The sequence below is a fragment of the Pseudorca crassidens genome, chromosome 8 (assembly GCF_039906515.1).
Source record: "Pseudorca crassidens isolate mPseCra1 chromosome 8, mPseCra1.hap1, whole genome shotgun sequence".
NCBI classification, from domain to species: Eukaryota; Metazoa; Chordata; class Mammalia; order Artiodactyla; family Delphinidae; genus Pseudorca; species Pseudorca crassidens.
Window position 1 is genome coordinate 13,206,896 of NC_090303.1, and position 144,179 is coordinate 13,351,074.

The window sequence follows — 144,179 nt, forward strand, 5'->3', positions numbered from 1 at the left end:
ACCAACACTGAGTAAGACTCTTGACCTTTGGGTGTCTCAGTGAATGAACCCACATGGGAAGAAGCAGTGGGAAAACGTAACATGGTCAAAATGGCCACGAGGTCTCCTGGGTAAATACATGATGATATTGGAGTTGAGAGTTCTTGTGACCTTTTGTGACTTCTTTAGTCTGGGGAGTCACGATCATTGCAGGAGCCAGCCTTGTCATTTTCACTTTGTGGTGAGCGGGGAGCTCTTTGATGTGTAACTCTGGGATCACTGTGGGAGCTAAGAAAAGAGTAACCCCTCGTCACCCACCCACAGCTCCAGTTGTCTCCGGAATAAGTGGCAGAGAGGCTTCGTGCAGTCAGTTTTTGAAAAATCAGTTCTCTTGTACCCATTGTAAAGGGTGCAGTTGGAAAAGTTTTGACACATGTACACACCTGTGTAACCACCACCTCAGTCAAGATATAGAATCTTCTCTTCACCCCCAAAAGATTCTTTGTGCCCCTTCTCAGGCAGTCTCCCTCTACTCCCAGCTCCAGGCATTTCTTGATAGTCTTCTGCCCAATTGTGTTAGTCAATGGACAAGTGCAGCAACTTTCCCAGGCCTGGGAGTCTGGGAAAAACTACTGGAGTAGAAGGTACCATCCAGGAGTCGAGGGAACGTAGGTAGGCACAGAGAAGGGCGAAATGAGCACCAGTGTAGATCCCAAGACTAGATACTGAAGCAAGGTTGTCTTCCATCCCACTAACTTTCCTGGGGTAATTTTCCCTGGAGAAGCAGCCTTGCAGGATGTAGGAGGAGATTTACCAAGTTGGAGTAAACATGATCACATGAAGGAAGTGCACCAATCACACAGTGGTGGATTGTGGGTGGAGCTGGGGTGGACCCCAGACACACAGCCCCTGCTGGACTGAGGCACGCATTCCTCCAGCTGCTGGACTGCTGCCTGGCTTGGCTCACAGCCACGTCTCTCTCTAGGAACAGCTCTGGGCTGAGAGAGCAGCCCTGCCCATGGCTATTACCTTCGTCCCTGGGGACAGCCTCCAGGTGAGGACTGGTCAGATGTGAAGGTACAGCCTCACTCCCTTGCCTCAGTTTGGGACCTCTTGGGAGGGCCATCCCAGCTCCCATGCTCACTGTGGAATCATCTGTGGTCCTGATGCAACTTCACTGTCCTTCACCTCCTTTCTCTGCCCATCCCCTTTGTCCTCACTCCCTTACAACTGATGCCCAGAGTGCATTCACCCATGTATCGTTAATAGTGCTCTCAGATCCTATTTCTGAAGACTCTCAACAATGACACTCGTGTTTATGCAGTGGTCACTGTGCCAGCCCTAGCTTTCCAGAGATCATCTCTCTAAACCTGCTCAATAAGTCTACAACACAGCTACCCTTAGGATCTGCATTGTAAGGTGAGACATCTGAAATCATCTGTCAAAGTTCACAGATATTAAACCTGCAGTGGAAATGGGGCATGGCAAAGAGCAGTGCTTTGGAGCTCTACCAGACCAGACTTTGTGAGTTTGCAGGATTTAGGTCCTCCAGGTTGGGGACCCTTTTTGTGGCCACGGGAAATACCCTCCTTCCCCAGCCAGTCTTTGGGAGGTATAAGCGAAGGCAGGATACCTGGGTTTGCCATCATAGAAGAATGGCAAAGAAGCATAGTCTAGTTTTGCATTTTGCAAGAGAGATTTTTGGTTTTGTATTTTTGATGTGAAAATACTGATTTGAAAATACCTTTTCCCCGCTGTGCTTTGCTTTCTGTCAAGTTCAGTACCACCAAGACCCAAATGAACATTACTTGGCAAGCTGCCAAACTAAACACCTCGCAGCCAGGCGCCTAATAATGGAAAGGAGCATGTGGTGGGAAAGATTCTTATGGACGTTTTGTGGAAATAAACTGATGAAGTTGCAAAAACAATCATTTCTTCCTTGCTCCTTAAATCTCAATAAATGAGATGAAATCTACAAGCTCGCTTTTGCTGTTGAGTTGGAAATTTTAATTCCAAATGGTGAGCTTTGACTAGTAACATCTTAAGGGGTTCAAGAAAGTTTGTATCTTTCTTAGGGAAGCTCCTGTATTGTAAAAAAAAGTTCCAAAATACAGGACATTTTTCAAAAGTGCATTATAACTAGCTTCATATCTATTTGTTGGGGCTTATAAGGTATCTGGGTGCTGTTGTATGAAAATTATAAATAATTTAAAAATTATTCATTTGTACATTTAAAAAAAGTAAAGCCACCCACTTTACCATGAAAACTTCAGGAACCTGGAGTAAAGTCAGTGATATTTGCAAATTCTCTATTCCTTTGACTTAAATGAATCATGTCTTTATTTAAGTCCTCAGAAATGAACGTTTCCAATTGTATATACACATCTATATTTCTCTGTACTGATGTCTCAGACAGATCTTCCTTACTTGGGAGATACATATTTGTGATTATTTACATGAATATCATCTGCATTTAGGTTTTGACAAAGCCAGGAGCATGGTTCATGCCAGCCACCTCCTTTTTCTTTCTGTAGAAATAATGTCTGTTTTACACCCGTGTATGGACTGACTGGAAATGCATTTATTTTGAAATTAATTAAAGGCAAGGAACTTTTTTCAGAAACCTGTCACAAAGGCCTAAAAATTTTAGCCTTTTGCCTTAAAAATAAATAAAAATAAAAATGGACTTTAGGGCTTCCCTGGTGGCGCAGTGGTTGAGAGTCCGCCTGCCGATGCAGAGGACACGGGTTTGTGCCCCGGTCCGGGAAGATCCCACATGTCAGGGAGCGACTGGGCCTGTGAGCCACGGCCCCTGGGCCTGTGCGTCCGGAGCCTGTGCTCTGCAACGGGAGAGGCCACAACAGTGAGAGGCCTGCGTACCCTCCCCCAAAAAAAAAAAAAAAAAAAAGGACTTTAAAAAAGGACATTTTCTGAAGACTGCTTTGTTAAAAAAGAATGGTCAGAAGAAATGAATTTCCAAAGTTTTGCAAGCATGGTCACTGGTGGAGGGGAAATCCTGTCTACTGGACAGACTTCTTTTACTTTTCTCATAACTAAGACGTTTTTCCATTCGAGGAAGGGTGAGGCCAACTCCTTGGAGCTACGTGGAACTTTCATTCACGCACCATGTTGAGTTCAAGGTGCAAAGTCATGAAGGGTAATTCATATTCATAGCGACCTCTTTACTCAGATGGACCTACTGGGGGAAGTCATTAAATATTTGCTGGTGAAAATTTTGCTTAGCTCAATGTTTACATGTAAAGTTCATAAAAACAGCACTACAGATCTGGGTGGGGATGAGTCAGATTCAGAACTAAGAAATTTGTAATCTGTGAGTTTCTAAAGAAATCTTTTGGAGCCAAAAGACAAGGAAGTATCACAATGGTCTCGTTTTCTAGGATTTCACACAATGCCTCTTTTTAAATATTCCACACTGCTTGAATAATACTTATACTCTTTGGTTTTATTTCAGAATTCAGCTTTACCCTTGTTTTTCCCCAGGCCATACTGGCCTAATATAATTTAATTCATTTCTTTCAGTCCCCATTCATCATGTATTCATTTAAGAGATATTTGTTGATTTTCTACTATGTATTGGCCAATGGGGATTCAGTAACAAACTCTTCGGACTTAAGAGCTAAATCAAGACAATAATTTTTGGTTGCGAGAAGGGCTAGTTAGGAATAAATAACGGTATTAGAGGGAGTAAGAGGTGGCAGTTGAAGTAGGAAAGGCTTGTGTTATAGGGTGACAAGGGGTGGCCATATCTAAAGCACAGGAAGGAACCAGCTGTGCAGAAAGCTCAGGGGTGCCTGGCACCCCAGCATGCAGAGGGGACCAGGTGGGAGAGCTCTGAGATGCTTAGGGCTTTGGCATGTTCTGAGAACAGAATGGATCCATTTTCGCTTGAGTGTAGGGAGTGAGATGAGATTGGTAAGAGGCGTAGATTCTCTTCCAGATGCAATGGACACCCTGAAGAGGAGGAGTGATGAGCTCTGACTTTCATTAAATCACAGTAAGAATAACAACCAAAAAACCCAACAGTTAAGGGCTTCACATACACCCCTGAAATTTTTGGTCTTCTACTCCTTACAATTTTCTCTTTGTCATCAGGGAACTCCTAGATATCCTTATATGTGCTCCTAAGTTTCCAGTTTGTGGCATCTGCTTTCCTCCATCCGGACATTCTCAACACTCACAGAACCTCCCTGATCATGTTATGGCTTCATCCCACTTAGCTCAAGATGCTCTTGTCACTGGGTTGATAGCATACTTCCTGGAAGAAGCTGTTGCCCTATCATTTTTTCATGCTATCAGCTCTGTAATTGGCTTTATCAGTGTTCCTTTGCTACCTTCCATCAGTGCCCACAAGCAAGAGAAAGGACATACACTCCTTTCACTTGTGTTCAAGGGTGCGAGGGTATGGGAGACAGGTAGGACCGGCTGGCTTGGGAGCCAGCCATGGACGGGGAAATATGATGGAGCGCTATGACAGCAAGTGTTGAAGAAACCTATCCACAGCAGATTCAACGGTGGCACACACTTCCCAGAATGCAGGAGAGGTAGAATCCAAGAGCACCTGTTTGAGTTCTTGCAATTCCAAAACCGGCTGTTGAGGATACTCTCAATCTAACTCTTAAGATTTCTAAATCAAAAACTACATCTGAGGAACGGTTTATTCATTTATGTTCCTGGAGTATATTGGGGGAGGGATTTGCAAGTGGTGCTAATAAATGTGCTCAAAGATGTCACCCGGCATGTAGTGATGGTGATGTCGTGGGTTTCCATCTGGGAAGGTGGAAGTCCAAGGAAAAGGCGTCAGTTGTATCTGATGGAAGTTCTCAGAATTTGTTGCATTTTGTGGGGTGGGTGAGTCCTATGACTCACCCTTCCTCTCAGGAGTGGGAATCTTTGAATAGTGTCCATCCACACATCATGAATTTAGTCCTGGGTTTGACCAGACTAGAGCTGCCCTGCTTGGCAATCTCCCCCACCCTTCTAAGGGCGGATCTAATTGTAGCAGGAGAAACTCTGTGATTCTCTGTAGCCTTGGAAAAATAGAATGAATAGGGAGTGCTTTGGTTAGAGTTTCCTTAGGAAAAATTATTGTAGGGAATTTGTGGAAAAACACTGCTTTGCAATCTCAGAGCTACGCAAAATATCGGGTAACTAAATATAGAAGAGTGTTCACAATCTTGCAGGTCCTGACGTCTGGCTAAAAGTGAGTTCTGGGAGGGGGTGATGTCTTCTCTCTTTCTTTTCTTCTCTCTCTCTTTTTAATTTTTCTTCCTTGGTCAGCCTTGTAAGCTTAACTACGGATGATTATCCAACAAGAATCTTAATTGTTGTTCTAACACAAGTTCTTACTTAATTTGAAAGAATGTTTGGTGTTAATGAAATTTCCCTCTGAAAAAAAATAATAGCTGACATGAAAAAGGGGCTGTTTCACAGACTAAAAGAACTCACAGATGCATCTTTCATGAAATGTTTTACAAAGTGTGTCAAGGTCAAAGGAATGTCACAATCACCCAATGTTCTCAGTATGAATTGTAGAGTAAGTCAGTTCAAGGCTTTTGTGTGGTGGGTTGGAAAATCTTGTTCTTTGCGCCCCCTGAAAGAGAGCTTTATCAATATAAGGAAACTGAAATGGATGTAAAATAAATCTTCTCAACTGTAAGACATGTAAGGCTTGAAATTTACTTCTAAGTAGAATCATTAAAATATATTCTTTGGTGATACAACTTTTCTTCCATTTTTTAACCTTTCTTCCCTAAGGCAATTAAAAATAATAAAAATTTGTAGAAAAAAGTGGGGAGGGATACCTGTAATCATTCTCTTTCTTCTTTCTTCTTTTCTTTATATGTATGTATAGTTGATTCTCCTTATCTGTGGCTGTTACGTTCTATAAAGTACTAAAAACACTGAATTAGGGAATATTGAGCCATTGCTCCTAGGATAAATGCAAGGTTAGCTTCCTGCAAGTTTCTGGGCACAATTTTTTCATCAACTGATCAATATGTAACCCAGTTTTAAGTGTGTTTCTGTTTAAAGACATTTTGTTTCATATACATTATTGGTTTCTGAACATGGAACTCATGGCTAACAACTATAACTTATGACTAAATGAATCTTAATTAACACACATATTACTGCAATTTGGAAAAAAGTTCAGAACCCTGTCACAAAGATTTTATGAAATATGCTGGCCCTTGGCATAGGTTGGTCCTCAAGACTCCTTGGATTCCAAGAAATCTGAAACTCTTTGTAGGCTGGTCAAGCCAACAGAAGTCTTATCTAGTAGAAATCCCTTTTCTTGGAAATTCTTCAGGACTCAGACAGAGGTTGACTAGGATCCTAGCTTCTGGGAATTACTAGATTATTCGCCTTTGAGAAAGATTGAAAAATAGGAATTTCCCCTTTATGAAATAATTGTCATGAGGAATCAAGCAACATGCTCTCAGTTTGAGGGGTGTTGATGTAGATTTGCTAAACTTCCTAATTTTACACTTCCTAGAATGTTTCAATTTCCACGAAGACAGATGACATTTGTATTTCACTCTAGCATTTATGGGTACTTTAAGGAACTAGAAACCGGGAGACAGGGGACTCACAAAAAACTCTTCTCTCCTTTTGACTAGTTTACTTCTGCTTGCTTCCCCCTGCCCCTAAGGATAATTTTCATCGTCATTTTTCGTCCTCTTAACTCAAAAGAGAACGACTCTTGGCCTTCCTGACAGTGACTCAAAATGAAATGAAATAAAAACGTATAACTGACTTTATGCAATCAAGCATAAGATCTTTTCAGCTGAATTTATTTCACCTGTAATGGATTTCTAAGATAAGCAAACCCAGAAGATACAGGGTGGTCTGGTTGGTGTAAATTACTTGATGCCTTTGTTCTGTTTTCCTCATTAGAATGATCATGATAATGGTAATTATTCTCCCTGATTTATTGGAAAGATGCTGCATTCAGGCATGCTGTTTTTAAGAGGCTGCAGAGCTAATAGAGGGGTCACATGGCTTATTTACCTAGAGTACATTGTTGATGCCCTGAGTTGCTAGAGGGACAGCTTGCACTGAATTGATTTGTAACCAGAGTTTCCCTAGACCTCATAAGTTTTTGGCGGCAAATACTTTTGTTACCAAACCAAACTCGGGTCCACTCACTCTTCTTCTTCCCACTTTGAATCAATAGAAGTCAGCAGGACTTTCGTCACCTCTCACTTCCGCTCAGTTCAAGTTTCTGTCTGCACATGTGTGCACATGTCATTTGGAGGCAAACGGAAAGGCTGGGTTAGATCAGTCCCTGCGCCAGAGTGTTTCTTCATTTCCTAGACTGGGAGTGGCAACCGAGTGCAGTTTTCCATATGGACCAAAGCATCATTCTCTCTAAATTCATCTACAGTGCATCCTTATCCCACAACCTGTCACTGTGCAGCTCCTGCCTTCAGTCTGGGTTCTAACTGTTGGACGCCGGCTGCTGAGGACGTACACTGTACAAAAAGCCCACGGTCATGTTCACGAGCTGTGACGATGGTTCATCCATTTCCTTACTTTCTCATTACACACCCATCTACTTCCACATGATCTTCTGTTTCTGTGAACACAGACACACACACACACACGCACGCACACGTATATCAGCTTTCTCTGTTTATTTCCTCTGAAGTCACATTGCACAAGCGTGAAAGCTGAAAAAATCCCACTTCCTTACCAGCCCGTTGAAACTTTCCTGACTACAGTCCCAAGTAACCACAATAGGCAATGAGTTAACATTGCAGTTTGAGAGAATTTCCCCACCCTCCTCTCCTGTCAATGAGGCATAAAGTTCCCAGCCAATTTCTCCATCCGACCCTACCATTCCCGGAAACCTCTTTCCAAAGACATCAATGGGAAGATGTGAAAGAGGGGCTTGCATGAGCATGGAGACAGGGATCTGATATGATCTAGTGGCTCTCCCAGGGGACCAGGAGTGACAACTTGCTGCGTGATTTTGAACTTTGTCACTAGCTTCGTATAAGGATGCAAGCCCCTGAGTTCTCCAAACAAAATAAAGAGAAGTTACCGTTCTTTTTTGGAAATATTTTGAGCGTGAAAATTTCAAGCATTGGCCTCGTACATAAAAATCCCAGTTGACCTGAGATAAAACTATAAGCCACAATTTCAATAGGAAGAGCTTTTCTAAACACACTCATATACATACACAATATAGCCAACAGCCAGAACAAGACCTAATCTCTTAAGTGTTAAAGGGCAAACATCCTTCCCTTCTCCCTACTCTCTCTCAGCCTTGAGTCAAGAGGATGGGCTGCATGTTTTAAGTTAGATACAGATTTAGTGTTTTGCAAACTGGGTGAGAAAAATTCTTAGGATTATACTTTCTTGTGAGTCAGGTTACCATGCCACATGTAATAGTATTGTGCAAAGCCAACTGCCTCTGTAAGACGCAGGGAGTTAAGACTCTAATAGTGATGTGGTATGCAGGTAGAAAATGGTCAAGGCTTCTCCATGATCTTTTATGGGGCAGAAATTATTCACTATGGCATAGAAGCTCAGGAATTCAAGGGAATGCAGATTCTCAGATCACACACCCCCCACACAAACTTTGAACCAGGATGGGTGCCCTCTTTGAACTATGACACCAGGCACATGACATTGCTTAAGCAATGTCCATCACAAGGGGATGATTATTTCCTTTACTTTGTAGCCTTGTTAACCACAGAAGTTCAACCCCATGACATTTTCTACAGAATGAGAACAAATAATCCTAAAATTTATATGGAACCAGAAAAGACCCTGAATAGTCAAAGCAATCTTGAGAAAAATGAACATGGAAATATCATGCTTCCTGACTTCAGACTATGCTATAAAGCCAAGTAATCGAAATAACATGGTACTGGCACGAGCACTGACGCATAGATCAATGGAACAGAATGGAGAACCCAGAAATAAACCCATGCACTTATGGTCAGTTAATCTATGACAGAGGATGCAAGAATATGCAATGGAGAAAAGAGAGTCTCTTCAATAAGTGATGCTGAGAAAACTGGAAAGCTATGTGCAAAAGAATGAAATTAGAATATTTTCTCACACCATATACAAAAATAAATCTAAAATGGATTAAAGACCTAAATATAGGACTGGAAACCATAAAACTCCTAGAAGAAAACATAGGCAAAACTCTCCTTGACATAAATCCTAGCAATATTTTTTTAAAATCTGTCTCCTCGGGCAAAGGAAACAAAAGCAAAAATAAACAAATGGGACCTAATTAAACTTGAAAGTTTTTGCACAGCAAGGGAAACCATTCACTTAAATTCAAAAACTCTGTGGTTGAAAAAAATTCCGAAACATCCACACTTTATAGTACAATATATAACTAACACTTAGGACAAGACATGAGACAATCACAGAGCCATAGAAACCTCTCTGTGTGTTCCCAAACAGAATTCCTCATTCCCTAGGAGAAATAACCATGATTCTGACTTCTGTGATAATCATTTTCTCTTTTTTCTTTACAGTTTTACTACCTGTGTAAGCATTTCTAAACAAGAGTTTAGTTTTGAATTATATATAAACTGAATTATATGTATGATTTCTTTTATCTTGCTTCTTTTGTACAAATTATGCTATAAAACGCATCCACATTATTGTATAGCCTTAATGCAGTCCTTTTCTCTGCTGTATAATATGCCACTATCTAAATAGATCACAATTTAGTCACCCATTCTCCTTTTGATGAACATACAGATTTTCCCCCAGGTTTTAGATATTATTAGCAATTTGTAATTGATGTTCTTGTTCTTTATCTTGGTGCACATATGCATAACTTTCCTTTGAATTTGTATACGTGAGTGCACACACACACAAATGTACACATATTGGAGGTCCTTGCTTTGCACAGAACCATGTTAACTAAAACATGTACATATCAGAACTGCGTCTTTACTTTGCAGGTTCTGCATTACTTCAGTTGCCATGGAAGTATGCAAAGTGAGGACAAAGTTTTAATATGCAAAAGTATCACAATACAGTATTATGCCATGCAAGAACCATCTGTAAATACTCACATATCCCTGGGAGTGGAATTCTTGGATCATAGGAATTCACATCCTCAAGCTCATTAAATAGTACCCACCTGTTTTCCAAAGTGGTTGTATTAATTTACTTTTCTGTCAGCGTAAGAGTAGACTTTTTCCCACATCCTTACACAATCTTGGCATTTCGCTGATTAGTTGTGAAGGTGAGCGCCTTAAGTGTTTTGTTAGCTGTCTGTATTTCACTTAGATGAAATGTTAGCTTATCTATTTTTATATCTTTCTGTTAGGTTGTTTTTCTTCCCTTATTTACTTATAAAGGTTCTTTATATGTTCTTTGCTCCTGTGTTGTAAATATCTTTTTCAATTTTATGGTATTATTTGATGAACAAAAGCTCTCAATTTTAAATGGAGTTAGATTTAATAATATTTTCTTTTATAGTTATGCTTTTGTGATTGCTTAAGAAAGTCTATCCTACCTTAAAGTCTAGAAGATTTTTACTTAAATATCTTCCTAAGAATTTTAAGATCTTGATTTTGAGATTTAGGCACTTAATTCATGTGGAGTTGATTTTTGTTTATAGTTGAGGTATAAATTGTGCAGACAATTTTTCCATATTCATTTGTAAGAAAGCTTTCTTTCCATAATAATCTGCCGTGCCACACTCTGTCATATTTCAAAAGCCCTTGAATATCAAATGCAGCTGTTTCTGGATTCTTTATTCTCTCCCACTGGCTAATTTATTTACTCCTGGACAAACTCTAGGTTGCCCAGTTACTACAGCTTTATAATGAGTCTTCCATAATCACGCTCTTCAGAAGTGTTTTTGCCATTCGTAGGCCTTTGTTCTCTCAGTGACACTTTAAAATCAACCTATCAAATTTCATGAGATTTTAATCAAGGTTGTAAGAAATCTACAGATCAAGTAGGGTCAAATTGACCTTTTCAGGGAACTAAATCTTCCTGACCATGAACATAGTATTCCTTTCAATTTTTTCAGATTTTCTTTAATACCCTTGAGTAAGGATTATTTTGTGTACAGGTCTTATACATATTTTGCTACATTTATCCTCAGAAACTTGACAGATTTTTCTACAGTAATTTTCTGTTGTAAATGTTATCTTTTTAAAATTATGTTTTTGAAGTATTTATTGCATAACTGCTGGTAGGGAACCATTCCCTTTAAAATTAGGTAGTAGATAATGTTCCTCCCTGTCACTTCTATAGTCAACATTATATCGGAGACCTTAGCTAGCACAATGATACAAGAAAAGATATTAAAAGCATTATGTTTGGAGAAGAGGGTCATGATTTACAAACAATATCATTGTACACATAAAACACAGATGTATCTATGGATAAATTACTTTAAAAATAGATGAATCATCAAGTTGACCAGATATAAGACTGATATATTGTACCTCTTAGTAGTATTTAGATTCCATATGACCAAAATGTAATATCTAGGAGACATGGGGAAACATATGTCCTGGTACAATAGCATTCTATAAAAATGTGTTCTGTTTTATGGGTTTGGTTTACCATTTAACCAATTCACTGTACAGAAGCCAGAATCCTTACATTTTCAGATGGGATTCAAACAAGTTAGTATCTGTCTATACCAGTATACAAAGGGGATTATTTAGCACAGAACTTTATAAAGACCACAAAAAATTAGTTGAGAATGACCGAATCCACGCTATGGAATGAGACTATACAGAAACTACTCAATTATAGTGAGAAGAGTCATTATATTAATACAACACACTGCAAGTAACAGTTTTATTCTGACTACAACTTCTAATTCCTTCTAGTAGAATTGGTGAGACATGTAAGGATGGTAGAGTTAAGGGTCTTTGTCTAAATTCCATTCATTTTGCGGTTGTCGTTGGCCAGATTCTGGATTTTCTGCTGATCCCTTTCTTAGTGTCTGATGTGAATTTGCATTGGGATAGTCACCTCTTTACAACTCTTAATATCAAGCTAGATATTAGGGGGCTTTTGTTTTGTTTTGTTTTCAATTTCTTAGCATTATTTTCATAAAAAGCCTATATCATGCTCTACCCCAGATCCATGCACTTGTGGACTTTAAGAGCTTCTCTCCTTCTTTTCTTCCTGGAAAATGCCAGCAGCTGCTGCTTATTATAAAGGAAATCGTTAGTCTGTCTATTTGTGTAAGAGTTCATCCTTCTGTTCTAGCTCACTGTTTTCTCCTCTTCCCCTTTCAGGTGGGATAAAAGCAGTTTCCAGATTCCTAATAGCTCTGATTCTACATGGAAAACTGCCCAAATTCATAGTGGCCAGGGGAGCCCATGGCATCTCTTTATCCCATTTGCAAACTTCTCAGTACAGTGGGCCCTCCATATCTGCAGGGTTCCCAGTTCACGGAATTTTATATAAGGGGCTTGAGCATCCACAGATTTTTGTATCTCCAGGTGTCATGGAACCAATGCCCCACAGATACCGAGGAATGACTGTAATGACTTTATCTCACCATTTTACAGTTTAAACTTTTCCATGCCTACTGTTGGGTGAGTTGCAAACCCCCTCCATATCTCTATTTTAAAAGTTGCTGAGCTCTGTTTACATGGCTTTGATTAAAGCCACGTTTAAAAAATACAACATCTCCCTTTTGTTCATTGCAACACTATTACGATAGCCAGGACGTGGAAGCAACCTAAATATCCATCAACAGAGAAAAGGATAAAGAAGATGTGGTACATATAAACAATGGAATATTACTCAGCCATAAAAAGGAATGAAATTGGGTCATTTGTAGAGAGACATGGATGGACTTAGAGACTGTCATAGAGAGTGAAGTAAGTCAGAAAGAGAAAAACAAATATTGTATATTAACGCATATATGTGGAATCTGAAAAAATTGGTATAGATGATCTTATTTACAAAGCAGAAATAGAGACACAGACATAGGGAACAAATGTATGGATGCCAAGGGGGAAAGGGATGGTTACCAAGGGATGAATTGGGAGATTGGGATTGACATATATACACTATTGATACCATGTATAAAGTAGATAACTAGTGAGAACCTACTGTATAGCACAGGGAACTCTACTCAGTGCTCCATGGTGACCTAAAGGAGAAGGAAATCCAAAAAAGAGGGGATATATGTATACATACAGCTGATTCGCTTTGCTGTACAGTATACAGTAACACAATATTGTAACGCAACTATACTCCCTTAAAAATTAAAAATATAAAAAAAATTAAAAATAATAAATTACAATCTCAAATTACTTGCATAAAGGTATGGACACAGTTCTAATAGAACTACTTTTAAAATTAAAGAGATATATTTTAGACCAAAAAAAAATCAACAGAAAAAAAACAGCAGTGGTAATGAGAAAGATAAAATGCCTGGGAATAAAATTAAAATTTTGATGTTTTCAAGGTAGTGGATTTTAAGCCTCCTGCAGACTCCATCTAGAAAACACCCTCAGTAATTACTGACCTAGTAACTACTGCACATCTGTTCTGGACTTCAATTTGTAAGATCCAAATGCCCAGGAAGCTTGGCTATCTTACACTGTTGTTGATGTAATTGTTTGCTGTTTCAATACTCCTGTTTGCCGACAAATATCATAGGAACATTCCCACTGTCACAGTTGGGCCATCAGAGGATGATGGAATGTTATTACCCTAAGTCACAGGATGGCTCAGGTAAGAACTGTTCTAAGCACACAACACTGAACGGTGCATTTCCTGAGAGGATTACCTGCATGAGCATAAGGTTATCCAGATAAACCTGTTCCTGCTTATATCTCTAAGAAATACAGGTTTTCCTCCCTCAGCTTAAAGGAGACACTGACAAATCTATTGGTTCTCTATATTAAAAGTGGCATAAATGAAAGCAGGTTCAAGCAGTTTAAAAACCATCACAAAAAGAGCATGAAAGTATGGAGGAATCATTCAACCCTAAATTGCAAGAACTTCATATTTTAAAACATTGATGATAAAGCTGGGCGTATGCTCCCTTTTTTAGTGGAAAAAAGCCCAGTAGGCTCATGTCAGATGAAAATTATATTTCTTTACCTAGTTCTCACAGGCATATTTGACTGATGATTTAAACTAATGAGGCAGTGACAAACCTTCACTTTGCATTGCAAATGGAGCAGAGAAACACATGATTCAGTAGGAATATGGATTTAATAGCTGTGAACATAAACTATACCACGATAAAGGTCAGAATTGTGTTTTCTCTTCCCATAGGAAATAGAATCAAAATATCAGTAAAGGCATCCCTTTGAAATTCCTAGATCATACCATAAATAGGAAGAAGCCTTGGCAATAAACATTATCTTTGTAAAAAGTCATCCTCTTTGCAGTGGTGTGCTGGTTTCTGCTTTGCGGCAGGGTGAATCAGCCATGCATGTGCATATGTCCCCGTGTCTCCCCCCTCTTGAGTCTCTCTCCCATTATACTCTAATAAAGATGTGAAAAATAATAATAATAATTTAACTTCTATATGTTTAGGTTTGTTTGTTGTTGCTTTGGAAATTGTTGCTTTGATTGTTGTTCTATTTTTTTTTTTAATTTGGGAGAAGTGTAAGAGTGGTTTGGCTATTTCTCATAAAAAAATTTGACTCTTCTAAAAAAAAAAAAAAAGTCATCCTCTTTCCTGACTCTAGAACTAAAAAAGGATTAATGTTATTTATATGATACCTAGTTTACATGCGAAGAGAACTTTAGGCCTGTAAAAGTTTTTCTTTAACCTTGTCAGCATATATTATATGAAAATAATGTAAAATTTAAAAAGAAAACACATTCAAATTAGCCTTGGTTTATTTGTATTAACCAATTTGTTAAGTGTTTCTACACTTTCTCCGCTGAATGTGTTATAAAGAGAAGTCTTCGGAACCTAGAAGGTTGGGATGACACAAAATAAAACTACAATCTATAGACTTGTAAAAAAAAAATTTTGCAAAATCTATGTGAAAAAAATTTTAAATCACTGACAGACAAAAAGGGCATATCATATTCTTGGGTAGGAAAATTCAATATCTTAATGAGGTCAGTTCTCCCTCAATCAATCTATAAATTTAATGTGAGCCCAACAGAAATACTACTGGGATAATTTTTAGAACTAGATAAACTGATTTTTTTTTTTTTTTCCTGCGGTACACGGGCCTCTCACTGCTGTGGCCTCTCCCGCTGCGGAGCACAGGCTCTGGACGTGCAGGCCCAGCGGCCATGGCTCACGGGCCTAGCTGCTCCGCGGCATGTGGGATCTTCCCGGACTGGGGCACGAACCCGTGTCCCCTGCATCGGCAGGTGGACTCCCAACCACTGCGCCACCAGGGAAGCCCGATAAACTGATTTTCAAGTTCATGAGTAAAATAACTGTGAAAGGATAGGCCAGAAATTTCTGAAGAGAAAAATTAATTGGAGGATATTAGGTATATTTATGATGTAAATCTACAGTAATTAAAACATCATGGCATGAGAGTATAAATAAGCAAACAGATAAATATTATTGCTCAGAAACTGATCCAAAGACATATGGGGACTTAGTATGTGAAAAAGTCATCACTGAATATTAGTGAGAAAATATGGGTTATTAAATTAGTGATGTTCAACATTTGGATATTTATTAGGGAAAAATACCATACTGGCTTCTTATCTCTCTCCTTACATTAAAATGAATACAAAATAGGCAAACTACAAAAATACTGGAAGAGAATTTTCAACTCATCTTCATAGGAGGAAGGCCTTTTTCAACATGGCAGAAAAATCAGATAAGAAACTACTGATAAATTTATAAATTTAATTAAAAAACAATAAAATAGTTTTGTCAAGATTTCTTGTGCTATTTGAACATAATTATGAATTCTAATGCTTAAATATTACTCTATCTGAATAAGTATTTCTATACTTGTTAAAATAAAAATGTGGTTGGGTAGAAGAAAGATTTTATTACTCTCTCAATTAAATGCTGGCTACTTGAACCGCAAGACCATCTTCATATTTTGAGTTTTATTTTAGTTTTAGTTTTTGTTTCTCTCTCTCTCTCTCTCTCTCTCTCTCTCTCTCATTTTTAAAGACAAAGTAGCCAGAAGGAATAGGCTCTTGAATGCTGGTATCATAAATCCAAGCCTATGACGCAGGTCCAATAAGATCATAGCACCACGTTACCCTGAAGGTAAACAGCATCCTTGTGTTTCATTGGAGTGATGCTTCGTAAACTTGTCAAAGTTTCTGTAGTTATTAAGGAGAGAGAGAGAGACAGAAACAGAGGGAGAGACAGAGGGAACTCTTGGGCACTTTCAGTCTGATGCTCACTCATTCATTCTGTCATGTCTTCAACAAATATTTATTGTATAGCTATTGTGTAGATGTTGCTGAGTGTGGGGAAGATTGTTGCCATCCCTGCCCTCATGGAACCAGCAGACTCTCAGAAAGAGAGGAGAGGTTTCCTTTTTGAGTCAAAGACAAATATGTAAGTTGATACTTAGTAGACTTGACATGATGTATATTGCCTGGGTCTGTTTCAGATCAGCTTGGTCTTTCTAAAGTATGACTGGGACCCAGAGCTTGTGCCATTAGTCATTTTTTGAAGAATTGGCAGTTGAAAGTGATCAACGAATTCATGCTATTGTTTAATCACGTTCTTATAAGCATTTTCTTAAATTCCAGACTTGGTAATAATTTTATGAGTTGCTAAAGACACTTTTTCTATTCACTGCTTATAGTGATGACGACAGTAACGTGTATGTTTAGAGTGACAAATTTAATCTAACTCATTATCAGATTCATCTCTCCATCTATTTTTGTGGGAATATGACTAAATGAGGAGAAGAAAGTGATTGTCTTCTCATTTTGGGGTTCTAGGATTTTTTTTAAGCATCATACGTGAGTTTCTTGTTATTTGATTAAAGAATGTATTAGGGTTACTTAGGTGAGATACCCCTAAAACTATATAACTGGGTATGCCTGAGTTTTCTCCTTTATATTAACTGGCTGTTAATTTTTTGTCTGTTAATAGATATCCAACTAACTTTGCAAAGACCATTCAAAGGCCTTTCCTAGTTCCTTGAACTCTATTTGCTTTCTCAGTATCTTCTCCCTTTTGGAGCCCTAAAGTAACCTAGTAAGTAATTCAAAGGTGAGTCAGGTACTGGGTAGCATTTTCAGAGCAGAATGCTAGCCTGGTAAGGTGTCCTGGTTTCCATACAAAAAAAGTCCACCATAGGTCATAAAACTAGACCTGTAGTAACAATCACTAATATTTAATAAATCACCAAGTGGTTTGAAAACCTGTTCAAATATTTGGTACCACCCACAAAAGCAGTCATAATAAACTGTTTCGTTAGCAAAATCACATAACATAATTGTTGGCATTATCACGTTCATTTGTTTTCTTATTCTCTCTTTTTGGAAACAAAATTCTTGGTTTGAAAAACAACTTTCAGTGACATTTCCTATTTTGAGTTGTGATGTGAATTTTAAGTAAAAAATAAACTTGAGGCAGTGATAAAAATGACATTGGACCTTTTCTAAAAATAAGAGATCACAAACTATAATTTTAAATGAGTCACTGCTGATTAATATAATAATAATTTCATAGGGAATTTAGTGCAATGTGTACAGAAAAGCCACTATGGAAACTCATAAAAGTGCTGTGGTTTAACAAAGTTTTAGATTAATTTTTTTGTAAGAGAAATGACTTGGAAACTATAAACATGAACTTGGGTTTAGCAAGGGGAATTTTGGATTTTCAAAGAAGTAGCCAAGGTCCTGACTTATTTATAATGGCCAGGACATTAGTTTCTAATGTCCTAAGAAATATTGAGTGTATGTGCTTCAAATAATGTTAGAAATGGATATTCCAGCACCTGCCAAGAACGTTGCCATTGTGTCTGTCCATATAATGGGTGTTTGGATGTTAAAAGCCTTGAATTTAATATGGAATCTGCTCTGGCCCACATGTCAGGGTCAACAATTTGGTCAGCCCAGCCAAGTATTAGAAATATGTAGGAAAAATAGCCTCCCAATTTTAAAGCAGCTTTATCCAACGTTAGTTGGTTATATATTCCATGGGAATTCTACAATATAACAGGGGGCTTTGCCCTTGTGATAGCCACTGGCCACAGGGACCCAACTGCCGGTGAAAAGTAACTTCCAAGATCCTAATTGAAATCGGCATTCAGAGCACCTCTGCTCAATATCTCAACATCTGGGAACAATACGTAAGTTATTTTGTTGACAGTTTCCTGTATAAACTAGATTAAAATCTCAGGCTGTTTCTGGATAGGAAGAAGGTTAGGATTAGGTCAGTGGTGCTCCTGATGAATTGGGAAATCTTCATGGAGGCAAGTTTTAAGTTGCCTTGAAATGTCTATGTAAAACTCATCAATCGGGGACCAAAAGAAGATCTCACCGATGGGACCCAACACCTACCAGGTGCAGGTAAAGGTGTGAAAAACACCTCGCACCTCTTAAAACGCCTTCAAATTAATTTCAGCTGTTAGAGCTTCCGAACCCACATTATGTAATTTCTCTTGCTGTGGGGTTGCAACCATCATATATCTTAATTATGCAGAAGGAAGTTAAGCCAGGAAGGATGGGTGATTTCCCAAAGACTTGGGAGGAAATTTAATTAGAACGTTAATTAGACCTGGTAACTTTCTCTTTTCCCGTAAGTTCTCTTTTGATTGGAGACAAGATGGTGGAGTAGAAGGACATGAGCTCACCTCCTATCACCAAAACCACAACTAACTGCTGAGCAACCATCAACAAAAAAAGACTGGAACCTACCAAGAAAGATATTTCCATAAGTTCTTTTCTGGTTTTTCTGGTTGGGTAAGGAAGTACCTACTTGGGTAAGCAGGTACGCAGTATAAACTACCCCATTGCCAGAAGGAGCCTCCTATGTCAGATGAAGATCTGGGCAGCAAATACCTGCTGATGAAGAGATGCAGACAGAGACACACCTGAAAGAAGATAATCATCATATCTTAATAGTAGACTTCGTGGTTGACACTCCCTCCCTCCCCCAACTGTTCTATCCTTCACATGAGTCTAACCACTGAAGGTAATTTCCCCCCTGGCCAGTATTTGGTTCAGGAATTGTTGAGCCTAAACCAACCAGGGCCAATGAAATGTCAGGAGAGCTCAGGATAGCTTAAAAAATCTAGTTGAGAGAGGAGAGCAAGAAAGGGAAAGAGAATACACATACACATACGGTTATGTGCACAAACATAACGGGTGGGTATGGAGAGGAAACACCTCCAACACCACTGAATACCTCCTCATCTCCGCATCCCTGGGCAACCTCAGACATGAACAGAGAGGGATGTTTTCTTCATTGCTACTGGGAAACCAGCCTTAGAATAAATTGACCTTGTTGAGACAAGTAGAGCAGGGAGATGCAGATCCTTAGATCTCCTTGATGATGACCAAGAGCTACTACTTCAACCCTCCCTGAAGCCCTTTAACTTCTGCTCTTCCTGTAATGTGAGTTAAAACATTTTCTCCTTTGAGTTGGGTTTCTACACTTGTAATAGAAACCCTAATCAACGTACTGTAATACTTATTAATTTGCTTCACATCACATTGCTTTTTGGGGTCTGGGTTCTGGTCAGTCACCTTCCCCACACACCCCAATCTCTTTTTTTTTTACACTGCAATCTCTTGTCTGCCCCTCTCTGCAGCCCAGCAGTTGACCACTTTGGGCTGCCTCCCTAGTTCTGGTGCTCTCTGGCTTCCAGGGGGGTTCAGCCAGTGGGAATCGCCAGCAGGATACGGGAGGACACAGGAAGACACTGGGGTAACATTCCAACCAACTTAGAAGCTGCCTTTCTGTTGGCAGCTGTGCCCTCCATGACCGTAGCTCCCAGAGGGGGATTCTCCTCCTTGGGCCCAGGAACTCTTTCCTGCCTCGTTTCTTCATCCCCGGGTGGCAACAGCTTCCCTCTGTTGCCTACCTCTGGCTGCCTCAGCATCTCTTGTCCATTCCTTTAAGTTTGTCCATTCCTCTGCAGGTCATCTTTCATGAAGTCTGTTTTTTTCCAAAAATATGACTGATGTAGTCTGCCTTCTGCCTGACATTTTGCTTTCATTCATTAGAAGTTATAAAACCCTCCAACCCTGAACTATAAACTGTCGCTATTCAGGGCAGAGATCGGGGTTTGGTGGGGAATTTGCAGGCTTTCTCCTTCTGCTTATTGGTTGACTTTGGATGAGAGAGGGAGTGGCAATTTTTAAAAGCAATTATTTGAGGTTTTGTGGACCATGCAGTTTCTGGTGTAACTGTCAACTCTGCTGATCTTAAAATAAATGGGTGTGGATGTGTCCCAATGAAACTTTATTTACACCAAGAGGTGGTGGGCCAGATTTGGTCCCTGGGTTACAGTTTGTCAGTCTCTGAGTTAGTTCATTTGATTTATGACCTAAAGTACGGGAATAAGATGTTAGTCTCCTTGACAGTTTCAAAACAAATTGCTTTGGGAGGCATATTAGTTTTTTATTAAAAAGTGACTTGTATATGATGTCATTCTAGGCAGATAAGTTTTATGTCAAATACAGCATGGAAGAAAACTTTCTTTTCTCTACCAGCAGAAAGCCACTTCATGGATGCCATGCTGCCACCAGGATGTGAGCTCTCACCATTGGCTGGCCCTTCCCAACTCCCCTCTGGAGCCTGAGCTAGACGATTAGGTCCAGGGAAAGGCACGGGGTTTTGGAAGCCACTTTATAATGCTTACTAGGTTTTGTCAAGCATGGACAGGGATGAGGCATTCGCCCACAGTTGTTTCTGAGGCCAGAGGAAAATTTAGATTGGTAAGCTCCTGAAATCTCAGGTCTTCCTAGAAGCCTTCTTAGATTTTTCAAGGTCAAGACTGCCTCTCCCTCTGTGGTGCTCTCATAGGACTCTCCCTGGACACATCTTGGAGCTGTTATTACATTTTGGTGCGTGGTAAGTAAGCAGTACACATATCAGCCTTCAGGTCCTAGGTGGTATGGGTCTAGAGGACAGAGCTAGACTCAATAGTCTTTCCAAGTGCCAAGCACTGGGCCTCACACATGGTGGCGGCTCATAGCTTAAGTAATTGAGCTCTGTTTAATTTCTCAATAATTCTATTTAATCTTAGGCATACCTTCAACATTGCCTAGGACAAGAACATAAAGGGAGGCTCATATACCACATGGCTAAATGTTTAAAAGTTACAAATATCATACCATATCACTTATATGTGGAATCTAAAAAAAATAAAAAGGTACAAATGAACTTATTTACAAAAAGAAGTAGAGGGCTTCCCTGGTGGCACAGTGGTTGGGGGTCTGCCTGCCGATGCAGGGGACATGGGTTCGTGCCCCGGTCCGGGAAGATCCCACATGCCGCGGAGCGGCTGGGCCCGTGAGCCATGGCCGCTGAGCCTGCACGTCTGGAGCCTGTGCTCCGCAGCGGGAGAGGCCACAACAGTGAGAGGCCCGCGTACCGCAAAAAAAAAAAAAAAAGAAGAAGTAGAGTCACAGATGTAGAAAACAAATTTATGGTTACCAGGGGGGAAAGTAGGGGTAGAGATAAATTGGGAGATTGGGACTGACATATGCACACTACTATATATAAAATAGATAACTGGGCTTCCCTGGTGGCGCAGTGGTTGGGAGGCCGCCTGCCGATGCAGGGGACGTGGGTTCATGCCCCGGTCCGGGAGGATCCCGCATGCCGCGGAGCGGCTGGGCCCGTGAGCCATGGCTGCTGAGCCTGCGCGTCCGGAGCCTGTGCTCCACAGCGGGAGAGGCCACAGCGGTGAGAGGCCCGCGTACCGCAAAAAAAAAAAAAAAAATAGATAACTAACAAGAACCTGCTGTATAGCACAGGGAACTCTACTCAACACTATGTAATGACCTATATGGGAAAAGAATCTTAAAAAAAAAAAAAGTCGATATACGTATATGTATAATTGATTCACTTTGCTGTATACCTGAAACTAATACAACATTGTAAATCAACTATACTCCAATTAAAAAAAAAAAAAAAGTTACAAATTGAACCATGTCTATGGCCTGGCTTGTCATTCCACCCCTGGGCCCACTGCCTGCTCGTTGGGAGTCACACTTGTTTTTTTGGGCAATGCTCTCACCCGGGCCAGCCCTGCTGTCTTCAGCCTGAGAGGTTGCATGGACCTCCCGGGGCAGAGCAAGGGGGAAGCTGGGCCCAAACTCAAGAGTGCTGGGCTGTCCTGGGGGAATCTGGGGTGAGCACCTACCCCAGCTTCCTCGGGAGACAGGCTGCACTGGGTCATTTCCCTTAGGTTACACTTGTCTGACTCGGGTCTTACAGGTTGCTCCAAGGGGCTTCTAGAGCCACACAATCTTAAGAATAGGTCAGCAAGAGAACAACTATCTGGGGAACTGGTCTGCTAGACATCTACTTTGGGTGATGGAGGGTAGCCAACTTAAATAAAAGCACATATTCTGCTCTCCTGAGGCAGCGGCTGCGATCATAGCCAACCCTTCCCACCCCTACACCCTCTCCTTCCTCTCTCTCTCTCTCTCTCTCTCTCTCACACACACACACACACACACACACACACACACACACACAAGCATTTTCAACCCTGCTTCCTCTGCCCCGGAGGAAGTTTGGAGCGGAGTTCATTTCCGCTCTCACTATTGTCTCCCATAATCCATATTTGTTCAAATAGGGACCAAACTTCCTAAAATCTCTCGGCACAGACAAGGTACATGAAGGAGCTTTTATTGTAGAGTTTGTGATCTCTGGTGCACAGTGGGCAGGGACCATCTTCACCAGGTCCAAGGGCAGCGCCAGGACCCAGAAAGTGCCCTTGGAGGATATCACATGCATCTTCCCAGTAAATCTGCCCACTGAACAAATCATTCCCATTAAAGCTTTGTGCTATGATTGGGGTACACCGGGGTTCTGATCCACCTGCAGGGCTTGCTAAAGTGCAGTCTGCTGGAGGCCACCTTCAGAGTTTCTCATTCAGTAGGTAGGTCTTGGGTAAGACCCCCAAATTCACACGTGTAACAAGTTCCCAGTGGACGCTGCTTGTCTGGGGCCCACGCTTTGAGAAGCACTGGTGTAGATGATTGTGTAGTCAGTGGAGAACCCAAAATAGCCATGGCCCTCATTCCGCAGACAGGCAATGGGTTAACCTAGCTGGCAACGACCCTAGGATATTGTTAGAAACTTGATCTTTAGTAGCTGGGAAAAGAAGGAAAACATGTAAAGCTGCAAGCAATTTCCAGTCTCTAAGGGTAGGGACATGCATTTACCTCAGAGGCAAATTGTTGCTTTCGGTCTGGGAAAACCACTTGAGTCTGCCATTTATTTACAAAAATATAAATCAAATATTCACCCACCGTTCTAGAGGGAAATGTGAAGTCAGGATTAACCCAAACACAGCTGTTTGAGACTGAGAAGTTAAGTGTTCTATTTGATATAAATTTGGGGGGAGCATTGGGTCAGACTTCTGTCTGGGAGACATAGTTAGTTGTCTGGTGGGGCGGGGGGGGGGGTGGATGGGGGAGGGGTGCACGTTCCAGCATTTCTAGGCCTGCCTCATTCTAAGGGCGCTTGGATTCGAGCTGTACAGTATTGTTGCAGCTTTGTGTGTGTGGTGGTTGTTTTCCAGAACTTGAGCTGAGACCCAAGGACTAAGAAAAGAGGGGCAACTCCACCAAGCGTGTAGTGTGTCTCACACAGGGTTATTTCTGTCAGAATAATCCACCATGTAATGAAGCTTAGCTATGATTTTCTGTTGTAGTTTTTCTTGCTGGGGTTTTCCTCTGGAGGAAATTAATATTTTTAATGTTAGTCTAATAGGTGGTTCAGCCTGGGAAAATAAAAATAAGAAGGGGGGAGATGTACGTCCTCTGAGTGAGGGAAGGGATGCTCCTCTCTGGGCCTAAGGGTACTTGGGTCTGGATTGTGAGGCCAGCTAGTCCTATTGGTGATGGTGGGAAGGGGACACAGGCAGACTGCTTATAAGGGTCCTTGAAGACAGTTCAGGACTGTGGACTCTGAAAGTCACCAAGTCCAGTCCAGGGTTGCACTTTCCTTCTCTAATATCTGAGTTTTTGGTGAGGTATTGTTCAAAGTTGGGGTTTAATCTTTGTTGGGACATGAGGGTTGTTACCATGGAGCTAATTGGCCAAGAGGTCAGGGCTCCTGTCTGTGGCCACTTCTCAAGGAGAGTGGACCTCCTTGAGAGGGTAGGGGTTATCCAAAGATTGCTGCAGGGTGGAGCAGAGAAAAAAGGGGTCCAGCTATGCACAAGATGACACCATGGTGAGAAGGGACAAAGTTCTTTCAGGTTGGAGCTCCAGGTCAACCATAATTTTGAAGTCGTGGCATGATAAAACTGAATATTTGAGCAGCCAGTGGAATATAGTTGGTCGGTTTGGTTAATAACTAGACGTAATTTAGAAACAGGCATTGTATGTGAACACCCACCCTAAAGATCAGAGACAAGGAGAAAGTGTTGCCTTCCTTTAATAGCATAAGGTAATTCAAGTCCTCCTGACAAGTGAATATATCCAAATAGCTGTCTCAGCAAGAAATGGAATTTTTTATCTGGAGATCTTAGATAGGAAATGAAGTTTCATTGTATAAGCTTCAAAAACTCCCTCTAATTAGGCAATATGATTTCCATCAATTCTATTAATCTTTCATGGCACATAGATAAAAACCTAAACATAGAAGGAAATAAAAGCATGTAAGAGCAACAGAAGGGGTTGAGTAGGTGCAGAAGGTCATGAAAGAAAATCAATTTTCCTGTAATTTACTTGAGAGCTCCAAAAATAACAAACAAATATCAATTTGGAACCAGATTCTTTCCTTCTCCATCATGGCTTCCAGGGACCAGAAGACCAGACAAGGCCATCCAGAAGGTGGGACGTCTTGATTTTAGCCAAAGTAAGCATGCTTGTGCAGAAAACCAAAACAATTGGGGAAGAAGAAGCCAACATGTAACACATGCTGATTCAGTGAAAAAGTGAATTTATATCTAGTACATCAAAGAGTTGGATCAAGGACAGCACAGCGAGGATGCAGGAGCCTTGGAGACCATCACCAATTACTCACGCTGGGAGGCAAGTGGCTTATGTAGAACGCAGTCATCTACTGCTTAACGAGAGGGAGTAATTATTTTCTACTGAAGGAGTTCTGTATGTCCATTGGTTTCTTGATCTTAAAAATCACAAAAGAAATGAGTATATTACACAACTGTTTTCAGGAAGATGGAAACTATTATTTTCTTTAGTAATTGCCCTTTCCTACTGTACACCTGAAACGAATGCAACATTGTAAATCAACTATACTCCAATAAAATTAAAATTTTAAAAAATTCCATGAAAAGAGGGAAAAGATTATCATGCATTAAGCTAATAGTCTCTTTATATGGTAGATAAGGGGGGCAACCAGAATGACCATCTGTGGTTAAGCAGGAAGTGTGGTTATGTTGGGGGAAGGGGTCACTGATACTCCTCCTTGACTTACCATGACCTCATACTTCTACCCTGTCTGCTGACAATGGTGTTTATAACACATGACCTTCCACTTAAGAGTAATAAATCTAGACCTATTTAAGTAAAAAATAAAAAAAAAAACTCTTTCCTCTAAGAATTACAGTAACATTACATGGGACATACAACTAAGTCCAGACCTTGTGTACAGAACAAGGTGCAATCTTCATTGAGTTGTTTCTTGACCTATGCCTCAGTGTCTCCTTTTGCAAAAGATTTATATTGCATTGAGACTGGGAAACATTTTTTAAAAATTTCTTTACCCCATTAATGTGAAAATTTGAGGGGCATTGTTTTCCACTTAGAATATGTTATAGACTCACTGACATTAGATCGTGTTTCTTGACCGCACTATTGCCCCTGCTAACACAATTTCCTTGGGAAAATCTACTGGTGTGTCATTATAATTTAATCATCCTTTTCTCCTAGAGACTTCAGAGCTTCTTTCCAGTATTTTCCTATCCGTGTCCAGGACCTCCATCTGAAGCAGTGATGATTCTTCTTTGAACAATGGAGATAGTGTAGGACACATGAGTGAAATTTGCCCAGAGTCCTGCTGTGGGTCAGGGTGGAGTCACCCTTTGATCTTTGGGCTTTAGACTCTAAACCAGGGCTTCCTGCCTCGGCAAGAAGAATGTCCCACTTCTGATGGTCATGGACCTTTGGTGGAGTTGACCATGTGTCACTATTTGTTATGGGGAAGATACTGTTTCTATAGCATCAAACAGTGACATGTAATAGAAGCATTACAGGAATGTTCAAGAATTGAGGAGACGAAGATATTCTACTTGGCTGGAATTTTTCACACTAATTTTTTGTCACACTGCAAATGTTTCTCCTTAGTTTGTAAGACCCTTGTATTCCAGAGACTACCAAACAGTTCTGATTAGCTGATCTTTCACTCATCAGAATAGTTGTTTTACAAGCTCTGTTTTGCTGCCAAAGTATTTGGGGTGACGTTTAAAAGAATATTTTGAAAGAATGTTCCTTTGAAGTTCTGAAATTGTCTTTTTGGCAAATGTGGATGGAATTTACATTCTAATTCAACTCTTCACAGATAATTCATTAAGTTTTTTGTGGACTCTCATCTCGGTTATCTTATTATCCATCTGGCAATATGATCTTTTATAATATGAACCAAAATATAAGCTGTTGAATCTACTGTCTGAGAAGAAAGCAGTAGAAAAGTGTGCCCAGGATCCCCAAAGCACGAAGTATAATACGTTTGTACACGTGCCACTGAGTGCCGACTTTTCAATGCACCACAATCCATGTTTGGAAGAATAGAAAGCATGACCTTTATTTCAAGGAGTTTAACTTTGAATGAGGAGAAGAAAACTCACAAAAAGCTAATACACACTGTACTGGGGACAAAGTGCCACAAAAGTAGAGAGGAGGAAAGATCATTTCATGGGAGACAAGAAATTCTTCGTGGCTAAGATTCCCTTTGAACTACCAGTGATTGGGGGTGTCAAACTGGGGGAAGAGGCCCAGGGCTCTCACTGCAGGGGGACTGAAGGAAACAGGAGCTAATTCAGGAAACAGTTATTGGTCTGATGAGACTGAAGCACAGGTTTTCCACCTTTGTTGCCCTCTCCAAAAATTCTCATAAAGCATTAAGGGGAGAGAATCCATCACAGTGTACCAACTGTAAAGATCTGTGTGGTCTTTTTACAGCCCCCATTTTATAGCTAGTGGATTGAAAAGCCTGTCACACGCCACGTGCAAAGGACAGAGTGGCTGGTTGCAATTTAGAGCATGATGGCCTAATGGGCCCTGGGGATGCTGGTTGGCATGTAGGTCACCAGCAGACGGGGGCACACCCTTGACCTCCTCACCATGCCCCTGGATCTGTGCCTGCTTTTCAGGTCTAGAAATTTGCCTTTGCCTCTGGGAATACTTTACTGTAAAAGAGAGACCTATCACTTTGCCCAGATTGTTTGCAATTCCCGATCAGCATGTTCTCTTCCGGCGCAGATTTATTAACTGACTATAGGGGCTCTATCATTATGGCGAATGAGATACTTACGTTGGTTATTAAAAGGATGTGTCTCCTGATGAGTACGCAAGACTTACCATTGAGGGCTGGGAAGACAGGACTGGAGATGTGTTTCCATTTCCATGTAAAAATAAAAAGAAATAAGCTTTACTAACTTATAACATTAAGCCTCTGGGTGTGCCTGTCAGATTCTCACGGCACTCTCTCCAAGTGTGGGTATGAGGCCACAGGGACAGCAGGCAGGGCCTCAGTCTTTTGCTATCACTGAGACTTACATTTATAATCTTATTCTATTGCATTTTATTTTACTATATTATTGAGTTTAAACTAAATAGCAAGTATCTTTTAAAAATTCTGCAAAATCGTGAATGGAAGCTATTTCTAATAATGCAAACCCAAATAAAATCCTAAAAATGGATAGGGCAATGACCTTTCCTCCAAGCCCTTCTGCCACATAATGAAGTTAAAAACACGACAGCATATTGTAATCTGTTAGGAAATTGGCCCAAATAATTATAATTACCAAGAAAACTTTTTAGATAGAAATTTACAAGACCTGTTGTTGAGGATAATCTGGCTCTAAGAATATATTGTGCCTGGAGATATTATTAATAACAGTAGTGAGTAAATGTGATTCATAAATAAATACATATGTATTGAGATATATACTTAAAATGTTACAGACACTGACTAAGGGCATCCTCTTGTCTGTGTTAGACACCCAATAAGATTAAAAGCACCCCGCAACAAGGACCTACTGTATAGCACAGGGAACTATAGTCAATGTCTTGTAATAACCTATAATGGAATAGAATCTGAAAAAATAATATATAAATTATATATATCAATCTATATAATATAAAATATTTTATATAAATATAGGATATATATTATTTCTGTGGACATACTTTTAACCCATTATATTTTGATTTTGTTGAGCCTTAAGTGAGAGAGATCCCTGTCACCATACTGTTCCCAGGGTAGAAGTGAAAGTCATATTACAAGATAACGCTCTCAAATAAGATGGCAATAGCTACAGCAGCCTGGAGATGTGTTCCCATCCCGAACTTCTCACCTTTGATTTGGAGTAGTGATTTAGTGGTTAAGAAAACAAATATAGGGCTTCCCTGGTGGCGCAGTGATTGAGAGTCCGCCGGCTGATGTTGGGGACACGGGTTCGTGTCCCGGTCCGGGAAGACCCCACATGCCGCGGGGCAGCTGGGCCCGTGAGCCATGGCCTCTGAGCCTGCGCGTCCGGAGCCTGTGCTCCGCAACGGGAGAGGCCACAACAGTGAGAGGCCCGCGTACAGCGAAAAAACATATATATATATATATATATGAGAAGGGCATGGAGTATACCATTTCATAATGAAATGAGTGCTTCAATCTGTGATGACAAATGTGCTTGTCATCAGTCCAAGTCCTTCAGTGGATTACCTGGTACATCAATGCAAAGTGGGCTTAATTGTTTCCTGCAAGTGGTGGCAAGCAGGTTATCTGAATGAGCTAGTTGAGTTTACCAAACACCTTACTTTTCAGGGAGCAAGTATGCCCCTGAGAAGGTGGCTCACTGTTCCTCTGCAATTGATGTCACCCTACAAGAACTGTTACCTTCCCTTTAGTGCCTTGCCTGTCTCCTTTAAGGAAGCTTGCCTCTCCCTCTGCCTTTGCCGTTCAATGTCTCCGGATGGAACTGTACTTGGGGAGGTTGGCTAATGGGATCTCTCTCTGCATTCTACTGAGGATTTTAATCTAACTCTTGGCTTCTCTGCAGGATGTAGCAGGTCCTAATTGAAGCCCAATAACACAGAAATCAATTTAGAGGCCAGAGCCCTGCTTCTGGCAAGTCTTGGAGGACTGAGCCTCTTAGCTTGATGAATATAGCTCTTTTTCATTCCTGTAAGCATCATAGAGCAAGACCAACTAGGTTCCTGCCAGCTCGCCTGTTAGCTCTCCCTCATAGGACAGTGGAACCAGGAAAGTGTCTCACCGTATGTGGGAGGGTGTTGAAATACACGGAAGAGTGGCAGAAAGGAGGCTGAACACCAAGACTAAACATTTTGGTAAGATTGAGGAGTTGGCTTTTGGGAGGGAGGTACTTTAATGGAATTAGGATTGGTTGCTGCTTATCGCCATCAACAAGGTTAGGGATGAAGGAATGAGCGCAATAGCATGGAATTCAAAAGAACAATCCTGCATATGCCATTCCAAATAGAGGTGCCGGTGATCAAAGTCAACGTTGGTGCCAAGAAGCAGCTCTTAATGGTCTCCACCTGCTTTAAACTGTCTTAAAACATTCTGAAAATTTCCCTTTTCTTTTCTTCATGAGAGAATAGGGGATAGGAGTGTTGGGGTGTGTGTGTGTGTGTGTGTGTGTGTGTGTGTGCGCGCGCGCGCGTGCGTGCGCGCACGCGTCCACACACATGCACGTGTGCAAGTGTTCATGTTCTCATAAGTACACCCTCGTCTTGGCCCATGTGTGTTTGTCATAAAACTTGAAAGAAGTACAAGTTTTAGCTGGAAGGAAAGCTTTTTATAGCAACGTTATAAATCACTTCAAGGAGTGATTCTCAGTTAAGAGCTGACAGCTCCCTCGTGAAGTGACCATGCCAGGCCTGCCATTCAAAGAAGCTTGGAGACCAGTCTCGTTTGTCATCTAAAATGAAAGTGATATGTTCTTGGGGATGTCACATGAGAAGGCAAGATGGAATGTTCCTGCCATTTGCACTATCTTTGGATGAAACAAGAAGGAGGTGTTAGTATGATGTAATATATAATATTGAGCAGGAAGTGATGAGCAGTTGTATACTGGGCTACTGTCTGAGGCAGAGTGGAAACGGAACTGCTGTTTATTGTAACACAATGGGTGCCTGACTACCACGTTTCTCTTCAGTAAAGGAGCCCTTTGCAGTAGGGACTCCAAGCACAGAGTTCTCTCTGTGAACTCCGAGCACAGAGAGAAATTTAGACTCAGATGTCTCAAGCTATGGGTGGAAATCCATAGCACAGTTGTTGTTAAACTTGACAAAGTATCATGGAAGTCAACAAAGACAGTCACAGCAGCCCATTGAGAAAGGCTCCTCTTTAAGCAACAGATTAAGTCATCTGTCTTTGAAGCAGGAAGTGGACCTCCCAGAATACCAGGCCCAACAGTTATGAATAATGGAGGACACACAATGTCTAGACCAGATAAGAACTCATCCCAAATCCCTCTTTCTGTAAAGGAACTGGAGACATATCAGAAACCACTGTCATCTCCATTAGAGTTTATGGATATAACTGTGAAAACTTAACTGCAGTGAAAATTAGAATGAAAACAGAAAAGCAGTGGATTTTTTTTTAAAAAGGCATTAAAATAATTTTTAAAATAAAAAATAAATATTGATTACCAAAAAGCTGTTGTCTTTTTCTTGCCATATCCGTTACTTTATGGAGAGACAAATGTTAAAACGAGCTTATTAATAGAGTAAACAAGTCATAAACAATGTCAGTTAGAGGCAGAGGCAGTTCCAGGAAAAAGGATGTGGATGCTGTGCTCCACCCATTATTAGAAATCCTTGCTGAAGAAGCCTCTGTTACCTTCAGGGCTAGCAAAGACACTGTCACGTATTGCTGTTCCTGTGCCTCCTCTAAGCTGAGGCACGGGGCCAAGGTCGGGCGTGCGTTCACCATTTTCAGTGTAGCTAAGAATCTTCCTTCTAACTGGAACTGTGATACCCTCCTGCTTCTTTTCATCTGCAATCCTCCCAACAGTGTTAACCAGTGCCTTCCTTGCTTGATGTCATGTAAGATCTAAAAAATCAAAAACGCTGGGAAAATACACACAGTCAGAGGGGAAAATGTCAGAAACTACTGCATCCTTATTTTTGAAAAGTACTAATCTCTGCCTCACTTTACTCCTTTATCTGATGAATTTATACACATGTAATCTACATATAGCTTTAATGGATCTGTATCAATCTTGAATAGCTTGAGAAATGCCTGTGATTCTCATGACAGAGTGCAGGATCTATTCTCTAAGTCTGGGCATCTACACAACCTGAATCGGTAGGCTTTCCCTGAGTTTTCGCCGCCGAGATCCTATTGCACATAGCAGACAAGACCAAGGTAAGAAGCACCTTTGCACCCCTCTGCTTCGTGAGGCTTATTTCCTTCTGGGCAGGCAGTGTGTTCAATGGCTCCACCAGATGGGATGCTGAACGCTGTCAGCACCTCTTTCACCCCAATGTGCCTCTGTGTGGGAGAGGAAGCCACGCAGGAGACGAGGACGAAAGAGGAGGACAGGGTCCTCTTTGAACTAAAAGTGTGGCACTCGTGAAAGCAACAGGAAGAAGTTTGAGTTCAAGAATTTGGAGATGGGGATGCAATGCCTCATTAATCAGGGGAGGTGGACCTGGGACACCTGGGGTCGTTTCCTTTTCCTGGACTAGAGGGCAACGTTGCAGATGTTCCCACCACCCCGCTCCCCCACCACCCCCGCTCTGTTAATTTCACTGACTTAACACTTTTGCAAAATGAAAAACAAAATCAGGGCTCTTGCTATTAGAGTCTCGCTCTTCTCTGTTCCAGCCCGATATGGAGAGGCCCAGAATGGTCCCCCCCGTCCGGTGTCTTCAGTCTCCTTCCCACGTTCCCCTCTCTGACAAGGCATCTTAAATCTGTTAATAAGTGAAGGGAGACATTCCTTAGCCCCAGCCTTGCATCCTTTCTCTGGGTCTTCCGTCCACCTTTAGTAACACGGAGCTTAAAGTGCCTGTTTGATGGCAAAGCTGGGGAAAAGGTTGTCTGTCTCATCCCTGTTACGTGTACTTTCCCGTAATCTAGTGATTCTTCCTGAATAACTGGTCTCCCTTTCCTTTTTAAGGTCCTGTCTAACCGCCCTTTCCCACTTGATTCTTGGGTCTGCGCTTTCAGTGATGTTGCCATGCAAACACCTCAGCGTTCTTCTTCCCTTGAGCAAAACTTCTCAGGAACTGGCCAAAATGTGAGCTGGAGCTACCTGGGGGTACCGGTCATATGTTCAACACATGTAGAGGCCGCAAAAAGCATTTTCTCAGTGCATTTCTTTACGTTAATGCACTTCGAAATCTAATAATATTTCATTTAGGGGAAAAGTAAATTGTTCTCTGTCGATGAGGCAGATCATTACTTTCCCATTTGCTGACGTGAGCGTGCATGCTGACCCTCATAACTCAGATGCCACAAACACACCCGTCAGTGCCACGTGACGTGAATTCTTTTTCTGATAAACAGCACCCGATATTGTGCTGATTCAGGTATGGTACGTCACCCAGACCTCTAGTAAGCCATAATGCGTATTTGTAAAGTTCCTAGCTGGTTGGGAAATACGGTTTATAATATTTCTTTCCCTCTGTGAAGCTAAATTATTTATTTCAGTCAAACTCCTAGGCATTTCGTGTTTAGACTGTTTGTGAAGGAGCAGCAAAACATTGTGGTTAAGAGTTTAGGCTTTGGAGTCAGAAAGATCTAGATCAGAATCCAGGCTCTGTTGTGACCAGCTGAATGGCTTTTTGCAACTTGTACGCTCTTGGAACTCCTCTGAAAGTGAGCAATTGTCAGACTGGCCTGGCAGAAGCTGCTTGTCTTTTAGAATATTGGATTAAGTAATGCAGATGACATCAGCTGTATAGCACCTGGCATCTATAAAGATAACTTATTGATACATTCAGTTAATTTAATCCTAGGGCATGGTGGCGAGGCACCATCTGCAGGGTATTCAGGAAGTAGTCACCTTCTTAATATCATCATAACCTCCTAGGAGAATATTCCATCTCTACGTTGGACATCTATAGGCATCACACCCTGTGGTTGTCCCCCTTTATCTCTCACATCTCAGTGCACATCTTTCTCTCCCAGGCATTCAGTGTCATCCTTGACACCATCTTCTCCCTCTTCCCTAAGCCAATCCACCAGCTAGCCCTATGGATTTGTCCCCTGAAATTCACACTTCTCTCTGTATCTACAGCCACCAATGCCTCTTGCCCAGGGTACCGCACAAGCCTCCCAGCGTCTCTTCTTATGTTCAGCCTCCCTCCTCAGCTGCTTCTCTACAGAGTAGTGATCTCTGAAGAAAATGCAATTGGAAAAAAATTCCCCCAGTCAAGCCTCTGCTTAAATCTCTTCCTTAACCTTGTCCTAAGACCAAGGCTGCTAAGCTGATTCTCCAGGCCCTGTGGATACACCTCTGCCTATCCGCCTGGCTTCGTCTGCGTCCCTCTCCTTCTGCATCCAAACACATCAGTGTCCTCCTCCCAGCAACAGGAAGCCTTGACCGAGCAACGGTTTCTTTTCCCTTCTTGCAGCTACTTTTACACTTATAATCAGGAGAGAAGAATTCAAAACTTCCCTTTTTTGTTTTTTTCCCTAAGGGCATGGAGATGTTTAGTGAATTCATATTTTCCAAAGACATTTTTTGGAGAGTCTCAGATGAAATGTCAAAAACAAGCCCAACGTATTATTCTGATTTGAACTAGGTCCAAACAACGTTGGGATTTCTAGTAGGACTGAAATGATTAAACCAACAGCCATTCCCTTAGCATGTGTGAACTTCAATCTCAAGGCCAAAGTCTAGCTAGAAAAGTGCTGACGTTTTGAAATGTTATACAGCAGAAAAAGGTAGTGGAATGTTTTGGTAACCTCAAAAAATATTTAGTTTGGGATTCAATCCCAGGTGTCGAGGCAAGTTTGTCAGGTGTTGGTGATGTATCCAAAGGTGGATACATAACTCACCAGGGACCAGGAGTTTCAAACCCCCCTTAGACGCGAGGATCCCAGGGTCTAGAGCAGAAAGCTGTTCTATAGTAATTTCTGCTTGGTACCCCAACAGAGCCCTCCTCCTTTATTCCTGCTGCCGTTCTGATACCTCCATGTTATCCTCATTCACTCCTGGCCAGTGCCTGGAGGTAAGCCCAGAGGGAACCAGGTAACTAATGAGAGCGAGGCTGGAGTTAAGCTTCAGAGGGTAGTGAGAACAGGCACCGGAGGGTGCTCAGCTATCCACAAAAGTCTCTATACCTGATAGCCACCTAGGATGCGAACTCCCAATTCTTCTGATGTTTATAGGTAGCTTCTGGCTGATACGCAGATGTCATATCCCTGCCACCCCACGGGTGGACAGTTGGTAGGGACATGGCCAGGGATGGTTGGCGTGTGTGATGCTGGAGTTTTCTCATCAATTCCCTCTCTAGCTGCATCTAAATTTCACCGGCAAGAATATTGGAATTGTTAACTGTTTTTGATTTGGGTCGATTTATTTCAACTATGGAAGGCTTCAAGCTTCAAAGGTAAGCTTTTCTACTTCTACCAAAATCCATTGGCCATTTATGGGAATGGAATTTTATGATGCTTTTTTTTTTTAACATCTTTGTTGGAGTATAATTGCTTTACAGTGGTGTGTTAGTTTCTGCTGTATAACAAAGTGAATCAGCTATACATATACATATGTCCCCATATCCCCTCCCTCTGCGTCTCCCTCCCACCCTCCCTATCCCACCCCTCTAGGTGGTCACAAAGCACCAAGCTGCTCTCCCTGTGCTATATGGCTTTATGATGCCTTTTGAAGGTTAAAGGAGGTCTTCCCAGGCCCTTTCGATTAGGTTAGGTCCCTCTGATATGCCCTGCATAGCACTTGCTCTTTGTTCACCACAGTTAGCCCACCTGTGATAATTAGTTTAATATCCTTATTCCCTGCCAGACTGGATGTACCATGTCTGCACATGAGCCCTGCCCATCTTACCCACTGTTGTTGTTTCCCCACGTGTTGTACATATAGTAGGCACTAAATATGTGTATGTGATATAAAAAGATGATAGATAGATGATAGATAGATAGATAGACATTTGATCTATCCATCTATCTAGAGCATGGATGAAAAAAATAAGCCAAAACCAGATTATATGCCATCAAATGGGACATCCTACAATATTAGTATATTAGTATGGGGCTTAAAATGATGAAATTTACTGCTGCATTTTAACCACGGAATCTTAGAACCTACTTATATCAATGTAAAAATAATAATTTATAATAATAAAAATACAGCTAATGTGTAAATGATACTGACAGTATGCTACAGTAATGTTCTAGTACTTTACCTACATTCAATCACATCATTCTCATCACAGCCGTAGGAGGTAGGTATTATTATCCCCAATTTACAGATGAGCAAACTGAGGCTCAGAGAAGTTGGAGATTTGTCAACTGGTAAGGGGAAGAGTGGGGTTTCCACCCAGCTCTGGTCTCTCAACCCTATTGCTTTAGATTGGATAAGATTCCATCCCAGTCCGGAGGGAGTTACCAGCAGTTACGTAGCATTTGAAAAGCTAAATCAAAACACAAGGCAATAAGATCTCTGTGGAGACAGGGCATGAGTAATTGTTACATGAATTGTACTCCATCCTAAATGCCACGGTGCAGAGGAAGTGGGGAGAGAGGGCCAGGGCCTGGAACAGCCTGGGAAGGTTCCATGGAGAGCAGCTGACCCTGAACGTAGTCCAGAAGGATGGGTGCAGTGTGGATGGGGGGAAGGGTAAGGAGAGTCACAAAGGATAAAGTGAATAATTGTGCCACGTTGAAAGTTTTTTTTTAAACATGGATTCAATATAATAAACGAAGTACTGTCCCAAAACACAGATTTTTCTCTGCCTCTGAGAAGACTGTGGGATTTGGAGTTGCATAAGTAGCGACGTTTTTCCCCACGTTTGTTTTCTCCAGCTATAAAACGGAATTATTACTTGCCATGTTCCTCCCCCTTATAGACGGTGAAAGGGTTAAAGGATTCCATAAAGTGTTAAGGCCTTCTTAAAGGAGTTATGCAAGAACAAATGATCATCATCATCACTGTTTTTGCTGTTGGTTTTTATTATCATTATTGTAAAACTGTTCCCGGGGAGGCGTAACTTTTAGGGTGGTCACAGCCTGCTCCATCAACTGTCTGCATCGTGATCCACCTGCTGGAAGAGGCCAGACAGAACCTTGGCCTTTGCAGGTCCTTCTTCCAGCAATTCCTTCCACTCCAGAAGGTTCCCTGTGGCCAGAATCTGCTACCCGTCTCTCTTTGACCAGGACTGGCTAATCGCTTATGCGTTTTTCCCCCCCAGCACATACACTGTTTTAACAAATTAATTAGTTACTGATATTTAAATATCAGTACATTTCAGATATGAATCTAGAATTCCAGCTTTCCATCTGCAGAAGAACTGGCAACAATGGGCCCACATTTAGCGCCCGCCGCAGCGAGAATCAGCAGGTCCATTGAAGGTACGTCCATGCCCTGACCAGGCCCCACGTGGCCTTTGTTGTCATGGGGGTGATCGCCAGTCCTGCGGGCAGCTGGGTCTTTTGGCTACACCTGTCTATTTTCCACCCAAAGGACTGCCAGGTCTGGGGTGAGCTGCCAATGAGGGCCACACTAGGTGAGGAAGGTGGCAGGGCTGGGCCCAACAGCACAGATGTGGCATTACTGATAGTCCAAAGGGACTGAGACAAAGAGAGAAAGAAAGGATCTGAATTTAGAGCCTGGAGCCGAAGACCAGAGCCAGGAAGTGGAGGTGTTAGGCACCTCCCATGGGATAATGGAAGCCCACAGCATCAGTTCTGGAGAACGTTCTAGGAGCCAGAGTGTCTGCTGGGCATGCCCTTCTATAACACTTTATTTTTTATTTTAATTTTTATTATTTTTTGCTATCTACAAGAGACACATTTTAGTTTATTTTTATTTATTTATTTAATTGATGTCGATTTGCTTTACAATGCTGTGTTAGTTTCAGGTGTACAGCAAAGTGATTCAGTTATATAGATATAAAAGTTTTCAGATTCTTTCCCATTATAGGGTATTATAAGATATTGAATACAGTTCCCTGTGCTATACAGTAGACCCTTGATGCTTGTTTACCTAACACCATTTATTTTGATTAGATAGTTCATACTTTTACATTACAGACACTGGGAAATTACATACCTTTGTGGTTTTGCATATGTGCACACCTACACTCACACCCAAGCCCCCGCCAGTGATCCTGACTTAATAACTGGGGTGGGAGCAGGGTGACAGCCTTGTCTGAAAGCTCCCGGCCCAGCACTTCCAACATGTGATGAAAACCACCACTCTAGGTGAGCTAAGCTTCCTCCTGACACCCTATTTCCATTCGGTGATCTTGGTCTGACCCCAGAAGTTGAACATTCTCTAAATAACTCCGTTCCTTTTGCATAAAACTCCTTCCTCTTTCGGTTCCCTGATATGGTATCTGGATGGATGAAAGCAGTTTTCTGTGTCTCTGGTCTGGCTGGTTTCTCTTTGGGGCCTATGGATGACATCTTTTGTCCTCCTGGTCACTTGCAACTTGAGCTGGTCCCTGGTGGAACATGACCTGGCCACCATTGTTGTGGTCAGGGTCTGACAGCCTCCCTGGCTGACATAGCCCCAGCCTGCCTCACGTAAGTGCATAAACCCCTCAGGGCCAACGCCACTTGTGAGGCTGAATCCATCCTCTGTACCCCAATAATGAATTAAATCTCAGAGACAGAGTTTTAGGTGAAGTAGAAAAGAATAACTTTATTGCTTTGCCAGGCAAAGGAGGCCACAGCAGGCCCTCAAAACTCTGTGTCCCAACTTGGAGGGCTTAGTGAAGAGTTTTATAGCAATGTTTCAACGAGGGTGTAATCAGCTCATGGACATACTTCTGATAGGTTAGTGGTGAGGCAATCGGGAGTCACCATCATCAACCTTCTGGTTCCAACGATTCTGGGGTCTTCATGCTTGTGGGCAGCATGCAGTTAACTTCTCCCTCCTGGTGTGGGTTTCAGTATCTGCAAAACAGCTCAAAGATATTGTTCTGTGTATCCCTTGATACACAGAACCAGGACCTTGCTGCAAGGCTGCACTATTGTTTCTTGACTGCCCCTCCCTTGTCTCCACATGCCCTCCCTTCCCTAATTAGCAAATGTTTGAACCTGACAATTGGAACTCAGGGAAGGTCATGGAGGATGAATAAAGCCTGTTTCCTGTAACCAAGAAATGGTGCAGGCGGTGTGGGGGGGGGGGGGATACAGAAAAGTTTTTGTGCCCAGGAACCCTACAGGGTCCTGCAGAGGCAGCTCCCAAGAGGATCTCCTCCAAGGTCTAATACAATTGAAACAAACACACCCTGACCTCAGTTTTCCCCATGATCTTCAAAGCTCCCCCCTGGTTTCCGAACTCCTGCCTCTCCTGCCTTTTGCTCCATTTCTCATCCCAGAATTTCTGTGGTTCTCAGGGGGGAATTTCCCTCTCCTTCCCCTCCGTGTATGTCTGGGATCCCCATGTCACATCTTCTTGCCTGACCCTGGCTTTACTAACACTCAGCCAATAGGAATCTCACAGTTAAGGAGACCTAACTCAGGCAGGTATGACTGTCTTCATTACAGATGAATTTTCACTCATTCTTCTTTTTTCAAATGTGCTTCGCTCTTCTTCCCCCACTTGTCCTTTAAGATGAAGGACCTGGAACATTTCTCTTATTAGATCTGGTACCCTTTGTGGGCAAGACGTCTCTTTGGTCCAACTCTGTAAGACAAATTCCCATATAAGCAGTATTTGGGACATTTGTAAGAGTTCCTTGAAGGTCATAGCTGCTATACATAATGGAATTTTGTGTTTGAATTGGAAGAAAAGGATATGGTATTCATTGGAGCTGTTCACAGGTATTCTGACCCTCTTTCTGGGTGCAAGGAATCTCCTTCATCTGCGGGAAGACAGGTTTGTCCATAGGATTTCCCTTGGCCAATGAGATGTGAAAGCCAATTCTGGCCAGCCCTTTAACAGCCAATTTGAGCTTCACCGTGGCCTTGGTGTCCTCTGACAACGTGTTGGGCAATGTTCTAGGGGTGACCGCACCATCAGCTGAGGTCCTAGATTGAGAACATGGGGCAGCAGAAAACTACCCAACTCTCACTGGACATGTGGATGAGCAAGAAACAAATCTGTGTTGTTTTGAGCCTCTGAGATTCGAGGTCGTCTGTTGCCACATCAAAAAGGAGCCCATCCCGAGTAAAGTGAATAAGCAGCGTGTGTTTGGACATATGCAGCCAGGACCTCAGACACACCTCCCACCCAACTCCAGCACTGGTTTTTCCTTTGCTCTCTCTCCTTCTCTTTTAATTAGCTTATTTGTATCGAATATTGAAATCATCCTTTTAGAAGATAGATTATAAGTCCAAAATCACTCATCAATTGAAGAAATGGACTAAAACAAAATCTACGGCAGGAATAACAACAATAAGAGAAAAAAAGGACATGAGATTGGTGGGTTGTGCCCTCCAGTTTGCCCTCTGCCATCATGTTTCCTAGGAAACTTGGAGCAGGGGTGCTCCAGGCACAGACACAAGCTTCCCTGAGCAGCACCTCTTCGCATTCTGCCTGCCCCGCTGTTTCTCATCTTGACCTCCCTCTTCTCCAATCCCCACGGAGCAGGACAGACCCAAACCTGAGGGGTTCTAATCACTCTGCTTCTGGAATATGGAATTTAGAGCTAGTTAGTCCAGAGCAGCCAGCCCTCTGTCATGCCTCATTTGGGCTTCACATGGCTTTTCTGGCTGAGACGACAAAGGCATTTTTATGCTGCTGTTTTCCCATCACAAAGCCTGTGATTTCTTTAACCAAAGTAGTAAAGCAAAGCTACCCATCTTTCTAGTTAAAAAGTCCCAGACTGAAACGTTACACCATTGAAATACCTTTAATTTTCCCAGATTGCTAACCCCCTTCTCCAAGGTACCATCTCTCTGCATATCTTCCTAGAAACAGGTGCCTGCTACCTGAGCTCCACTTTTCTTATTTTTAGTGGATTTACCTTTTTGCCACTTTATATTATTTTTCATTCTAAACTTCCTTAAAAGAAGACTCAAGAAGGACAAGAAGGATGTGTTTCTATTTCAAGATAAGAAATAAAATACCTGAGAGGCTAAGCAAAGTAGCCCAGAACCAGAATGGAATAGCTGTACCTTGAAATCTTTTCCTTTTGCTCAATGTAGGCTAACATCTGATTTTTCTAGAAATGTCTTTAAATTTCAGCGTCCACGAGGTTAACCCAAGTCAGTTCAGGAAAAGAGCAATCGTTTCCTATAGTGACACTAAAACAACTTCCCCCCAGGACTCCCCATAGAAAGGAGACTGTACGAAGTAATGACAACATCCTCTCTGTAAACGGGACAGATTTCCGTTGTCACTTCTAATTTCCTTTAGTATAGGATGATGACATACTATCCTATACTATAGATTAGACTTGGCCAAAGTCTAATGGGCGTGGGGTGAAACTGAGTGGTAGAATTATGCTATCCAGGAACTCAGCTCTCTAATCAGCTGGCTGATTAGAGATGTGTTTCAAACTACCTAGAAGGAAAAGATAAGCCCTCTGTGTATTGTTGTTTATCTGGGCAAGCTTCTGAAAGACATAGGGCAGCAGTGAGTTTGAGAATATCTCCCTAACCAGACATGGAGTGCAGGTATTTTATGTGGCTAGTTAAGTGCAAAGCCATATATTCTTTTCAGTCAGCACCTTCCTTAATGCAAACAGTACAATGAAATAAGGTCAAAGAACAATTCAGTAAGAAGTCTAGACAGTCAAAAAGTAAACAAGTTCAGGCTCTCTTAGTGCTGGTGGCCACATGAATGAATACACTACTCGGTAGGCATTTTAGGAACAGACAAACGTAGGTATACACTTTGACCCAGCTTATCTATTTCTAGATTGTTTCCTGAGGGATTATTTAAGAATGTGTGCAAATATTAATAGAAAATGCTATTTGTTCTATAACTGTGTAAATTAATGAGAAAAGAATGAAAACACTCTAAGTCTCCAATGGTAAATTGTGCTACCTGCATGGAACAGAATAATATTCCACTATTTAAAATGATGTCTTAGACAAATGTTTATGGACAGGGTCAGTGTACATTATATGCAGCTGAATTCCATATAGAGTATGAGGTGTGATCTCACTTTTATGAAAACTAGTATCCATGTGTTATAAGCATGTGTAATCGTTATTTTTAATATGAAACATTTTGTTCCCTCCGCACACTTCTTTCCACTAAGCTCTTTGCATTGCCATTTCCTTTTCAGATTCCATACATTTCTAGTCACTTTCAGTTATTACAAGTACTCTCCAATTAAAAATTTCAAACTTAAATTCAGGTCCAATTTCGTCACCTGGTTCTTAGGTGTCAGCCTGAAGAAGGTGGAAGGTGACAGCTCTGCTCCTCTAGGGGGATCAGGCCATGGCCAGTCCTCTCCTTGTTGGAGCCTTTGCTGCCATGGCTAACACCAACTGACAGCACTGCCCTCTGTGGGGTGGCCATCCAGATGTAGACTCTTCAGAGTTCCCAGAAGAGCTTCACAAAACCTCCCAACTGCACACTTTCCTTATGTAGTGAATCAATGCTCAGTGAGCCAATACTCATTGTCAGTTGCCACCATGCACAGCCACGTACATTTTCCTCCTGGGATCCCCTTGCTAAGTGGGAAGGAGGGCAAGACAGGCTTGACCCAGGTATCTTCTGTGGTTTCCACTTCACCCCACAGGAGACACATGCCTCCAGGACATGCCAAAGTGTGCAGGTGCGAGCTGCCCCACTGACACCCCCTCTTGCCAGACTGCCCTCCCTTTTATGTTCATTTCTTTTGCTAATTAGGCAGAGTCTGTTAAGCAATTTCACCACCTAAGTAGACATCCAACTGGAGAGTTTATGCCAGTTACCCCATGTTGCAAGCAGCCCCAATCTGCTTCAGTGACTCTCTTGGAACTGTCCTCACTTAACTTTGAAGAGAGAAGAGCATGACCATCCTCATTAGAGGAAATAAAAACAATAACAGCAAAACAACCAAACAAAATCCTTCTTACTCTAAATCTAAACACTCTACAAGGCCAATTGCACTTCATCAAAATTAAAAATTTTGTGCCTCAAAGAACACTATCAAGAGAGTGAAAAGACAACCTATAGAACTGAAGGAAATATTTGCAAATCATATATCTGGTAAGGATTTTTATCCAGAATATATAAAGAACAATTTACAACTCAACAACATAAAGATAATCCGATTAAAAACGGCCAAAGGACTTGAATAGACATTTCTCCAAAGAAGACATCCAAATGGCCAACAAGCACATGAAAAGATGCTCAACATCATTAGTTATTAGGGAAATGTAAATCAAAGTCACAAGATACTATTTCATGCCCACTAGGATGGCTATAACAAAAAGAAAGAAAGAGAGGGAAAAGGAAGAAAGGAAGGAAGGAAGGAAGGAAGGAAGGAAGGAAGGAAGAAAGAAAGAAAGAAAGAAAGAAAGAAAGAAAGAAAGAAAGAAAGAAAGAAAGAAAGAAAGAAAGAAAGAAAGAAAGAAAGAAAGAAAGAAAGAAAGAAGGAAAGAAAGAAAGAAAGAAAGAAGGAAAGAAAGAAAGAAAGAAAGAAAGAAAGAAAGAAAGAAAGGAAAGAAGGAAGGAAGGAAGGAAGAAAGAAAGGAAAGAAGGAAGAAAGGATGAAAGAAAGGAAACAACAAGTTTGGGGAGGATGTGGGAAATTGGAACCCTTTATTTACATTGCTGGTAGGAGTGTAAAATCATGCAGCCGCTCCGGAAAACAGTTTCGTAATTTTACAAATAGATAAATATAGAATTACTATATTGCCCAGTAATTCCACTCTATATACACGAAAGAACTGAAAGCAGATATTCAAAAAAAACCTGGACACAAATGTGCATAGCGCTATTATTTATAGTAGGCAAAAGACAGAAACAATTCAAACATCCATCAACAGATGAATGGATAGATAAAATGTGGTATAGCCATACAATGGAGTATTAATCAGCCATAAAAAGGAATTAAGTATTGATATGTTACAACAAGAGTGAACCCTGAAGACATTATGCTCAGTGAAAAACGCCAGACACAAAATGCCACGTATTATATGATTCCATTTATATGAAATATTCAGAATAGACCAATCCACAGAGACAGAACATAGATTGGTGGTTGCTAGGCGCTGGGCCGGGAGGGGAGGAGTGGGGGTGATCGCTTAAGCGTACGGGATTTCCTTTTGGGGGGATGAAGATGTACTGGTGATGGTGATGATGGTTGCTCAACTGTGTGAATGCACTTAATGCCACTGAATTATGCACTTTAAAATAAAGTGATGAATTTTATGTCATGTGTATTTTACCACAATTAAAAAAAATCAGAAAGCCAAATGTTGTGATAAAATAATTACACATATTTTCCACCTCTCTTATCATGTGAAGGAATTTCCTGAGTTATTCTTCTGGCCTCTCAGTCTTGGTTCAGTCCCTTCCTCCTTCTCTCTTTGAGATCCACCTGTCCTAAGGACGACGCTCATCAGAATGGGTCGCCCTGATGGAGACCTGCTCTTGCCCAGCATGGCCTGTGATCGGCTAAGTTGGCCTCATTCAGGGAAGAGGTCTTAGCAAGAGCACTTGACTGTATCTAAATCATGTCGTCCAGACAATCTTACAGATAAGAGACTTGCCGTTGGCTCTCTTCTGACTTCTTCATCTATCTCTCCAGATGTCAAATTTTAAGTTGGGTAGGAGGAAGGATACCTCCCCCAAAACTCTTCCCCCAAGACCCCAACAGACCCATAGTTATTAAGCAGAGTGCATGGCCACAACTAACCTCTAAACATCTTAAAGTATGTGCAAACAAACACCTTGACAATTGAAAAGAGAAATCGAGCCAGAAAAACACCAAAGAACCTCTGTCTTTGAACAACAAGACTTCCTGATGCAGCCTGCAAGTTAACTTGTCAATTGTGCTTTATATAATCAAATAGGTTGGCCTATTCTGTATGATTTATTAATTATACACTAATTAAAATTAGAGAGACATTTAGGAAAGAAAAACATTTAAACCTCTTTATCACTGCCTGTGTTTCTTCATTCCTCTCTCTACTTTCCCTCTACTGTGTGTCATGTCACCCATTTTCGGAGAGCATGACTTAACAGGAGGTAGTATAGGACTGGGAAGGCAAATTAACACCTAGAACAGAAATAAGTTTTCAATAAGTCAATAAGTATGGTATCACATTTTTCATTTTAAAAGCTTGCTGTTGGAATCCCCCAAAGTATTCCAAAGCAGAAAACATAACATTTTTATAAAACTGCTCTCTGATTGGATGCTTTAAAAAGCCTTAGTCGCACACCAAAAGGGATACAAGAAAACTTGGAAAGAACTTGTATAAAGAGTGTAAAGAAGAGTTGAGTTTAAAACATGAAAAGATGACATTAGAGATGGAAAATCTGATTGGCAATAAAATAAGTATCTTTACAGATTCCGAGGGCTTTTACTTAGGGAATAACGTGTCATTTTTTTTTTTTTTTTTTTTTTTTTTTTTTTTTTGTGGTACGCGGGCCTCTCACTGTTGTGGCCTCTCCCGTTGCAGAGCACAGGCTCCGGACGCGCAGGCCCAGCGGCCATGGCTCATGGGCCCAGCCGCTCCGCGGCATGTGGGATCTTCCCGGACCAGGGCACGAACCCGTGTCCCCTGCATCGGCAGGCGGACTCTCAACCACTGCGCCACCAGGGAAGCCCACGTGTCATGGTTTTTGTCTCTTTGGTCATAGCAATTGAATTTTCTTCTAGAAAAGGAATGGCTTCCTTCCACTGAGAACCACTGAAAATAAGAATGAGTTCTCAGCAGAGGCTGGAGAGTTTGTACATAGATGTTGGTGTTCGAGGAACGTTCTCAGTGCGCTGGCTTGGTGCAAGCTCATGTGTGAAAGGCATGCAGGAAAGGATGGCTTGTGTTCATTTCTGTCCCCAGTTCTGTTAAAAACGTTATTAGTTGCTGAAGTGCAGAGTGGGTAGAAGAAGGCAGAAAAAGGCAGCCCAAGTGCTCCCAGCAGATTTTGTTCTGTTTTCTTATAATAACAACACTGATTGCTATGACTATGTTCTCTACACCTGGGAATTTGTAGGAATCCTCTCAACAATCCACGTGATCTCCAATTTTATATTCCATAGGGAACTGTGCCCTCTTTCTGAGACAGAGAATCTCGGAGGGGCCAACACCTATGGCTCCAAAGAGGAAGGAATGTGACCCCACGTAACTGCTGTAAATGCAGTGGTGTGGGTGAGAGTCTCAGTGACAAATGGGCCATACACACTCTCACCAGTTAGGTTTGCATGCTTCACGGTAAGTTTAACAAGCTCAATCCTTAGATCTGACCAAAGTAAAAGTGGAAAGACTCAAGTTCATATAATTGGGAAAGATATATTTTGTTCCTATACAAATTAAATTCATTTTTTTTAAAGACACTGCAATATCTACTAAAATTAGTATTGACTATAGCCTGCCATGTGGGAATTTTTCTTGTAGGTATCTATCCTGGAGAAGAATCCACATGTTTACACAACAGGGTTCATTGAAGTATTATCTCTCACCCTGAATAATTGATAGCAACCTTAACACACAGCAATGGTGAATTTATCTGTGATGTATTCATTCCATGAAATATTACACAATAGTTATAATGAAGGAGGTAGAATCGTATATTTAGACACAGAAGATGTCTTAGCTATCTTGCTAAATGAGAAAGTTTCATAAAGATACATAAAGTATGATTCTATTTGTGTAAATAAAAATACATAAAACCAAACTGTATATAGAGCTAGAGATATAAGAATGTTTGAAAACTTCCCATGTGCCAATCGCTGTACTAATGGCTTTGTATATACTATCTCATTTAAAACTCAGAATAGTTCCATAAGGTGTATAGTATTATTATCTACACTAGAGATGAGGAAACTGTGGCCCAGAGGTTAAGTAACATGCCCCAAGGTCACTATGTAAGCATATGAAAATACATAGAAAAAGTCCAAGAAGGGTATACAGAAAAGTGATAATAGGATTATTTTCTGGAAGGGGAATAAGATTGGATAGGAGTCAATGGTGGCTGTAGTTTTTTACAAAAAATAATTCATTTGTATATCTTAGTTCTGGCTGCAATAACAAAATACTATAGACGGGGTGGCTTAAACAACAAACATTTATTTCTCACAGTACTGGAGGCTGGAAAGTCCAAGATAAAGGTGCCACAGATTTGGTGCTTGGTGAGAGCTCTCTTTGGGCTTGTAGACAACCACCTCTCTCTGTGCTCACATGTCTTTCCTCCCTGTGTGAAGGTGGAAAGAGAGGGGGCTCTGGTCTCTTTCTCTTCTTGTAAGGGCACTAATCCCATCATGGGAGATCCATGCTCATGACCTCACCTAAATCTAATTACCTGCTAAGGTCTCCACCTCCAAATACCATCACATTGTGGACTAGGACCTCAACATATGAATTTTGGAAAACCACAGCCATTCATCCATAGCAAGGGATGTGAGTGTGATTGTATGTGTGTGTGTGGGGGTGTATACACACAAACATACACAGATAAAGTATTCACTTTCTTTAATGTAAGAAAAAGTAAAAATAGAAAAGAAAAAGAAAAGTGACTGTTCTTTCATTATTTCTTTGTATTAGATCTTTATTGGAACATAATTGCTTCACAATACTGTGTTAGTTTCTGTTGTACAACAAAGTGTATCAGCCATATGCATACACGTGTCCCCGTATCCCCTCCCTCTTGAGCCTCCCTCCCACCCTCCCTACCCCACCCCTCTAGGTCCTCGCAAAGCACCGAGATGATCTCCCTGTGCTATGCTGCTGCTTCCCACCAGCCAATTATTTTACATTCTGTAGTGTATATATGTCAAGGTTACTCTCACTTCGCCCCAGCTTCGCCCTCCCACCCCCTGTGGAGAACAGTATGGAGGGTCCTTAAAAAACTAAAACTAGAACTACCCTATGACCCAGCAATCCCATTACTGGGCATGTACCCTGAGAAAACCACAATTCTTCTTTCTTTCTAAACCTTAATGGAATAAGTAAGAAATTTGATTATTCTTTCCTAGGGTAAATAAATGTAAAAGAAGACAGAAATTGCCTTTTGTAAAACTCTACATGACACCTACTAGGTTGTCCATTATCGAACAAATGGAAAGCGAGTATTGGCGTGGAGAAATTGGAATTCTCATGCATTGCTGGTGTCTTTAATTTTCCCTCAGCCTTTCTTGTATAAGAGACATTCTGGATGCGATATTCTGATTGGACTTCTCCCTCTCGTCCCCAGCACTTTGAAGATACCATTCCACTGGCTTTTGGTTTCCACTATTGCTGATGAGAAGCCTGCTGCCAGTTTAATTGTTGTTCCTTTGTAGATGAACTACCTTTTCTCTCTGCAGCTACTATTATTATTATTAATTATAATTATTATTATTATTACCATCAGTCTCTGAGGTTTTGCAATATAAAGTGTCTAGATGTTGTTTTTAAAATCAATACTTACATAAATTTTATTTTGACTTCTTGGGATTCCTTGTGATTTTTCTCAGTGTAGATTCTTTCTTCCATCTTCTCTGGAATATTTCTTTTTCCGTATCTTTTCCATGCAGCCTCTCCTCCATTCTCTCTATTCTCTGCTTCTGGGACTCTAATATGATATATGTTCAAACTTCTCATTCTAAAGCTCTTAATGTTTTCCCTCTCTGTCTCTGTGTGCTGCATTTTGAATAGTTTCTTAAAATCTGTTTTCCAGGTCAACAATTCTCCTTAATTTATTTAAACATTGTGTACAATTACTTTATGTACTCTGTCTTATAATTACAATATCTAAACTCCATGAACATTTAAATCTCTTGGTGTTGTATATGTTTTCTGCCAACTCTCCTGCCTGAAGTTTTTTCACTTGTGCATTTGGTTGATCTTAACTGGAGGCCTAAGCTGAGAATTCTTTTTTCTAGAGAGCATTTGTGTTTAATTCAGCCAGGGAACTGTTATTCTGGGACAGTTGTCACCTCCTTGTGGGTCCCAGGCTTCACAAGTGCTTCAGAGCCAAAAGCCGGTTTCCAGCGTAAGGTGTTTTGTTCTGTTTTATTTTTCTCTTAGAGATATCTTTACAATCTGTCAGTCTCACATTACCAATTTTCTTTTACTATAGAATGTGTAGCAAGAGAACCACTCAGGGTTCCTGTCCTCTGTATTGCTGGCAATAGAAATCTCTGCTTTATTTCAGTTTATTTTACATTATGTCAAATTTATTTAGCAAAATAAAGGGCCTGGCACTAAATAATAGGAAAGATGAGATCCTTTAACCCATATCCATAAACCAAATCATTTTAATAACACAAAGAAAAAGATGGTTTGTATCCAGAGACTGGTAGCATGAATATTTTAACATTATTAATTCTTCCAATTCATGAACACAGTATATCTTTCCATTTATTTGTATTGTCTTCAACTTCTTTCATTGATGTCTTAGAGTTTTCAGAGTACAGTTCTCTACTTTTTTGGTTAAATTTATTCCTAGGTATTTCATTCTTTTTGATGTCATTGCAAATGGGATTATTTTCTTGACTTCTCTTTCTGATAGTTCATTATTAGCGTATAGAAATGCAACAGATTTCTGTAAATTAATCTTGTAACCTGCAACTTTACTGAATTCACCAATGACATTATTTAATTCACTAATTAATGAGGAAACCAGTAAGATGTTGCAACCTCTCTGAGAGATAACTGAGAATCTGAAAAATCTACTAGCTTATTTTCTGCTATTCTTTCTTCTGTCACTATGACTTAGTAGCATTGTTGAACACAAATGGTCCTGCCTAGTCTGATGTGATGCCTTGCTACCCTTGAGATGCCACTGTTGGTTTTGCAGTAATCACTCAGTGTGTAGTGAGAGTAAGGAAGGGAGAAGAGGTTCTGGTTCTTGGTGTTACAGTTCCTCAGATGCAGTGCTGCTGCAGAGTAGCGTCTGAATGGGTCACAATGGTTCTTCAAGTGAGGACCACTCCGCTCCCCGCAAACCAGACTCCAAAAGAAAACATTTGTCAAAGGAAAATGGGGGTCTGGCTCCCTCAGAGAAAAGGTTTTGGAGCATGTTCCTAAACAGATCTTCTGGAAGTAGGTCAGTGTTCTGTAGAGGTGGCTGTTTGTGTGAATCTAAAGTGTAGCAAATTGAATGCTTGGGACTGCTCTCTCTTAACATCTCTAACGACTAGGAGGTCTATTGGCTACATCATCTTATTCATAATTCCATCTGGAGATTTGCAACTTGTCAATATCAGTCTTCAGTCTCCTCCCTTCTCAGCTCAAGTTGGCTTTCCGCATGAGAATAAAGAGCTTACATAAATTTCATGTTCATGTCTCTGTTAAGTACTTTCATCCTAAAGAAGGATTTCAGTACGTGCTCTTCCATGACCACAGTCAATGGCAGGGAATTCCTGATTCCGTTAAAAAAAGACTTCACTAATGTTTCTCTCGGGGTTTTTTTGGGGTTTTTTTTTTGCGGTACGTGGGCCTCTCACTGCTGTGGCCTCTCCCTTTGCGGAGCACAGGCTCCGGACATGCAGGCTCAGCGGCCATGGCTCACGGGCCCAGCCGCTCCGCGGCATGTGGGATCTTCCCGGACCGGGGCACGAACCTGTGTCCCCTGCATCGGCAGGCGGACTCTCAACCACCGTGCCACCAGGGAAGCCCTGTTTCTCTCATTTTAAAAAAAAATTATTTCTATTTATTTATTTTTGACTGCCTTGGGTCTTCGTTGCTGCGCTCAGGCTTTCTTCAGTTGTGGCGAGCGGGGCCTACTCTTCGTTGTGGTTCGCAGGCTTCTCACTGCCGTGGCTTCTCTGCACAGCCTCTAGGCGCGTGGCCTTCAGTAGTTGTGGTGCATGGGCTCAGTAGTTGTGGCGCACGGGCTTAGTTGCTCCATGGCATGTGGGATCTTCCCAGACTAAGGCTCAAACCCGTGTCCCCTGCATTGGCAGGGAGATTCTTAACCACTGTGCCACCAGGGAAGCCCTGACATTGTTTTAAACATATTTTAAGGAAGCAAATCTTAGGATGATAACTGCCCATTCACACGATTATTTATATTTCCCTTATTTATATCTCTTCTAACGTCATAACTGAACTTCTTTCCCTTTTCTGGTGATTTCCCCCTCCTACTTCTTTATTGCCCTCATTCTCATTGCCAGTGTTTCATTTTCCCACCAGTGCTTTCCAATGAAAGGAAACCTTTCTAGTTTATTCCAAATAACACCTCCATCCATAGCTCCCTAGATACTTTCTCTTTACAATTGACCTTTTCTTTACTTCAGCAATTCTGTGAACCCTCGAAGAATTCTTGGGAGCCTCTCTTTTTGGGGTCATTATCTGCTAATTGATGTCCACATTCTCCACTATGTAAGGGAAACATTTTATGGACATATTTTTGAGTTCCTGATCATTTGGGCAATAAGAAACTACAGTTTCTCATTATCCTCTAAACTGCACAGTTCCTCTTTTATTTTTTTTTTACATCTTTATTGGAGTATAATTGCTTTACAATGGTGCGTTAGTTTCTGCTTCATAACAAAGTGAATCAGTTATACATATACATATGTTCCCATATCTCTTCCCTCTTGCGTCTCCCTCCCTCCCACCCTCCCTATCCCACCCCTCCAGGCGGTCACAAAGCACCGAGCTGATCTCCCTGTGCTACACGGCTGCTTCCCACTAGCTATCTATTTTACATTTGGTAGTGTATGTATGTCCATGCCACTCTCTCGCTTTGTCACAGCTTACCCTTCCCCCTCCCCATATCCTCAAGTCCGTTCTCCAGTAGGTCTGCGTCTTTATTCCTGTCTTACCCCTAGGTTCTTCATGACATTTTTTTTCTTAAATTCCATATATATGTGTTAGCATACGGTATTAGTCTTTCTCTTTCTGACTTACTTCACTCTGTATGACAGACAGACAGGAATAAAGACACAGACCTACTAGAGAATGGACTTGAGGATATGGGGAGGGAGAAGGGTAAGCTGTGACAAAGCGAGAGAGAGGCATGGACATATATATACTACCAAACGTAAGGCAGATAGCTAGTGGGAAGCAGCCGCATAGCACAGGGAGATCAGCTCGGTGCTTTGTGACCGCCTGGAGGGGTGGGATAGGGAGGGTGGGAGGGAGGGAGACGCAAGAGGGAAGAGATATGGGAACATATGTATATGTATAACTGATTCACTTTGTTATAAAGCAGAAACTAACACACCATTGTAAAGCAATTATACTCCAATTAAGATGTAAAACAAAAACAAAAACAAAAAAAACAAGGTGTTTCCTGAGGTCAACACATACTCGCATGGTTTCTCCCCTCCCTCTCTGGCAGGTCCTCTTCTCTCTCCTTTAAGGCTGTCTTCCTGCCTTTCTTCCAACTCCATCTGGGCAGTATCATGAATTTACTTATTTTCAATCCTGGGGCCCAAGGCAGGAAACGTCCTTGGCTTACGTATTTGGTGAGTTCCTGAAAACGTGAGCCCACGGTTGTTAACATACATGTGATATTGTATCGTCCCTGGGTGTCCATTAAATTTTCAAAGACTTTCCTGTGGGTGGCTGCAGAGTGTCCCAAATGCTTTCAAGAGTACAGATCCACAGTCACACATAATTCTGCGTCAGGGGCAACTCTGGAAACTTATTATTTGGGGTAAATTATCTGAACTGATTTGAGACTACTTGGTGGTAGTAGCTTGAACTTAGAAACTCCCACTTAGCTTGAAGCTTTACATGTTTATTTCACTGTATAAAAGTTAATATGTTCGAGTACCTCTCCCAGGCCCCAATGGGGGGTGCTGCACAGTATACACTACGTGCTCACGTTGCCTTTCTGAAAATATATACAACGAATTCTGAAGTCTGGCCTGCAGGGGTTGTGGTTCAAAAATTGTGATCCAATATTAATACTCATTTTGGGAAACAATTTGCATTACCCAATGTATAATCAGTTATCATCTGATTCATACAGAAACTCAGGGAATGAAATTAGATGGATATATAAGCCATCTCTTTCTTTTATATTCAAATAAATGTCAAAAAAATAGTTATATACTTCCAGGTATTTCTATTTCTTTGGGAATATTTAGTGAATGCGTGGAATTTTAATGTTTAAATCTTAAACCTTTAGCAACCAATTCCTCAGAATTTGTTACAGTTTTATGGAGTCAGTAATCCTACATATAAATATTACAATAAAGAGGTTAAATAGGTCACTGCTTTAAAAATATGACATTACTGCAGTAATGTACATTACTCACCTCACTGGAAACAAACAAGCAAAGAAAATACAACCTTCAGACACATTTAATCTATAGGTAAAGTCATTCAGGGACCAATAAAAGTATTTTATTCTCTATGGGAAGCTATGTATAATGTGCCTGGTGGGCGTTTATAGTTCTGTAGTTAGTGAGTGACTACTAACTAATTATAGTTATAAACTGGGCAAAAATATAAATCTCTACTAAGGGAGGCTGATTTGTTACCCCTATTTACCAGATTAACAAACTGAGGCACAAGAATAAAAAAATGTTCTTCCTCGACCTTTAAGTTTACTGTTGGCTCAGATAATAGCTCATTCGTTCCGGTACGACATTCTTCCCCTCCTGTTTTTCCTCCTTCTCATGCGGCAAGTTCAATGCCATAAGTCCACTGTTTATTCTTGTTTAAATTAGAGTTTCTCTTCTCTTCATTGACCCTCAATGTTTTTCATTTCCTTGGTGGAACATCCACCATGTCTTTGGGATCCATGATTACCTTCTTGGAGACAGAATGAAGGACTGAAAACTGTATGAGGCAGAGGATGGGTTTCATCGGCCAATGTAAGAAACCCATTACTTGACAGAGCCAGTGCGATTTTCATAGGATTAACTCTGAGAAAGATCTAGTAGTCATGTTTTAAAAACATTACTAAAAATGTGTCAGATTTAAAAAACAATGCCGCAATTATGTTTGGGGAAATCTCCCTTTGTGGAGAGTGAACGTTCACAAAGCATCGAGGTGGTGGAGGGCTGTGGAGGGGCTGGGGGAGGGGCTGATGTCTGGCAGCCTGGAGGAGGACGCAGATGTAGACTCAACTTCCCAGGGGACTTCACAATAAGATTTGGTGTTCTTCCTAATGTGGTAAGGTGAGTTAGAGTTGAATATCATCTTCCAGGAGCCACATGCCTGGAGACGTTTATAGTACACCTACTACAGAAATGAAGTCAGTGGTAGAGCCAGAATTAAAACTTAGGACATCTGAGGATCCCGGATCTGCTCTCAGCCATTTAGCCATAAAGGGGATGAATTGAGTCACCGGCGCAAACTCTGGGGGAGGGGCCTTAAAATAATTTCTTCTGACTATGCTACATCTTATCTTGCCACATTGTGGGTGACAGAGCCTGTCCTCATTATCTTATGCCCAAGCATGAGCCCTTGTGTAGGAGAAGTGAGAAAAGTGAAGTCTGGGGTGTGATTTTGATTGTCATGTGGGAAGAGGATGGAAGCGACTCCCTCCCCATGGACCAGGGATCTGAGTGAGCAGGGCTTTCGGGATAGATCCGGGCACCACACTCTTTTCTCTGCCTGAGAGCTGAGAGTGCAACTCCTACTTCCTTGGCCACAGACGCACATTTTTAATGACATCAGTTGAGCAGCAGACAATTGGATCTGACTTTTAGTTGCATTCTGCTTCCCAGAAACTCTACCTCCTCATTGGTAAAGACAATGTCACCGCCTTTGGGGTCACAGGTATCTTTCTTTGAGGAGATATCCAAACTCTACATAAAAGTTCTTAGGAGGATATGACCCACTTCCCAGCTTGTGCAAAATAAGGTCTCATTCCTCCTTATGTCCAAATCATATGACTCCCTATCTCTGTTCTACTAAGGCTTGCCCTCTGGAGGTACCCAACCAATGCTTTCTCATTGGAAGGGGACCGGTAGCAATTAATAACCCTTACAGAGGAGGAAATGGGAAAGTTTGGCCATTTCCCCTGAGGGAGACTCTTTCTCTAGTGCGGTCGCCAATGCATGGTGTTACCACCAAGACAGGAAGACAAGCTTTCCAGGGCAAGGCCTCCACTACTCCTAGAGCTCCAAGGCACTGAAGCCCACCCCGACCCCACCTCTGCATCCAAGGTATGAGGGAAATTGCTTCCCCACAGGAAGGATTCTTCTCATCCAGGGTTGCTTCACACCAAGCCAGTCCAAACTGCAAGACGTAATCCTATCACTTTGCACTCATGCACAGATGGTCTCCCCAGGGCACACTGTGGTACCCAGACACGGGTCCATACGGGTCATAGAACTTCTGCAGCCAGGTGAAGCTCTTCCCATCAACACGGGCCCTGAGTCTGACTTTAAATCCAACTCTCCTGGGAGCCCCTTTTTGTCATCTGTTGGTCTTACTCAGGGCCACCCCAGGCCATCAGACATCCTCTAAGAACTTGGAACCTCAAAGCTTCATTTCGTCCTCTTCAAGATGGCTATTTGGCCTCGGTATGAATCTACTGATGCAGAGGAGAGGGGCAAGCCCAGCTTTATCCATCCATAGAGGTGATGCTGACAGCTTGCCTTGCCAACAACAAAACCCCTATGTGCTTGTCTCACTTGACATATTTAAAGTGACTGCTTACTTTTTCCTTGAACAAACACAGAGGACTGTTATGCTGCCAAAATGAGAAATGACTAGTGCAATGTGCTGTTTAATGTAAGTTTTCTAAAATAAATAAATAAATAAAACAAAGTAAACAAACCAAAAGATTCACCCCCCTGAACAGTACTGCTGTGAGTGACGTAGTCACCTCAATAGAAGCAATAGAGGCGCTGTTGTTGAGGAAGAAGACGGACTATTTCTGAGAAAATTGAGAAAGTAACCACCAACATAGATGTTCTGAGTATGTCAGGGATCAAGAGAAAGTGCGTTGACTGAACAGTATTCCATTGTGTGTGTGTGTATATATATACATATATATATACACACACACAGAGCACATCTTCTTTATCTATTTATCTATCGATGGACATTTAGGTTGCTTCCATGTCTTGGCTACTGTGAATAGTGCTGCTATGAACATTGGGGTGCGTGTATCTTTTCCAACTAGAGTTTTCTCTGGATATATGCCCAGGAGTGGGATTGCAAGATCACATGGCAACCCTATTTTTTGTTTTTTAAGGAACCTCCATACTGTTCTCCATAGTGGCTGCACTAATTTACATTCCCACCAACAGTGTAGGAGGGTTCCCTTTTCTCCACACTCTCTCCAGCATTTATTATTAGAATTTTTGATGATGGCCATTCTGACTGGTGTGATAAAAAGGAATGAAACTGCCCGTTGCAGCGACATGGATGGACATACTAAGTGACGTAAGTCAAACAGAGAAAGACAAATACCATATGATATCACTTACATGTGGAATCTAAAAAAAAAAAAGATACAGATGAACTTATTTACAAAACAGAAATAAATTCACAGATGTAGAAAACAAACTTATGGTTACCAAAGGGGAGAACGGGGTGAGGGGAGGTAGAGATAAATTAGGAGTTTGGGATTAACATATACATACTAATATACATATATAATAGGTAAACAGCAAGTTCCTACCTATAGCACAGGGAACTATATTCAATATCCTGTAATAAACCATAATGGAAAAGAATATGAAAAAGAATATATATATGTATAACTGAATCACTTTGCTGCACACCAGAAACTAAAACAACATTGTAAATTAACTGTACTTCAGAAAAAACAAGGAGGGCTTCCCTGGTGGCGCAGTGGTTGAGAGTCCGCCTGCCGATGCAGGGGACGCGGGTTCGTGCCCCGGTCCAGGAAAATCCCACATGCCGCGGAGCGGCTGGGCCCGTGAGCCATGGCCACTGAGCCTGCGCGTCCGGAGCCTGTGCTCCACAACGGGAGAGGCCACAACAGTGAGAGGGCGGCATACCGCAAAAAAAAAAAAAGGAAAGTGTGTTGAATCTAACGTAGCCAGAAAACCTGAGTGTTGGATGAAGAAAACTCCACTTCAGTCACACAGAGAATGCCTAATGGCTGCACAATGTAGAGAAGGACGTGAGGGTGACCTGCCAGGACTCAAGCTAAGAGTATTCCACACACCTTTTCTGTTGACAGACTTAACCTGGACAGTCTGCATCCCACTCTGGTTCGGGCAGGGCGAGATCACATCGAACATAGGGCTCATATTATGTACAATGAAATTATATTGAAAAATTCCACTGTCCACCCAAAGGTTCATAACGTATTGCTTTGTGAGTATAACCCCTGAAGAACATGAGATTCACATCCACTTCCCCTAATCTTGGGCATATGCATAGAGTAGAGTGGCAGGTAGAATCACCCACAACACTGTTATGTACTCTCTTTCTTTCCACTTCAAGGAATTCAAATCGCACGGGTTAAATTTGCATATGATGTGACTGTCCTGTAAGTGGGAAGGGGAGCCATATACATGCGAGGTCTTGAGAAAATAACATCACACAGGGAAAAGCAATTATTGTCCAGGAAGTGCAAGGAAAAGCCTACTTCTAAAATAATTTTGGTGTGGAAACAGGAAATTTTTTTTCCTGTTCTCAGTAAGCTGTTAGCCTGAGATGAAGCCAAGGCTACTAAAGAAGATATGAACACAATTCTTTTTTTTTTAAACATCTTTATTGGAGTATAATTGCTTTACAATGGTGTGTTAGTTTCTGCTTCATAACAAAGTGAATCGGCTATACATATACATATATCCCCGTATCTCCTCCCTCTTGCATCTCCCACCCACCCCACCTATCCCACCCCTCTAGGTGGTCACAAAGCACCAAGCTGATCTCCCTGTGCTATGAGGCTGCTTCCCACTAGCTATCTATTTTACGTTTGGTAGCGTACATATGTCCATGCCACTCTCTCACTTTGTCACAGCTTACCCTTCCCCCTCCCCGTGTCCTCAAGTCCATTCTCTACATCTGTGTCTTTAGTCCTGTCCTGCCCCTAGGTTCTTCAGAACCATTTTTTTTTCTTAGATTCCATATATATGTGTTAGCATATGGTATTCGTTTTTCTCTTTCTGACTTACTTCACTCTGTATGACAGACTCTAGGTCCATCCACCTCACTACAAATAACTCAATTTCCTTTCTTTTTATGGCTGAGCAATATTCCATTGTAGATATGTGCCACATCCTCTTTACCCATTCATCTGTTGATAGACATTTAGGTTGCTTCCATGTCCTGGCTGTTGTAAACAGAGCTGCAATGAACATTTTGGTACATGACTCTTTTTGAATTATGGTTTTCTCAGGGTATATGCCCAGTAGTGCGATTGCTGGGTCATATGGTAGTTCTAGTTTTAGTTTTTGAGGAACCTCCATACTGTTCTCCATAGTGGCTGTATCCATTTACATTCCCACCAACAGTGCAAGAGGGTTCCCTTTTCTCCACACCCTCTCCAGCATTTATTGTTTGTAGAATTTTTGATGATGGCCACTGGTGAGGTGATACCACATTGTAGTTTTGTTTGTTTGTTTGTTTGTTTTTTGCGGTACGCGGGCCTCTCACTGTTGTGGCCTCTCCCGTTGCAGAGCACAGGCTCTGGACGCGCAGGCTCAGCGACCATGGCCCACGGGCACAGCCGCTCCGCGGCATGTGGGATCCTCCCGGACCGGGGCACGAACCCGTGTCCCCCGCATCGGCAGGCGGACTCTCAACCACTGCGCCACCAGGGAAGCCCCGCATTGTAGTTTTGATTTGCATTTCTCTAATGATTAGTGATTGAACACAATTCTTGAAATATACTCTAAAATGTCTCTAACTCTGCTTCGAGGCCACCACCCCAGTTTTCCTGTTGGACTGGTCCTTCCTTCTCAATCTCCTTTGCGTCTTCCCCCTCATCTTCCCAACATCGAAATGTTGGGATCCCACAGGGCTTAGTCTTTAGATCTCTTCTCTCCTAAATATATGCTTGCTTGGTGATTTCTTCCATCCCCATGGCTTTATATACTATATACAGATATATCTGATGGTTATGTCTTTATATCTACAGCCCAGAGCTCCTCTGGGAACTCCAGACCCACCTAATGTTTCCACTCCAATGCAATAGGCTTCTTAAGCAAACACGTCTAAAACTGAATTCTTGATTCCTTATTTTCATCATATTGTCTCTTCCTGTACCATATCCTCTGTCAATGGCACCTCCATTCATTAATTGCTCAGGTCAAATATATGAAGTCATCCTTCACTCTCTCTTTCTTTCCCACACCATGTCAAGTCCATCAGCACATCCTGTTGTCTGAATATTCAAAATATATGCACAATCTGGAGTCTTCTCAACATCTTTCTGGACACCACCCTGATTCAGGTCATGGGCATGTCTTGCCTGGACCACTGCCATCCTTCCTTAACTGGTCTTCCTTCTTCTACTCTTGCCTCCCACAGACTATTCTCTCCACAGTGGTCAGAGATGCCTTTTAAAGGTATAAATCAGAGCACCTATCTCCTTTGTCCAAAAGTTTCTGATGGTTTCCCACTGAGGCCAGAATAAAATCTCAAGTCTCTTTATGGCTTTCATAGTCCTCCAGGATCTGGCCTCTGCCTAGGTCTTCAACCACATCTCATGTCTTTGGACTTTTCTTTGACCAACCCCAAGTCACTTTGGCCTTTAATAGTTCCTAGAACATATCAAACTCTTTACTTCATGAGAACATTTTAATTTATTTTATCTTATTATTTATTGTATGTGTTAATCCCTTAAGCCTGGGATCACCCTCTGCAGTTTTAACATAGCTGTCTCCAAGCCTACAAAGTTCTCCATAGAGCAGAGGGGAGAGTGTAATTTAAAAAGATAACCAGATCTTAATTTACACTTCAGATTCTTAGTGTTATGGATCAAACTTATGTTAGGAAGAAGATACAGTTGTTTAAATCAACTTTATGATTGAATCTTTAATCTGGATGCATTTTAGTAATGAAAATATTATGGAATCTGCCCAAGATATTAAGAGATATAGATAGGAAATTTACCACAGTGTAAACTTTGAAGACAAAGTTTAAGGGGAGATTAAGAAAAAATGAATAAAACACATTTCGTATTTGTCGTGTTTTAAGTTGACACATCTCAACAAACCAGTTCCTGTGGTTTAGGAAAGACCACTGATGCACACATATCACAACCGACCATGTTGCCAAACTTCCGTGTTCGTTCTAATAATATTACAGCTGATTTGTTTAAGTTTTCTGAGTAATGTATCTGGGACACATTACAAGAATATCATACCCCAATTGAGTAGTAGTATGTACGAAGCAATACAAAAATTCTCAAAATGCACTCATAAAATGGAACTCTGCATGCCTTTACTAACACAAAGCAGAACAAAATAAACGTAAAGATGTACTTCAAATGATGAAGATGGAGATTTTAAATAAGAGCAACTATTCAAGAATGGAAAAGTTAAACATAAAAGGACTCAAAGTAGACGTTAAAACCAATAGAGCATATAGAGTGATTACATTACACGTAATTTATACATGTATATATAAATTAGAAACATAATGCACAAGGCAAAACAGTTCTTTAAAATATAATGGCGTATCATGAAATTCATCATGTAATAACACAATGGATGTGTTATCCCAGGTCAATTAATAGCAATTAAGAAGTAGAACAAGGGAAGAGTAGATGAAGTAAAATGCAGCAAATTCCTTATGAATAGTATCAGGTTCCAAAATTACTGAGAATGAGAGATGTATAAGTTTAAATATGTAACTTGATACTCTACTATGACCAAAGTGGAATTAAAAAAAAATTACAGCTTGAAAATTCCTACAGAATAGAAAGTAAAACTCTTGCCGTCGATATAATTGTCGAGTCCTTGTGATCTGAAAAAAAAAAAAAATCACTTTCATATTGCAAAAAAAAAAAAAAATCTCAAATACAGGAAAAAAGTTAGGAAAATGTCAGAGTGCTGTAGTCATTAATACAGTGTCTGTTAAAGAAAATTGTTTTTTAAAAAAATCTTTGGCATGTGAAATGTATATAATATCCATAAGGATAAATTAATATGTATCTATTTATTTTTAATTTAAAAGAATAAAAGTATGTCCTCTTTTTATGTATTCATAAAACATTTAGAAAACATGAAGCATAGATTAAGATACAACACTTCACACATTTTCAAACAATAGAGATTACACAAAATATCAGATCAAAATTCCATGAAGTTAAAAAAAATAAGTGCATTTCATTGTATTTTTAAGCCCCGCTCTCATTAATTTCTTTGTACCTTTGTTTAGCATTTAGTACACAGATTTCAAAATGCCCCAATATTAGTTTTTTCCTTCTTCCTTAGTCATAGAACCTCCAATTTTGGTTGGATATTTGGCCAGCCAGAATATTCCCTTGCATCCAGGTCTAGACGTGTGACTGCATTCAAGCCATTGAATTAAAGTTAAGTCACACTAGTGTGCACAACTTCTGGTAAACGTCCTTCAGGGGAAGGGATGCCTCTTTCTGTATCATTTCCTTCTTCCTAATGGCTGGGCAGTGGATTAGAGCATAACCAGTCTTGGGCTCTGGCACATCAGCTAAGGATGGCTGAGAACAAGGTAGGTAATCCTGGGAACCTCATGTTACAAAGGCCTTTCATTGCCTTTGAGAGAGCAGTTCCTGATTTGCGATAGAAAAACAAAACCAAAGTGCGTTGTATAGAGGAGTGAGTGTTTAATGGAAAGTAGAAGCAAGGAATACAAGCTACTCTTTGCAAAAGCTTCGCAGTGAAGCCGGGGAAATACGGGGCCGTCATTCGTGGGAGAGTCAAGGTTGGGAAAGGGTCATACATTTTGGGTGGGGGAAGCGGAACGGTGGAGAATCTGGAATGTTTATAGTCTGAGTCTAAGGAAGAAGTACCTTGGGGAGAGAGAAAAACTGAACAGATCATTGCAAAAGCAAAAAAACAAAAAAGAGAGAAAAGAAAAAGGGGGTTGAGGGGGGTAGAATCCAAAGCAAATGGAGAAAATGCTAATCTCCCATTGCAGAAGGGAAGAAGGATGCAGATATAAAGAAACCAGGAAGTGCAGGATATGGGAATTTAAGGTCCAGCAGCCTCAGTTTCTTTCTGAAAATTAAGAAGCAAATTGAGTGTTTAGAATGAGGGGAGAAGGCAAGGTTTGAGTGATCCTTAAAGGATTAGAAAAGTAAGCAAACTACAGATAAGAAAGAACATGGTTGAGCATTCCTGAGGTCTCACCTGAGATTAGCCCAAAGAATTCATCATCAGCCAACGAACAAAGCAATATGATTTTCTTCAGCAGTGCTTCAAAGTTAGAAATTGGAGTCAGTTAGAATGAATCATCAGGCTTTTGTAGAATAGATTATTTGCAAAACTTATACAGCAGACGATCAAAGGGTTGGTGGAAATGAGTGGGTTGATGACAATGTGGTTGAAATAATAAACCATGAAGTCCAGACATGTTAGCACATAAATTGGAATAGGGAGGGGTGGAGAGTCTGATTAAACAGAGACCAGGGAGGGAGTCCAGGCTTGGTCTTGTTGACAGTGGGTGTGACGATGTTCGGTGGGTGGGTGGCGATGAAAAGAGGAACTTTGTGGTGCACAGGGGCCATTTCAGAGGTCAGAGCAGAGCAGACAGGTCAAGGGGTGGTTACATATGAAAGAAAGAAGAGAGCAGGGAGAAAGTGGGAAGAGCAGAAAGGGTGAAAGGCCTGTGAGGCTGACTTAGGAAATGTGGCAACCAAATGAAGTTGAAATCATGCAAGGTTTTGGAAGAAAAAAGTTTAATAAAGAAAACTGGTCCAGGCACTAACTCCACTTCAGAAGCCACGGCTGTAAACCAAAAACTAATGGCATGGAGACTTGGAGTCACTGGAAATAAGACAGCAGGCCAGCCAGCTACCAAGGGGCTTCTTGTCCATACTTTCAGGAGTTTTTGTAAATGTAAAACCCGCAAGATGTGCACCATGAGCTCCATTAAATAAGTCATTTTTAGAAAAAATTTTGATCACGATCAGGTCACTGTGAATGAGATAGGTTGAGTTCTCACAGTTCTTATTATTTCCCCAATAATAATACCATTTTAGTCGTTAGGACAAAACCCTACCAAGACCTCTGTGCTATTGATTTTTCACTTTTTTCTTGTTCCAGTAGAGGGCACTCAAAGCTCAAAGAAATGCCTACCATCATTTTTACAGCAATGGTGGTTTTATATAATTAAAGCTCATATTTAAATGCAAAAGAAATTCTGATTTAATAAGACTTAATTACCAGTCATGCATGTAAACGTCACTAAAATAAGATGAGATCTTATAAGTGACTAAATGAGGATGTGCCTCCCCAGACACGCTTCTTTCCTTTCCACTCAGCACATACTGAAAGTAGAAAGGAAATTCTCTTGTCTAAGAAACAAGATGGGCTTCCTAAATGCATGTCTGCCACGGATCCCTGACCTTCAGTTTTATTTTCATTCCCGTGTGACTTCTTTGAGAGGGGTCTTTTAAAGTCTAGAAATAAACTGGTGGGCTACTGGAGAAATATCCTTCCATGGAAAAATCTGGGAAACAGCTAATTAGAGGAACGGGACTTTAAAACTAGAGAAACCTCCTGTTGGCAATTCTCTAGGACGAATCAGTGAGGTCTCTAAGACGGAGGTTGCAGCCACTATGCACGGCCCACAGAGGTCCTTAGGGAAGTTCCCAGAAGACCCTGTGCTCTAGAGAGTTGTGAAAAAGCAAGTATTGCTAGTACTTGAGGAGAGACTATTTTCCAAGCAGAATATTAACTTTGTGTGGCTTTGGTTGCCAATTTGGCAACATTACAGTGGAAGATGTGAACAGTGATAACGTAGCTGTCAGCATTTCATCAGACATTCTCCTGGGTTCACCAGCTCTCATCTTTGCCACAAAAAGGCTGCCATGATCCAAATACAGCAACTTTTCCAAACACAGAGGACCTTTCGGTTTGGCTTTCCACATCTTAGGTCGGAGGGAGGGTTATTTGCAGGAGGTGAATGGAAATCACTCCCAGCCTCCTATAACGGTGGTGAGGCATCAATATACGTTCGCTTCTTAGGTAGAGCTCAGGCTGCTAAAGGAGAGAGAGAATTCTCTGCCAGAAAAGTCTTTTTGGCAGAGATGGTGGATCTGGCATTATAAAGGATATGTTATGAGTTTGCAACTTATTTATAACAGATATTTTAAAGCACTTGTTGCTAGACTCTGAAGCTTTACTAGTTAAACAACTCCCCTTATCTGCCCCCATTCTCACCAGACACACAGCCCTCCCAGCACTCATAAACTCGGTCCTGTCTCCTCTGGAGTACCTTCGTGCTGGGCGTCTTCAGTTGTATTATAAATGCGTTAATTCCCTTACACTCAGGATGCAAATGGTAGTGGGCCAAGGGTCTGTGAACCTACGCAAAATGGAATTTTTTTAAAAGCACTTTTCCTTTTTTCTAATACCATGACGGTACAAGATAATGGATTTAGAATGTAAGACCCGGAGGGTGTGCAAACATCTATAATGAAAATCAAACAACTTTTAAGATCGTGGGGTTAAGTATAGAATATATATTTATGGCTTGGTTGTAACCGTTGGGCATGTCTAACCTTGCCATATATTGGTGACAGATCAGGAGGCAGCTGTCTCACTGTTTATTCTTTTTCTCAGTTTTCTGACATTGGCTTGATTCATAGTGGTAGGCAATAAATTCTAAGGCTGAGTCTAGTTTCTTTTTTTTTAAATAAATTTATTTATTTATTTTAATTTTTGTCCGTGTTGGGTCTTCGTTGCAGTGCGCGGGCTTCTTGTTGTGGTGGCTTCTCTTGTAGGGGAGCACAGGCTCTAGGCACACGGGCTTCAGTAGTTGTGGCGCGTGGGCTCAGTAGCTGTGGCTCGCAGGCTCTAGAGCGCAGGGTCAGTAGTTGTGGCACACGGACTTAGTTGCTCCACGGCATGTGGGATCTTCCTGGATCAGGGCTTGAATCCATGTCCCCTGCATCGGCAGGTGGATTCTTAACAACTGCACCACCAGGGAAGTCCCTGAGTCTAGTTTCTAACCCTCTGGCTAAAGATTTCCCATTCCCTGGTTAGGCAAGCTAAATATTTTATTTGAAATGACATCAAAATTGTAATAAGAAAATCATTCAAATGAAATTGAATGCCAGCGGATTTAATTTAACAAGCAACTCCCTATATGACAGCATGGTAGAGTGGAAAACACATAGTCCCATGAGCAGATCTGGCTTCTATAACTAAGGCAAGCCACATCTTCTCTGTGAGTCTGAGTTACTCTTTCTCCACCCCAAACCATCTCAAGATTCTGTGCCTCTGGGGATGATTGTTGTTATTACTTAGGACACATTCAGCTGCAAGTAACAAATGACCGAGTTAAAAGTGACTTAACAAATAACGAGGTGTATGATCTCACTTCACAGGAAGTCTGGGCACTGGGTAATCCCAGGGAAGTTCATTCAGTAGCTCAATGATGTCAGCTCTTTTGCAATAATCTGGGATTTTTCTTCTTCAAGGTCACAAGTTGACTGAACCCAGTATCACATCTGAGTGACATTCAGAGATAGGAAAATAGGTATCTTTCATATTTCCATTTTCTTAAGGGCAAAGAAAACTTTCCCAGAAGTTCCAGACTTTACTTACTGGCCAGAATTGTGCACTGGGTCTATCCCTTGGTGAATCAGAGGTCCAGGAAACGGAATAACCCTAGTTAGCTTGGATCAGTCAGCACTGACCCCTGCAGCAGGAGGAAGGCTCAGCCTGCCCTGGAATACAGGGTGAATGTGAACAAAAATCAGGGCTCAGTGGGATAAAGGCGATGGCGACGGGTCTTGTGTAGGTGATGGGCAGTGTCTGTGGATTCCTCTCAAGCTCTGTTTGCATGTAACCGTGCACATAAGACTCACTCGCTTCTATGTTTAAGAGTAACCTGAGAGCACAGTAAATACCCCAAACGACAGATCTTCCTATCCAACTAAATACAATTCCATTAGCTACTACACACAGTTTGAAAACCCTCCTCTTTGAACGTATTTGGAGTTTGTTCAAAGTACTTAGGAACGCATATTACATTTCTCAAGCAGGATCACCTAAACCTACTGAGTTTAACTGAATCCTTGTAACTAATGACTGAAAACACATGGCACTCTGTGATATAGATTATGGGAGAAAGCTGCTTCCTCATTACTGCCCAAACCTTACTACGTGGTGATGGCGGGGGAGGGGAGAAGAGTGCAGTGTTGCTTCTAGAACCCATCATGGTCAAATCGTAAAGTTCACACCATCAGTTTTTACTGTTCTTGGTGTTGGATAATTTCCTTCCAGAAAGATCCAGAAGACTCCCTTTACCAGGTGTTTCCCACTCTTTCCATTTCAGGGAGCCTCTTCAGTTTAAGATGGTTTTGTTCATGACGGACACGATGGTCTGTCTTCATTTCTCTTCATGTGGATGATAACGCAGATGAAACCAGGGATCGCTTATGACCAGGACAAAGGTCTAGAGGCTACCACCCTTTATTTTCATCACTGCCGCTCTCCAAACCCCAATAAATTGATGGTGTCAATGATATGGAAGACCATTTTTACCTCTGGCTTTACTATATTGTCTGAAACTTTCCTGTTCCTGGGCATGGAGGGAAAATGGGGATTTTTCTGCTGGAGTGGGGCTGAATTTCCTTCTCATCCAAGTCCAACTGAGATGGAGGTGCAATGTGAAGTTCTAGGAGATAGTCACGGTACAAGAACAACTGCACTCATAAATTATTAGAGCGGAGGCCCCAAATTCTAGAAGGAGAATCAGGATGTTCTCAGCAGTTAGAGGAGCAGGGTAGAGGTGGATGTCTGTTGGGAAATGGATCCAAAAATTCATAGCCAGGATATTATGAGCAAAAGAAAGCCCACCAGGATCTAAGAGCACAGGCAGAGAGAAGGGGACCCAGCAACTGACGCTCATGCAGGTGAGTCAGCCTGGCTTAACCAGCAGCAGTTTGGATAAAAAGAGTCTTCCAGATCACTTACACCATCTATTTATTGGGGTTTTGAGAATGGCAGTGATGAAAATAAGAATGCATTTCAATAAAAAAAAATTTTAGAGTGGTTGCTTTGGGATCCAAAACTATTTACTCTCAGGGTAATCTGAGGTTCTGTCAACTCCTTTCTTTCTCATATTTTAACCTCATCTTACTCAAGATTCTTTCTAGATTTGGGGATAATTACTCCACAGGCAGTTACATTATGTCTTCAGGAAAAATGAGTTGATGTGGAACTTGTTGTGTGTGCCTACCTATTATTGCTATAGGTTTAGGTGTATATATCTTGTAGAACAACACAAAGAAACAGTCTGAAGACACTATACATATTTTGAGTGCAGATTACAAATGTAGTCTATAGATTCACATCATATAGAGTGATTAAGCTGTATTTGCTTATACAGTATTATACCAGTATACTGGTATTATACCAGTATACTTTTCAATACCAGTATTGAAAAGAGTCAGAAGAGTTTTCAAGGGAGATACACACACACACACACACACACACACACACACACACACACACACACACACAGAGTTTAGGTTGGTTTGTGGCTTCAAGTAATAGAACACTTGCTTAATAGTGACTTAACCAAATAGAGACTTGTATTTTTTCAGTTAACACTTCTCGAGACAGACAGTCCGAGCTCTGTTTTTTTACCTTTTAGTCTGCCATTCTCCGCATGATGGCTCATTGCCTCAATGTCAAAAGATGGCTGCTGTGGCTCAAACCATCTCTTCTGTGTTTGAGGCATGAGGTAAAGGAAATTGCTGGCGCCATCTATCCTTTTATCAGGAAAGGACAGGTTTTATTGACCAGAACCAAATCACATGGACATTGCTAGCTGCAAAGAAAGCTGGGAAAGTGTGTATATTATTTTTCAGACTTAATGTAGGAGGTGGCGAAGGGAGAATGGGGTTAAGAAGGGACTTGGAATAAACCAGCCGACTATGACTGCCACACCTTGCTACAATAAAGGTCCCACACAGGGAAGCTATTGAGTTCCAAAGGCAAGTTCTTATTTAAACAAAACTTTGTCTGGCATGCCGTAACAGCCCTGAAAAAGAGGAGAAACTTAGAGTTTCACAGACTGAATTTAGAAACAGTCTGAGAGCTGATGACTATGAATGTGAAAACCAGCTTTTAAAGTCTAATTTGCTTACTTATTTGCCTTCTTATTTTTCTATACCTATACCTATCTCTTCATAAAAGAAGTTCATTTGCCCTAATTCTCTGCCCTGCAACCAACTTCTCTGAAGGCTGTTCTAGGAAGATTCCTGAACTTGGAATCGGAAGGCTTGCTTACTACTTCCTGATCTTTTACTTAATAGCTAGGGTAATTCACTGAAGCCTCCCAAAGCCTGGTTTATTTATTTGTGGAGTGAGGATGTTGCTAGGACCCCACTCACTTCCTGGCAGTGGTGGGGGGGAGGGGACAGATTGGTGTCAAACGCGCCCTAGATCCTCTGTGTTGTGCACGCTTTGGAAAAATTCTAAGCTTTAATCACATTCAATGCATTATTTTTTATTTATTACTGTGATCTCAAGATTTTCAAGGATATATCATACAACATGGGGAATATAGCCAGTATTTTACAATAACTCTATATGGGGTATAACCTTTAAGACTGAATTACTATATTGTACACCTATGACTTATATAATATTACAGTAGATAGACTATACTTCAATAAAAAATAAAATAAAAATTCTTTTAACAAATTCTATTAAAAGATACTATCTCATTTTGTTGAATTTTGCCTTTCTTTGATGATTAATTGGATTAAACAGTTTTTCATAAGTAAAGAAAAAAAAAAGATTTGTTATAGAGAAAATCTTACTTATCCTTTAGTTTTCCGGCTTCAGGTAACTTTTTAGGAAGGTCTGACCTTTCTGTCTAGGAAAACACTGACTTTGTGAACACACAGTAATCTGTTCCGGGTACTCACCTCAACTGTAATCAAATAATCAGCTCTTGTTGTGTGAGAAGGGAGTTTGCCTGCGTTATTTGAAGCTCCGTTCCCTGCACCCACTACACTGGTTAGTGGGTATCAATAGGGATTTGATGAATTTTAATGTCAAGGATACTGTCCTGTTGAGGAGTTACTTAGACAATTCCTAAAAGGTGAAAGAGTGAATTTCTCTTACCCTATATCACCTGCCAGTGGGGTCGTTCCTTTGGAAAGGGAAGGCTTTTCAGGTCATGCCCAAGGTAAATGGTTTTTGACTCAGACATCTCGCAAGGCTGACCCTATTCAGCTATAAGAGGAAGAACTCCTGCTGGAGAAGTAAGCACAGGAACTGCTAGATAATAGATCCTAATTGACATTTTAGTGCCCCCTTAAAACATGAGTTGCCTGTGTGCTGCATTTATTCACACACAAGCACATGGGCACTCATGCCCCTCTACATGGGCTCACGTGCGCGAACATGTACCATTGCACCGGGCACCTCTGAAGAGCCTTCCCTGGGCAGAAGGGTGACTTGAGAAAACCAGCTCATTCTCCTGTAGACCCCTTTGTTACTAGCAGCGAAGTCAGCCACCATGTAACCACAGAGTCAGGAAGTCTCTGGATCCAACCCTCTGGATTCCCAGTCTTCTGTCTCAGCATAATGCCCACAATTTAGAAAAAATAATAAGTGGAAAAAAATTTTTTTTTTCGTAATGAATGGATGCAAACCAAACTCAGCTCATACCTAGAATCCAGGATCATGTTCTTCGACTTGGTTACCTGGAAACAAGACATTTGAAGCAGGGTCCTCCCAGCATGACTGCCTAACCACCAACACAGTTCGGGTACATGTACAAGACAAGAAACACAGAATATGGAAACATTCAAGGGAGACGGTAAGAAAAGTTTCTTTTGACTGTGCAGCCAGTCGAGCAATGGAATAAATTACTTGGGAAAACATTTGTGGCTCCCTAAACAGTGGCGTTCAGGAGAAAAGGGAGGTGGAACACACACCCCACTGTCACTATTAAGCAGCATTTATTGAGTGTGGACAGGGTACAAGGTAGCTTTCCAAACGTGGAGGCACCCCCAGTTCCTGTGGTAAGTCTGGAGAAGAGCTGCATTTCGGGCAGCTCTGGGCTGCGGTGGGGCTCATGACTCATGGAGACCCTGCTGGCCGAATGTGCAGCTCCGTGGCAAGCTGACAAACTCTGAGATGCCTCTTGCTCAGAAAACCGTGTCTCAGGCTGGCTATGAACGCAGAAACATCAATTACTGTCGTGATCACTAGTGGCAACTCTAACAATTAGTACGCTTAGAAGTCTATGTGTCATTGGACTTGTTACCATGTTTTAAAACATTACTAATCCGACAAATCTTTGTCTTTATTTGATAGAGAAAATTGTGATTGGGAATAGCACCCAAGTCGTGACATCTACTGCCTCATTTAGAATAGAAACAGGCTGGTTAACAGAAAATGGCATGAATACAGGGAATCTGCTTTTCCTTAGAGCCACTTCACTGATGGAAAATAGAGACATAGTTGAATTGATTCATTGTTTCACTGAAAAAACACATGCTCCTGATTCACTTTTTGGTTACCTTCAATACCAACAGACAACCAAACCGAGAATTTGGGGACCTGTTTCATTAACTCTGATTTCACTGGCACCTGATTGGCCAACCTGTGCATTGATCCATGAAATAAAGAAGCACTTTTCATTGTACAGAAGAAAGGAAAACATTTATTTCTCCCCAACATTTGATTCCTGGCTAGTCAACTTAGCATCCCCACTTTCACTGCATAGGTAGGGCTTTCCAACAGGGTTAAAACATTGCTCTTTTCCCTTCTTTCCTCTACTTTTCTGTCCCTTTCACCTTTCTGCATCAATCTTGGGACTGTCACTTCCAGAGAACAAAGGGACAGATACTGACACATTGAATTCTGAAAATATCACCCCCTTGGTAAAGCTCTCCTGCTTAGAAGTGGAAGTACCTCTTCAAGGGTGTCTTGGGAATCACAGGTTTTCATATATGCCATTGGTACAGAATATCACAGAATCAGTTCTCTTAAGAAGGACACTTGCCAGATTCCAGGAATCACTACAAACCTTCCTTCCAGGGTACTTCACCACATCATAGAAGTCAGAGAACAGAGCCGAGGAATCCACACACTCTGTCTAATTGCAAACATCAAATGTGATAGCTCTCTTTGCAATGGAAGAGGAAAAGGAAAAAAGAAAATACCAACATAAGAACTATGCAGTTGAAAAAAAGAAAAGTGCCCATGATATATAACATTCAATGGAAAAGTATTCTTCCTACAACTATTTATTAATAGAAGAACATTTTAGAAATCTGGCATTTTAAAGCAGTCTAAGAAAAAGTAACCTGGAAAGAGAAGGCGATGTGATAAAAGGCAATAGAATAACTTACAAAGAAATAAAGGATGAAAAAATAGCTATGAGAGATAAAAAAGACTTGTAAAGAAAATAAGATTGCAATAGCAGAATTAAAATCTGTACTAGAGACTATACAGAACATGATCCATATTAAATAACCTTTAACACTGATGTGAGTGACACACTACAGAAGCTCTTCCAGAAAGAAGAAACATACCAAGAGATGAACACTGAGGGAAGAAAGATATGTGGCTCATAAGATGAAAAGCCAAGCTAAGAATTAAAGATGTCTCTGGAGAGGAAACCAGACGAATTATAAGAAAACTTTCTTGAGCTAAAAGAAACACCAAAGTATGCAGGTTGAAAGCTCTAAACAGGCTTCGGGAAATATTAATAAAAGAATCATCTATCATTGCATCATGATGAGTTTTTGAGATATAAAGATAACGGAAAACAAAATAAAACAGAGCTTATAAGCATCCATGAAAATAAAGAAGAGAGGAAAAATCTAACTTTGAGAACAACAAAAAAATCAAGTGGGCTTCGAACCTCTCCAGTAGCAAATAGAAAGCTATGAAGAGAGAACATCAGTAGAGTGTTAAGATTAAGAGATTAGTGCCAGAGAATCTGATTCAGTCAAGTTTTTATTCACACATGACAACCCAGAAAGACATTCTCTGATATGTGCTATGGTATGACTTATAGGTACAATTATACGTACATAATTATGGTGCATAGGTACAATTATGGTGCAATTATGGTGATGAGTATTTGTAAAACATATTGTTTTTAAAGTGATTGAAATAGCTTTTTAAGACATTTACTCAAATTCCCACAAAACCCTGGGAAACAAGCATTTGATGCGATTTACGGCCTCTATATTTAGAGAAACTAGGATCTAGCTAGATTAAGTAATGCCAATTAGAATCTCACTAATACCAGTGTCATCAGGATTCCTATTTTCTGCTTCTTGACGCAGAGGGTACTAGTAATCAGAGTAGCATTACCTCTTTCTGTTTTTGATTTAATTTTAGGAAGTTTCTGTAATAAAAACAAGAGAAAAAAGAAAATTGGCTTGAAAGGTTGACCATGCTTAAAATACGTTCCTCTTCTCTTTCCCAGGTTTAGGTTAGTGCCTATGTTTCATTAGATGCTTTCTTTAGATTCCGCTAACAATCTTGTCAACTACAAGAAGGAAACTCCTTCAACAATGATGGGTTCTTATTTTTAGGTCCTAAGTATGTGCCAGGCACTGTTCTGGACACTAGGGCTTAAGAAACAGAGAACTAAACCAAACAAAACCACATATTCATGTCTCTGACCGTCAAGAGTTACAGGAGAGGTTTTTGGAGAAACAGACCTGCCCAGACTACAGCCAAGGCACCCATTCCAGTCTGGTAATTAACATGCCAGCTGTGATCATTAACATAGTTCAACTATGTGAATTGATATAATTAGGGTTTGTCTGGTTATATAAGCATGGATACAGTTTGGTTTAACACTGGTATGGGTTAGTTCTTCCTATCCTTCTCTTTTCCCCACGTGAAAGATAGAAAGCCAGGTCTTTTGTACATCTTTGCTCTGGGTACTTCTGCAGGGCAGACACTTCCTAAATTTGGAAAAGGCAGTGATGAGTATCCAGAATAGGAAGGGAAGAGAGGACATGCAGAGTAAGAGAGGTGGGTGGAGGCCGGCGTTCACATTGTAGGACCAGTGGAGACTCACAGGAGGCTGGGTGGTGCACTGAGAGCAGCAAAGTCTCAGTCCTTCTGGGACCTTGTGGCCCAGATACTGGTATCTCAGCACTAGCCAGTGGGGACCTAAGGGCTCTTTCCTTTGGCTAAGGAAATAGAGAAAGTCTATATGTAGCGGACTCCAGAGAATCAGGGCCTGAGGAGGGAGCAACTGGTCAAGGACTATGTCAGGGCCACTATAGGAGAAGGGACCAGCAAGGCGGGAGCAGCGGCCAGAAGAGGGCTGTGGCCCACACCGTGATGACTGCAGATGGAAGGACTCAAAGATGACCGGAAAGCTCCTACAAGGGAATGAGTCAGGGTTAAATATATGCCAAGCCCAGAGTGCATGAGGCCAGTTTAGTTTTCTCTCACTAAGTTTTATTAGTGGTGGTACAGGCTCATCTCTAGAGAGAGGAGGTGGAGGACTTGTCATAGGTGAGAAAAGAAAATAAGGAATAGTGTAATGGATGTGGGGGATGAAGAAGGGTAAAATACAGTAAAAAAGCAGTAAAAAAGATAAAGGCTGCACACTGTGTAGCATCTTTCTAACCCAGTTAATTCCAAAGCCAGGGAACAAACTGAAACCTAAGGGACATTCATCAAACAGAAAGGGATGTGCTTCCAGCTTAGCAGAATGGGCCCTGGCCTCAGGGTCACATTGACAGCTCCTGCCCATAGCTCCAGAAACCATCAGCACCCAGCGCTCCAACTAAATGTCTAAGACTAAGATTGAAATAGTGTTCAGGGAAGTAGAGAGGAGGATAAGTGAAAATTCACCTACTGTTTTGTGTGGAACCATGAAAGCCACGAAAGAGCCAAAGCACTCTTGAAAGAAGAACAAAGGTGGAGGCATCCCACTTCCTGATATCAAGCTATATTGCAAAGCTATAGTAATCATAACAGTATGGTATTGGCATAAAAACAAACACATAGATCAACGGAACAGAATAGAGAGCCCAGAAATAAACCCACACATATATGGTCAATTAATTTACAACAAAGGAGCCAAAAATATACAATAGGGCAAGGACAGTTTCTTCAATAAATGATGTTGGGAAAACTGGACAGTCACATGCAAAAGAATGAAACCAGACCCCTATCTTACACTATATACAAAAATAAATCCAAAATGGGTTAAAGACTTGAACATAAGACTTGAAACCATAAAACTCTGAGAAGAAAACATAGGTGGTAAACTCCTTGACATCACTCCTGGCAATAATTTCTTGGTATGACACCAAAAGTAAAGACAATATAAGTAAAAATAAACAAGTAGGACTACATCAAACTAAAAAGCTTCTGCACAGCAAAGGAAGCAGTCAACAAAATGAAAAAGCAACCTATAACATGGGAGAAAATATTTGCAAATTATATATCTGATAAGGGGTCAATATCCAAAATATTTAAAGAACCCATACAATTCAATGACAACAATAAAAATCTGATTTAACATGGGCAGAAGAACTGAATAGATATTTTTCCAGAGAAGACATACAAATGGCCAACAGGTTCATGAAAAGGTACTCAACATCACTAATCATCAGGGAAATGAAAATCAAAGCCACAATGAGATATTACCTCACACCTGTTAGAGTCTGTTATCAAAAACAAAAACAAAAAAACAAGACGTAACAAGTGTTGATGAGGACGTGGAGAAAAGGGAACCCTTGTGCACTGTTGGTGGGAATGTACAGCCACTACAGAATACAGTATGGAGGTTCCTCAAATAATTAAAAATAAAATTACCATATGATCCAGAAATTCCACTTCTGGAATTTATATATACAAAGGAAACAAAATCACGATCTCAAAAAGATACATGCACCCTATATTCAGTGAAGCATTATTCACAATAGCCAAGACATGGAAACAACTTAAGTGTCTACTAACAGATGAATGGGTAAAGCAAATGTGGTATATATAAACAATGTAAAATTATTTTGCCGTAAAAAAAGGGAATTCTGCCATTTGCAACACATGGATGACCTTGAGGACAATATGCTAAATGAAATAAGTCAGCGCAAGATAAATATTGTATGATCTCACTTATCTGTAAAATCTAAAAAAATCACCCAAACTCATAGATACAGAGAAGAGATTGGTGGTTGCCAGAGGTGGGGTTGGGGATGGGTGAAATGAGTGAAGGGGGTCAAAAGGCACAAACTTCTGGTTATAGGATAAATAAGTTCTGGGGATGTAATATACAGCATGAAAATAAAAATAAAGTTAAAAGAACAACATTAAGTTGGATAAAGATATGAATGGAATAGAAAACTCAGCAACAGATCACTGGAATAAAGTATAATGTTCATATCTGTACACGTTCAATACGTGATAAAAATGGCATCCCGGAAGGGCAAATGAATAAATGATACTGGTGAAAGCTTTGGAAAAAAATTTTAAGTTCTAGCTCTTCCTTCTATGTATGCCAAAATATATTCCAGATATTCTGGATTAAAGAATAAAATGCAAAACAAAATTTAGAGAAAAGTGTAGATAAATATCTATTTGATTTCCTGTTGGAGAAGGAGCATCACCAAAAAGTAGAAGATTCGTAGATTAGTCTATTTAAAAATGCGAATTCTTTTTTGGTCAGAACACTATAAAAAAAATTAAACAGCAAAGAACAAACAGGGAAAAATTAAAACAATGGGTTTAAGACAATGGGTTAGGGTCCTTAATATTGAGTTCTCATTAATAATAAAAATATTTTAAATACATACATATATATATAAATTTAATATAATTAATTTTATTTAAAATATAAAACTATTGATATATGAGTTCTTATAGATAAAAAATATAAACAATGGGCAAAGGACATGAACAGCTACTCAAAAGAAAACTGTGAGAATAGACAATAACATGTTTTATTTTAACTAATAATTTTAAAAATTCAAGTTAAAACAAACCATACACCATATCTGGGCTGGGGGAAAGACTACAGTAACCTCCAGGCTAGATCATGGGGCAAGAGCTATGCCCTTACACTACTGGTTGTAAATAAGTAAAACCCTTCAGGGGAGAAATTTGGCAATATATATGACGATCTGAAATACATCCGTACTCTTAGATCCAATAACTCAACTTCTAGGAATTTATCTGAAGGAAATAATCAGAGATGCATTCAAAAATGTAAAAATATGTCTGTAATACTATTTATAATTGCAAAATTTTGTAAATGACTTCAATGAACAATAATAGTAGACTGGTTTAAAAATAAAGCCACATCTCTATGCTAGATTACTCCCCAGCCATTAATATTTTTCAAGGACTAATTGGACCATTGAAAATAACAAGTGAAAAACACCATCGTGCAAAATTATATTTACAGTCTGATATCAATTTTATCTTACACATACTCATGTGCATACTCTTGTGTTTATATAGGTATATATATTATATATATATACCTATATAAACATATACATGAGTATGTGTAATCATATAGCTATAGCAACATTTTAATATATATATATAATATATATATAATATATATTATATTATATATATATAATATAGAAACATTTTAATAATGGTTATTTCTGGTAGGGATGATTATATGTGATTTACATCTCTTATATTCATCTATTTTTTCCACATTTTATGCAAAGAATCTGTGTTACTTTTAAAATCAGGACCGATGCTATTTAAAAAGCACCAATTTTGGTTATTGGGTTCCCCTTATTGGTACCTTCATGAGCTTTCTTCCTGTCCTGATGCACCAGAAGAGGGCGCCTCAGCCTCTTCCCACTTGCATAACAGCTGCATCACCTGGTAGGATGCTCCAGGTTCTAACTTGAGGAGTCTCACTTTCCCTGGAGGTCACATCCCTTTTCTGGGTCTCCCAGAAATTTGAATAGAAGAAGGAGGTGTTGATTTGAATGCCCCCATGAAAGTTTCTTCTGGTTTGTTACAAACAAAACCCAGTGTTGATGACTTGTGCTTGTCACCCCTTTGCCCTAGTTCCACCGCGGCAGCTGCTAGAAATCAGGAGCCCCTCCTCACTAGGAGAAGATGGAGGCAAAGCGTGACTCTATTCCCTGGCTTTGCCTTCCTGGCCACAAACAGATTCGTGGAAGTGGCCAAATTCACACCTACAACCTAATAGACTTAACTCAGTACCTGAACTTTGCTTCTTGAAAAGGACCTGCTATTCTTCATGGTATCAGTTAGGGGGCAGCAGATATCCTGGCATCCTTTGCTGTCGGAAGGAAGCTTCCAGTTTGGAGATCCTAAAGTTGCTGTGTAATGTATGACTATTTCACTTATGGAATATGGTCTGGCAGTTCCTTCCTGCAACAGCTGCTGATCTTTGGGAACCAAACCTCTCACCTATTAGAGTGCTTATAATTCAACACTGGGCAAAGGTGAACCCAAGTAATAAACTACCCAAGTAATAAAGTGTACTTACTGCACTCTGTTTCATCGAGACAGTTTCATCACTATCTAAATATTACAGAGCCCCAGCCTTCTCTTTTGGTCTATCATTCTGTCTGTCACACACACCTAAGTAAGCTTTATTTTGACTCCTTAAAATACCCTCAGGATGGGACTGCAAGTAAAGGGAGGAGTGAAGACATTTATAAAATGCTTCTGCGAGGGCCCAAGTTTAAGAGGATGAAGTATAACCCGGCCCTGATAAAAACATCTTTTTTTCTGATGCACACACATCATGGAGACGCTCCTTTTTAACTTACGCAGAGAGAGCGGGTACCACTTCCCAGCTTGACAATTTTGTCTGTTCAAAACGTTTTAAAGGAACCACAGTATCTTGAGTCTGAGCTCTTGAACATCTTCAAACCAATGTCTCCTTTTGACTTTAGTCACATGTCTTTTTCAGTTGTCAGAAGTTCCTTATTGGACAAATAGGACGTGGGGAAACGAGGCGGACTGACTAGTAATGGTCAAGCCAGTGATATGGCCCAAACGTGCAGTCGGGGCTCACCAGGACCAGTCTGCCCAATACCTTCTTATAGCACATCTGCCCATCTTTCCAGTGGTCTACACGGCAGGATCCAGAAAGGTCAGTTCAGTCAGCAAAGTCTTTTAGAGAAAGGAGAAGTAACACTATTAAGTAGCACTTACTCTCTGCCAGGCACGTTCTCCATGCCTTGCAGGCATTAACTCATTGATTCCTCACAAGAATCCTATGAAGGAGATACTGGTATTATCAGCATTCGTTAGGAACTGAGCTAGGGATAGGTAATTTGTCTAGCATCCCGCGGCTCAAAAGTGTCGAACGCTGAATTTGAACCCAGTCTGTCTAGCTGCGGGGCCCACACACTTGACCACCACCTTTGAGCATGGCTTCCAATGGTGCTTTTCACATTTCAGATCCTTGGGGCACAGAGCCTATGCCCTTGGTTACCATGAGGCCATGGGGAGCTGCATCCACCCAGGTCCTCTGGTCCTCCTCAGGATGAGCTGTCCTCTGCCGTCAGAGGCTGGAGTAAGCCACGAGTTATTGGGATGCTGTGGTTCTAGGGACCACCTTCATCTGCATCTTAAGACCAGGAACAGGTGTTCTGAGCAGGACCTTCCTCCCTGGGACAAGGACCCTCGGTGAGATCTGGCCTCTATGTGTCTCCATCTGAGAGCTTAGCTTTTCTATGGGAGTTTGGATTTGAAGGTTAGGGATGACGGCTCAGAGGAGGAAAGTGTGAAATGCTAATCGCTTTCATATGACACTTGAGAGATGTTATAATAAAGCTGAGTAAATTGGAACATGAGTTAGCCGGCCCTTTGCCTAATGATGTCACCCACTTTCTGCTTCCTCCAGCCTATGATTAATAAAAGGGGGATTATTACAGTAACTCACTCCTAGTGGGCAGTAGTGACTTCAGCACCAGCTGAGCAAACTGACTACATTTAGTCGTGCGTGTGCATGTGGGCATTTTTTTTTCCCTGTGACTAACATGAAACTAACAGCATCTAATAAAACAAAAGCTCCTTGAAATTTGGGGAACTTACTGGGTGAACTCTTTTCTACAGGGAGTACCGTTTTATTTATCCTCATTTCATACTCAAATGATGCAAAAGTACAGGATTGTACTTCTAATGAATTCCCATTCATTAAGTGATCACAAAATCACCCCTGGCCTGTTGGGAGAGACGTGTTCTGAAGCCTTTTTCCTTCACATACAATGGCTCTTCCTTCCTCTATCATTCCATATCGCCTTTAAAGAGGAACTCGATGAATATCAAAAAAAAAAAGGGACAGTGGCCGTAAGTTAATTTTTGAAAGTTTAAGGCTAGTTGTAGACTCCAGAGATTTCAGTGAAACTCTCCAAACACTGTGCTTAATTATAGTTTGCTTTTCCAAGCTGATAAAGACTAACAGAAGTCCTGCCTGCCAAGGCACCTTTGCAAACTTGACCTTCCTAAAATTAGAGTGGGGCACCTGTAAATATTTACTCACCAAGCCAAGGCACTGCCAGAGCACACTGCCAGTGTCTATGAAAGAACACCGTGCCCAGAACAAGGGCACTCCCATCCTGCAGGCCTGGATGGGCCCTGGAGGTGCTCTGATAGAGGGGCAGAACCTTTGGACTCTTTCTATTAGCACACGAGGGAGGCAGCAATTCACTGATAAAAAGAAATACACACAGGACTGCCCCCAGCCTTTTCTGTGTCTTCCCTCCAAAGCTGCCACTTGGGAGCAAGCTGTGGGGCATCTCTGTGGAGAGACGACACTGGATTAGGATCAAGATTTCTGCTTTCGACAGTCCGATGGCATCTATAGGCTAAGCCTATATGTCCTCAAGTCAGCAACATGGAACTTTTAACCCAAGGGCATCCAGGTGAGAAACACGATTAGGACAATCTGTTATCCGTTCTCTTGTAAGTACTTTTCGTAGTCTTCTGGGGCAATAGGATGATCAACCAGATGTTTCCTGATTGGATTAGAACTGAGTTTGGATAAACAATTTGGAAATATATGTTGGTCAGGAAGGCCTTTGAGGGCATGTTTATTCCATTTGCGTTAGTGTTGGGTTTTGTTTTTTTATCTCCTCTTTTTCAATATCTATTTTTCTCTAGAGGTTTCTCTCTCTAGATTGAGTTTTTCACAAGTACTAAATGGTTACTTCTTGGGAAGAAATGCGGGCTTTTCTGAAGCATTTGGCCTTTGGTTCTAAAATAACCATTTACCTGAGGAGACAGTGATTCAGGTGTTGGAGTTGATGAGATGGCTTCCGAGTGTCTAAGACATTCCCCTCGTGCTTTGTTCATCTCAGCACAGTCTCTGACGGACCCTCTCCTCTCTAGATGATCCAGGTCACTCAGGGACTAAACGATAAGCCTGGGAAGTTGGCCTCATCGTACGGACAACAGCATTTCACATCTAAGCTAGTTAGATCCAGGCAAATCCCCTTTTTTGGGTTTCAGCAATATTTGTTGATGATGATGATGATTTTCCTTGATGTGGGATCCTTCACAACACTTCCCCCAACTCTCACAAGAGAGTAACACCTGAAGGCCTGTGGCCTTCCTAAGGAAGTCTGGAGAATATAGTCTTGCTTGGAACATGCATTAGGATTTAGCAAAGCATTCTGTTTTCTCTCTGTGGATACTGATTGTGTGTCATTCCCCTGAGGTATTAAACAAATAAAACCAGCCACATCATATTTGTTTGCTCTGGGGGCAAGGCATGGTAATCTCGCTTTTGTGAATTTAACTTCAGGGAATTCACTAGTGCGTGGATCTCTCTGATACCGAATTGCTCAAATGAATAACTCATTCCTCATTCACTTTTTGTTTTCCATGATCTGTCGCCTCCTAACGACTTGGGTGGGGGCCAGCTCATCTCATTTGGTTGCTGGTCACCAAGATTCTGCTTCTGACTAGAACACAAAGCCATCAGGGAATACATGGAGGCCACACTGGAAAGTTGGTGAGGACGCCTGAGAGGTACCGTCACTGTGTCAGTATCTGCTGTGTGGTGTGGGCCTCCATTCATCAGGAAGCACCAGACACATGAGGAAGCAGAATCCCTTGAATTATTAGTCTCTTGCCTGGTTGCTAAGGCCCCTTGGGTCATGGATGGGAAGGAAAGTGGGTGAAACTTTTAAATGATAACTCTAAACAAGGGTGTCTCAACTGCAAAAGCAATTAACACTTGGGGCCGGTAATTTCTCTCTTGTGAGGGCTGTCTTGTGCGTTGTTAGGACGTTTAGCAGGATCCCTGGCTCCTACCCAGTAGAGGCCAGTAGCACCTCCCTTCCCAGTTAGGCCAAGCAAAAATGTCTTCAGACATGGCCAGATGTCTCCTGGGGAGTAAATTCATCCCAGTTGAGAACCACTGCTGTAGATGGAGAGATAGCAGTTTGTTTACTGGGTTTTTTTGGTTTTGGTTTTTTTTTTTTTTTGCGGTATGAGGGCCTCTCACTGTCGTGGCCTCTCCCGTTGCGGAGCACAGGCTCCGCACGCGCAGGCTCAGCAGCCATGGCTCACGGGCCCAGCCGCTCTGCGGCATGTGGGATCTTCCCGGACCGGGGCACGAACCCGTGTCCCCTGCATCGGCAGGCGGACTCTCAACCACTGCGCCACCAGGGAAGCCCTGGTTTTGGTTTTGGTTTTGGTTTTGGTTTTCTTTCCTTAGTCATTTTAGTTCTAGCATCTGGGTTCCCTTGGTTCAGATAAGGCACTTCCAAATACGCTTAAAACAGAGCAGTTGCGCATAGCACAAAGCCTTGTGGGATATTCTGGTGGTTCTCAGAGAAGTGGGAGGCTTAGGAATAAGAGTTTTGGATTAACTATTTCTGACCCTGTTGTCTTCTAATGAATTTTGGAGGATTTTTTAAAATTTTATTTTGATGAGGTATAGTTGATGGACAGTTTCTGCCATACAGCACAGTGATTCAGTTACACATATATATACGTTCTTTTTTCGTATTCTTTCCATTATAGTTTATCGTAGGATATTGAAGTATATGGTTCCCTGTGCTATACAGTAGGACCTTGTTGTTTATCCATCCTATATATAATAGTCTGCATCTGCTCATCTCAATCTCTCAGTCCATCCCTTGGAGGAATTTTAATGTTTCCCCCTCTCTCTCTGTTTAGCTGTATTCATTCATTGATTTGACATAAAAGCAAACAGCTTCCTAACTCAGTTTGGAATGTGAAATGCTCATCCTTCATTGTCCCAAATCTCTCTACCTAACCTAGATCCCAGGCAATGGGCAGACTCCAGCTGTCCAGGAAACAGGCAGGGGTTGCCAATCTTGCATTCAACCCAAACCATTTGATGAGACTCCAGAAATCTCGCTGCAGCAAATATCACTCTGGATCCCGCCCACGTTTTCTGGATCCCGAGCTGCCTCTCGAGGGAGTCCACTCCCCATTGGGGCAAGGTTTTCCTGCCTTGAGCCCAGAATAACACGTCAGCTGCTGAGAACACCTCGAGTCCTTTTGATTTCTCCCTCTAGTCACGTTTTATGTTCCGTTTCCCAGACGGGATGAACCAGAAATCATGCTTTTGGGGGAACAGATTTTTCACAGGAAGGAACTAAAACACCCTGAGTCGTCAGCAGCCTAGTCAGTGCTCTGAACCCCGCAGCCTCGTGCCATTTCAATTGAATCAGATGACAACTTCCCAGTCACCTGCTTGGGGCGTTCACGCCTCCTGGTGTTTTATTTATTTATTTTTTTGAAACAGAATAACAGCAAAGCTAAAGCCACAGAGCCGTGAAAAACGGGCCCCTTTTCTAGGCCTGTCTCCTTGTTCCAGGAGTAGTGAGTAAAGAGACCAATTAATAGCATGGATGGAAGCCGAAGGACAGACGGTTTGCTTGAGAAGAAAAAATGAACATTCTCGCTCCTTGATCTATGCCAACTTTGTACGGGGACAGCTGTTGCCACGGGTAAACGCCACTATAGGTTAGCCGTGCCCCAAGGTGTGTGTCACCGCGGGCCCCAGGATGGTACCGGGACGCTGGTCTCTCCCCCGCTTACACCACTGAGCCCTTATCCTTAAAGGAACTTTGGTTTTTGACCAGCTCACTAATTGTGATTGAAAACACCAGCTTTCCCAGCAAGGCACAAGCCCTGGAGTTTCGCAGCAGCAAGACAGGCCCTAATTGCTCCATTTACATAAAAGTAGAAACATACAACTTCTAAATATACATCTCTGGCACATCGCGCCTTTTGCAATTACAGTAAAATAAGGTACCACAGTTTCCCTCCCGGCTCCTCGAAGCAAGCTGCTCTACCGGGTTCTCCAGGGGCCGCTCCTCCCGGCGAGAACAGAGCCCTGCAAAAGGCTCCAGCGAGGAGTCGGGGAGCTTTGTGAAGTCGCCAGTAAATCAGGCCGCCTGCACTAGGTGAAAAGCGCGGTGGCAGCGGGCCACCGCGCTCGCGCACTGGCAGGGAGGACCCGGCTCCGCGATCGGAAAGGGGACAGAGCCGGCGGGGCAGGAGCGCTCCCCGCGCGCGTCTGTCCGCCCCGGAGCCAGCCCGCAGGTCCCGGTCCCGGTCCCTGACATTGGCCGTGCTTTCAACCCTGAGCCCTGATGGCTGGGTTCAGAGATTCCCAGCCGCCCTCACTGATCAGTGATTTTTTCCCCCCTCCCTCTCTGAATTCTCTAGCTGCCAAAAGGGGGGAAAAAATCAAGAGCTGCTCTTAAAAGAAGTTGCCCTTGCTGGTGCTCGGGGTAAAAATAGAGGCGGCCGCTTGCGCACTGCTTGGCCCGGACTCCGGCCCCGCGAGCCGGGCCCGAGCAGCGGCCGCGATCCGGCGTGATCCCCGGGAGCTGCCAGCAGGTGTTGCTCAAGGTACGGTAGCAGGCCGAGCAGCGGGACCGCAGGGCCGGGGTCGGGGAGCCGCGGGGGGAGGGGGGCAGGAAGTGAAAGAGAAACCAAGCCGAGGAAGGAACGGGAGATGCGTATCAGGAGCTGGGCGAACCAGCTCCCCGCCCCTGGGCCCTGGAGTCCGGGACGGAAAAGATCATTCCGCCATCCAGAATAGTCGACAGAAGTTATTTTAACCTGCCAACTTCCCCTCCCACTCCCACCTCATTTCCACTGAGTGAGGAGGCATTTCCAGCGTGGCTCAGCTCTGAGGCTGGGGATTCAGGTGGAGAATGACATCACAGCTGGTGGGCTGACCTAGGCAGGTGGGCCCTTCGGTGGCATCCGTGGCCAACGCGATCTGAGTCACCCGAGAGAGGGTGTCGCCTCTGGTCGGGGTGCCGCAGATTCCTGTGACACAGATGTTCAGAGGGAGGCACCGGGGCATCTCCTAAATCGTATCACCTAGTATTTGCTGAGCACCGTGCTTGACCCTGCAGTGGAGTATTGTGGATCCCACTTTATAGATGAAGACACTGAGGCCCGATGTTATCTGGTTAGTAAGCAGTGGAATCAGGGTCTCATCCGGGTTGGTTTGTGCCCCCAAACTCATAAACATGGTGGTATTTCCAGGACACCAACGTTCATGTTGGGGGGAGGGGTGCGTTTAGATGCCCGGCCGGACACTGCTGTCCTGGACTGCTCATGCGAAAAGGCTGGGGAAGTTCCTTTCTTAGAGAGGGCTGGCTCCGTCCAGTTTGAAACTGATGGGCAGCTTTGGAGTTAACCAACACTGATCCAGTTTCTATCTTTCCTTCTCAGATTCCCTCTGTTCCTGTACAACCTAAAGATTTTATTTCCTAGTTCATTTCTGCATATGCAATTCTCAGAACACTCCCCCCACCCCAATACACAGCTCAGCACCCACACTTTCTCTGTGTTTAGCCAGGACAGACCCCCTGAGACAGACTTCTGGTGTCCTAAAGGAACCTGCTTAAACTACACATCAGGAGGCCAGAGCCTCTATATTTTGCTTGTGGGCACAGTGAAAAGTTTATTTTATGCATGTTAAATCCTGCATACAAAACAGCATATCTGGTCATATGGCTTTCATTAGCTCCCAATTTTGCACATTTTATTCAACTTGTCATGAGTGCCCAGCTTAGGGTTCAGCTATACTCCTTCAAACAACCCTTCCCCAGCGTTCTTGTCTGAGGAGTCCTTTCTCCTGTGTTATTTCCCTGGCTTGCTAACACTGCCTTCTCCCTCCCCCTAAACACCCTGACCAACTTAACTCCCGTTTCAAGAAACGTTCACTTCTTTTCACTAATCTCATGTTATATTTGTAACAATTTAGAAATCATAGGACTTGACGTTCTGGTAAAGAAGAATGATGTAGTTTTTTCTTTTTCTTTTTTTTTTTTTTTTTTTTGCTAGTTAGACTGGGATTCTAAAGACTGGGAAGGATACACATAAAGTTCGCTAGCAGAGAATGACTATTTCCAAAGTTCTTGGTGATAAATGATTTATAAAGCAGGCATTCAATTTCAAGATGGAAAATAATAGTGTAAGTCAGCAGAGGGGAGATTATCAGCCTGTAAGTATACATATTTTCCTTTTCTTTTTCTCAATACAATATCTTATTTTTTTAAATTAAGTTATTCAAGATGGAAAATAACAGTGTAAGTCAGGGGAGGGGAGATCATCCCATAGAGGTATACATATTTTCCTATTTTTCCCCCCCCTTCCTGAACTATCTTATTTTAAAAAGTAAACTCAGAATCTCTCTGAAAAGCATTGTGAATTTTTCTTCCCTGTTAGGAACAATAAAATACTTTGTAAATAGAGGCAACTTCATGAAGTAACAGATGTTTTATGTGAAGATATAAAACCAAGCCTGAATATAATGAGAAGTGTGTGCATGTTTGGTCAAAGAAAAGTTGGAACCTCAGTGAACTAGAGCTGTTGGATTCCGGGATTTTTCTAAAAGGGAGTCCAGTCAGTCAGAGGTTTTTCACTGCCTCAGTGATCACCCAGTAGTGTCACAGCAGCCAAGAAAGGCTTTCCATTAGATAATGAGTTATGAAATATGTCTCACACTGGAAAAACCAGTCATCTGCTGATGTCATGTTGCTTCTAACCAATCCCAAACAAAGCCCCAGCCCTCTTCTGGTTGACTGGTACCCGTGTGTGACTGTACAAGTAAGTAGTACAGTATAAAACTGCTCAGTGCCAATAGCATGAAGAGGAACTTGGACAGCTCTTACCACATGAGACGAGAGTCTGCTGGTGAGAGGACCGGAAAGGTAATGCTTTTTCACTCTTACTTCTGAGCTCTTTCCACGTTCATAGTCAGAATGGTGAGCAGGAATTTACAACTTACTGGCCCTTCCATGCAGATTGTGATCTGTACCTTTTTACGTATTCAAGCAAGTTAGTAGAGCTTTTAATAGTAGAGCATGCAAATAGATTATGCGTTTCTACAACCCAGTTCAGCACCTCTCTACAAGGACCTGTGCCAAAGAGAAAGCTGATTTTTAAGTGACATTCACAAACAGTCAATTCAGGGAACACACACAAACTCACATACAGAGAGAGTTCAAAGGATGAGTTGCTCTTATCTAAATGCAGCTATTGGGACTCTCAAGTTGTTGGTAGTCGTGAAACTTTGAGTTCTAGTTCAGCCTCTCTTGTAAAACTTAATTGGGCTACAAAATGCTTTGGGTATTGCATATGTGACGCCAAATAGGTAGATTATAAGTCTTCTATTTCCAGGGTATTTTATTAAGCGACGATTAACACAAATGCTCCCCCTCCTTCCCCATTCTCTTTCACCATCCCCCAATTAAAAAAAAAATTAGACTCTTTAGGGAAGGTCAACAAAATCTTAACAATAATAGCAGAGTGTAATTGATGGTAACAGAGAAAGTCTCGCAGGCAGATGCTTCAGCAAAGGTGGGCAGGGTATCCAATTCAGAAAAGCATTGTTACCTGTGCAAACTGTAATTGTAACTTAGTATCACACTGGCCTCACCCTCCTCCCCTTGCCCTCAGCTCTTATGCTTGCAAGTAATGCTGTTTATTAACTTTTCCCACCCAAAGTGCATTGCCTGACTCTAATGCTGTGAACACACTAGGTGTCAGATATAAGCTGACTGTATCTACAGAAACTGAGAGGGCTTATGTGTGGGGAAAAAAAAAAAAAAACCCGAGAGGGAAGGGAAGCTTTAACAGATGGACCTCTTAAAGATACTTCTGCAAGATAAAAGCAATAAGACAGAAAATGAAAAAAAAGGGGGGGGCAGGGGGGAAGAGAATTTAAAAAACTCAGAGAGGCATTGTTTAAAAATTCACATTTTTCTTTTTCCGTGAACACTGAAATCCATGATGATTTCATCTGTGCTGTTCCTTTGAGAGAAAAAGAAGCCATCGAGAGGCCAGTCCGTGAACAGACTGGTCCGGGATGGGGGTAGGGGGCAGGCTGAACAAACTACCACATGACAGAGAAAATAATTTGCCAATATATTTTAGAGATTCTTTCCCCCTAGGACCAGTTATTCAAGTCACAGGAGTGCACTACTTGTATAAAATAATGTGGGAAAGGCCAACGGAATTTTGCATTTTGTCTGTGAAGTCAGGGCCAGCGGTGGTGAGCTGTCATCCGGGAGTGTGTGTGCCGGGCAGGAGGGGCGGCGGCTAAAGAGAGGGGACAGAGCTTCACATGACAAGAGCGTGTACCATGCTGCCTGCCTGCCTGTGGATCTTTCAATGCCCGGCTGCATTTTGCAGTTGGGAAAAGTAGAGTGTATTATATGACCCCAAACAAAAGTTCTATTGCGCTCCCCTCTGATAGCCTGCCGGTGTTGATGGCCCTGAACGTTGAAATATGAATGAATGGGGGAAAAGGAGGGTCTGCAGGGATTCCCTCTGGCCAGCACGATCAGGCTGCCCCCAGTGACCCCTCCTTCCGAGCCCCACCTTCCAGACTGTGGCCGGGCAGGATGGAGGGGTGCTGGGGGCAGGCTGTTTCCGTGTGGTCCTCCCTGTCGATGGAGACAGGCCATTGATTGGGGCTTTGCTTTCCCCCTGCAAAAGAGGAAGAAGGTGAAGCCAGGGGACTCTGGGCAGAGAAAGAAAGGGGAAAGAAGCAACAGCAAGAGCAGCAAATCAGGAGAATTTCTTGCAGAAGGGAAAGTAGAACTCCAGAGGAGATCGGTGATATTTGAAGAGAGGTGTGTGTGAGGGAGCAGTGAGTAGAAGGCAGCCAGCCTGTCAGAAAGGGCTGTCCCTCCCCTTCCTAAGCACAGCCTTTACTCACAGACAAACTCCCTCCCTCTCTCATTCACTCACTCACTTAGGGCCAATCACTCCCTCTCTCTCCCTCTCCCTCTCTCTCTCTCCCTCTCTCTCTCTCTTTCCCTCCTTCCCTCCCTCCCTCCCTCCCTCTCTCCCTCTCCCTCTCCCCCTTCTCTCCCTCTCTCTTCTCTCCCCCTCTCTCCTCTTTCCCAGTCTCTCTTTCCCTCCCATCCATTCTCTGTCTCTGTCTGTCTCCCCCCCCAACCCTGTCTCTCCCTCCCTCCCTCCATCCCTCCCTCCCTCCCTCCCTCCTTCTCTTTTACTGGGAGACAGTCAGAACTCTCCTCCCTGACAGCTACAAACCTACAGCACTGACTGCATTCAGAGAGGGAACCTGCAAACAAAACTTCACAGAAAACTTTTTGTTCTTGTTCCAGAGAATTGACTGAAGAGGAGAAAGAAAAAAAAAAACCCAAAAAGGAAAAAAAAAAAAAAAAAAAAAAAAACCTGTGCGTGAGTGGGGGGAGGAAAAGCAGAGCCTTTAAAAAGGGCAATCACAACAACTTTTGCTGCCAGGATGCCCTTGCTTTGGCTACGAGGATTTTTGTTGGCGAGTTGCTGGATTATAGTGAGGAGTTCCCCCACCCCGGGATCCGAGGGGCACAGTGCAACCCCCGACTGCCCGTCCTGTGCGCTGGCCACCCTCCCAAAGGACGTACCCAACTCTCAGCCGGAGATGGTGGAGGCCGTCAAGAAGCACATTTTAAACATGCTGCACTTGAAGAAGAGACCCGATGTCACCCAGCCGGTACCCAAGGCGGCGCTTCTGAACGCGATCAGAAAGCTTCATGTGGGCAAAGTCGGGGAGAACGGGTACGTGGAGATAGAGGATGACATCGGCAGAAGGGCAGAAATGAATGAACTTATGGAGCAGACCTCGGAGATCATCACGTTCGCGGAGTCAGGTGGGTGCTGGCCCTGGGGGGATGGGGCGGGGGGTGGTCACGTTGCTCTGACAGTCCTGGGAGGAACTTCTTGCCCTCCAGGGGTACCCTGCCGGGCAAGGTCAGGAGTTATTGGGGGACGGCATGGGAGGGGGAGAGGACCGCGCAGAGCCGGGCTCCTGGGCTGAGCCCCGGCAGGAGGTGGCTAGGTCACACTTGCGTATCTCAGCCCGTCGCCCGGGAGGAAGCTCTCGGCCGGATCTGCAGCAGGAAGCCGCTCTGAGAGAGGCTCCCTCGGCCTGCCGGGGAAACCAGATCAGAGCAGCCCGAAGGAAAGCCGGGGTATTTTCGGGTGCTGGCCGCGGGGAGGGGGTGTCGGGGGAGCCTGGAGGCTTCCGGACCCCATCCCAAGTTTTTACTGGGGGGAGGGGAGGGGCGGCGAGCGCGGGATCGGGGCGGCATGGCACAGATGAAGTCATTGTCTTAAAAACAACCCCTTTTCTTTAAGAAAAAATCCAATCAGGGGCCACATCCGAGAAGCAGGGCATATTAGTGACAGTCATTTTGACCTTTAGAAATTCTGCCTGTAAGAGCACAGCATCACATTCTAGGCAGCGAAAAGCAACTTTGGGGGCTGGGGGGGTTAGGGAACAGATGACATTGAACCAGCAGTCCCTTTCGGAGCACTGACTTTTGCTCTCTGAACCAAAAAAGAAAAAAAGAAAAAAAGAGTTTTGTTCTCTGTAAAGTTACTAAGAGCTCTCGGCCAAGGAATGCAACCTTGACAAAGTGCTCTCAGATACTACGCTGAGCGCTCCCTCAATCCTTAAGAGGAAGAACTTTAATACATAGATTCTCATCGTTGGCTCAGGACCGAGCTAACCTGTTGCTGAAGAAAAAAATTACCTGTCAAAAGGGCGGGCTGGAGACCCTGGGGACCAGGTTATTTTTACAGTTAGGTGACCCAGATCCTTTTGCCAGCCTACCAGCCCCTGCATGCAGCCCAGTCACACAGATGTGTTAATTTCATGTTACTTTCATGGTAATGCCAGGCTAAAGAACTGTCTCCCTTGCCAAATCCATTTGAAAGGAATGCCATTGTTTTGTTTGGTGGAGCATATGGCCAGTAAAGTATGTGCCGGGACTCCCAGCATTGCTGTTTAAAAGTTTGCCGCAGTAGTATAAACAATTAAGGCAACACTCAGAATTTCCAGTCCTGAAAACCTGTTGACTCAGATGTTATATTTCCAAGAAAACCATCAGAGACCTGGGCATCCTTCTGGGGGAGATAGCTTGCAGGCTTGCTGGCTTCCCGTAGGAAAAGCCCTAGTGTCCTGCAGGCAGTTTAGCTGTCTCACCAGAAGCTTCTTTCTTTGCAAGAACGTCTGACTTCCTTCGCTTAAAGCTTTTTTTTTTTGGATGCAGCTGCAAAGGACATGATACTTTTGACTTTATCTTGTGAAGCTTATTGAGTGAAAAAAGGCAGGTTGGAGTTTTTGAGTTGCCACCCAGTTTTTCTCAACCATTCCTGGGGTCCTGAGCTGGGAATGGGGATTCCAGTGGTCTAGGGACTGCTTCTTCTGCCACAGAGGGACCCTATATATGTTTCTATATACCAGTTGCCACACAGAATGGCCTTAATTGCAGCTCTTCCTCAATTGGCTTTTCCCACATCATATGACTAGGTAGACCTCTGCCTTTGGCCACTTTTAACTCTACGCCTGATGCTAGCAATATGCCCACTTTCTGGCTTCTCTGACTTGTGTAGCCAATCACTCTCTTGGCATTGAGAGATTTTGCAGTAAAAGAATTTGACTTTTTACCTTCTTTCTTACTTATGGCCCTCGTCTCAGTGCCAATCTTTTTCTCAGTTATATGAAATCTCGTCATTTTTAAAAAGATCTTTTCCGGTAGGTGTTCAGTTTGAAAGAAATTGAGCTACTTTTTGAAAAGGTGGATCCATTTGACTCACATGTTGACTAAAGCTTAAGGTCTGTAATGCAAAAGTCCTCCTGGTTGAGTTTACGAGTTGACTTTGGGCGAGCCGCTGGATTCTTAGAAAAGGTTTATGACGCGCTTGCTTGTTCTCGTTTGAGAAGTTTCACGCCTCAACTTTAAGTCGATTTTGTATGATTTCACAAAAACGACTGCTCTGTGGACAATCTACTCTCCAAATAGAGTAAGTACCATGTGAGTATTTTGCGGTTCTTTTGCTGACCCAGGAAAGAGATTTACCTTCAGGTTGATTGTAGTGAATATACGAAAATGTCGTGTTACTTTTGGAACAATTCAACCTTAGCAATGCTCAAACGACGTCAAACGTCAAGGTCCTGGGGGAGGGGGTAGCAAAGGGCATTCATTTTTCTTTTCTTTAGAAACTGTTCTGTACGGCATAGAATCCAGTCAGTAAGTTATCTGTCACCTGCATGCATGTCACAGATGTTCACCCCTAGATGCAACCTTCAGGCTCAAGTTTCCTCATTTGGGGATTCCTGTTTAATTGTGGCCTCTGCCCATCAGGATGGTTGAATAAGGCCAAGACATGGCCACCGCAGTTGAGGAACTCCAAAAACTCGAGGGCCAGGGACTTGTTGAACTGAGTCTGTCCCCTTGTGCTTAGGTGGAAAGCACCCCATCTTGGTAAAGCTGATGTGAGTTGTTATTGACTAAGCAGCGAAGCCTTGCCCTCAGGCTCTCTGACGTGTATTCCCACAAACAAAAATGATTTTCAAGTCTGTCACCCCAGACTGCTCACTGAGGTGACTGTATTCTTTGCAAGGTTGGCAACAGAATAATCCTCTGTTGTTTACTTTAACGCCTTAAAGGAAAGGAGGAAGAGATGGGTAGGGCCAAGCCAACTCTCACCATAATTGTCATCGAAGTCAAAACCACTGGTCTTCTTGACCGCTCTATCCTAATTTCTCTCTTTTTTTTTTTTCATTTGTGACAATCGCTGGTCAAAAGCACCCTTGAGCCCTCCACCCTTGTATCCTTGAGTCCTCCTATGAGGCCAAATTTATACTCTGATTCTGGTAATGAAGTTAGCAATTGATAGCACTTGTTGAAGAATGGATAGGCGAAGAAAGACCAATCAAGCACCACGAAATAGAAAATGCTTACATAGCCCAGCCATGTGGGTTTGAAAGCAACACATAAACCTCCTCCCTTGGAAGATACTAGGTACAGAAGCTTTGAGTTAGAAATGTACACAAATGTTCCCCAACAGGGGTCGAAGGCAGCTTGCTGGGAGGACTATTTTCCTCCACCCCAAGAAAGCCGTCTCAAGGTGGAGTTGACTCCCATCACCCCACGCCAGTCTTCTGAACTTGCCTGGGAGTTCGCCCTCACTGGAGGGTGTCTTTAGGGGTTACACGCTTTCTTCGCGGAATAATGGGAAATGATCGGCCACAAGAGGGCGCATTCCAAAGACTTTTGCTCCTTAACCAGTTAATCTTTTAGGGAAACACAATTTCACCTACTGGAAGCCCTAGCCTGAATCGCCCTAATCTTGGTGATTATCAGCTACCCCCTCCTGCTTATCATTCTGCAGGAAAAGTTAGGATTTTATGGGTTGGGAGGGACATGACTACTACCTGTAACATTTTAAATGAGACAGAAGGAAAGGAAATGGGAATTCTAGTGATACAAGTGAACATTCCGGAGCTCTATGGAAGACAGAGGAATGATAAATTTCAGAAGCAAACAAAGCAGAGCGGGGAGAAATGTGACCATGAATCATCAGCAATACTGCTTTGCTCACACATCTCTCCCTAATACGGCCGCCTGGGCTTTTACAAAAAAACCTCTTCCATCTCCCCTGATGTGGTTGCCTAGTTGTCCTGTCTTATCAACGGCTTTCAACAGCGACAAATGACAAGTGACTTCGAACAGGGAGGAGAAAGTCTATTTATTTAACACCTTGTGGGAACAGAGCTTATGACTTTGGAGTATGTGTTTGTTTCCGAACCGGGAGTGTTAGAGAGAAATGGTTGGGAAAAGATGGGAAAAGAGATGTGTTAGTGGTTTGGGCCGGTGGAGGAGGTGCCTTGGAGTCGGGGTGTGGGTAGAGCGTCAGGGTAGAAATGCAGTTTTCATATTTGGTGAGCCAGGAATCGTACCTTCCCAGGACTTTTCCTGAAAACACGTATTCGTCTTGCCCCCTCTTCTGCTAAAATATACTCAGGCACGATCTCTTAGCTGTAGTTCAGAATGCTTCCTACCCAACTGATTCCTAGCTCCAAAATCCATAGTGTAAGAGTTCTCAGGAACTTTGAAAGAAGTCTCTGAAAGGCTGTGGGTTGAACCTTCAGCATTTTTTCTACTTCTTTTAGGAAACTAAAATCCCTTTCTCTCTAAATATTTAAACTTTTGCATCGCCCTTTAAATGAAAGATGCAGGAATGTGGCTGAGCACTTACAATTCAATAGCACATCCTAAGAAAAGATATTCAGGCTAAAAAAAATCAAAAGCTAATCTATAACCAAACTTGTAGTTCTGCTACAGGCAAGACCCTCTCCTGTAGGTTAAAGGAGGCATAACCTTTAAGGCCTCACTGGCTGCTTTTTGCAGAAACCCCTGGAAACAGTCCAAATGCAAAATTAGTGCTTCAGGGAACACACATGCTAGCTCTGTATTCTCCCACCAATGACTATACCACGTCTAGGCACAGGGAAACCTTGGTGAAGGACGGAAAATTAAAGTCATAGCCGCGTTTTACGCCGAGGCTTCCCTCCACCCGCCATGGTGACTTTAACTTCTCCATAAACAACAAGGTTCTTTACATTAACATTAGGGATTGAATCATTACCCACATGGAGAAGGGCAGCATACTTTGAGCAGGACCCCGGTGAGGAAAAAACCATATCAAAAATGAAACACTGCTTGTTACTATTGCTTGTTTCACTGGAGTTGTTCAGGCGCCCGTGAACCTGAGATGCTGGAGGGGGGCTGTGGGAAGGATGTGCAGCATTTTGTATCCTGATGTGGGTGGAGGGGAACAGCCAGGAGCTTGGCCGCTTAACCCTTGGCATGCCGGTTCAGTGAGTGAGTTCTTAAAAACACTTGAAAAATTCTGAAAGCACAAAAGCAAAGGAAAACGTGCTTTCAGGTGTTTTCCCTTCCAGCCTTCCAAAGTCTTTCCTCCCGTCCGGCAACATTTCTGAGGTGTTCCCTATGAGGTGCAGTAGTCATCCCTCCTACCCATTTTTAGGCCCTTTTTTTCTCTCCCTTGGGTATGTGTCCACCGAGCTCAAGAGAGGTTTAAGTGATGAAATATTATCACCCACATGCGTTTGCGTGGGACTTTCTTAGTGAATTACTCAGGCGGAGCAGGCTGTGATACAAGCCTTGCTCACAAGCTCGGGAGAGAAAAAATAGCACAGAGGATGAAAAGAATATTATCAGAGAGCAGGTAATGAAAGGTTAGCAAAGCCTCCAGCGATACCTAGATAGGTAGGTAACAGTGTAGGAACCCAGTGCACACCTGTATACACTGATGCTGTACCACAAAGCACTATGGGAAGACTTCCATTCTGAGATTTTATAGCAGGAGATATTTAAGTCCAACCTGAAACTGACTAGCAATTGATCCTAAACACCTCAGCCTTAGGCAACCTCCTTCCATTTTTCGAGTTGCTGTGCGTAGAGATTTGAGGCTTGGAGCAGCCTGAAAACATCACTGCAGTATAGCCATCTGTCTCAGGTAAAACACAGATAAAGCAAATATAATCAAGTGACTACTTATATTTTTCATGCCTAAGAAATTTGAGGGTTGTAATATCCTTCGGAGACCTACAGCCCTGGTATACATGAATTCCATCCAGCGTCTAGCTGTCTCATTCTCCCAACCCCCTTCTGCAATGAAAGCTAGATGTAAAAGAAAAAAAATATGCACTGCTTAATAAGTCAGAATACAATAGAACTTTGAAAATGTACCTGCATGTAAGGTAGACATTAGGAAGCCTTGAATCTCTCTCTTCCCCCCGTTCTCCTGAGCATTATGGCAACAGCATTTTCGTGAAATTGGATCTCAGTTTTATTTTTTTCCCTGATAAAACCTCATGCAATATACAAATAGCAGTTCCAGAAATGGACACCAGGAGAAGGAGGCGACAGGCATGTCAATTAGTAGGGGGAAAATCCAAATGTCAGAAATATGGGGGAGAGATCCGCACGCAGGCAGTGGAGGCAAATACAGGGAACCGAGTCTCTCTGCTCAGATCATTAAACCGATGCATAGTTCAGCACGGTGCCTCTTCCCAGTACGCAGGCGATGCCATGCAGTTAATTACCAGCCAGGACCAGGATGAAAGTCATTTTATGATGACTCTCTGATCCCAATATAACAGCACCTGACAGATTGAGCCCCCTCTAATGAGTACTCTCTTTGTACAATCCTCTCTCAGGAACACTAAATCATTTGCTTCCAAGTAAGGCTGCCTGCGAAGAAGGGGCGGAGGCATATCTTGCATTAGAAACCAGCTCTTGTGAAATGAGGGGCCGCCCTGTAGGCTGTTCCTGGAAGCAAGGGGCCTCGGCCTCGCTGACCCTCCAAAGGCAATTTGCACGCGCTGTCGCTTGTACAGGTCGGCCACTGAGCATCTCACCACCTCCTCCCAGCATGTGTAGACTTCTCTGGATTTTATTCCAGGAAAGTCCAGTGTGGGTGGGTCCACCCTGCCGCCTGGACCCTCTCTTTACCCGGGGACCATCTCCCTTCACCCTCAGCGCCCCGCTGGCAAACATGGGTTACAGCAGAGCAGAGCCTGTGGGAATGAGTTACGTCAAACCCAGAGGGCTCTCCCAGCCTGGGGACGGACAGACTCTCCCGTTTCACACTCTTTCCTAAAAAAACAAAACAGAACCTTGTGGCCTCTGGCTTCTCTAATTTTGCAGCTACTACCTCTTTGTCTTTAGAGTGGCACCCTGTGCGGTTTAGGGTTTCAGAAGCCGGCCGGGGGCGGAAGCAGAAGGGAGAACAGCGGGGAGCTTGTTAACACCCTCCGTGGAGCAGGGCGGATGTGCAGGAGCTGGAGGGGACCACACTCTCCTCCGGGCCGGTTCGCAGAGCCTAGGGCAGCTTCCGGCATCTTTTTCCTCCGGTCTCCGCAGGACCCTACCACGTTAAGTCTACAGCCGACCCTCTTTTTAGATTGAAATGATGAAGCTCGGTCTCCTGGACTCTCCTCTTTTGCTCTCTTAGAAGACAAACAATAACGACCATCCCCCTCCCCCCAACCCCCCACCACCCCGCCGTTTTTAAGCAAAGGGGAGTACTGGATTCCCATTTTGGAAAAAAAAGTCATCATGCTTCCTAAAAAAAGACAGTTTCCTTCTCTGACTGCTCCCCGCTCTGGTGATCTAATCATAAACCTAACTTCATGATTCATTTCAACTCCCGCCAGAGATGCGAGGTCTGTCCCTCACCACCACCGCCATCAGGGCCAGTGTTCCTCCCAAGTTTATACAGAGATGCAGGAGGAGCACCTTTCCTAGGCAGACCTTCTCGGCCCCGGCCTCCGTGAATTTACCACTAGGACAATCACACTGTGCAGACTGTGTTAAATTAAGAACAGAATCTACAGCTCGCCATGCAGAGAAGAGCCTGCTTTCTGCCGCAGAGAACTTGAAACCGGGCCTGAGATTTATAGTACTGTAAACATCTCAGGGCTGCGAGTGATAAGTATGGCTGGATTTCCGTTAGCTATAGAAATCCAGGCAGGGAGCCCCCCACCCCACCCCACTCCCCAGGGAGCTGTGAGTTCTATGATGAACTTTCAGATGGTTGTCAGATTTGGGCTCGGAAGAGTGGGAAGCAGGTACATGCCGGCAGTGGTCTGGGGGATGTCGGGGGTAGGAGATGGATCCCTTCATCTAACTCAATGCTAAGGGCGCCTCCATGTGTTAATGAGGAAGCAAGTAATTGCCTACTTTCTGCTAAATTCTGGGCCATGACAGTGAATGACACAGACAGGACCTCAGACCTGGGGCGTCCTAAGCTAGACGGGCAGGAGGGTGTGGGTGGAGATGGCAGAGGTGGCTTAGGAAGAGGGTCATCCCGTCTGAAAACTGAAACCTTATTAAGGGCAGCCACTGAGGATGGTGTTTTGGGGGCAGGAGTCTTCTCGGCAGAAAGAACAGCAAGTGTCACTGCCTGGAGGTGTGAGATTGTATGAGATGCTCATGCTGCGTGGCTGTACCATGAGGTTGGGGCAGTGGGAGACAGTGAACTGGAAGGCGGGAGTAGCTCGGGCAGAGCCCAGAGTGCTGTGCAGTTCTGTTTTATACTGAGGGCAAAAAGAACTCAGTAAAGGATTGGAGGGAACAAGTGATGCAAACAGATACGCCTGTGGGAAAGATCCCTTTACCTGCTTAATGGAGAAATGATGGGAGAGGGGCCCTGACTCCATGCCGGCCTGGCTGCTTGCACATAAAAGAAAAGGCTGGGTTGTGGCCAAGGAGGAAGAGTAGGCTAGCTCTGTGGGTACACGCCATGCGGACTTACACAGCGGGGGGTGTGTGCATATTTGCGTTGGGGAAAATAGTATTTCCACAGCTTGCTAGAGTTTATAGTGTGTCTTCATCTATGTTATCCCATTGGGTCCTTCCAAACCTATGGGATAATGGGTCAAACGTCACTATGTCATTCCCGTTTTATAAAAGATGAAACAGAGGTTAAGTTAGTTAGTTAACAGACCCAGTGTCCCAGACACACTCAGATCCAGACTCTTTTCTTTCTAGAGCAAGTGTTGACAGACTTTCTCTGGAGAGGGCCAGAGAGTAAATCACTTAAGCTTCGTGGGCCAGACGGACGCTGTCTGTCACGGCTCCTCAAATCCAAGTTCTAGTGCAAAAGCAGCTGTAGACAACCTATAAAGAAATGAGCCTAGCTGTGGGCCAGTAAAACTTTATGGGCACTGAAATTTAAATTTCATATAATTTTCACATGTCACAGCATCCTAGTTTTCTTCAACCATTTAAAAATGTCAAAACCGTCCTTAAGATCTGTGGGCCTTCATTTCAGGAGCCCGGTTGGAGAGGGTTTGTAACAGAGGCCCCCATGCTTGCCTGAAATTAGGGAGTGGCCGTGAACCCCAGAACTAACAGTATCCCTGCTCTCTCTTGGGCTGTTTCATCCTCAGGCACAGCCAGGAAGACGCTGCACTTTGAGATTTCCAAAGAAGGCAGTGACCTGTCCGTGGTGGAGCGTGCAGAAATCTGGCTCTTCCTGAAAGTCCCCAAGGCCAACAGGACCCGGACCAAAGTCACCATCCATCTTTTTCAGCAGCAGAAGCACCCGCAGGGCGGCTGGGACGCAGGGGAGGAGGCCGAGGAAGTGGGCTTAATGGGGGAGAGGAATGAAGTGCTGATATCAGAGAAGGTGGTGGATGCTCGAAAGAGCACCTGGCACATCTTCCCCGTCTCCAGCTGCATCCAGCGGTTGCTGGACCAGGGCAAGAGCTCCCTGGACATTCGGATTGCCTGTGATCAATGCCACGAGACCGGCGCCAGCCTGGTGCTGCTGGGCAAGAAGAAGAAGAGAGAAGAGGAGGGGGAAGGGAAGAAAAGGGACGGAGAAGGAGGGGCGGGAGGGGACGAGGAGAAGGAACAGTCGCACAGACCTTTCCTCATGCTGCAGGCCCGCCAGTCTGAAGACCACCCTCACCGGCGCCGGCGGCGGGGCTTGGAGTGTGACGGCAAGGTCAACATCTGCTGTAAGAAACAGTTCTTTGTTAGTTTCAAGGACATTGGCTGGAATGACTGGATCATCGCTCCCTCTGGCTATCACGCCAACTACTGCGAGGGTGAGTGCCCCAGCCACATAGCAGGAACGTCGGGCTCATCCCTGTCCTTTCACTCGACGGTCATCAACCACTACCGCATGCGGGGTCACAGCCCCTTTGCCAACCTCAAGTCGTGCTGTGTGCCCACCAAGCTGAGACCCATGTCCATGTTGTACTATGATGATGGGCAGAACATCATCAAAAAGGACATCCAGAACATGATTGTGGAGGAGTGTGGGTGCTCATAGAGCACTCAGCCCAGGGGGGAATGGGAGCAAGACGGTCCAGAGAAGACAGTGGTGACATGAAGACATGTTTAAGGTTTCCGACTGAAACAACCAGAAGAATAGAAATTTTTTAAAAAATAAACTAAAAACAAAACCTGAAGCAGATGAAGGAAGATGTTGGGAAATTCCTTAGCCAGGGCTCAGAGATGAAACAGTGAAGGAGGTGGGAATTTGGGGGGAGAGGGAAAATGGGGTGCCCTTCACTTCTCCCTCCAGCATTCAAGGGGTGACAGCAGTTGCTCAAATGGGAATATTGTCCTCTCCTTTTCGGTTCCCTTTCGGTATGAGCCTCGAAGTCAACTTGTCCGGTCTGCAGTAATGTGGGCTGACACAACCCAAGTAGCATCTAGAAAGCCATGAGTTTGAAAGGGCCAGTTATAGGCACTTTCCCACCCAGTAACCCAGGTCGTAAGGTATGTCTGTGTGACCCTCTCTCTGTGTATATCAGCCCATGCACACACACAAAGACACAAACGCACACAGCCCACCACACACACGGACAAACACACAGACACATACAGCACACACACATGCTGCACAAAGACATGCACACAGCCCACCACACACACGGACAAACACACAGACACATACATCACACAGCACACACACACACGCTGCACAAAGACATGCACACACCCCCCACACACGGACACAGACACATACACCATACAGACACCACACACACAGAGGCATTTCCACACCACACGCACACACACACATTCTGGTAAAAGAACACTAGTGTGCAGGTGGTCACACCTTTTTCTGCACCACTTCCACAACAAAACAAAAACCAACATGAGAAAAACATTGAGAACAAGAATGGGAAGCATGAAAGATCAAGGAGAAAAGAAAACCAAGTTACATTTCGTTAAGGTGCTTATGATCTTAGAACTATGCAACCTAATAGGTTTGAAACTGTTTACCTGAGAGAGAACAAAAAAGAGAGACTTTTTTGTATTGGAAGTAACCTGATTAATTTTTATTTTCTTCAAGGAGAGATACTTGAAAGGAATATGTTTGTCCATCTGTTGGATCCAAACATTTCTATATTTTGTAAATGTTGTGTTTTTTTTTTAATCGTTTACTATTTGCACTACAATGGTGTTCGACCTGTCTAATCCTTATTTAACAAGTATTTTCTTTGGGTGGGGCGGGGCGGGTTCTGAGCTGCACTTAATGTGAGCTATAAAAGAACTGCTACAGCACACAAAATAGCTATTTTTATTATTATAATTCTAATTATTATTATTATTTTGTACCTTAAAAAATAGACACATACACCAAAGACATTTGTGTGAGCCTTTAAACAGTCTGTCTGTGGTTGGTATCATTCACCGTCGATGAGTCAGGGGTTGGGATCCAAGGTTGAGTAAGGTGGATTGTGTTCAGGCTTGAAAGACCTGAGAAGTTTGGTTTTTTGACTCCTTTTACATCCATGAAACAGGACATTTCATACTGGATGTACAGTAGTTGTACACTGTTGGCTATCAAGTTCAATCAGATTCATGGGACGCTCCATGCTTGTATGTGTATATATACAGTGCTCGGGCACATGCATGTCTGTGTGTATGTATACATGTGGCGCATCGTGTCCATACACATTTTAAGCACTTCAGGCTGTCATTTTTTAATGTTCTTAAAGCAATGAATGTTTGTGTGCAAAACACAGTATTTTTAAGAAGGATAGGCTATCGTTTTTGCTTTTACTCTGAACTAGGTGGGCACATTTCAGAAATTTGGATGGGAAAAAGCCTCGGAATTCCAGCGAATATTCAACAAGACCCTCTTTCAATGTACAGGGATCCAGTTCCCTCCTCTCTCTTGTCCTTCACCCCCATTCTACAAGTTATTTACTCCCTGCTGGGAAAACAAAACAGGAAACTCATGTTCAATCTAGGCTGATTATTTTTGGATAACATATGTATTATCTGTTGGAATCAATCTTAAATCAGAAGCTTTTCAGACAGAAATTAACCTTTAGGCCAGGATAAAAGGGGTGGCTGTGTTTGGGTTTTTTAAAAATTTTTTTTTATGATTAAGGCCTGGTTGTGAGAAATACTACCTGCACAGCTGGGCTCAATAATCATGTTGTCACTAGTAAAACGATAAATAATTTGGGGGAAGGTGTTTAAGACAGTAGGAGTAAGGAAAAGAATGGAGAGCAGGGATGGGGGGGGGCAGTAGTAAAAATTGTGAAGATTTTAATTTACAGCCCAAACTCTTGATGTATAGATGGGTATGCGTTGATTCGGATGCAAGAAGGAAAAAACCCAAAAAACAAAAACCACTGTGTTTTATAAATATCAAAGTACATGCTTAAAGCTAAATTGTTACTAATTTATTCTACAGTATTTAGCTTGCCTAGATCAGAAGTTATTCATTTATGTGCTTTTTAAAATACAGAACCTTATTTGTACTGACTTGTTTGAAGTTTGCAAAAATTGGAAAAACAAAGTCTAATTCAGAAAATTACATTATTAGCATTTTGCAAAATATTGAAGCTTTCAGCCCTATGTCAGTTCATAGATTTTTAAAAAATATTAATAGTAGGAAAATAAAATAGCAGTGAGAAACCAAATATTACTCAAGGTGGTTTAGCTCTTCTTGAGAAATAGACCAGATCAGTCTATCACACTAGGCTGCATGGAGGCAGATTTAATGTCGTTACCTGGCTGTATTTACTAAAGTCTAGAGGTTGGAGGGCTTTTTGAACTGCCTCTTTTTTTGGCACTGGAACTAATGGAAACCTGTAAATAGCCTGGGAAACCCAGTCGTAGTTCACTGTGTGATAACAGAGCTGGCCCAGGCAATGGCCAAAGCAAAAAGAGGTTAAAAAAACAGCTGATCCCCCTTTGTGGCTTCCATTCATCTCAAATACGTATGCCATCTACTAAAGCCTTTAAGTCCTGGACGTATTGAATGTACGATGGGGTTTGATGAGTGGCCACAGTAATTAGAAGCAGAGCTAAATGATATTCCATACGACAATATTTTAATGGGAAGATTTCATTTACATTAAATTACACATCTTTGAACTTTAACCAAAACATTTTATTAAGTGTATACGGCCTTGAAATAAAATGATAAATTGCTACTATCTTTAATAATCTTGGAAGTTATGCAGCTCTGCGAACAGCCACACTTTTCATGGAATAGCATGAGGTCAAAAGAAAAAGCTTTTAAATTCTACCAGATTGGGTCTTCCTTGTCTGTTTTCCTAAAACAAGTGTGGCTTCCTCTGATATTTGCATCTCTCTACTGTTTCTGTAGGGCCATCTCTAGGCTTTTAAAAATCTACCCACACCAATCTTCAAAGCTCTGAAAAGCCTTTATTACCAAATTTTTTTTTTTAAATATTTTTTTAAGAATGATAAATATGTTGTAGATTGGATTAACATTTTCTTTTCTTTTCTTTTCCAAAAAGTAAGGTGAATTCTGGCACACTGAGTTGGGATTTTCTTGTCCCTGAAGGTCAACCAATTTCATACTTATTTAAGATTGATTCCACACTCTGATTTTAAGGAGAGTACCTGCCTTCTCCTCTTAGATAGAGCAAGTGAATTTTTGGTCACCCTCGTGGGATTGGACATCAAGATGACTCTAAAAATCAGAGAAGGTATTAAGCTTAGATTCAAATTATCATGTTCACTTGATAAAATGATTTCCTGTGGGCCTTTTGGCGACTTGCCTTTTCAAGGTAGAGAAAACTTAGTCACCCTGAAAACCTACACAATAAATGGAACTTGTAGAAGTGGGCGGAAGTCTTGGGGGTGGACACTGTGTGTGTTTAAATTAAACCCTTTATCACTGAGAAGCTGTTGTATGGGTCAGAGAAAAATGAATGCTTAGAAGCTGTTCACGTCTTCAAGAGCAGAAGCAAACCACATGTCTCAGCTACATTATTATTTATTTTTTATGCATAAAGTGAATCATTTCTTCTGTATTAATTTCCGATGGGGTTTACCCTCTATTTAAATGCTTTGAAAAACAGTGCATTGACAATGGGTTGATATTTTTCTTTAAAAGAAAAATATAATTATGAAAGCCAAGATAATCTGAAGCCTGTTTCGTTTTAAAACCTTTTATGTTCTGTGGTTTATGTTGTCTGTTTGTTTGTTTGTTTTATTTTTATTTTTATTTTGGTTTTTTTTCCTTTGGTTTTTTTTTTTTTTTGGCATACCACATGCAGTTCTTTAACCAATGTCTGTTTGGCTAATGTAATTAAAGTTGTTAATTTATATGAGTGCATTTCAACTATGTCAATGGTTTCTTAATATTTATTGTGTAGAAGTACTGGTAATTTTTTTATTTACAATATGTTTAAAGAGATAACAGTTTGATATGTTTTCATGTGTTTATAGCAGAAGTTATTTATTTCTATGGCATTCCAGCGGATATTTTGGTGTTTGCGAGGCATGCAGTTAATATTTTGTACAGTTAGTGGACAGTATTCAGCAACGCCTGATAGCTTCTTTGGCCTTATGTTAAATAAAAAGACCTGTTTGGGATTTATTATTTTTATTTTTTTGTCTTATTGGTTTCCCAAGATCAACCTCGCACACATATTGCTACGTCATTTGCTGGGTGATAATTTCATTTCTACTGTAATTATCTGGAAGAGTATGAGAAAAATAGATCGAATGGGAGAGAGAGAACAAAAGCTAAATTGGGAGAGCGCATATAGAAAAAGAATATATATTGCTGTGGCAGAGGTTTGTAATGGGCTGCAGGTACTTGGACCAGCAATATTTATATTCGATTCATTTTTTTAAATTTCCCATTTCTCAATGGGAAAATTCTTGTAGTGGCAAGTAACATGAAATAAAGAGACATTCTCTCTTTCCCTCCCTCCCTCCCACTTTCCTCCTTCCCTTCATCCTTCCTTCTTCCTTCCCTCTCTTTTTTCTTCCTTCTTTTCTTTCTGGATAAAAAACTGGAATTGCATGGAACAACCAGGGCTCAAGAACTACCTACATAGGAAAGAAAAGTACTGGGACCAACCAGACCAATTTGGAATCACACAAGTACAGTCCAGAATGAATTGCTTGTACACCCTTTTCTTCTACAGGATTTTCTTTATTATCTGTGCCCATCCCAGGGGTTATATGGAGAAACTAATTTCCATAAATGCCCGTATGAACAAGCATGTCTCCATTCATCATCTTATTTGCTGTTCCCACATTGTCGTTTCAGCCAACCAGAACAGTAGATATTGACAGCCCTGCTTTTACAGATGAATCTGAGGCATGGTTAGGTAACATTAATTGGAACTAGGATTCCAAGCCAGGTCTGTATTCAAGTCTCAAGTTAATTTCTTTTTTTTTTTTTTTGCCGTTCCATACTTCCATTTTCTTTGTTAGTTCCAAGGAAAAGAAGGTGGTGGTGGAGGTGAGGGTTGAGTGTGGAACACACTTCTAACTTTTTAACACAGGTACTTTATTTATACTCACCAGACAGTTTACTTATCTCCAAGTGAAATGCCCAGTTTTTGTAAATTCATACCAAACCCTTCTTATCTGTTTTAGGTAGGAAAGTTACAATTTTTTAAAATTAGAAAAAGAGAATTGTTATAGCTTTGCTTTATATTTATTAATTTGTCTTTTCTCTGCTTATATTTTGCTAGAGGAAACCTTTCGTCCGAAGTATTTTACTTTACGGGCTCAGTGATCTGTGTGTGTGTGTAATTGTGTGTATGTGCACACATTAACACATGCACTAGCCTTCATTTCCTGTCAAGTTTAATGATGAATGTAAATTAGGGACTAAGTAAAAATCCCACTGAATTACAAAGGAGTAACATTATTATGAAATTTATACAGATGTTATCATAAGTAAGAAAAAATAACTAAAAGAAAACAAAAGTCAGTTATAGAAAAATACATAAATACGTGTATGTGTAAAAACACATATATGTACATGTAATACACACATTACACATCTAACATATGTGATGTATATATACATATCTATGGGGCAGAGAGAGAGAGAGAGAGAGAGAATTTGTCATCATTTAAAGGAAACATCTAAATCCATTTCATTTAGAGGTTTGATCCTTTCTCAGAAAACAGTTGTCTGAGGATGTGTTCAAACAAAAGGGAAGAGAGCAGTGCAGTAATTCCTTCCTGCATCAAATCAAGTGTCTGCTCCCTTAAAAGAATTTTGGTGTTTCTTCTATGATCCGATGTTTTCATCTCTTTGGTCCATGAAAAGGCAGGATCTATAGAAATTCTCCATAACTCCCTTTCAGGGTTTCTTTAATTGTCATGTCACCAGTGCCTACAGTAAGAAAAAATAAGGAAGACAAATTGTTTATCCACAAGCAAGTCTCACAGAGCTGTTTCAAGACTTCTTAGATATGGACGATTGCCCCACTTGACAGTGTCCACTTTTGAGAAGAGCCTGTCATCCTATGAATCCTACCACGCCTTCAATTCACTAGAGGGATACCAGAGAAGTACTTTTCTTGCAGAAGACTTGGCAGATAAAATCTGAAAACAGTTTTGCGAAATATTAGGCCAACTGATTGAATAAAAACGACGAAGGATCGTCTTTTTAAGAAACTGATTTCTGCTCAGGAAGCAGTTAGAGGAAGTGTTGAGAGAAGGTCTAATCACTGTTAGAAAAGAGCATCGAAAGAGCCACCCAGGGCAAGAGTTAATTTGCTACTGTCATTCTGACTGTCATGGTGGTGGTGGTACCCGCATCATTGTCATGTGGAGGACACAGTGTTTTAAGACAAATACAATAATGTGGCAACAAAGATCCCAGGGAGTACGCCTTTCATCAATGAAGTTGTCCACACAGTTCAGGACCATAGCTTAAGCTGTTTGAAAAGCTTGGTACTCACATGGGAGAAAAACATTCATTATGGGGAAACTCTTCCATTGTGAAAGAGAGAAAGAAAGAAATAGCAAACCCTGCTAATCTATGCCAGAAAGGGCAGGCCTGAGGCAGGGGAATGACAAAGCATTGGGCTTCAAAGTGTTTATTGTCCTAGAGTTGCCAAGCACTTTGAAGACAATCATCAAACCCTTCTAAATGGAACCAGGGAGGCTTCTCACCATTGATCTCAGTAACAAATGTTTGTGTTTCATGGTCAATTTTTTTTTTAATCCTTCAAAGACTCTAAGTAAAATTGTCATTAAGTAGGCTATTTTAGAAGATAAAACTAATTTTCCATCAGAGTAATCATATCCCAAACACGATCAAATTGCCAACTCGATGAAATGACTTGAAATGGTATCGCAATAATACACGTAGTAGCTATTTTTATGCCAGATTATTATGGGGGTTCACAATCCTGAAACCAACTAACCCTTATGAAATCAACTAACTAAATCGCCAGTCTCCATAAGATCATGGACAGGCCCATGTTGCCAGGAAGTTACTACTAATGGCCTCAGATTAAAAACATGGAGCAAGGAAACACAGCTTCTTCCTTTTGGACTTGGGATAAGATTTGAATTACATTGAAGATTCTAGCTAATTTGGTTGATTTAATCATTCATTTAGCTGCTTTACAAAAGCAGTCTGGGCAGAGGACTCAAAAGAGTTTTCTCCAAGTTAAATGTTGCCCAGTAGGTAGGATGGCCCTGTGACTCCTCGAAAACAAATGCTCGATGGCCCCACCAATGTCCCAGCAAGCCAAGTGTCAACAGGGTACAGAGAATCAGGATAAGCATGGCTTCCTTCTCCCAAGAGAGCTTGCTCTAACGCCTGTATCTGGGGCCCCTCCAGATCACTCCTGCAACCAGGCATCATAGGGTGAAGGTGAGCAGCTTTTATCTTTGGGCTTTAACCACTTCACAAGACAGGAAATGTAATGTGAACCCATTTTATAAGGAACAAGTACCCAATTATGCTTCTGATTCGATCTATCCATCATTTGGAAAACTGACGTTCAAAGTAGTCATCCCAGAACTGAGAGAACATGGATTAAGCCCTGGAAGTACATTCTATGGAAATCCCTTTAAAAAACACCTTTCAGATGATCGAAAAATGGTGGGTGGTGGGTGCGGAAAGGAGATGAAACCCAGGGCTGGTAAGGATGAGGTCAACTGTGACTTAGCTTCATCAGGAAGGGATCTGATCAGTGCATGTGCTGACCCCTAGGAATCAGAGTGCTTGAGGGTTTTTTTGTGTTTTCCTGAAGGAGGAGTAGGTGCCCAGGGGAAAGTAAGGTGGGGAAAAGCTGCACCCTCCACCTGTCAGACTTCCAGGACTTGGGTCTATACCAGTGGAGAGAAGAGGCTGCAGGCAGAAAAGGAAGAAGCCTTTACATCAATGACTCCACGTAAAGGGGCTATTCCTTTGGTACCCAAGAAACAAACTGCGATACTCTATGGAAAAGAGGACCATATTCCCAAATTATGCATTGAAAATAGCACTGTGGGTGATGCATAGAAAATAGTCCAACAGCTTTGGGAGCCATGAGAGATAGGACCTTCACCAGATTTTGGCATTGTCAAGGTGGCCTCTGGAAGCAGTGGCATTATGATGGCTCCCCACTGGAGGTATGGAAGAACCTGAGAGAGACCTTGTAGGAACTGAAGCTGACTGGGTGGTTTATGGGCACATGTGAAACACCTGAAGTTTCCTAGGCAGAACTGGATAATATTTAGGGATGGGCTATGGACTTGACTCAGTTCCATCTTTGAAAAGGTGGGGCAAGAGCTGATGAAATTCAGCCTGTTTTATTCAATGCTACCATCTCTGCTTCTACAGATTTGTAAGGGTGGAGGCAACTGGGTTTACATTGGCCTTATATATGGTGACACTGAAAAGTGTGGTAGGTCCTCAGGAAATATGTTTGAACACAAATTCAAACAAATCACAAAGGTATTTGTCTTATTAATGAAAGTCTTTAAAAGCAACTCCTTATAAGAACTCTAGGAGGTGGGACTTCCTTTTCAAAGATGGACCATAGCCACCATTTGGCAGGTGAGAAAACTGTGGCACAGAATAGTCAAATAACCCATTCAAGGTGAAACACCTAGCATGTGACAAGAAGTAGGGTTTCAACCCCAGGAAGCCTCGAACCCACCATTGCACCCTCAGCCATATGCTTTATTGTCTTTCCACCAAGAGCGTGATTCTGCTGATTACACACAACTGCCTTATTCTACTTCTGCCTGTGGATTGTGTATTTAGAGCTGATACAACCAACTACTTCAGTTGGTAACCTGCGGAGCAGAGACATTTTAGTGAGGAGAAATAAAATGCTGGAGCATGAGTCAGGAAATCCAAGCTTTAGACAGCCTCTGTCATGAAATAACTCTGTCTTGTTCAGTCCCATTCACATCTTTGGGTTTCCAATTGTCCCTGTCTATAAAAAGAACTGAGTTAGAATCTCCCCAAGTGCATTTCGGCCTCAAGATTCTAACATCCAAACTGTCCAGATCTGGGTTAGACACATATCTTTTGGCCAAAGGCCCTGCTTCCCCCTTTGTAACAGATATTACCCCCAAGGACATACCTAATTATGAGATATACTTTTAAATTGATTGTCATTCTGTTTTTGATGTCCCATTCAGTGCTTTTGTTGTAACAGGAACAACAGTGAAACATTTGGCTTAATTACTTCTTGTGGAAAAAATAATTGTCAAAAACACTCAACCAAATTGGCTAGAAGAGTTGCTTCAGAATTACTCATGTTGCTTTGAAAGAAGAGGTCAAAGCAAAGAGATGAAGTTTGGCTACACGGCAGATGTATTTATGTACAACTTAATGTTCTTTTTAGCCTATCTGGCTGTTTCTTGAATGCATTTATATATTTCTGGACTGTGTTTCACTCTGCACATCACTGGATTTCTACCTCTTTTCTCTTTCACTATAAAGAGAGTGTAAGTTTTTGCTTCTGTGTTATTTTTAATCATTCTTTATTTCTTTCGAGTATTCTTCTGGCTTTTTCTGAAAGCCAAGGTAAGGTCATTAAGAGTAAAACATTTAGGCAGAGAAAGTTTCAAATGGGGCTTCATGCCCAAGGCCAGAAATTCTACAAATTTAATGTACACAATCTCCTGGAAACCTTCTTAAAAATACATATTTCCATGTTTCACTTACTGAGATTTTTGAGACCGTGGGTCTGGAAGAGGACCAGGAATCTATTTTATAAAAGTTCTGGAGTAGTAGCTTGTTGCTTTCCACTTTTTAAATTATTCAACAAGTCAATAAAGGGGAAGGGCTCAGTGAGGATGAAGTTTTATTGGTTTGGTTTTGGTTTTGGTGTTTTTCCAAGTGAATGGAGGTAGCCAAATTAGAAAAGTTGGGACCTGCCATACTGTATTGGTAACCCTGAATTCCTCTCTGGGAGCAAGTAGTAGGTGGTGTGGCTAAAAATTATACCTGCCCAGTCTGGGTTTTTTTCTCTGTTCCAACAGTCTTTTCGAGAAATGTGGGTAGGAAATGTGAGCCCATGGTGTAATGACTGAGGAAGTAGACACTTTCTTCAATAGATTATTAGTAGTTGTTATCTAATTAGAGATGGATAAGGTTTTAAACTCTATATATAGGGCTTAGTGATATATTCCTACCTCCTTGTTTTCCCTTTAGATTTAATATGAAGGCAATTTTAATAATCATATAAATTCATATCTGAAAAAAATCAACCTGGTTGCACACTGCATTCACCTTGCTGGAAATTGTGTACGCATGGAGAAATGGAAGATCAGTGGATCATGAAGTGAACACTAAATGTATTTGGTCCAGGCTGTCCTTGGACTTGGTGATGTGACCAGATGTTCGCATTCTAGATTTATTCTTCTGTATGTGGGAGCTGATGATACCTATTCTGCTTATGTTCCTGAGGTGCCATAAGAGTGAGCTTATGTCAAAGTGCTCTTTCCATTTTCTTTGGTCAATAAATACAATCTCCCAAGGCATCCATTTTTTCTCTTTACATCTTTATTGGAATATAATTGTTTTACAATGGTGTGTTAGTTTCTGCTTTATAACAAAGTGAATCAGTTATACATATACATATGTTCCCATATCTCTTCCCTCTTGCATCTCCCTCCCTCCCACCCTCCCTATCCCACCCCTCCAGGCAGTCACAAAGCACCGAGCTGATCTCCCTGTGCTATGCGGCTGCTTCCCACTAGCAATCTACCTTACGTTTGGTAGTGTATATATGTCCATGCCTCTCTCTTGCTTTGTCACAGCTTACCCTTCCCCCTCCCAATATACTGAAGTCCATTCTCTAGTAGGTCTGTGTCTTTATTCCTGTCTTACCCCTAGGTTTTTCATGACATTTTTTTTTCTTAAAGTCCATATATATGTGTTAGCATACGGTATTTGTCTTTCTCTTTCTGACTTACTTCACTCTGTATGACAGACTCTAGGTCTATCCACCTCATTACAAATAGCTAAATTTCGTTTCTTTTTATGGCTGAGTAATATTCCATTGTATATATGTGCCACATCTTCTTTATCCATTCATCCGATGATGGACACTTAGGTTGATTCCATCTCTGGGCTACTGTGAATAGAGCTGCAATGAACATTTTGGTACATAACTCTTTATGAGTCATGGTTTGGTACATGACTCTTTTGAGTCATGGTTTTCTCAGGGTATATGCCCAGTAGTGGGATTGCTGGGTCATATGGTAGTTCTATTTGTAGTTTTTTAAGGAACCTCCATACTGTTCTCCACAGTGGCTGTATCAATTTACATTCCCACCAACAGTGCAAAAGGGTTTCCTTTTCTCCACACCCTCTCCAGCATTTATTGTTTGTGGAATTTTTGATGATGGCCATTCTGACTGGTGTGAGATGAAATCTCATTGTAGTTTTGATTTGCATTTCTCTAATGATTAATGATGTTGAGCATTCTTTCATGTGTTTGTTGGAAGACTGTATATCTTCTTTGGAGAAATGTCTATTTAGGTCTTCTGCCCTAAGGATTGGGTTGTTTGGATTGGGTTGTTTGTTTTTTGTTATTGAGCTGCATGAGCTGCTTATAAATTTTAGAGATTAATCCTTTGTCAGTTGCTTCATTTGTAAATATTTTCTCCCATTCTGAGGGTTGTCTTTTGGTCTTGTTTATGGTTTCCTTTGCTGTGCAAAAGCTTTGAAGTTTCATTAGGTCCCATTTGTTTATTTTTGTTTTTATTTCCATTTCCCTAGGAGGTGGGTCAGAAAGGATCTTGCTGTGAGTTATGCCATAGAGTGTTCTGCCTGTTTTCCTCTAAGAGATTGATAGTTTCTGGCCTTACATTTAGGTCTTTAATCCATTTTGAGCTTATTTTTATGTATGGTGTTAGGGAGTGATCTAATCTCATACTTTTACATGTACCTGTCCAGTTTTCCCAGCACCACTTATTGAAGAGGCTGTCCTTTCTCCACTATACATTCCTGCCTCCTTTATCCAAAGATAAGGTGACCATATGTGCGTGGGTTTACCTCTGGGCTTTCTATCCTGTTCCATTGATTTATCTTTCTGTTTTTGTGCCAGTACCATACTGTCTTGATTACTGTAGCTTTGTAGTATAGGCCGAAGTCAGGGAGCCTGATTCCTCCAGCTCCGTTTTTCATTCTCAAGATTGCTTTAGCTATTCGGGGCCTTTTGTGTTTCCATACAAATTATGAAATTTTTTGTTCCAATTCTGTAAAAAATGCCAGTGGTAGTTTGATAGGGATTGCATTGAATCTGTAGATTGCTTTGGGTAGTAGAGTCATTTTCACAATGTTGATTCTTTCAATCCAAAAACATGGTATATCTCTCCATTTATTTGTATCATCTTTAATTTCTTTCATCAGTGTCTTATAATTTTCTGCATACAGGTCTTTTATCTGCTTAGGTAGGTTTATTCCTAGATACTTTATTCTTTTTGTTGCAATGGTAAATGGGAGTGTTTTTTTGATTTCACTTTCAGATTTTTCATCATTAGTGTATAGGAATGCAAGAGAGTTCTGTACATTAATTTTGTATCCTGCTACTTTACCAAATTCATTGATTAGCTCTAGTAGTTTTCTGGTAGCATCTTTAGGATTCTCTATGTATAGTATCATGTCATCTGCAAACAGTGACAGCTTTACTTCTTCTTTTCCGATTTGGATTCCTTTTATTTCCTTTTCTTCTCTGACTGCTGTGGCTAAAACTTCCAAAACTATGTTGAATAACAGTGGTGAGAGTGGGCAACCTTGTCTTTTTCCTGATCTTAGTGGAAATGCTTTCAGTTTTTCATCATTGAGGACGATGTTGGCTGTGGGTTTGTCATATACGGCCTTTATTATGTTGAGGAAAATTCCCTCTATGCCTACTTTCTGCAGGGTTTTTATCATAAACGGGTGTTGAATTTTGTTGAAAGCTTTCTCTGCATCTATTGAGATGATCATATGGTTTTTCTCCTTCAATTTGTTAATATGGTGTATCACGTTGATTGATTTGCGTATATTGAAGAATCCTTGCATTTCTGGAATAAACCCCACTTGATCATGATGTATGATCCGTTTAATGTGCTGTTGGATTCTGTTTGCTAGTATTTTGTTGAGGATATTTGCATCTATGTTCATCAGTGATATTGGCCTGTAGTTTTCTTTCTTTGTGACATCCTTGTCTGGTTTTGGTATCAGGGTGATGGTGGACTTGTAGAATGAGTTTGGGAGTGTTCCTCCCTCTGCTATATTCTGGAAGAGTTTGAGAAGGATAGGTGTTAGCTCTTCTCTAAATGTTTTATAGAATTCGCCTGTGAAGCCATCTGGTCCTGGGCTTTTGTTTGTTGGAAGATTTTTAATCACGGTTTCAATTTCAGTGCTTGTGATTGGTCTGATCATATTTTCTATTTCTTCCTGATTCAGTCTTGGCAGGTTGTACATTTCTAAGAATTTGTCCATTTCTTCCAGGTTGTCCATTTTATTGGCATAGAGTTGCTTGTAGTAATCTCTCATGATCTTTTGTATTTCTGCAGTGTCAGTTGTTACTTCTTCTTTCTCATTTCTAATTCTATTGATGTGAGTCTTCTCCCTTTTTTCTTGATGAGTCTGGCTAATGGTTTATCAATTTTGTTTATCTTCTCAAAGAACCAGCTTTTACTTTTATTGATCTTTGCTATCATTTCCTTCATTTCTTTTTCATTTATTTCTGATCTGATGTTTATGATTTCTTTCCTTCTGCTCAATTTGGGTTTTTTTTGTTCTTCTTTCTCTAATTGCTTTAGGTGCAAGGTTAGGTTGTTTATTCGAGATGTTTCCTTTTTCTTAAGGTAGGATTGTATTGCTATAAACTTCCCTCTTAGAACTGCATTTGCTGCATCCCATAGCTTTTGGGTCGTCTTGTCTCATTGTCATTTCTTTCTAGGTATTTTTAAATTTCCTCTTTGATTTCTCCAGTGATCACTTCGTTATTAAGTAGTGTATTGTTTAGCCTCCATGTGTTTGTATTTTTTACAGATCTTTTCCTGAAATTGATATTTAGTCTCATAGCATTGTGGTTGGAAAAGATACTTGATACAATTTCAATTTTCTTAAATTTACGAAGGCTTGATTTGTGACCCAAGATATGATCGATCCTGGAGAATGTTCCATGAGCACTTGAGAAGAATGTGTATTCTGTTGTTTTTGAATGGAATGTCCTATAAATATAAATTAAGTCCATCTTGTTTAATGTATCATTTAGAGCTTGTGTTTCCTTATTTATTTTCATTTTGGATGATCTGTCCATTGGTGAAAGTGGGGTGTTAAAGTCCCCTACTATGAATGTGTTACTGTTGATTTCCCCTTTTATGGCTGTTAGTATTTGCCTTATGTATTGAGGTGCTCTTATGTTGGGTGCATAAATATTTACAATTGCTATATCTTCTTCTTGGATCGATCCCTTGATCATTATGTAGTGTCCTTCTTTGTTTTAAAGTCTTTATTTGAAAGTCTATTTTGTCTGATATGCGAATTGCTACTCCAGCTTTCTTTTGGTTTCCATTTGCATGGAATATCTTTTTCCATCCCCTTACTTTCAGTCTGTATGTGTCTCTAGGTCTGAAGTGGGTCTCTTGTAGACAGCAAATATATGGGTCTTGTTTTTGTATCCATTCAGCCACTCTGTGTCTTTTGGTGGGAGCATTTAGTCCATTTACATACATAATTATCAATATGTATGTCCCTATTCCCATTTTCTTAATTGTTTTGGGTTCGTTATTGTAGGTCTTTTCCTTCTCTTGTGTTTCTTGTCTAGAGAAGTTCCTTTAGCAGTTGTTGTAAAGCTGGTTTGGTGGTGCTGAACTCTCTCAGCTTTTGCTTGTCTGTAAAGGTTTTAATTTCTCCATCAAATCTGAATGAGATCCTTGCTGGGTAGAGTAATCTTGGTTGCAGGTTTTTCTCCTTCATCACTTTAAATATGTCCTGCCAGTCCCTTCTGGCTTGCAGAGTTTCTACTGAAAGATCAGCTGTTAACCTTATGGGGAATCCCTTGTGTGTTATTTTTCCCTTGCTGCTTTTAATATGTTTTCTTTGTATGTAATTCTTGACAGTTTGATTAATATGTGTCTTGGCATATTTCTCCTTGGATTTATCCTGTATGGGACTCTCTGTGCTTCCTGGACTTGATTAACTATTTCCTTTCCCATATTAGGGAAGTTTTCAACTATAATCTCTTCAAATATTTTCTCAGTCCCTTTCTTTTTCTCTTCTTCTTCTGGAACCCCTATAATTCGAATGTTGGTGTGTTTAATGTTGTCCCAGAGGTCTCTGAGACTGTCCTCAGTTCTTTTCATTCTTTTTGCTTTATTCTGTTCTGCAGTAGTTATTTCCACTATTTTATCTTCGAGGTCACTTATCCGTTCTTCTGCCTCAGTTATTCTGCTATTGATCCTATCCAGAGTATTTTTAATGTCATTTATTGTGTTGTTCATCGTTGTTTGTTTCATCTTTAGTTCTTCTAGGTCCTTGTTAAATGTTTCTTGCATTTTTTCTATTCTATTTCCAAGATTCTGGATCATCTTTACTATCATAATTCTGAATTCTTTTTCAGGTAGACTTTCCTCTTCATTTGTTAGTTCTGGTGGGTTTTTATCTTGCTCCTTCATCTGCTGTGTGTTTTTCTGTCTTCTCATTTTGCTTATCTTACTGTGTTTGGGGTCTCCTCTTTGCAGGCTGCAGGTTCGTAGTTCCCGTTGTTTTTGGTGTCTGTCCCCAGTGGCTAAGGTTTGTTCAGTGGGTTGTGTAGGCTTCCTGGTGGAGGGGACCAGTGCCTGTGTTCTGGTGGATGAGGCTGGATCTTGTCTTTCTGGTGGGCAGGTCCACGTCTGGTGGTGTGTTTTGAGGTGTCTGTGGACTTATTATGATTTTAGGCAGCTTCTCTGCTAATGGGTGGGGTTGTGTTCCTGTCTTGCTAGTTGTTTGGCATAGGGTGTCCAGCACTGTAGCTTGCTGGTCATTGAGTGAAGCTGGGTGCTGGTGTTGAGATGGAGATCTCTGGGAGATTTTCGCCGTTTGATATTATGTGGAGCTGGGAGGTCTCTTGTGGACCAGTGTCCTGAAGTTGGCTCTCCCACCTCAGAGGCACAGCACTGACTCCTGGCTGCAGCACCAAGAGCCTTTCATTCACACGGCTCAGAATAAAAGGGAGAAAAAGTAGAATGAATTAGAAGAAGGAAGGAAGGAAGGAAGGAAGGAAAAAAAGAAAGAAATAAGATAAGTAAAATAAAATAATTAAAATTAATTATTAAGAAAAAATAATTTTTAAAAAAACAAAAACGGATGGATAGAACCCTAGGACAAATGGTGGAAGCAAAGCTATACAGACAAAATCTCACACAGAAGCATACACATACACACTCACAAAAAGAGGAAAAGGGGAAAAAATAATAAATCTTGCTCTCAAAGTCCACCTCCTCAATTTGGGATGATTCGTAGTCTATTCAGGTATTCCACACATGCAGGTACATCAAGTTGATTGTGGAGCTTTAATCCGCTGCTTCTGAGGCAGCTGGGAGAGATTTCCCTTTCTCTTCTTTGTTCTCACAGCTGCCGGGGCTCAGCTTTGGATTTGGCCCCGCCTGTGCGTGCAGGTCGCCAGACGGCGTCTGTTGTTCACTCAGACAGGACGGGGTTAAAGGAGCTGCTGATTAGGGGCTCTGGCTCACTCAGGCCGTGGGGAGGGAGGGGCGCGGCGTGCAGGGCGGGCCTGCGGAGGCAGAGACGTTGCGTGACGTGCGTGACGTTGCACGAGCCTGAGGCGCGCCGTCTGTTCTTCCGGGGAAGTTGTCCCTGGATCCCGGGACCCTGGCAGTGGCGGGCTGCACAGGCTCCCCGGAAGCGGGGTGTGGATAGTGACCTGCGCTCGCACACAGGCTTCTCGGTGGCGGCAGCAGCAGCCTTGGCGGCTCATGCCCGTCTCTGCGGTCCGCGCTTTTAGCCGCGGCTCGCGCCCGTCTCTGGAGCTCCTCTAAGCAGCGCTCTGAATCCGCTCTCCTCGCGCACCAGGAAACAAAGAGGTAAGAAAAAGTCTCTTGCCTCTTCGGCAGCTCCAGACTTTTCCCCGGACTCCCTCCCGGCCAGCCGTGGCACACTAAACCCTGCAGGCTGTGCTCACGCCGCCAACCCCAGTCCTCTCCCTGCGCTCCGACCGAAGCCCAAGCCTCAGCTCCCAGCCCCGCCCGCCCCGGCGGGTGAGCAGACAAGCCTTTTGGGCTGGTGAGTGCCGGTCGGCACCGATCCTCTGTGCGGGAATCTCCCCGCTTTGCCCTCCGCACCCCTGTTGCTGTGCTCTCCCCCGCGGCTCCGAAGCTTTGCCCCTCCGCCACCCGCAGTCTCCGCCCGCGAAGGGGCTTCCTAGTGTGTGGAAACTTTTCCTCCTTCACGGCTCCCTCCCACTGGTGCAGGTCCCGTCCCTATCCTTTTGTCTCTGTTTATTCTTTTTTCTTTTGCTCTACCCAGGTACGTTGGGGAGTTTCTTGCCTTTTGGGAGGTCTGAGGTCTTCTGCCAGCGTTCAGTAGGTGTTCTGTAGGAGTTGTTCCACGTGTAGATGTATTTCTGATGTATCTGTGGGGAGGAAGGTGATCTCCGCGTCTTACGCTTCCGCCATCTTCCCCAGCAATTCCAGCCTGCTTCCCAAGGCATCCATTTTTTTTTAACCTTTATTTTTTTTCATTCAATAACTTGATGTCATAACTAAACCACTCAGCACACCACTGTGAGATGAGTGGATGAAAAAGCACAATCTATTTGAATATAGTTTTTAAAGAATGATAGTGACTAACCTTCATCAAGCTGGATTTTTGATAGTAGTTTTTTTCTAAACTTGAAAAGCTATTTCTCCATAAAATAGTGGAATCAGCCTCAGAAGCTCTTTGGACTGATGTGTTATACATTTACTATCTCACTCCAAGGTAAAGTCACTGCAAACGCATTTATTGTACCACTTTCCAGAAACCCACAACAGAAAGCTCTTCTTTTTGAAAAGGCAGAAGGACCCCTTTGGCCCATTGAGAGGGTACAAAGGAAGCTGAGTTAACTGTCAGTAAAGGAAAGTGTTGGAAGATATTTCTAATCATTATAGTTATGCATGCCCTGTAATACTTGGCTTCCAAGTTTTTTTCTTTCTTTTTTTAGCTTTTGAGTTAAAGAAATGAATTCAATTAAACATATAACATAGTGGTGAATAGAAGAACTTCTAGGTTAGGTAACAGAAATTTTAGGTCAGCTATTTAGTGGTACTGTGACGCTGGGCAAATTATTTAACTTCAATAACCATGTTCCTTTCTCCCCTTTACTTTAGGATAAAAGTAATATTAGGTAGATATTTTTCCACTGGAAAGACATCTGGTTGGTAGAGCTCAGTGTCTGGCGTGGTGAGTTTACCATTGACCCCAGCTAGAAATATCTAATTATGTTTTTATGGTTCCACCCTCCAAGAGTGAGCAGAAACATGTCCTTCAGTTAGACCCTTGGCCCATGCGTTCTAGAACTTGAGTTCTGACAGTTTCCCCACAGGATATTTTGAGAGTTGATGTTGTTGCCTGCTATGATGTCAAACATAGAGGGTTATTGTTTTTGACCCAAAGGGCTTTCTTTAATAACCCTGTTACAACTATCTTTTTCAGCTTAGTCTACCTCTTGAGGTAACAAATTCTATTAGTTTAATATATGAATTAAAGTAATACCTAGTTTTGTTGAATTGATAGAAACTGAAGTGCCTCCTATAGAGAATTCTTTTTCATAATTGAAGAAGAGTCTTAAATACTGAAAAAGAAAATAGGGCAGGTTTGGATATAAGGAGTAGACATGTGACCAAACAAGTTTAAATAATAAGGACATTTGTTGCTCATGTAACTTGGAACCAAGTTTTCTGGCATAGGGTGATCGTGGCTCGATTTCTTTATAATTCTCTAATCACTTCCCTCATCGGTATTTTGACTTTGTCATCAGGTTCATGGTCTCAACAAAGGCCTTAGGAAAAACCTGGGCATTATTTATTCATCTTCATTTGCGTTCAGCATAGAATGCTTCCCATGGCTTTGTTTTAAAAGCAATGAAGAAATTTCAGAGAAGTTAGGGTGAGTAAATCTTTCTTGGTGACTTTCTGGCCCAAGTGGGCACAGGCCAATCACAAGGACAGGAGACTATGATTGACTAAGACAAATCAGAACCAACTTTCTGAGAATGGATCAGTTCCCTAAATTGCATTGCTGCTGCGTATGTGGGGTTCCTAAGGTGAATGGTAGAGACTTACACGTCACAGGTACCAAACTTTTATTTCCATGTTCTGGATGGAAATCTTTATACCGTGTCCCCGCTCTCCATATCCTGAAATAGACTACACTGATCATAATTTAGCCTTTTTTTTTTTTTTAGATGAAGAGGTAGAGATTATTATTCAGTGATAATCTCATCAACTGCTTTAGGTGGGCAGAGCTGGTTTGCTCTTAACTAGTTCACGGTTCTTTTGGAATTTTATGGCTGCTCTTCTGAATATTTTGTCTCTTCATTTGCTGTGATGTTAACAACTTAAGTTCTTGGGGCAGATGGCCTTCCTTTCCCAACTTTACTCTTTTTTTAAAAAATATTTATTTATTTATTTATGGCTTCGTTGGGTCTTTGTTGCTGCACGTGGGCTTTCTCTAGTTACAGCGAGCGGGGGCTACTCTTCATTGAGGTGTGTGGGCTTCTAATTGCGGTGGCTTCTCTTGTTGCAGAGCAAGAGCTGTAGGTGTTCGGGCTCAGTAGTTGTGGTGCATGGGCTTAGTTGCTCCACGGCATGTAGCATCTTCCCAGACCAGGGATCGGACTCCTGTCCGCGTTGGCAGGCAAATTCTTAACCACTACACCACCAGGGAAGTCCCTACTTTAACTCTTTCTACGAGAAGAAATAACACAGAAAATCTTTTAATGGATTCCACTTAACTGACTCTGGGATTGAAAGATGATCCCAATTTCTTGCATAAAATACATTGTCTGATATCCTCAGAATATTGAGTACTTACAGCTCGTGGGTCACTCTGTACATTACCTGTGCAATATTTGCTCTCACTGGTTGAGTTGTATGCTTACAGACTTGTGTTTGTTCCCAAATCTGTTTATGCCAGTTGTAGTTGTGATTGTATCACATAAAAACTTGAAATCTTCTATACAGTTAAAGGAAAATCACTAAAAACATGTTGTGGCTAAATTAGCCAGGGGAGAGACAGCTGCAGAAGAATGAAGAAAAATGACAAACTGTGAAAAGATTCTACCGTCATAAAATTGTGCAGGGACCTTTAAGTTAAGTTCTTGTTCTACTTTAAAGACTCCCAAACTGGAAATGGTAGAAGATGCATTATAAATGCAATTCATACAAGAAAATGGTGGCAACCTCCGATCAGTAGATCCACTCGCAAAAAAAAAGACCTTGGCTGTGTATCGAAAGCTTGGGGAATTCAGGTACAATGACGTACTTTAAGTTAAAACCAAATGTTAAAGGTACATATCCTTTTGTGTAATTACTCTCTTTAACCAGCTTCTTCTGTTAACCAACCAACTCCACATCAGGCGAGAAGGCTTTTACGGTCTATTGGAGAGATGAAATTGTGGAGGTATGCGTATGTGCACGGTGGGGCAGGAGGGCGGCTGTTGGGTTACGGGGGTAAGAATGCTGCATCCTCACCCAAAGTAGCAAGACAATCTCTAGAGGTGATCACAAATCATATAAATGTATGTTGTGTATCACCTTAGAATAACTACTCAAAAAAAGCTAACAATGTTGAAAAGCATGTATCTTTGGACAGCAGAATTGTAACAGTTGGAGAGGAGGGGGCTACCTACAGAGAAGTGATGTTTGCGTTATACACTTATTCTGATTTTTTAATGGCATGCAAATTTTACTCTTATGAATATAAAAATATTAACCAGGAACATCTACCCGTCCTGATATTGTTGATGTGGCAGCCAACTTCCAATATCACCACCAGTGAACCTTGCGTCTTGGTATTCTCACGCTTGTGTAATCCCCTCCCACATGCCACATTGTACCAGGGTTGATCTGTGTGATCAGTAGGATACTGCAGAGGTGATGGTGTGTCACTTTGGGGATCAATTATAAAAAGGCCTTTGGCTTCTATCTCTCTGTCTCCGTCTCCCTCTTCCTTTCTGTCTGTCTCAGATCACACACTTTGGGGGAAGCCAGCTGCCATGTCAAGAGAAGCCCCATGGAGAGGCACGGGTGGTGAGGAACCAAAGCCTGCTGCCAACCTCTTTAAGTCTCATTCCTTTTTTATACGTTTAGATAATCATACCTTCCTCTTGAGTCATTGTGGAGTTTAGATATAAAATATACAAAGTTCAAAACAAGAAATAGACCCTCAATCATAGCTGACTTTATCATTAATATTACTGATATATTTATTAAACTTATCCAAGTCATTCAGCTTGTATGTGGCAGAGATAGGATTTCAGAACAGTTATATCTGCATCCTGAACCCGTTGCCTGTCCGCTGTACACTAGTGTCAGCTGATGCCCATAAGAAATTTGGGTACATTTTTCTTTTTTTTTTGTTATACATTTGTGTGGATTACAGGTATCCCTGTAATTCTCCTCCAGTGACTCCTGCAAAGAAGGGACCTCCAGTTGGGTCAAGGGGATGCATGAGAACATAGGAGCAGAGTACTAAAGGACAGGGAAAATTCTGTGGTTACATACTCATAAGAAGAAAGAGAGAAAAGAAAAGAAATATGGTACATGTCAACTCAGAGTGAAGAGAATGGAGGAAACGCCATGTTAGAAAGCTTTCGAATAAAGAAGCAGGGGGTGGAATGATGGGGGGTAGGTGAACAGTTGCAAGGAGAGAGAAGCTAGATGTGCTGTTCTGGGGGAGTGGTTCTGATTAGCAACATGGATAAAGATCTTTAAAAAAATTTATTGGAGTAGAGTTGATTTACAATGTTGTATTAGTTTCAGGTGTACAGCAAAGTGATTCAGTTATACATATACATATATTCATTCTTTTTCAGATTTTTTTCTCATGTAGTTTATCACAGAATATTGAGTAGTGTTCCCTGTGCTATACAGTAGGTCCTTGTTGGTTGTCTATCTTATATATTGTAGTGTCTGTATGTTAGTCCCAAGCTCCTGATTGATCCCTCCCTTCCACGTTTCCTCTTTGGTAACTGTAAGTTTGTTTCTGATATCTGTAAATCTGTTTCTAGTTTGTAAATAAGTTCATTTTTTAAGATAGATTCCACATATGAGTGATATCATATGATATTTGTCTTTCTCTGTTTGACTTGCTTCACTTAGTATGATCATCTCTAGGTCCATCCATGTTGCTGTAAATGGCATTATTTGGTTCTTTTTTATGGCTGAGTAATATTCCATTGTGTATATGTACCACATCTTCTTTATCTATTCCTCAGTCGATGGACAAGTTCTTGATGTACATCACTAGGAGAAAGATCAACCAGAGTGGATTCCTTCCTGTGGATTTGAACCCAGAGTGTGGGTGGTGGCCAGGTTTGCAGTGAGGTAGTTAGGGCTAGGAGAGTTGTCAAAATTGAGCCAGAAATACATGACCAGTGTTGATAGGAAGATGGAAGAGCTCATCTTAGCTGGGAGGTGGAAATGGGGTGAGTGGAGCAAATGAGCAGTGCTCCCAACAGGGAGAGATCAGAGGAAAGGCTGAAAGAACCAGAAGGATGAGGCAACGTGAAAAGCCCACGAGGAGCTGCTGAATAATTATACTTGGTGTTGTGAGCTGAGTCTCAGGAGACTGGCTGTTTTATTTTGGTTTTAAGGAACATATACCTAAATATGGTAAAAAAAAAAATAAATTAAGTTGTGTGCTTAAACTGTTGGATGAGCTGAATGGGATAAGACTTGAGGTAGAGGCGTCTGATGTCAGTGGTACAGAATCTGGGAGAGGTCCATTTTTTCCTCCCCTGTACTTGGTCAGCAACCACAGTTCACTCTGGTGTCCTGAGGGTTAGAACACAGCCCACAGGGGAAGACAGCTGTACCTGGTGGGGATGGTCCTCTCTGGGAGGACCTGGCAGGATAGGTAACAGAGAGACACTTCGATGAGATATTGAAGAAGAAGAGAGAGCAGAAAGATTTTCATAAGCCCAACTGAGAAGCAGAAATGACATGCAATAAATGCTGTATCCACTCCAGAGTATGAGCTTCCTGATGACAGGAGCTCTGTCCACCTGGCCCTAACATCGAAGAGTGTCTGACACAAAAAGCCCAATAAACACTTGAATGAATGAATGAATGAACGAATAGCACATTTTATGAATCTGTCCAATATGGTTGGGTACGTATGTCTGATCACAAGAGAAAGAGATCTTGGTTCAGTGTAGATGTGGGAGTAATTAAATCAAGGCTTTGAACACAATTCCAAGGACAGACTGAGAGACAGGAACCTACAGGGCATCAAAATTCAAGGAGTGAGCAGAAAAGGAGAGGACATGAAGGGTCTAAAGACGTGGCTGTAGAAGCAGGAATAGTGCTAGGAAAGAATGGTGGAGAAATCATGCGTAGAAGAAAGGAGTGCTCAAAAGGGACAAATGCCCCAATAATAAAAAGACCCAGGAAGATACTGACAGAAAAGTATCTGTTGGATTTAGCAACAGGGAGGTCATCTGTAACTTTGGGGAGAGCCATTTCGTTGGAGTAATGGAAGCAGAAATCAGATTATTCTGACTTAAGAAGGCAATGGAAAATGAAGACATGAATACAGTGAAAGTATTGTTTTAATGAGCTTAACTGTAAAGGGGAGGAAAGCCACCAGACAGCCCTAAGAGAGGAGCAGAAAATGAGAGATAGCTTTTTAAATGAAAGATTTCAGCCTGTTTGAAATTTTAACCCAAATTTCAAATTGGACTTCCCAGACTCTTTTTTTCCCCCCCCGTGACTCTTGTGATCAAAACAAGATTGACTTGAAGTCCATCCTCAAGTAGTTGTTGTGGTTACTGCTTGGGGTGGGGATTATTGATGGTTTATTTTCTTATGGTCTGACCTCATTTTTAGCTTCCTCAGTCATCACTGAATTGACCAGACTGGAAACTTAGCCCCTCCTCAAGTTTGTTAAAATCTATACAAGTTGGCAATTTGGGGGCATTTAAGGGGTATTGTTGAATGTAAGCTATGATCCATTTTCTACTTCCAAAATAAGCTTAAGTTCTACTTTCTAAGAGTGTCTTTCTTTCTTTAGCTATTTCTTGGTTCTACGCACTAAAGAAAAATCCTTGCTCAGTCATCTTTGGGTTTGATCATACATGACCTTATTATTATAATAATAATTAATATTATGAACATAAGATCCTCCTCTTCCAATAGCCCCTTGAATAATGGTTCTTCTCAATTGGCCATGTTTGCCTTCTGTTTTATGCTCCTTACCAGAGACTTGTAAACCATCACCATGTAGATCATGTCCAGGTAATACAACATTTTTCTTGACCCGCACAGTATTTTTTAAATTAAAGTTTTAAATTTGAGATATTCATAGATTCACATGCTGTTTTAAGAAATCGTACAGAGATCTCATGTACCTTTTACGCATGTTCTCCCAAGGGTATGCACAACTCTGGACAATAGCACAATCAGGATATGGACATGGATACAGTCAAGATACAGAACAATTCTCTCACAAAAAGATCCCTTCTGTTGCTCTTTTATAGTGCCACCCACTTCCCTTCCATTCCTGGGCCTCCTTAACCTCTGGCAACCATTAGCCCATTCTCCATTTCTGTAGTTTTGTCATTTCAAGAATGTTATAAGAATGGAATCACACAGGATGCAACCCTTTGAGGCTGGCTTTTGTTCACTCAGTATTATTCTCTCGTTTCATTCAGGTTCTTCTGGGTATCAGTAATTCATCCTTTTTTTTTATTGCTGAGGACTATTTCATTGCATAAATGTACCACAATTTGTTTAGTCATTCACCCAGTGAAGCACATCTGAATTGTTGCTAGATTTTGGCTATTAGGAATAAAGTTGCAATAAATGTTCATTTTGTAGTTAGATAAACCTTCATTTCCCTGAAATAAATGCCCAAGAGAGCAATTGTGGGTCATACGGTATTTGCTTGTTTAAGTTTATAAGAAATTGCCAAACTGTACCATTTTGCATTTCTACCAGAAGTATATGAGTGATCCAGGTTCCCTGCATCCCCGCTAGCATTTGGTGTTGTCATTTTTTTATTTTAGCCATTCTGATAGATTGGTAGTGGTATCTCATTGTAGTTTTAATTTGCTTTTTCTTGATAGCTAATGATGTTGAATATCTTTCAATGTGCTTATTTGCTATGGATATACCTGCTTTGATGAAATGTCTCTTCATGTCTTTTGATTGTATTAGCTTTTTCACTTTTGAGTTTTGAGGGCCCTTTGCCAGACACATGGTTTGCAGATATTTTCTCCCACTTTGTAGCTTGTCTTTTCATCCTCTTAATGGGTTCTTTCATAGAACAAAAGCTTTTAATTTTGATAAAGCCCAAGATACCAAATTTTCCTTTTATGGATCATGGTTTTAGTGTCAAGTCTAAGAATTCTTTAGCCCTAGATCCTGAAGACTTCCTCTTATATTTTTTTCTAAAAATTTTCTAATTTTGCATTGTACACTTAAGTTCACTATCCATTTGAAATTAATTATTGTATAACACACAATACTTAGGTTGAGTAGTGCCTGTGTTCGTGTCCCAGCACCATTTGTTGAAAAGGTTAACTATCCTCCATTGAATTACTTTTGCATCTTTGTCAAAAATCAGTTGGGCATATTTTTGTGGGTCTATTCTGGGTTCTCTGTTACGTTCCATTGGTCTATGTGTCTTTCCTTCTGCAAATACCTCCCAGTCTTCTTTACTGTAGTTACACAGTATATCTTAAAATTGAATTGACTGAGTCCTCCCACTTTATTCTTTTTTAAAACTGATTTAGCAATTCTAGTTTCTTTGCCTCTCATATAAGTTTTAGAATAATCTTATTTATATCCACAAAAAAATTTTATTTGGAGTTTTTAAGTATAGCATTAAGCTTGTATATCAATTTGTGGACAATTGGCATCTTTACTCTGTTGAGTCTTCCAGTCCATGAACACGATATGTTTCTCCATTCATTAGATCTTCTTTGATTTCTTTCAGCATACAAGTCCTGTGCGGGTTTTGTTAGATTTTATCTAAGATTTTATTTTTTGAGTGACTGTAAATGGTTTTGTATTTTGAATTTCATTGTCCACACATTTATTGCTACTACATAGAAACACAATTGATTTTTGAATATTTATCTTGTATCCTGTGATGTTGATGAGCATACATTTTAGTTCTAAGAATATTTTGGTAGATTCCTTGGGATTTTCTACATATACAGGTACGTAATCTGCAAATAAAGACAGTTTTTTCCCCCTTCCTTTATGATATGTATGCTTTTATTTCCTTTTCTTTCCTTATTGCACTGGCAAGAGTAAGCTAGTTGAGTTAGAGTCAAATAGAAGCAAACATTTGTATCTTGTTACTGATCTTAGGGGAAAGCATTCATTCACCATTAAAATTATAATGTTAACTATAGGGTTTTTTTTTTCATATGCTTCATCAAGTCAAGAAAGTTCCCCCCTGCTTCTATTTTTTCAGAGAGTTTTTATCCTGAATGAGTATCGAATTTTGTCAGATGCTTATCTGACATAGCTTCTTTAAAATCTTTGTCAGATAATTCTAACATGTCTGCCATCCTGATGTTGGCATATATTGATTGCCTTTTTTTCATTGAGTTTGAGCTTTTCCTGGTTCTTGGTTTGATGAGTGGCTTTCAATTGAAATGTGGACATTTTTATATTGTCTTTATAAGACTCTGGTTATTAAACCTTCTGCTTTTGCTGGCTTCCACTGACACTCATTCTGCAGGAGAGGAAGGGGAGCTACCTTGTTACTGCCAGGTGGATATGTGAGTCCAGGTTCTCCAGTCAGCCTGATACCCAAGGTGGAAAATCCTTGTTATTCCTGGGTGGGGTGACAGCTCCATCTCTGCATGTAGTCTCCACTAAGACTCCACTGCATGGTGGCCTTATTACTGTTGGGTGACAGTGACAGTCCTCACTCTCTACTAGGCTTCCTATGACACCACCCTATATCAGGGAAGGGGAGGGGTGCCTCATTACTGCCCAGTGGGGTTGGATGTCCAGGATACCCATGTGGTGTCCACTGATACAATAGGACTGGATGGAGCTCGCTGTTGGTTGGTGGGGATGAAAGCCCTAGCTCCCTACTTGGCCTTCTCTGATCCCACCCTGTCAAAGGTATTGAGGCACCTTGTTACAACTTCATGAAAGTAGAAGTCTAGGCTCTCCACTTGGCTTTAGCTAGCGTGAGTTGGGGAGGGGCTACAGTTTTTTCTGTGGTACTTTACTAGATGCAGAAGACCAGTCATTGTCTAAAATTTTCTGACTTGATAGGCTTCCCCTTTCCTGCTCCTTTGATTGGAAAGAGCAGGCTTTGTTGGGCTCTTTTGTCTGTGTCTGTTGTTGTTTCCAGGTGGCCAACTTCTTCAGCCCCAAGTTTGAGATGTATGAGAACAAGGAAAACCCTGGAAACTTCCCGACATATTGCTCCTCTCATTCTAAGGTCCTGATAGATCTGCCTTCTTCTTTCTACCTCTAAGAATCTTCCTAAGTTTGTTTTATAAATAATGTACAGGGTTTTTAGCTCTTAGTGTAGGAATAAGGAAAGGTATGTCTACTTCATCTTCCCAGAAGAGGAACTCTGCTCCCCTTAACAGTGTTTTAAATTCTCGTTGCTATTCCCAAATCTAGATTGCTCAACTAGACCCATCCACTGAGCTCCAGGCAGGTGAGTTCACCTTTCTGAATGTTTTCACCTGTATATCCCGTGAGAAACCTAAATTCAACATGAATATATGGGCTCCCCCGTGGTTGCTCAACGCTTCTCCTTCTCAATAACTCATCCTGGTTATTATCACCATGTGGCCATCCAAGCCAGAAACCAGAAATCATTCCTACATGCCTTTCTTTTCCTCATCTGCCATGTCTTATCCAACCAGATATTTAGCTCACGCCTGCCTCTCTCACCCATTACTTCTGTGGATGTCTCTTTTTTCAGGCTCCAGTAAAACTTAAAATTTATAATGTCCAAAAATGATCAATTCACATCATCTTCTGTTCTAATCATGCTTCTCTTCCTTGTTCAATTTTAATTAATGCCTCCCTCGTTTTCCTATTCCCTATAGTTAAAAATTTTACTGCATTTTCTACTCAAGTTTGCCCTGTATCCAATATTTCCAAATTTTGTCAATTCTGTGGTGCTGATACCTCTCCCATCGGCACCTTCCTATATGTTTCCACTGTCATCATCTAACGCCTCAATTTTAGTGGAACTATATGTCCAGTTCTACATCCCATCTCATCTATATTATTGCAGTTGCCTCCTAACTGGTCTCTCCTCCAGTCTATGGCAATCCTTCACGTACAATGCAGGTAGGTTAATTTTCCTGAAGCTCTGTTTCTTAACTTGATTCTCTTGCTTCAAGACCTCCAATGACTCTCTGTTGAATCATGTCCAGCGGTTTTGGTTTGATGTTCAGGATCCGCCATGCTCGCTTCTTTTATTCTGAGTTTCTTCTCTGGGTTTTGTTTATTTCTCTCCCCTGGACCTGGTAGGTCCCCTGCAGCAACTCCAGGCAGGTTATGAATGATCAGCTTAGCCTGTACCACTGCTTTAATTCAACAGCAGCACAGATCATGTTGTTTGGTTTATTACTTCTGGCCTTTGCTACATGAAATGTGAGGTGAAAGGGGGAAGAAAATATAACAAAGCAAAGATGAGTGATGTGAGAAGATGTGGATAAAAAAAATCAACTCTGTGTTGAAGCGATCCTCATGTAAACAAGAGTGCTGTGTAGTTATTCTTCACAAGAAGAGGAGGAAAGTATAGGCTTACAGTGAGCCATGCATATGACTTCAAAGATAGGAACACATCAGTTGGCAATAAATATTTATAAAATGAGACTTAGGTATTTAGACCATTAGCCTGCCACATACTTCTTTCACACAATGAAATATGAAGCTTGAATCATGATAAAGACAGGCAGAACAAATAATAGAGGACCTAAATTTAGGCTTGGGTAAATATTCAGGTTTATTTTAAAATATGGATCTATGCACACAGGCATTACAGACAAAACCAGATTTTCAAATGGCCGCGCTGTTTTTTATTCATTTCCCTTTGTTTTTACTATATTTTTATGAACGGAAAACATTTTCTCTCAATTCATAGTATCTTTTCTTTTGTCTTATCACACTTCATCATATCCATTATGACTAGGACATTCTTGCCTTGTCAGGTCATGAGATTCATTTGTTAAAATAAAGGAAAGAAGAACTTGAGGCTGATTTCATCCAAACCAAATTTTCAGACTTTCGTCAAAGTCTGTGCTAAGTGATTCCCAGCTAAGTGTCTAATGTAGAGTCTTCTTTCTCCACTGAACTTCCTGTAAATTCATCTATCGCAACCATGAAATAATAAGCTTTAGGAGTGAACGTAGGCTCTTGTTTAACAAAAGGGGTTGGGTGAAGTTCAGAACTTATTTAAAATTCTGGCCTTTCTGAACTTCGTACTGATTAAAAACTAAATGTCTCATTTTCTTTCCTTTGAGACAGTAGGAAGCAACCAACTAATTAGACAAACCATTTAAACGAAGCAGCTAAAGAATAGCTAAAGTAGCTGAGAGGTTTAATGATGTGCTGTCTGTTCCAAAAGAAAGGAATTCTTTTTCTGAGACCTTCAAGGTCTCCAGCGCCGAGGCCCGGCTGTGGTGGAGGGTGATCTCCCAGTCTGAGGCACTGCCTAAACCCTATCACTTAAATGAGGATTTCTGCTCATAGCTGTGTGGAATAAACCACTATCATCTCCAATGTTATGGTGTGGAAAACAAGCATATAGTTTAGAGCTAGGTGATACAAGATTGAGTCTCACCTACGTGATCTTGAACCATTTATGTGAGATTTCTGGCCTTTAGTTCTCTCACCTAGAACGTGGGAATGATGTCAGGTTCCCTGGTTTTGTGAGGATTAGTTGAGGAGGCTCTCTGCACACTTATGATGACTGTTGTTATTGCAGGTGGGAACAGCAAGAGAGAGAGGGGACTAACTGACCAAGCTCGTCCACTGAAGAGAAGGACAAGTTCAAAACACTGATTTTTGTGTTCTATCACTTCCTACTATGATGTTACTCAGTAAATTTATTACCAGGTTTTTGAAAACATTTTCTCATCTCCCATCTCACTGTATCCTTTCAACTGCCCGGTGAGGCCAGGTAAAAGTATTACGATCAGTCCCCTGTGACTGAAGCAAAATATTATATATACAGAAAAGAGATGCCCAAATCCATACTGCTATTTTGTTTATAGCCAAGTCAAGAACCTTCCTTATACTGTATATATAGTGGTTAAGTTCTATAGAATCGCAAATTCTATTAGCAAAGCCCTTTTCAATTGAACAAGAGGAATTAAGCAATTCCCAGGAAAGAAACTTTTGACTGTGGCAGCCATGAACCCTTCATAGCCCTCATCTGAAGTTCACTGGGTACCATTTCTGGGCATCTACAGTGGATCACCGTAAAATCCTTGAAAACGTAGATATGAAGTATGAATATGATTAAAAGCTGTTTTTTCTGCCGTTCTCCTTCCTGCTGTACTTTAAGCATCATTACCAATTTACAAATGCACAGATTAAAGCAGGAGTTACATAACTGGGGCTGTAGCTTGCCTGCCATAGTGAGAAGAAAAAAAGGGACTTGGGAGCACATGACATGTAGTTCTGAATTCTGCCTTTGTCACTCCCCAGCTCTGTGACCTTGGTCTGGTCATCGACCTCATGAGCCTCAATTTCCTAGTATATAAAGATGGTGATAGATTGAGGAGATGATAACTACTTCCCAGGAATATCGAGAAAATTAAAGGAAATAGTGTTTGAAAATTGCTAGCTCACTGTCAGGGGCATAATAAACACTCAATAAACATTGTTTGTTTATTTCCTTTCCTCCCACACATTGTCTTCAGTACATCCTTCTTGGGCTGAAATCAATATACAGAATCTCAGTTTTGGTGGAATCTTAGGAAGCATGGGTTTCCTCCTTATGAGGTAGGATTTTATCTAGACTGACCTGTTTGCGTCTAGCATTCAATGAATGCACAAGCCATTTAGCTGAGTGAAAAATTTGCTGTGACCATTCCTTATAAGAATGTCTTTAACATTTTTGAGGTTTTTAGAGCATTGACGAGCTTTTGGAAGAGGGCTTAGTTAGTTTGTTGCTTTCTTTTTAAAACAATCTTATTAATGAGATCTGTAAAGACGGCTAGGCTGTCCTAGAGACAACCCAAGAATGGGAAAAACAGATCCACTGAAAGTCTGACCTGAAATCCAAGGAGCTGAACTAAAGAGGCCTTCTGGTAAGAAATCAAATGTGTTGAGAACTACAATGGTTATTTTTTCATACTCTATTAGAGGGGAAAAAATGTGTCCTATCTCTGGAATAGCCAACAATTTAGTAAGATGGGGATAGCTGAAAATCAAAATAAAAAGTACTTTCATGGAAAATATTTCATGTTCCTAAATATCCACTGAAGTTTATAAAAAAAACCACATATGTAGAAGGCGCCCTAGACTTCTAGATCCCAAGAATTTTGAAGATGGGAAAGAAAACAAGCCAGCAGTTCTTGCTTCCAATCAGTAAGAATTTAAATTTACCTTTTGGGTGTATAGTTTGTTTTTTAAACAGCACTAGGGTATATTTATTTGGGGGATTGACTGTGGCCTTGAAGAAGGTTGAAGATCGGCAGTTAAGCATTCTACTTAACAATTTAAACTGAGAGCAGGAGTCATGTGAATGATATCCTCATAAATAATACTACTTTTATGGGATAACCATTATTTTTCTCTATGTAGGTTTAGACTCCTCTATGCCTATATAGTTATTACATATCCTGGTGGAGTTGTGTATTCACTCACTCAAAAAAATTCATTAAATGCTTACTATATATTCACTACTATTCTAGACACAAGAGATAGAGCCATGAAAGAAAGTCTAAAAATCTTTGCCCTCAAGGAAATTATACTCTACCATGGGAAATAGTCATATATGAAGACATAGTATTTACTAGTCAGTATATTAAACTAGAATATGAGTATATAGTTATTGGCAGGATTGAATATCTTCAAGAGTTGAAAATGGGCAAAAGAGATCACTGAGTGTCCTTTCAGTGGAAAATCTTGTCTAGGAGATCCTCAAGGGATGATATGAACCTATAAGGTGTGCACCTTGATTGTCTTTGATAGACTAGACTATCTTACAACTCTGTAGGGATAGAATTTAAGTTGTAGAAACTGATACAATTATAAGTTGCCTACCTGTAGCAATGAAAATGCTTCCTGTGCATGGCAATGCAAATGAATTTTGGTAAGTAAAGGATATAAATCTGCAAGATGAATTCTCAGTGAACCAGTTTTAAAATCTTACTGATTCATTCACTAGAACTAAATAAAATCTTTGATTTGTTTTCATTTTATATTTGTACGAGAATTATGATTTTACCTTTTAAAAAATTATACATTAGCATAATCTGTATATACAGTTATATAAAATATTATGGTAGTATATAATGTGGAATATGATAAGGTGATCTGTGCTATGAAGAAAAGTAATCCAGGAAAAGAGATGGAGGGAGGAGAATTCCAGGCACAGGGAATCACCAGTGCAAAGGCCCAGAAAGACAAACCCCTCTAAGTGTCCCAGGAACCACTCAAGGGCATGGACCAGATGAAGTTGGAGAGGTAGCAGGGAAGGCAGGTGTTGTATAACCTTGGAGGACTACAAAAGATTTTGGCTTTTCTCTGAGTGACATGAGAAGAGCAGGCCAGCCTCTCACAGTTCTGGGGCTAGGGAAAGAGGACAAATGAAAGTCCACAGTCACACCCTCAACCCCACCTCTTGGCCATCCCTCAAGCTTAGAGGTGTGCGTGGGTCCTGCATACTTTATCCTAGAGATGATAGACAGAGTAGTAGTCTGGGGCTATTTGGTCAGAGGATTCCTGTTCAGCGTACTCAGATTACAGTGATTATGGGGGTGGGGGAGGGGAGGGGAGAGGAGAGGCTCTGTGTGGTTACCTTTTTTGGGCCCCTGAAAATAGCTGTCAACCAGAACTTGCGGGTGGAGGGGAGCTTGAACATGTGGGGACCAGGGCACAAGCTCTAAGACTGGTTACTGGAAAAGGCTTGGAGGGTTCTGAGCAGACCTAAATGGTAACAGAGTCCCTTTAAACTATTGAATGGAGAATATGCTGTTAGGGATGGAAGAAGCAAGGTATAAAAATGGTGGTGAGGTAGGAGCCTCCTTCATTAACCCAGGAAAAAGATAATGGGTGTTTGGAGCAAGTGAGAATGGTGGAGCTTGTGAGAAGAGTCCAGATTCTGGATAGATACTGAAAGTAGAACTAACAAGATTTATGGATGCATTGGACATGGGTTCTGAGAGAAAGGGATAGTTGAGAGAAGACTCCAGACTTCTGGCCTGATAACCTGGAAAGAGGGAGGAGTTGCCACAGAATTAACTTGAACTAAATTTTGTTTTTCTTTCAATGTATTTTTTGCTATCTTTCTCAAGAGGCTGGGGCAGAGAAGACTAGGAGGACTTGATTGAGGTATTCCTAATTCTTTTTTTTTTTTTTTTTAGACGATGTTGGGGGTAGGAGTTTTTAAATTTATTTATTTTTGTTGTGTTAGGTCTTCGTTTCTATGCGAGGGCTTTCTCTAGCTGTGGCAAAAGGGGGCCACTCTTCATCGCGGTGCGCGGGCCTCTCACTATCGCGGCCTCTCTTTTTGTGGAGCACAGGCTCAGTAGTTGTGGCTCACGGGCCTAGTTGCTCCGCGGCATGTGGGATCCTCCCAGACCAGGGCTCGAACCCGTGTCCCCTGCATTAGCAGGCAGATTCTCAACCACTGCGCCACCAGGGAAGTCCCTTCCTAATTCTTTGGAGCCTGGTTTTTGAGACCAGAGTTCAAGAGAAATTCTTGGGGGGGAGGCAACTAGCCTCTTCAAGATGATGGAAACCTGCAAGTGAGGCAGTGATGTCTCCCTTATTGTTCCAGGAGCCCCTGGTCATAGTCATAAGTTGTTTGCTGAGTCTTTCTTCCTTTCAGTTATTCCCCAAATTCCAGCAGTCTCTGAGAGGCTGGAGCCCAGTCTTCATATTACTCTGGGAAATTGAGGCAGAGCCTGTGCTCAAACTTTAGACAAAACCACACAGAAAATAATAACACCGTCTTGAAGGAATCCAGGCTCCAGGCAACAAGAGGTACCCTGCCATGACCTTCTCATGAGAAGACTAGACCATTGATTTGAAGCAAGATGTCTCCTCAAGATGAAAATGGCAGCAGGATGGAACCACAGCTCATTCTTGGAGAGGGAAGCCCCAGGTAGAGCCTGGAAATCCCACAGTCCTTTTGAAGGGAAGCTGGTGCTTTTATACCTCGAGTGGTGAATTCTCACAGACTAGTACAGTCAAGGAGACACCTGACCTATTTCACAACTAGTGAGAAATAACAGTACGCAACCCCAAATAAAACGACTTGAATTAAAGATCCCAGTATTTCTAAAAATTAACGGGAACAATACAAACAATAAAATACATGGTGAGCTTTGGAGTATTGTGCCAACTTTGGTAGACGACACAAAGTGCAGTCTGTGAGGAGAGGCAAAAGGGATCAAGTGACAGGGAAAGTGTATGTCCATCTAAGGAAACCCTGTCTGGGGACAAAATCAAGACACACTGGGAGACCCTCAGCTCCTTCTCATACTTTCTTGGAGGTGTGCTATTTATTCAGTCTTATATCTGGAGATTTTTATAAGATTTTTCTCTTTGCAGTGCTTTTTTTCTTTTTTAAATTGCAACCCAAAATCTATTAAAAATTATTCTGACCTGATGATTGAATATGTCTAACTTATTATGTTAAACTTCCTTCCACGTCAGTTATCTTTCCTCTCCAGGTGTCAATATGTCATTTTGATTTTGAAATGGGACAGCTTATCATACCATCAATTCTATATCATTCAACAAAATTCTCCTCTTTCCAGCCTCACACCTCTACCCAGGCTTTGCTTTTTCCCTCCTAAAATGAAAGGTAACATTTATGGACACTTAAATGATCCTGTATTTTTATCTGCTGTTTCAGAGGGATAGCAAATCACAGTATATTCGTTTCCTAGGGCTGCTGTAACAATTTATCACAAACTTGGTGACTTAAGAGAAATGTATTCTGTCACAGTTCTGGAGACCAGATGTCCCAAATCAAGGTGTCAACAGGGCTTCGCTCCCTCTGAACACTCAAGAGTAGAATGCTTCCAGTCTCTGGCAGCTTCTGGTGGCTTCAGGCATTTCTTAGTTTGTGGTGCATGATTCCAATCTTTGACCCCATCTTCCCGTGGCCTTTTGCTCTGTGTCTGTGTCATCTATCTTAGCTCTCCCTCTGCCTTTCTCTTAAAAGAGCACTTGTCACTGGACTTAGGACCCACCCTGATAATCCAGGATGAACTCATCTCAAGGTCATTAATTAGATTTACAAAGATCCTTTTTCCAAATAAGGTCACGTTCATACATTTCAGGGATTAGGACATGGACATATCTCTTCAAAGGCCACAATTCAACTCACTACACTTGGTCATGGGGGACTGTTCTCTACTCAGAGGTTTTTGTTACCACAGTGGTTGTTGGTTATCAAAAGTGATGTTGCCAATGTGAATTTCATCAAGAAACAGACTTCATTGGGTTCCAGGACGAGCAGTTGTGGTATGAGTCTGTTCTTCACTAAGTATTTAAACCATCTTAGGCCAAACACAAATATCCTTTCATTGTAAAATTATAGACCAACGGCATATAGTGTGCTAAATAGTTCACTTAAGAGTGATACCAACTCCTGAGTAGACTCCCCTTTTTACATTTCCTATTTTATAAGAGCAGAAAACACTTGAAATTTCAACATTGTACAACAGGTGGTCAGATTTAGCAGGTGTCCAAGGGCATGTGAAACTGCTTTGAAAGTAAATATTTTCTGGTTGGATGCCTTCAGTACTTCAAAGAAGGATTGTAACTGGGCACATGATGGCTATAGAATACAAGGGCATGGTGACCATAAACTGAAATTGATTCAGACTGAAAACTTCCAAGGAACAGAAAGCCACAGCTTGAAATGAGGAACAGCAAATGAATCTATTAGTTAAGATAGAGATACTGTAAGTAAATATAACAATATGAGATTGCCATTTTGAATAAGCTTTATTAATTATGTGAATTAGTACAGGCAGCCCTCAAATGCAAATCTGTAACTTTCATTGGCCAGATGGGTTATGGTCCCCATAACAGACATTGACTCAAAGTATGTTCATGTGTGTGTCTGTGTGCTAACATATGCTCATCATTTAGCCATGTGCAATGCACTCCTTCTTCTGTAAAAAATAACTTTTGAGTGGCCAAAATTTGAAGCACATGTTGTTGCCATAATAAGATAGGGTACCAAGGAAGAATTCACTAATGTGATTAGCAAAGATCTAGGAGTTTCTAAGCAATTCTGTTATAGGTAGACATTCTGGTACAAGGACAGGAAAATTGATGCCTGTTTTTGATTTAGAAGTATAATACTCTAATTATAGTGCAGAAACAACTTATAAATCTATTAAGAATTAGAAATGGCAGAATGGGTAGGATTTTGAGATGTCTCAATGACACTTAAACATAGTGGATTAGGGATGTTCTACAAGGGACTAGAAACCTATCTAGTTCAAGAAATGAGATTTGGAGTACCCCCCTCCCATCCACGTGAATTAATTCTGACCAGTATTTTTGACTGTGTTCAGTTGCACTGATTTAGGTCTGAGTTACAATGAAAAATGTTTTCATTTAAATCTCACTTAGTAACTAAGCCCTTGTGGCATTGCCTGAAATTTCCCATGTAAGTGCAATAGAAAGCTGCCGACCATTTTTCCGTTTGTTTAGAATTTAGACAACAAGTGGTTGCTTTATGGGGCTGGGCACAGCTTCCAAAGAGAATGCAAAGACGGGAATTTGGTGATGGTGGCGGGGTTCTTTCAGGAACCAGACATATAAAAACAACCCACAGACCATCTCTTAATAAAGCAAGTTGAAGACTGAGGCAGGGGTAGAACTCCAGTGGTTTGGATTCATTGGTTCTTATACTTTTCCCTGCAAAGTTACTAAAATAACTAAACTTATTTCCACTGACAGTTATGCCACTCCAAGAGAGGCAAGGAAATTGACACCATGCTGGTTGCCTGGGTTAATACACTCTTGTAACTGGGTGTTATGGGGGATGAGAGAGAAATTGATAGGTGAATTAAGCCTTCCAATTTTTTTTTTCACTTGACCTGAAGGAATGCCAAGGAAGCCCCATCATGGCTGTTATCTCAAGGATAAGGTTAAATGGCCACCATAAGTTATGACTATTTAGAAGGTTGTTTTCAAACTATTTCATGCCCCAGAAGCCAAATATTTTATGGGAACCATTTATATTTCCAGTGGGAACTGTTTTTTGAGAGGTAGTGGAGCCCTGGACCTGGAAACTCATTCCTCTTATCCTCTACCCCAGCTCCACCTCCCTTGGGGTCCCCTGAGGAAGAATTTTAAGACTACGGAAACAATTGTTTGAAACATTGTTTAAAAAAATCACTCATCTACCATGACGATCAGGGAAACGCTGCTTTAGGCCCAGGAAATGATTTCATATCATATTTTTCTTCTGTTCTGCTGTCACTCTTTCTTTCCCTTCTTTCCTTCCTTTTTTTTTTTTTTCTTCACTGTATTTTACAGGTTTAGTGTGTCATTTTTCCCTAAATTACGTAATCTTAATGAGTCTACTATTAAGGTTAGCTCAATCTCACCCTTGGGAGAAATAGTTACATGTTTCTGTTGTCTACCCACCCACAATTTACGTCATCAGAGAGCTTGCTCCATAACCTATTATCACCTCTTCATCTCATTTTTTTCCCACTGTAAAACCAATTTTCCGTTGTCTTGACCATGAAGATATCCTAGCTCATTCATGAAAGATCGTCTTCCGTCTCTGTCTTACTGGAATTAAAACCCTTTGTTTCCCTGCTTGGACTCTTGGGTTCAACCTCCTCTTGGCCACCTGGACCCCTTTTCTAAGGAGGGGGCCTCTCTCTCTCAAGCAGGGTAGTCCCCATGCACTCCTCCATTCTGAAATGGCAAGTCCACCTGCCTGGCCCACCAGCCTGGCTAAATGAAAGCTGACCTTTGATAAAGTGGACATCAAGATTGTCCACGTAGGGGGTGAGCCCAAAAAAGAATTGTCCACACATCTGTGCGCCCCGACTTGTCCATAACATCATGGTGGGGAGGACATTCATTGTGGGAATAGAATTTTTTTTAACATCTTTATTGGGGTATAACTGCTTTACAATGGTATGTTAGTTTCTGCTTTATAACAAAGTGAATCAGTTATACATATACATATGTTCCCATATCTCTTCCCTCTTGCGTCTCCCTCCCTCCCACCCTCCCTATCCCACCCCTCCAGGCAGTCACAAAGCACCGAGCTGATCTCCCTGTGCTATGCGGCTGCTTCCCACTAGCTATCTACCTTACGTTTGGTAGTGTATATATGTCCATGCCTCTCTCTCGCTTTGTCACAGTTCACCCTTCCCCCTCCCCATATCCTCAAGTCCGTTCTCTAGTAAGGCTGTGTCTTTATTTCTGTCTTACCCCTAGGTTCTTCATGACATTTTTTTTCTTAAATTCCATATATATGTGTTAGCATACGGTATTTGTCTTTCTCTTTCTGACTTACTTCACTCTGTATGACAGACTCTAGGTCTATCCATCTCATTACAAATAGCTCAATTTTGTTTCTTTTTATGGCTGAGTAATATTCCATTGTATATATGTGCCACGTCTTCTTTATCGATTCATCCGATGATGGACACTTAGGTTGTTTCCATCTCCGAGCTATTATGAATAGAGCTGCAATGAACATTTTGGTACAGGACTCTTTTTGAATTATGGTTTTCTCAGGGTATATGCCCAGTAGTGGGATTGCTGGGTCATATAGTAGTTCTATTTGTAGTTTTTTAAGGAACCTCCATACTGTTCTCCATAGTGGCTGTACCAATTCACATTCCCACCAGCAGTGCAAGAGTGTTCCCTTTTCTCCACACCCTCTCCAGCATTTATTGTTTCTAGATTTTTTGATGATGGCCATTCTGACTGGTGTGAGATGATATCTCATTGTAGTTTTGATTTGCATTTCTCTAATGATTAATGACGTTGAGCACTCTTTCATGTGTTTGTTGGCAGTCTGTATATCTTCTTTGGAGAAATGTCTATTTAGGTCTTCTGCCCATTTTTGGATTGGGTTGTTTGTTTTTTTGTTATTGAGCTGCATGAGCTGCTTGTAAATTTTGGAAATTAATCCTTTGTCAGTTGCTTCATTTGCAAATATTTTCTCCCATTCTGAGGGTTGTCTTTTGGTCTTGTTTATGGTTTCCTTTGCTGTGCTAAAGCTTTGAAGTTTCATTAGGTCCCATTTGTTTATTTTTGTTTTTATTTCCATTTCTCTAGGAGGTGGATCAAAAAGGATCTTGCTGTGATTTATGTCATAGAGTGTTCTGCAGGAATAGAATTTTGATTGAGCAGATCGCTCTCTGTTTCATATGAGTTTTCTAAAGATCTCTGTCTCTCTTTCTCCAATGGTTGATGTAGAATCTGATGCAGAACCTACTAGTTATTACTAACTACTTAATGCTTTCAAAAGCAAAATTCTTACAAAATAAAATAAGCTGAGGCATGGTTGAGAAATCTCAGCCCAAATAAATGTAAAATATTAACAGGTAGCTTGCATGACCTCTTTTGCTCTCAGTCACTATTTACTTTAAACAGGAAGTGAAATTACAAATGGTAGATCATAGAAGTTTGCCCATGATGTCTCCACAGACAGCTTGTTTCTTGAGAGCAGGGAGTCTAGGAAGGTTTCATTAGCATATTCTACTATATACGCCTAAATGCATAACGCTCAGTCTGATTGAATGAACATGTGTGTTGAGCCAGATTCCCTACCAGGCTCTGGCTGGAAGCTGAGCCCTGCGTTATAGTCTGTACAGATGGGGTAAACACACCCTTGCTACTTGCAGAGAACCTCAGTGTCGTTTTCCTTCTGGAGAGCCTTATCTTCTTCATTTCACCTGGGCAAATCCATAGATTAAAACCCCCGTAGTGATTCTTTTTCTTCATCACATAACCTGAGTTGGTTATCTGCTGAGTAAGTACCAGCAGTAGGGAAGGCAGTCACTCCTCAGGCCTCCCTCAGGCAAGATGGTCTCTGCCCACATGACTCTCTCTTCCCAACCTGCATTCGCCTGTAGGAAAAGAATGCAACACTGATGCTCTTCTGTGGTTTGATACACATGCTCTAGATGAATTGGGACCCTCTTGTCTATCTACATTTAAGTCTGGAAGATCTAAAATATATCCAAGGAAAATTCCTCTCCAAACTTCTTAGGTTGGTGGCTAGTGCCTCCTGAAAGAATAATGGAGAAATTGTTCACTAATTGTCTGGTATGCTCCTAGGAGCTGGCGCTGGTTCCATGGAATGGGCTGGGGGCAGGGGAAAAGCCATGGTTCTCTCTGCCAAGGAACACACATGGCTGACCTTTCCACTGGGCTGATGTACCAGCTGCCAGCCCCAGTTTCAGAAATGGCACCGTTAGAAATGAATTCCTTTGGGTCTAGAAGCCTTTAATCTGCAAAGACTCTGTATTACCTTCTTCCCACAATAAAATGTAGACGTGTCGATTCTCTTGAGATTGGTCAGTTCAGTGAAATCAAAGACCAATAGAAATGAAATTTAGGTTTCCTAAGTTTTGGATGAGTCAGTGTTTTTTTTACTTTTTTTTTTTTTTAGTAAATATTCTGAGTTTATCTAGTTAAGTATGAATTTTAAAATGTTATCTTCTATAAGGCAGTGTGTTTATTTCTTTTATTTGTACAGTGGCCAGAATAAGAATGTTCACGAGACACTATGTAACTATAAGTGACTCTCGGAACCCTAGAGATGTAAAGTTTTATGAAAAGGCTGTAAATACTTTCTAATAATTATCTGTGTCTGGAGTCCACTAAAATTCATTCAAAAGTACAGAAGTTCTTCTGATTTAAAAAATTATTTTGGCAATTTTGTTTCATATGGTAAATCTAATTTCAAATTAAAATTAAAGTGTGTGAGCTCCATGGATGTGGTCCCAAATATGGTTGAAATCCATAAGCACATTAGAAAGCTATCTCACAGCAGAAACAGAAGGAAACAAACACTAATGCTAAATGATTGGAGTAAAATGGAGGCTTCCTCTTGTTGAATCAGTGATAGAGTGGTTAAAAAAAAAACCCAAAAAACTAGCTTTGCAGAAATAAATACAGTGTTTATCTTATTCTTTGGCTCGGTTTGTCTTAAGTATTTGAAGCTTATTACCTATCTGCTGGAAGTTCCAATAAACTCTTCACATTATTGATACTGTGTTTGAAATATGATTGATGTTCAATGCTAGACATTGGCCAGAGATCCTGGATATGGGAGATGAGGAAGCACCAGTAATCTGCCTACCCTGCCTACTTTTCTTCTCTAGTAAATGCTTTGTGCTTTTAGCCAGGAGGGGCCCCTTCCGGTGACCTACTTCTACATTTGGGATGTGTTAGGAAATGAAGGCCAACCACCCTGCTGACCAAAGCTGGAAGATACACAAATCCAGAGGACTCTTCGGCAGTATTGGGCATATAAGACATGCCTTAAGGAAGTACCTGCCAGGATAAGAGGACATTATTGGTGGTTATTCTCCGACCATCGGACATGGTCTTTCTTGAATGTGTCTGCAATTTAGAGGAACTGCAGCTGCAACTGGAACCCTGAATTCACTCAGGAAATGTGGCAGGAATGTGTGAGACATATTTCTGATCCTGAGCCAGCTTCGTGGGCACAGTAATGCCAGGGACGTAAAAGATGGAAATGTGGTTTCAATAAGAACGCTCTCAAGGAAATGTGTGCATTGGAGATAACTTAGATCTAAGTGGAGACTTGCACAGACCTCTGCAAAGCCCTAAGATCAATATCTGAGATCCGCGTAATGTAAAACAGTAAATTTAGAGAAAAAAAGCTCATCTTCCTTCCGAGACCATCTCCTTCTTTTCTCAGCACGACACGCTGCCAGATAGCATGGTTTCTTTGGAAAACCTTGTTTTTACTAAGCGTTCGCCTAGACAAATTATAATACAGTTATCAAAAATTGAATCATGAAATTTTTGAGTATGTGGAGTATGTGTAGATCACAAGTTATTTTCCTATGTAGGGTGTATGTCGATCACAAGTAATTTTATACCCACGTACTTCACTTATAAAATATGAATTGATAACCTCATCTGCTAGAAATAATAATAAAAATCAGCCTAAATCTTCTAGGGGAAGAGTAGAAATTTCTGTATTTAAAGGATATGTGGCATAGAGGCCATTTTTAGTTTGCCTAGCTCTACTACCTGTAAAAACATGAAGACAAAACAAAAACAGACAATGCCGCCAGATATTTTTTAAGGTACGTATGCGGCAAAGCAGAGCAGGTAATTAACAATCGCCATGCAGGTGAGGTCCAGACTTATACTCGGTCAACTTTCTTGCCGTTTTATGTGAGTTTAGGTTTGGCACAGTTGATTAGAGTTCAGTGCCTTTGTGGGGGGAAGGGGGGTGAGGGTGGTGGTAGAGAGTCTGATTGGAGCTAGGAGTTTGGCTCCAGAGCAGTTAGATGTGTTGAACCTCAGAAAAGTTCAGACAGTAAGATTAGTTCCTCTGCAAGTATTCAAAGGTTTATGGACACAAAGCTCATATGAACCCTCTAAACCTATGGAGTCGGCCAAGTTGGCTAGAATCACTGACAGGATTGGGCTCTTTCCCAAGCCTTCCATCACTTCCACTCTGATCCCTGCCAGAAATCAAACAAGAAAAAGCCTTTCTTGTCGTGTTTTGACACCCCCAGCTTTAGTCTCTGCTATAAACTCTGCATCCAAATATTTCAGCATATCAACCGAAGGTTGATAATATACATGGGCAAAGGTTCAAAGGGTGGCTAAGAGCCTGAAAAAGGGTCACTCAACGTTACATAAATAATGTGCTCCTAGGATAAATTAAAAAGTGACTGATTATGGGTCCAGCCATATGAGCATTGACTTTTCCTATTGCCTGGCTGTCCCCAGTAGCATGGCACTGGGTGTGCGGTTTGGTTCAATAGGCATGATACTCCAAGGCTACAAAAAATGTCAGTTGTAATTGACAATGTTCCTTCCATGACAAAAGAAAAAGAAAACAAAAAACAGCATCCAGGAACTTGGTTGAGTACAAATATATATCTAGCCAGGCATGGTCATGGGAAAAGCTAAAATTTCATTTTTTTAAAATAATTTTTTAAAAAAATTAATTTATTTATTGTTGGCTGCGTTGGGACTTTGTTGCTGGGCACCGGCTTTCTCTAGTTGCGAAGAGCAGGGGCTGCTCTTCGTTGTGGTGCGCGGGCTTCTCATTGCGGTGGCTTTTCTTGTTGTGGAGCACGGGCTCTAGGCACGCGGACCTCAGTAGTTGTGACTCACAGGCTCTAGAGCACAAGCTCAGTAGTTGTGGCACACGGGCTTAGTTGCTCTGCGGCATGTGGGATCTTCCCGGACCAGGGCTCGAACCCGTGTCCCCTTCATTGGCAGGAGGATTCTTAACCACTGCGCCACCAGGGAAGTCCTAAAATTTCATTCTTTATTTCAACTTTTAACCCACTGTATACACACATGAATTCTAATGAGCAGCAGTATTGTATTATTTCATTTTCCACTTAATATGCAACATCAATTTGTCTAAAATGATAGTTTAATCTATAGGTTGTGGCTTTGTGAATTACCTAACATAAATATTGTCATCAGTTGCCTCCACCAGAGGAATATTGCTCTTAACTTTAATATTATTTCAATTACATTAAAATTAATGTCTTAATATTACCCAGCCTTACCCAGGGTGTTAGGCAACAAGACTGATTACTATTAACCACCTTGAGATACATGACGTTACATTTTGTGCAAAGATTCTTCTTTAAGTATTTTTTAAGTCTACAGGTTGTAACAGATAAACTCATAAAATCAATTTATTGAGTGACAAGCAGAAAATTCAAGGATGAATCAGAATAAACTAGGAGAGGAAACATCAGTCCAATTTCTATAGCATGAGTAACCAGTGTTAAGTATATAATTTTGTGTCAGTTACATAGGTGTGTGCATTTATTACTGGTTATCATATCGAATGTACTTCTTCCCATGGATCACAGTCAAAAAGTTTGAGAGTCATTGATTTAGACATTCAAGTACGACCTTTGAGACATACAGCTACTCCTGGTTTAAATTGTTATTTATGTTTATTCTCACCATAGCCGTCAGAGTGTGACGGTTCCAGACCTAAACCAGACCCCATCACTCATTTGCTCAGATCCCTCCAATGCCTTCCCCATTTACCTCAGAGGCACCTCCGACCCCTTGATATTCACATTCCCTCACTCACTTCCTTTCTGTTCCTCAAACACACTAGGCATGTTCTTGCCTCAGGAATCCTCTCTCTGCCTAGAATTGCCTTTTCCCAGTTACACCTCATTCTCTTGCATCCTTCAAATTTTGCTCCCATATCTCCTCCATGAGGCCTCCTGCACCCACCCCCTTTAAAATTGCAAAAGCTGCCTCCCCATCTGGCCCTATGTACCCCACTTACTCTGCTCTGTTTTTTCTATGGCACTTGTCACCATCCTGCATGGGTTACTTGTTTGGGGCTTTTAGTCTCTGTCTCTCTTGACTAAGATGTGCAGTCCATGAAGACAGAAAGTAGTTCTGGTCATGCATATACACCTCTGGCACTTAAAACCAGGCATGCCACGTAGGAAACGCTCAATAACTATCTTTGGAATTGATTGCATTTATAAAAGAACTGCATTCAAATCCATAACCCAATTTTCTTTGCCT

At 41.5% G+C, this 144,179-nt stretch overlaps 1 protein-coding gene and 1 long non-coding RNA gene across 2 annotated transcripts; one reads left to right on the top strand and one right to left on the bottom strand.

Moving 5' to 3' along the window:
- Positions 1 to 24,649: 24,649 nt before the first annotated feature.
- Positions 24,650 to 94,672, bottom strand: LOC137228841 (uncharacterized). The gene is made up of 3 exons (XR_010945376.1): positions 94,536 to 94,672; positions 27,607 to 27,629; positions 24,650 to 25,195 (listed from the first exon to the last, which is right to left on the bottom strand). It is a non-coding gene; the product is annotated as an uncharacterized lncRNA (long non-coding RNA).
- Positions 85,532 to 103,191, top strand: INHBA (inhibin subunit beta A). Its single transcript, XM_067745855.1, has 3 exons — positions 85,532 to 85,667; positions 88,095 to 88,622; positions 97,742 to 103,191. Exons 2-3 carry the CDS (start codon positions 88,235 to 88,237, stop codon positions 98,629 to 98,631), a joined length of 1,278 nt encoding a protein of 425 aa, XP_067601956.1. The 5' UTR covers positions 85,532 to 85,667; positions 88,095 to 88,234; the 3' UTR covers positions 98,632 to 103,191.
- Positions 103,192 to 144,179: the final 40,988 nt, after the last annotated feature.

Excerpts from the sequence above, each read along its gene's own strand:
- INHBA (XM_067745855.1), top strand. The coding sequence starts at position 88,235 with ATGCCCTTGCTTTGGCTACGAGGATTTTTGTTGGCGAGTTGCTGGATT. Across the intron at positions 88,623-97,741 it reads CATCACGTTCGCGGAGTCAG|GCACAGCCAGGAAGACGCTG; the intron begins GTGGGTGCTGGC and ends TTTCATCCTCAG.